The sequence below is a fragment of the Tribolium castaneum genome, chromosome 5, assembly GCF_031307605.1.
Source record: "Tribolium castaneum strain GA2 chromosome 5, icTriCast1.1, whole genome shotgun sequence".
NCBI lineage: Eukaryota > Metazoa > Arthropoda > Insecta > Coleoptera > Tenebrionidae > Tribolium > Tribolium castaneum.
This window is the reverse complement of record NC_087398.1, coordinates 2,839,037-2,958,062: the sequence shown is the minus strand read 5'-3', so window position 1 is coordinate 2,958,062 and position 119,026 is coordinate 2,839,037. Positions and strand designations below refer to the sequence as shown.

At 35.5% G+C, this 119,026-nt stretch overlaps 5 protein-coding genes and 1 non-coding gene across 9 annotated transcripts; 4 read left to right on the top strand and 2 right to left on the bottom strand.

The window, feature by feature from the left end:
• Positions 1-9,712: 9,712 nt before the first annotated feature.
• On the bottom strand, positions 9,713-29,208 carry Sox21b. Of its 3 annotated transcripts, none has more exons than XM_008196089.3 (5): positions 28,993-29,208; positions 24,987-25,228; positions 20,636-20,830; positions 13,710-13,864; positions 9,713-10,733 (listed from the first exon to the last, which is right to left on the bottom strand). In XM_008196089.3, exons 2-5 carry the CDS (start codon positions 25,213-25,215, stop codon positions 10,173-10,175), a joined length of 1,140 nt encoding a protein of 379 aa, XP_008194311.1. In that variant the 5' UTR covers positions 25,216-25,228; positions 28,993-29,208; the 3' UTR covers positions 9,713-10,172. The 3 variants fall into 3 exon arrangements, with proteins under 3 accessions (XP_008194311.1, XP_064212911.1, XP_064212912.1); XM_064356841.1 differs by having other exon boundaries at positions 20,717-20,830; XM_064356842.1 differs by lacking the exon at positions 20,636-20,830.
• A 31,922-nt stretch (positions 29,209-61,130) lies between these two features.
• Positions 61,131-62,183, bottom strand: LOC660717 (dichaete). The gene has a single exon (XM_966926.4). It carries the CDS (start codon positions 62,110-62,112, stop codon positions 61,432-61,434), a length of 681 nt encoding a protein of 226 aa, XP_972019.2. The 5' UTR covers positions 62,113-62,183; the 3' UTR covers positions 61,131-61,431.
• Positions 62,184-76,776: 14,593 nt separating this feature from the next.
• On the top strand, positions 76,777-78,228 carry LOC660774 (SOX domain-containing protein dichaete). 2 transcript variants are annotated; one of them, XM_015980649.2, is made up of 2 exons: positions 76,777-77,197; positions 77,246-78,228. In XM_015980649.2, exons 1-2 carry the CDS (start codon positions 76,855-76,857, stop codon positions 77,518-77,520), a joined length of 618 nt encoding a protein of 205 aa, XP_015836135.1. In that variant the 5' UTR covers positions 76,777-76,854; the 3' UTR covers positions 77,521-78,228. The 2 variants fall into 2 exon arrangements, with proteins under 2 accessions (XP_015836135.1, XP_972072.1); XM_966979.4 differs by having other exon boundaries at positions 76,791-77,197; positions 77,240-78,228.
• A 2,593-nt stretch (positions 78,229-80,821) lies between these two features.
• TRNAR-UCG (transfer RNA arginine (anticodon UCG)) lies at positions 80,822-80,894 on the top strand. Its single transcript has one exon. It is a non-coding gene; the product is annotated as a tRNA-Arg (tRNA).
• A 17,722-nt stretch (positions 80,895-98,616) lies between these two features.
• LOC660826 (lipase member K) lies at positions 98,617-100,319 on the top strand. The gene is made up of 6 exons (XM_008196090.3): positions 98,617-98,805; positions 98,852-99,044; positions 99,091-99,449; positions 99,494-99,640; positions 99,688-99,918; positions 99,970-100,319. Exons 1-6 carry the CDS (start codon positions 98,647-98,649, stop codon positions 100,138-100,140), a joined length of 1,260 nt encoding a protein of 419 aa, XP_008194312.2. The 5' UTR covers positions 98,617-98,646; the 3' UTR covers positions 100,141-100,319.
• Positions 100,320-100,751: 432 nt separating this feature from the next.
• LOC103312138 (lipase member K) lies at positions 100,752-102,361 on the top strand. Its single transcript, XM_015980150.2, has 6 exons — positions 100,752-100,938; positions 100,983-101,178; positions 101,229-101,587; positions 101,634-101,780; positions 101,828-102,055; positions 102,104-102,361. The coding sequence occupies exons 1-6, from the start codon at positions 100,783-100,785 to the stop codon at positions 102,272-102,274; spliced, it is 1,257 nt and encodes a 418-aa protein (XP_015835636.2). The 5' UTR covers positions 100,752-100,782; the 3' UTR covers positions 102,275-102,361.
• The last annotated feature ends 16,665 nt before the right edge of the window (positions 102,362-119,026 follow it).

The window sequence follows — 119,026 nt, the reverse complement described above, 5'->3', positions numbered from 1 at the left end:
TTTCAACTTGGAAGAATAATATTTGAACCACTCTCGTACAACACACGGACAAACCAAATGTGTTTTGTATTTTTTAATAATGATTATTTAATAAATTATTTTTGTTGAATACTTGAAGTCTTTTTATTATTATTGTTGTTATTTTTTCAATTAAAAATGTGCAGCTCCGTAATTAGGGATTTGAGTGTCAGCGAGATGGGGTGTTGGCGAACAATTGCCGCAATCATAATGGGGTTTCTTTAGCAGCACCTGAACAAATAAGCAGTCCTGCCTATTTATTGTATAGCTGACACAATAGCAGATATTCATTTGTTTATTTTTCTTTGTGCTTCTTTTTATCGATGTATCTCCAAGAACAATGCCCGTAAAAATAATCGAGCTCCATCTTTGGTGCATTTAAATATCCAGTCATGTTGCTCATATACGGAGTGTTGGCTCGTTCCTCCAATAGCGCACTTGGTTAGTCCGGCAGCTGGTGGAAGACTGGAGGAAGCGACCATTTCTTGGCGGTGTCCGTGAGGTTGCCTCCGCCATATTGCGGGCGTGTGTTGTTTTTTCCAATGCTGTGTGATCGTCCCGCCTCTCGGATGATTCATGAAGATAGTTTCTTTTTATAGTAGGGAGACTACATTCCTGCAAGCATTGTTTTGCTCCTGTTTCATTCTTTCGGCAGTGGCGATTTAGAATTGTTGCACCTTTCACAATATTTATCAAGAGGCTTTTTTCAAAAAGCAGCCTTTTTCAGTAGGAAAAATTTTTGAAAAATTATTTTGTTTTCTACTGGATTTTTATGTGCTTTTTCGCATTGTTATTTATAGCCTAGGCTGACAGGCTGGCTTCCCTAATTTACGAGCGAAAACACCGAAAACCCCGAAGGTTTCGAAAAAGATCGCATTAACAAGTAAATCATGTCAATTATTTGAAAATCATAGGAGCGGAAATAATATTTTTTCAAGTCGATATAAATCACTGGCATAAGCACGGGGTAATGGGGAGAAGAGCTATTAGCGGGTACTTAGGGCCTCTCTGGCATTGCTGGGGTGCATTCACGGTCACAACTAGCGTGGAATTAAGCAATATGTTTGCAGCTATTAAACCAATGGGGTTGGCCATGCGTGTCGTTGGGTCGACGTCTGCAAAGAGAGAGGGTGGTTCGGTTGTAGAAAATAAAATTCCTACCTGTTTTTTCGAATGAATTAATTAATTTCTGGCTGCAGTTAGACAATGGAGAGGCAAAAAGATTACGCGTTGTCTTGGAACAATAGTCAATGGCGTCCGCATCAGTGCTTTCGGAAAAGTAGACAATTTAATTAAATTAGAGCGTGATGAATCGAAAAGAAAAACGGAATAACTCGAAACCCAATTAAAATTTCACCTCGTGTACGGAGCGCGGACAAAAAACAATCCGACTCGAAACAAAAGACACAATTAAAACAAAAAGCAATATGGACAAAACGCGGTGCCTGCCAGGATCCCTAGTTAATCACTGAAATGGCGTCTACTGTTTTCCCATGTGTTTTTATTGTGTTGTAAATTAAAATAGCGCACACAATGGACTTCCGCGCGTCGGGGTCGGATCTCGCGGACGTGTGCAAGGATGCGATTGCTGCCTGAAAGCCGCTAACCAATACTCATGAGGACCAGATTTTTTCAATCCGATCGGAATTTACACCCATTTCGTATTAACATAACGCTGAGGGTGCACACAACCTCCGCTTATTTTTACTGCAAGCACAACCACTCAATACATTACTTTGCGAAATTATTACAGCGAAATGCCTAGTAGGTAAATTGTTTGCTAATTTCTTTCATTATTTCAGCCATTCCAGGAAAAATGCAACCAGACACCAAAATTTTCAAAATAATTTTAGTACCTATCTATGTAAAGTATCTTTCAAAATACATGATTCGGTTTATATTTCATGTATTTTGCCACAAAAGAGTTTTTTTTTTGTTGTGAATTTGATATGAGAGAGGATAATCATTTAAATTAAAATAATTTACTGGGTTCAAAAATTTATACATACATTACCTTGTAGGTGATAACATGAAATACTGTTGACAGTTGAAAATTAGGTTTGAAAATTAGGCTGTCCCGTCCGTTATTGCAAACATATAAATGTTGCTCTTATTTCTTACGTCTTTAAACAAAACCAAGAATCTTTAATTTCTATTCTGTAATTTTGATATTATTAAAGTCTTTAATAAATAAAACCTGTCTGAAGAATTTTTTAGAGTTATTTTTATTGTCCCGTCCATCATGTCCCGTCCGTCATGTGTACCTAAACAACAAGTAAATTAATCAAAAGTTCTACCTCTTACTTCAAAAATAATTGTTGGAATTAGTGCTTTTTTAATTTAACGATATAAATATTACATCTTTTTTGTGTCCCGTCCGTATTTCTTTTTCTTGCTCGTATTTCAAATTTTGCAAATGTGGCTCCAGTGGTAAATTGCAAACATTGACTGGAACTAAGTTCCTATGAAGAAAAATTCACTTCTACTGATACTGGTCGTAAAAACTGAAAATAAAATTTGTGCAAAATGTCCCGTCCGTTAAAATGGAATGGCTGATTTGCATTTTTGGGATTTGGAAATGTAGTAAAAATTGAACTAAAGTACATAATCTTAAACTAAACAAAATTCCAAAAACCAATATTTTGGAAGTGATATCTGCCCATAATTTTGTGAAATTTTTCATTCTTGATTTGCAGCTTCTGTTTGTTTTACTTACTTTAGGGTTGTTTTTTCAAATGAGTGAGTAAATAATTCTTGTGCTTAATCAACGGTAGTTTTGATTATTTTCGCGTGGGAACTGCTTCACATTGTGCCATTAGTCGGTAGTTAATTTAAACCAGAATAGAAGTAATTTAAATTGCACAGTTAGCGAGATGGAATAGTAATAGGTAACACTTCACAAATAGTGGGCTCTCCTACAAATCGCAGAAGCAGGTAATTATTGTAGTACAGATAATTTAATGTGTTGTATTATAGCACCCAAAGTGACTGCAAACTTGTATAATGGTGCGTCTGTCGTTTCGTGCGAATTCCGAAACATTTTGTGTGTCTGCTTCAGGTAATTTTCCGTCACATAATAAGACAATAGCCGAGTCTTTTGTACCCACTGATGATAATAGAGAAATAATAAAATTAAAATTTCACGGTAGCCGTTATTTAGTATACCCACTGCTCATTATATTCCTCGAGTCTAAAACGGAATTCAAGAAATATTCATTATAGCGCTGCTACTCTACAACGAATCAAAGAAGTATCAATAGGACTTTATAAAAAATCGACGAGAGAACACAACTGGCCGCCCACAATGACTCTGCAATCGTAACAATATCAACGTGTGAGTCTCGATGAGTTGGCGATATTCCTCACAATCTCCCTAAGAGAAAATAATAGGATTTTTCATCGACTTAAATTACAAAATGCAGTTTGCAGTCATTACCACCGAATCTAGCCATTTGATGAACTCGTCTAACTCTCGTAATACAACAGAGCCTTTTCGTATTGTCTTCGTCATTCAGGTGTAATTTGACTCCTGGGCAGACCATTGTGGGGTTTTAATCGTCAAGACGATTGTTCGGCTCAATTGACTGGGCTTTTATCGACTAGCGATGATGGCTAATTTTTACTCTTACAGAAGTCTGTGTTGAAGTTTAAACAATCCGAGCTCTCTTCTTCGAGTAATTACTGTCAATGGCGGCTTTTGTGCCCAACGCTGTAAATATTTATTTAAATGCAAATCCAACCTTGCCACCTTTGTGTTTCTGCCACGACGGAATAATGGATTTTGCAATTTTCTAGTATTGCTATTTCTGCAAATTGCGCATAGAAATTTTTGTTGGAGAAGTTGTTTCGGTGATAATTTATTTATTGAATGGTGCATTATTGTTTTCGGGCGGCGAACCGTTTTTGGGAAATCTCGTCGTAATCATCCACCCCTGAGGAGCGCGACAATGGCGCAACTTTCTAATGAATATAAGAGAGGAGTTCTTGGCGAATGTAATTCAATTATTGCAATTTTTAATTATGACTTCTTGAGCCAAACCGAAACATAATTATAATTGTGTCGCACACAACTCGGCATAATATATTGTTTGGGACTAACAAAGCCTGCCTTAACAAAGCAGGCAGGTATAGTATGGCTGGCAGCACAATCAACGCAAGTCTGAAAAGTTTTAACGATGTATTCTGCATTAATAACTTGTTGGAGCACTCGCGATCGATATGTAACAATGTGCCAACATGCAGTATCAGTGCAACATTGCTCGAGTCGTTTTGGCGTAATTGTGGTCAATTTGAAGAATTCGGGCGGGTTGACCCCTGATCAAAAGTCCGCCCCTTATCTGGGATCTCGAGCGAAATCACAAAGTCTGTCGCTGAAAAGGCTACAGGACACGATTTCAAAAGAATAACTGATTGTCAGCGAATAAAGCAAGTGCTCGACGCGATCGCTGGTAAGCGGAACGCACAACATGTCCTCGAAAGCAGATAAAGTCCCCTTTCGGACGGGACCGTCTGCTAGAAACGGCGAATAAATCCCTTATAAAAAGACCAAATCCATTTCTTGTAGCCAGATCGCTTTCAGATGAGATTGACCAGTGAATAAAAGCCCCATTTGTAATGAACTCAAGCCCACAAAGCTCTGGACGCTATAAGTATAAGTGACTGACTTTTCTCCGTTTCCCTAGTTTGTCTTATTACATTCCCGAATTCAATAAAGCTCGAGAATTTGTAGCGAATGAGCTTTGTCGCCTGCGAAAGCGAATAATCAGCGCACAACAACGAAATTTAATATCGAAAGCTTCATTATTGCTGCGTCTCTTAGACCTAGGCGAGCAAATATAAAAAGGCGACGAGTTAAGCTCAAAGCTATACATGTGCTTTTCATGCAAATGTGCCCCGTTTCAATGGCATTAAAACTCCACAAAGAACTCGTAATACACTGTCAAACAAATAATGCGCGAGATTCGACGTTTTCGGTTAAGTTATTAAGGACGCTTTTTTGGAATTAGACGATCAAACACAGTGCTTGTCATTCTTTCGATAAAGCTTGTCCACTGGATAAAAGGTGGAAATATTTACAGTGTATATTGGAAAAAAAGAATTTACATAGTAGAAAAGAGCTATTCGCATGGAAATGCGAATTCTATGCACCATTGTCGACTGCCGATAAAATATAAGATGACAACAATGGATGTTAGTTGGAAACCTCGCTAGAAACGTTTGCCATTTGATGTATCGCAGAATGGGGTATTTGGCTCAACTCTGTGTATGCTAACGATTCAGGACGTCCGGTTGTTGTATTTTACCATCAAGAATAAATAAACCATTAGCTGGGCTCACATTCGCTTAATCAATTGATGTGATTTATCAGCTCGGCCTCCCCCAAGTCTGCCAAAATGAGCTGCCTGCTGTTTTCACTTTTTAATTTTTGTTGACTGTAAGCTCAATTCTATCACATTTTGAACATCTATCATCATTTATGATGAATAAATTTAAAACAGGAAGGTTTTTGCTTTTAAAAAAGGATGATGGCTGTTTTTATGTAAAGGGCTCCTTATACGTACAATCAAATTCGAAAACACGACTAGTCATAAAAAAATTCCGAAATAATCCAAAACTATCTATCGAAGTGTCATTAATCTGTACAGAAAATTGCTTTATAAAAACTTAAAAAATTTCGCAAAGCTGCCTTTTTTGGGTCACCATGTTAAAATGAATTAACTATTTCTAGGCACTAAACAAACTAGCTTAATTCGCATTTTTTTAAGTAAGCCAGAATTATGTGAATTATGACAGTATTTTTGCAAGTTCTTTAGATTTAAATACAATTTTAGACTAAAGATTTAGATTTATTTTTCAGATTTTATTGAACTAGAACGAAAAAATTACCAAATGACAAATTAAATGACAAAATATTTACCTTTCCTAAGCAAAAACTTGATTAATGCGTAAAATTTCTTAAAAAGTAAGCCAATAGATCACAGAATTATATCAAAAGTGACAAGTTCTGAGGTTTTGAAAACGTTTTTTGACAAAAATCAAGTATTTTATCTTAGTTTTTATTAAACAAGAACGAAAAAATTACCACTTTTGATGGAAAATGACCAAAAATTTACTTTTTCGAAGCATTTATTCAGCAAAAACTTAATTAATGCGTAAAATTTCTAACAAAATAAGCCAATAAATCACAAAATTATGTCAAAAATAACATTATTTTTGCAAGTTCTGAGGTTTTAAAAACGTTTTTTGACAAAAATCAAGTATTTTGTCCCTGTTTTTATTAAATTAGAACGAAAACAAATCACCAAATTTTGTGAAAAATGACCAAAAATTTACCTTTTCTAATCGTTTATTTAGCAAAAACTTAATTACTGCGCAAAATTTCTTAATAAGTAAATGAATAAACCACAAAATTTTGTCAAAAATGACATTATTTTTGCAAGTTCTGAGAATTTAAACACGTTTTTAGACCAAAATCAATAAAAGAGACAAAAAATCACCAAATTTGGTCGAAAATGACGCAAACTTACCTTTTCCAAACACTTATTCAGCAATAACACAATTTTTGCGCCAAATTTCTTAAAAAGTAAGCCAATAACGTGATTTAATCACGATTTTAGTCCAAAAATCTTGATTTTTTTTCATATTTAATTGAGGTAGAACGAAAAAAACGACCAAATTTGATCGAAGATGACCAAAAATTTATTTTTTTAAGCATTTTTTTAGCAAAATCTTAACTAATGCGTAAAATTTCTTATAAAATAAGCCAATAAATCACAGATTTATGTCAAAAATTGCATTATTTTTGCAAGTTCTGAGGTTTTAAAAACGTTTTTTGACCAAAAATCAAGTATTTTAGCCCTGTTTTTATTAAACTAAAATGAAAAAAATCACCAAATTTGGTCGAAAACGACGCAAAATTAATGGTGTAAATGTCTGTACAAACAATAAGATAATTTGATAATATGGGTGCTATTTTTGTTCATGCCAGTTGTTTACACATATATGTCTTTACCCTAAACCAATTTTTTTTAAGAGTTTTGTCAACTCACAGAGGAAAAACTATGTTATAATAAAAAGTCACGTTAGTTTTCCTTTTTTATTTCCGCAATTTTCCAAAATAATTGCTTTTTGAAAGCTTGGAAAACACGTTTATGGAGCGTTTAGTTTTTTATAAGCCGTGATGAGGCTAGCCCTCATTGTTGAAATTCGGCAGCAAGTTGCTTGAAAGGCCCGTTTTCCTCCTAGTCCTAGTCTTCGGTAGCAGCGCGCACTACAATACACCACACACTGAGCCCAATCCCGAATCAATTGAATCTCGAATCACTGCCGCTCGATGACTCTACACTTGGCCATTGTCTGTCGTAATTGTAGCCTCTGGAGTAGTTGCCAAGAGCTCCAGGTGGTAAAAGGCCACTTTGCACGAGCCGCACACTCTCCCTCCTTTATATGGGCCGAGAAAATAATTACTCGCCGTTGGGGCGACACCATACAATAACAAAATACGCTCCATACAATGTCTCAGCAAATATTTTCTCCGGCACTTTTGGGTTGTGGTAAAACCTTATCGGTCGTAATTTCGATGATTATGACGAGGGTATAAATTAAGATCTTTGTCGAATCAAATTTCCCCATACAAATCAGCGGTGTTTAGACACCAGCAATAATACGAGGGGCGATAACTCGATAAGCTGACAATGAAAAGAATTCACGTGGAACCGAGGTCCGCAAAACAGGGGCGGCTCGTGTGACTACAACTGACACATTTTCAAAATATCTTTACAAATTCTAACTTTTATTATGACTTGACCCAACGACAGTCATTGTCTAGCACGAATGCGAGGTGAGAAGTGTAATAATAGATCTCGAGGGTAGTAATAATCTCCGATTGTTGCTAAGACGAGCCGGCTATGTTTGGCCTTATCTCACTCTTGTTACAGGCCACTGTATTCAATTAAAAGGAATGAGTGGTGGTTAGGTGTTGGATAAGGGGCGTTCCAGGGCCTGTTAACATTTTTCACTAACAACTCGACCATTTTTTATCTGAAGTATTGAAACAAAAATAGAGTATTGTATTGTAGTGCCCGGACCATTCAGGTGTCTGTTTTAACACTTGACATTTGATTGTACAAATAACATAGCATTAAGTTGTTGAAATATGATGATTATTTCGTGAAAAAACCTACTGAATTATTAAATTAGATTTATTTTAATACCCGACCATCAACAGAGGCGTCTTTTGTTATTTTTTAAATTAACACATTTATTGTTGCATTTTTCTCTCCTAATGAAGTGAGGAGATGATGAATGATAAACACAATCAGATAACTAGCTAATCATTTAATTGAGGTGCTGAGTTTCAGGAGAATCATGGCGTTGTTTGGTTTTTATTGATTGTGTTTGTACGTTTACGTAAGTCTGAATTATGCAACGTGTTGATGTTACAAAACGTAATTAGATGGAATAACTATGTAATTATGTTGTCTCTGCAATTATCTTATTATTTTCGATATTCTCATTCGCAATGTGACAGCGATTTCTACAGACCATGGCCTGATCAAATGTCAGAGCCTAATTGGGACTGAAAATTTTTCGTAGAACCACCTATCTTCTTACGCACTTATCGGGCAATCTCTAACAAAACCTATCAATAATAATTAGCGTCACGGTAATGATCAATAAATTATTTATAACTATTTGTGCAATTTATTTATGATGTATTGTTAATAAACACCTACCTGATGGCTTGATAAATCATCCACAATGTTTCTGATGATTTCTGAATTTTTTTTCCAAACTGTAGTGACATTTTCAAATTCTATATTTCTGTATTGTCCTAGCCCTGTGTCAAATAGTCATTAATTTATTGACCAATTTTAAGGTAGCAAGAGTTCGTATTTCTTTTAATTTTAATTCGTTTTATGAAATGGTATAAGAACTATATGAACCTATTTAAAAAAATTTAAAACACTAGACAAAATTGTTGAAATTTTCACTTAAAAAAGTTTGTTCATTATACCTGCTGAAATAAGCACGTTGTTTGGTCATGACAGCAATCAGCATTTTTATTGCCGAGTTTATGAGAAGCATTTATTAACGAGTATGTGTGAAGAATAGTGAAAACAAAGAGCTATCTTGGTTTGACATTGTTACTAAAATACCACTAGTCCATTTCCAAAATATTTCTTAAAGTATTTGGAAGCCTAATTAAAAATTTGAAATGAAATATTTTTTACTCCAAATTTAATCTAAAAATTGATAGTCATGTGGGTTTTCACGATATTAGGGAAGTAGAGGAGATTAAAAAAAATAAATTCAAATTCAAACGAACAGATGAGTCAGTGGTTGATGAAAATTTGGTTGGTTTGTGAATAATTGAGCGTTTGTCCGGTGGTTTCCAACAAAACCCCTACACAATGACTTAAAAACCTTCTTGGTAATTACAACTGGTGAATAGTTCGATAGCATTCACGAGCCATTCCTAACAATGCGAGATGTTTATTTTCGAATTACACAAAACTGACACTTCACTATATCACAAAGGATAATAAACTATTAAATAGTCCATAAATCATTACACAAGACAGCATGTCGAATCGACGCGAAAACTGTACGCGTTATTCCAACACTTTCCCATAAAGCACCGGCTTTTATTAATAAGCTCTGCAGGAAGCCTGACTTGTGAAAATAAAAGACATTTTTGAAACAATCACAAACTAGTTTATTGTTCGAGATTTTTTGGATTTTTCAATAACATACCATTACATTAATTCTATATGTAGATAAGTTCATAATAACAAGGTATATGCGTGGATACGTAGTTTATAGCTACCGAAAAATAGGAACAAAAATTTGTGTGAACTAACCAAGCGCTTTGTACAATACTTCGAAATAAGGACAACGTGGTTGTTGCAATAATACATAATTAAAAACAACTATTTGTACACGCTAGAGAATTATTTACATTTATACAAGTGTTAGGTATTTAAAATTTGAACAAAACAAAATAAATTAATTTCCAATCGAAACAAATTCTTTTAACTATGTATACGTTTACATACAATTACGTCTATGGTTGCCTTTGCGGCTAGAATACTTAGAGAGATATTCACACGAACGCACCTAAAACCCACCAATCACATTCACAACCGATCTGGTCAAAATATTACAGTGAGGGGTCTCCGGAACTCTCCTCCGGGCGTCTGTGTGGGGTACTGGCTGGCGTACTGGGCCATGGGCAGGAGTCCGGGCACTGTGGCTCCTTGCTGCATGCCGCTGCTGGGGTAGTACCCCGGGAGGGCCCCCGGCGAGGCCCCGGCCGACGACGTCGTCGTCGAACTCGACGACGACGCCCCGTCCTGCCGCTCCGGGTTGGGCTTCACGTCCGGGGAGTCCGGCGACCGGGGCGACCCCAAATTCCCCGGGACTTGCTGGGGGGCGGAGGCGTCCGAGTACATCTTGCCGATGTCCAGGGGGTACGACCGTGAGGGGTCCGGGTTGTACTTGCTGTCCATGTACATCTTGGAGGACTCGAAGTAGGCCTTGGTGAGGGCGGAGGTCGAGTCCAGGTAGCCGCGCTCCAGGTAGCTCTTCGAGGACGAGTCCATGTACTTGGGGTCGGAGTACATGGACATGGCCAGGGTGGATGGGGGGATGTAGGGCGAGCGGTACTTGTCCGCTTCCATGGAGTACTTCATGGCGTCCATCGAACTCACCACCTGAAATCAAGGATTGTGGGGTGATTGTCGGAGGTGTTAATTTCGGTCGTTTAACGAGGGCTACTGGCCGGCTTCGGTAAACAGTCCCAAATAAACGTTTTTTGTGGAGCACATAAATCTGGTGTGTTAATCTGTATTTCCGTGTGGAACCTGGGATTGGAAAGGCAAACAGGCTGGAAACCGGCGAACAAAAATGTCATTTGTTGGGCAGTGTTTGTAGTGAATCGTCGTCGACGAGGTGAAAATTAAATTACTGTCCAGACGCCTTGTTTTCGGTAATTGTGATAATTGCGTCGAGTCGACAGTCTAGCCTGGCCCACTAATGAACAATAATGACAGGTTTTATTTAAACAACATCTTTGTTTACCACCGAAAATTGTTAGTGTAACCCTATATCTTGTTCGGTGAAGAAATAAAATGATTACGCGTAACGCAGGCGTTTGTTTAAATCGTTAAAGCACATTGTGTGGGATGATATATTGTCAGTTTTGTCCTGCAAGGTGCTGCTTTACGCGGACACAAAGGCATAACGTATTACACCGGTTCTTTGTACCAGACGTACGGAATTTTCAGCCCGCTCTGACAGCGTTCTCCTAGCGTTTTTACGCGAATAAATCACCAACACCGGAACGTGGTGCCGAAATTATCGGCCGCTAATTTCCCGGAGCGGATTCTTCTTACCCAAAGTCTGACTGTTCCTAATTAATTATGCCTCACTTTTATGGATTTGCTGATGCGGAACAATAAAACTTGGATAATCTTTGCCTTATTTATGTCTACGATTTTACAGCCAATATAATGCAAATGTTCCTGGATTTACGGCAGTAAAGATGTTTATCTTAATACAGGAAAGCTTTCGTGGTAACTTTGCGGCTATCTAACATACTCTGAGCATAAAGCAGACCTAAAGTCATTTTTCTCTTTACTGTTTTGTTATTTATTTTAAACAATGATTACAACAAAAAAGTGCCACTCCACGAACGAAATTGTACGAAAATTCGTGATGATGGTTTTACACCATCGCCTGAAATGGAGATTATTTCCGCACGATCAAATTTAGTCAACAAACGCGGACGCAGGAACTAGCGCAAAGAGAAACGTTCCTGGCTTTTGTTGGAAGAATTTTAATTCAGATTTTTATGGAAGTCGACGTTAATATTACCTCCCTACGAATAAATCTCGAAAAGAAATGAGAATGGTTTATTTAAACCGTTCCCGTCCACGCGATTTACCCAGCGTGAGATCTATAGATTTTCGAATCGAATGTATGGGGCTAAATCAAGTAAAGTAAGATTCATTGCGAGAAAAAACGAAAGTGGTTTCTTCATCCTTTTTGCCTGATGCTTGACGGGCAGATGATGAAAGTGAGCGCTTGTTTGTAGTTTTGTGGTAGGATATGGACGATTTTGTTCAAATTAATGAAATGCGATTGTGATGCAAATTCGCTGGTGGAAGTGAGTTGTTGGCCATTTGTGTGTCAGAATCGGTTGGAGCGAATTGAATGCGCGGTTTTTAAGACGGCTCGAGCTTAAAATGTCAAACGCCGGCGTCGAATTAAAGCAAAACATTGAGAGGTTGGTGTAAAGCCAAGATAAGTTTAAAAAGGCGCAATCGGCGTCAAATCACAATATGTAAATACGGCATAGAACAATTTATCCGGTCGTTGTGATGCAAATGAGGAGGCGAAGAGATGGTTGGCGCGAGGGAGTCGTGATTGGAACCGCTGGCTGTCACCGGGGCCCCGGACAAAGATTATTAAATCAGGATTAGCGGTGTGTTTGTGACTGGTCTGGAACCTTTTACAAGAAAAACAAGCATTGATTTGTTGGCCGTGGCAGGAATGTCGAGATCATGAATACGAATTAACAGCCACCAGATGTAGGGTGTTCGATTGTAAAATGCTGGGTTTATATCCACAAGTCTTGTTTGTGGACCGTAAAACCAATGAAGAGTATGGTTTATCACTCTCGGACGACTCCTGAAGTAGCCCACTGCTCGAAATGTAAATGGTCTTAATCAACTGTTCGCCGGAAAAATACGGACACATCGTATGCTAATATCCACTTCCATGGAAAATTTACGCAGCCGGACCACTTCTCCACGAGAACCTCTGGGAAACTTTAATATAACTAACATAAAGTTTAATTTTTACTACTTGGCCTCTGGTTTCATTTTATTCGTAATACATTTTTTTCACATGTTATTTTTTTGATAATAAATTTAAATTAAAAAGTTAACGTAATAGCAAGTTACGACACGAATACTGTAGGTACTGCCAGAAAAAATTTACGGATATTGGTATAAGTACAGGGTGAGTCAATAGTGGGTTACTTCTGACATGTTCCAAGACATGTCCTAAGAAATTTTTGATTTTGATTTTTAAAAACATTAAAATCTTGAATTAAATTTAATTTTTTAAGTATTACCAATCTGGTCAGTTGAAATCGGTAACATTGGTTGCATATTTATAGAAATGCAGAAATAACCCACTATTGACTAACCCTGTATATTCTTAGGTATTATCTGCACTATAAAATTATTCGTTAAGAATTTTCGTAGTTTCGTAGAAAATGTTAATATATGATATTATTTTCCATGTTTCTGAAGCTTTTCAAAAAATTTTCGATCACTTTATTTATGTAGAAATTTGGAAATCTTTTTCCAATATTTTGCTGTACCGCTTAACCCGTCATTGTCGTCCTGTGACCGTGCACTTTTTAACCCCATCTTTCGGGCTGAGTGGCTTCAGAATTGATGTCTTGCACACAAAAGATAATAAATCGATGATTACTTAGCCTGTAATCCCCCAAGTTACATGGACAATTTGTGTTTACTGTAACTAACGAAGTGTGAGAAATAATACACCAGTTTTTATCGGTCAAAGCGCGAAGTCATGATGATGGACGCGTCATGGGACGGTCCAGGTGTGCATATATTGATGGTCAAGGAAAGCATTTTTTGATAAATTGTGTTTACCTGAGCGGGTGCTGTGAGTCCTGCGGACATTGCAGCGGCCGATTGCTGGGCCGCCGCCGCTGCCGCCGCCATGGAGGCGGCACTTAGGGAGCCGTAGGCGGCCGATGGGTTGTAGTACGAGGCCATGGACTGACCCATGCTGCTGGCGGCCATGCCTGAAAAAATTGCAAAGAACAGAGTTACCTTTCTGAAATAGTTGTAAGGTAAATAAAGACACAGGAAATATTCTAAATGTAAGTTCACACTCATTAACACGAGAAGAAATGGGTGCTGTATCTATATACGAAACGGTATTTTAATTTATGTCTAAATTATTGTAAATGAATAAATATACATTTCGCCTGGTGGTTCAACTAACTATCAAGGCTAAGAAACAGTTACATTTCACAAAATTTATTTATATTTGCATCCTTAACCGGATATAGACATTAACAACTCTTTTATGTGGCTGAATAAAATTTGGCGAGGTACTTCAGCCAGCGTCATTCTTTTATGCTTATTTGCCTGGCAATGTTTATTTAGTACTTTGATTTGAACGGAACTTGTTCCACATTTGATTTATTGACCTCTTTTTTACCGCTATTAATAGCGTATCAATGGTAAAACACTTGTCAGAAAAAAATTGAGAAATTTACAGTAATAACTTCGGGCAACTTGCGGGAGTCCTTGATTGGATCATTCTCCTCGTTTTTTATTTTATTTATTAAATTATAAGATTCTCTTTTCTGTTCACCTATTTTAAGAAATTTCAAATTATCGAAAAAATTGTTGATACGTTTATTCTTCCAATGATCGATCCTCTTTTTCGAAATTCGCTGACTCACTCTGTATAAATTAATTGTTACCAACAATGGGATGGAATGTTTTCTTGACACTCAAGATATGGGCATGTTTGATAAATGTGACTCCAGATGACCGGGTAATGTTTTTCGTAGTTATTTTACCCAAGGCAATTTTGAGTTCAAGTGCTTGATTGAAGGTATCGTTTTGTTAAAGTTTTATTGTGCTTGGATTGTCATCGTCATGTAAGGCTATGGATAATATTAAATTGAATTTATCGAAGTTATTTCCAGTGACAACTTATTACCCCACGCAGTTTTAGTTCTAAAAATGTGAAAGCTAGTTTCGCAAAGAAGTAAACAGTAGTGTGCAACGTAATTTTGCTCTCATCCATAATTACGCTGCGGAATTATCATATTAATTAGTTCTAAAGCAATCAGAGCTTTTCATACAGATGTCGGTAATACCTTATAGAGTGGCATAATTACAATAATAAAGCAAGGAATTTTTGTAATAATTGCATTAAGCGATTTATTTACAATTTTCTACTCTCGACCGATCAATAAAGTGAACGGAGATTAAGGCCGTATTGTGCATTGTAACCGTTTTACATGAAAGAATGCCGTAATAAGAAATAGCGCTTTTTGAACGTTTTAATTAATGCTCGAATGCATTACAGGTCAAAAATTTGACGCTACTGTGCTAAACGCTTAAATTATCCAATTAGGAAAGACTTAATAAAAATCATTAACGATGCAGCCGGATCGTAAAATCCGTGTGTGAAAACGAAATAAAAGACCTCGATGGCCAAGCTGAAGGTATGAGACGGCGTATTTACGCGTCAATCACAACTCATTTGAACGAGAGATTTGACAGGTGAGATTGGTGTACGTAGTGATTTATAATATTACAGCAATAGTGAAGACAGAAATGCTTGTAAGTGACAGATGTGTGTGTATAATTTCGTATCTGAAATGTGTGATTACGCACGGGTTAAAAATGATGACTTTATTCTTGGAGAATGCCAGTTTGACTCCTACCATTCATTCCTTCCGACGTAATTGATGTGATTAATACCTTTTTTGGATGTTTGGATTATCGAGTTTGATTATTATTGATCGATTGGACGGGAATGCTCGCGCTATTAACAGCGATCTTCGAGGATCTAAGTCTTAGTTGCGGAGAAAGCGCCAATCGAAAGCTTAATTAAAACTCAATTAAACACAATTACTTTGAGTTTGTCCGAGTCACAACACCGAAAGTTGCACAACAAACTCATCGATTGCAGCCACTGAAAGTCGCATAAATCGATCCTGCAGTTTGTCCAAACGTAAAAGCTTTATAGTCCTGCAACCAGTTTTGCTCTGGCTCCAAGCTGTGTGCAAGGGTTTACTACTTTAATCAAAAATATTTTTGCTAATAGCAATTGCGAGATGAGTGAAAAAAGTAAAAAATAAGAGAAAACTTTTCATGTCTACAATTTATTTACAGTAAAACCTCTTATTAACGGACACCCATGGGGAAATGTTTAATTGTCCGTTGTAGAGAGGTGTCCCCTAATGGGAGGTGGGAAATTCTAATATAGGTTTTGTTACGTTCCTACAAAAATGTCCGTTGTGAAGAGGTGTCCGTCGTTGGGAGATGTCCATTTAGGGAGATTTCATCGTATTTATTTCAACAATAATTTTATTTTCAATATTTTTTTGGAAATTAATCCAAATTAAAAATTATAGGTATCCAAAAAAGCGGACAAAAATAAAGTCTACAGTGTGGACTTGGATTTTTTACAAGAAATATTTTATTTGCAGCACATATTTATTGTAATACAAAAATTGAAAATAGCTATTATTAATTGCATTTTCTGTCCAGATAAATGATCATATTGTTACCTTGTGTGATGATAATTACGTGTGGGGAAAGTCGTTTACGCTGCTTGCATAATTGTTATCTCTAAATAACATGTCATTGTCAGTTATACTTTTCTTTTCTGAATTAAAGCTGAAATTTCAAACCCCGTGGAATAATTTACGCTTAGCGACGCCTCGATTAAAATAAACATATTTCAATAGCTAATGGTTTATTTATGTAAACCGCGTCGATGTAATTTCGCAATATTTGCACCTATTGATGCGGAACAAAACTGTAACATTTATGCAAGATATCTCCATCATAATACAAAATCATAAAACATTTGCTATGCAGGTCACGAAGCGATTGCGGGTATGTTTCCAATTTGGCTTGGTTTGGCCACAAAAGACAGTTGTGACAAGAGAGAATTGGGCAATCGGTGCAGAAATTGCGAAATAAGTTTAAGAGATGGTGGTCATATTTCAGGATTAGTCGTTTTTTCTATCTGCCAGCAACATCTAGTCAAATAATATTTTAGTGTTGAAAATGACCTCGCGTGCTTTTGCTGTTATAAATTATGAGCCGCACGCACCGACACAGACGGATAATGGATCGTTTTGCCATGGATGCCAACTAAACATTTGTTCTTCACAATGGTGACTACATTATGGCCGTAGTCGAAATATTAATGACACTCAAACTAAATTACACACCTCAATGTTTACATTTGTCCACCGCATTAATAAACATATTACCGACACAGACGCCTTGCTATGATTAATATCGAAGGAGCCGATATTTAATTCACCCAAGAAAAATAAACGAACCGACTGGAATATTGATTCGAAAGCTCACAAAACTATCACGGGTCAAGGATGGCAATCAGCGGTTTTAACATGACTAGGGACTGTAGTAATTAATTCGAAAAAAGAACATTTCTGTAACCTTAACCGTCAAAACCCAGTTTCCGGTTCCCACTTTAATTTTCATGACAGTCCGTCAAGATTATGTTCCCCAATTTTTAAATTGGGCTGGAAGTTTTCTCCGGAGCCGATTTTTTGATGCCCTGAATTGATGAGCAAACATCTGGCAGCTCGGTTTATCTCTTACATCTAATTTTACACGCCCATATTGCTTGTAAAAGATAATGTAATAGGCGTGAAAGTAAATTAAATTAAGTGAGCCGTCTGCGCAACATTTTTGATAGAAAACTGTATTTTCTGTAATAAAAAAATAATAATTCTTATAGATTACATCCTGTTTGAATGCATCAAAATAATGTAAGAGTTCATGTGCATAACCAGTTGCAATATTTCTATCTCGAGTATTTACTTCCGCTTGAGCACGGAGGCAATTTGTCAGAGCTTTATTTCCGCCACAGTGATCATATTTCAGCAAACGTACCAAAAGCTTGTTATTAATTAATCGGGCGAGTTTACGAGCCTGAATGCAAAATTCGGGCAAGATGTTCTGTAAATAATAAGTTTAATAAGCAGGCATGACAAGTATGGACAGAACACGCTAAGTTGCCCGTAATTTACCGGCTAACGCCCTTAAAGTCAAGATATAGCGCATAAACACAACGACTTAGTGTTTTACATATTAACTGCCCGGCAATCTACCCGGTTATTGTTCATAAAAGTGAACAGGTTCGCTACCGGCCCAAGCCCATCGTTTTAATTTTATTTCGATCATTTCCAAACCTCGAAGCGATTTATTAAATATCGATAATTTATCGCCGTCATAAAGCATCTCTCGCAAAAAGCGTGTTGTCAAAGCACGTGTTTAATTCGGCAACGAGAAGTGATGGGATTGCCCCCCAGGAGGCTTCAAGGGGAGCTATCAAGACACCAAATTCCAGGCGTATTTCTCGCCTAAAGCCGCATTCACACCCGACACGGACGGCGTTAAATTAACCGCATTCATAATTATTGTCAAGGTGATGGAAGTACACTTAAGAATTAGACAATGGCTCACGGTCGCACATTAATTACTCATTTTTATTCAACAAAGCTGACATTAAACGCTTGTTTGCGCAACTGTTGACAGCCAGAAGACAATCACATGATTTAAGAGGAAAACACCTTATTGATTCAATCATTCGTTCGCGCAGCAAGAAAGAAACGCTGATGACTTTAAACTCGAAATAAATTAAAATAAGAACTGTTTTCGCAAAATCAAGTGTGTACACACTTCGAATGATTCAAGCGGGTCTTTACCTTGGAAAATTACAATAAATTGGGAAAACTAAAATTGGAAAAAATAAGTGTTTAATGCCAAAAGCCAATATTTAGCTTATTGTTTATTAAGTGTGACAGCAGCTCCAAGTGAATCACTTTATGTATATTTATTCGTTATTTTTAGATTCATTGTTGTAGGTGTTGTAGGTAACATTTGTTTTAAATTAAAATGTTCCAACAAAAAAACAATAACTCTCATACGAAAACGCTTAAAGTTCTCGGGTGTCTAGTAGGCAACTCACATAAGCTCGTTGCATAACGACAGTCCTGGAACTTTAAGCTTGTTTTCGCACTCGTGTAATCGTGTAAAATCACCAGTTTTTAAAACTTAAAAACGCCGCTAGGAAGATTAATAACAATTTGAAGAGAAGCGTTGGATTCCAAGATTTTATAATTCAATAAATTATGGCCACAGCTGGATAAATGAAATGACTGGAAATTAATTAAAATATAATAAAGAATAAATTTGTTGAAGATTAAATCACTCTCGTCTTGCACATTAATTCTCGTTAATGAACCTACAATACCGTACATGACGTTAATTAAATGTTTAAGTAATTAAATCATCATTTGAATTGATATCTTTGCCGGACTTTCCACGTCGTTTTGAAAATTGATTTGAAGTCAAATGAACCGGATAAACAAATTCTAGAAGGAAAACGTCCCCAAGGGCCCTGAATTAGGGGTCCTAGGTGTCAAAATTTGAAATGGGTCACCTTGCCTTAAATCCAATTAAGATTAAGTAGAATTTCGGTTAAAATTGTAGAATTTTCCGTCCATTCACGGTGGAATTTTAAGCATGTATGTAAAAAGCGGGGGTCCAGTATTCTGACCGCGGGATCTCACACCTTTTTGGTCCAGGTGTTATAACACACACTCGACTGGACATCAGCGATATCCCCTCGAATGTGAATGTGTGAGGAGAGGTCTTATTTCGAACATGAATCATCCGTTCAGGCGGATCTGTTTCTTTTTGTATCGATTTAACATCGTTACCGATCGTGTTACGGATGATTTAAGGACGACGATTTGTAAGGATTTAAATTTTAATGTTTTCCGACGTGTTTGCCTGATTATGTACTCGACAAAATAGCATGTGTGGACGTTATTTTAAACGTGGGGTATTATTGCTCTTATAAATCGCATCGTTAAGTCACCATCGGGCTATAAGCTGTATTAATGAAGAAGCGAACGCAATTACGGCGAAAATATAAACAACGTCGTCCTTCGCTGCTTCGCCATAAAACGGCACTTCTGATTCAGGCTTTATGGCCATTTTCGGAATTCAAAATTTTAAATTATTTTATTTCAAACATTATGAACATATCTTCACGCAGTTTTCGTCATATAAAAAATAAATTGGTGAAGATTCCAAAAAACGCCGAGGAACAAGAGAATGGTTTTATACCATTTATTAGTCGGTATGGGTTTGGATAATAATGCAATTACAGCTCGGCTGTAAGTCCGTTATCTTTGATTAAAACTATCGGAGGCATGATTGCGTTAATTATAATTTTATAATATATCGACCAGGTGTTGTGTGTAACGTTAAAATCGCGCAGCACAGCTCCTTAATCTCCATTTTGAATGAGAATGACAGCACAAAGCTCGGAATACAATCCTAGCATTGTGCTTTTCAATCAATAGTATTGAAATTTGATTTTGTCTGTTTTCTTATAATATCCAGGTAGCGACCGGATTTATTCATGCGCATTGTGTTTAATGGGAAAGTGGAGTGAACTGAAATTGTGTAAATATTTAACTCCACCAGTCAGGCTATTGGGATCGAATTTAATTTCATTTCGGATTTTGTTATTTTACAAAAAGCCATTGTTGTAAGGCCGCGTTGATTTATATCGAATTCGTGACGGAAAATCTAATTTTTAAATTTCATTCAGAACGCAAAATACAACTGGGAGCTTTTTAAACAGAAAATAAAATTAGTTTTGAAAAGGTATTGTCTACAATTGAAAACCGAAAAACGGATATTCAGTCGCCGGTATTGTCGATTTTTCCACAATTGTGTCATTCGGCTTTAATTTCAGTTAAAACACTAACCAGCTCTCAATGCGTCCATTGGCACTGAAGGGTATGGAATCGAATAGGGATAGCCTTCTTTTCGCAAGGTTTTTGGCTTACGTCTTGGCCGGTATTTGTAGTCGGGATGCTCCTTCATATGCATTGCACGTAACCGTTTTGCTTCGTCGATGAAAGGCCGCTTTTCGTCCTCCGTCAGGAGCTTCCATTCCGCACCTGAAATCAGATAAACATCCTTTGACGCCAACGAGCTTTTGCGCTATCTAACTGCTGAATGAGCAATAATTATGCACATTATTTGATTTAATGGTTTTCCAAATCGAACGCTTTGGAACTTGTTAGTTGTTAGAAGCAGGCAGAATAATATAATTATTTGGAAATAGAAATGTAATAATATTTGTATACGAATTTTTTTTCAACGTTTGTAGCTTAAAAATTGGTGTAATATTCAAGGGTAGGTAAGTCAATATGTTCGTAAAAAAATTACGATTTTGGCGAATTTGTGCGTCGATACACAAGCAAAGGAATAGTCAAAACAATCGGTTTCTGCCGACGAACTGGCTCCGAAAAAGAAAGGCCTGTAAAATTTTAGCCGAAAAAATGATGACTGATGACCACGTTTTTTTGGAATCATCTACTTTGACTGTTTAAAAAAGGAAAAACGAATATCCACTATGACTTGTAGTTGGACAGGTTGAACGAAGAAATCAAGAAAAAATTTCCATATATGGTCAAGAAAAAATATTATTCCATCAAGATCAAGCAAATGGATGGATTCACACCTGTGAAGCTTCAACAGGGAAGCGATTTTTTTCTGTATCCAAATATGAAGAAATGGATTTACGTCGGACGAAAGACCAAGGAGGTGGTGTTATAAAAGGTTTATAGTAGGTTTCTATTTCTGTAGAGTTCGAGAAGAGACCCAAAATCCTATATTTTTCTACTGTTTTTTTTGACGTTTATATTCTAGGGCGCATTTTAGGAAAATATTTTGATTATTTAGCGTCCCAAAACACTTGCTTTTTCGGGATTTTATTTCTAAATCTTTCATTTCAAAAATAAATAAATTTTAGTTTTTTTTTAGACTTTGTATTATCCGAAATTAAACAAAAATCAATACAAAAATAATTGTAAATACAATGGTAATTTTCTTATTTAGGCCTAACTGCACGGGTTGGCTTATGAGTCAACAAAGCTAGACTTACAGATATAAGTGGAGTTTAAAGAAATCGAGCTGCATTGTGACAATTTATCTGTTAAATATTTAATCCGACAAATACGTGAAAATGTTGCGGATGTCGTTTATTTCTGTTATCAAGAATAAAATAATTCAACGAAATTAAAAATAGTGAGTACTTGCTTAAGTTTTTAATTATAAGTCAATTTAAAAAAAGGTTTACTGCAGGGATGACTAGGACAGAAAGAGAGGTAGATGTTTAAGTATTACAATGTACCAAAAATATATGTATTTTGTGTGTAGGCAGAGGTGCAAAGAAAGAAAACACCACCAATCAATAAAAAAAGAAATCATCTGAGAATTTTTATCTTGAGCTACCATCTGCAATGAAAATTCTCTGGAAAAACTGTGTATTAGAAGACGCTTAAAAGTCCACAACTGTATCAAAATTACAACATTAAAAAAGCTATTAGATATTTAGAATTCGAGAAGGAAAAAAGAATTCGAGTTGGAAGAGTTGGAAGAGTTGAAAGAATTCAAATTGGTAAAAAAGTCTTCGGAATGAGAGTTAAGTTGGAGTTAAGTTGAATTGAAAAGTCAGTTTAGTGTTACTATGGACGTTTATTTAAATAATTTAAAATTTATTAAAATAATTTAAAAATCTTGCTTTTGTGTTCAACAATGTTATTTAATAACAAAAATGAAGATGATTAAACGATTAAGGTTTCATAATTTAACACGATGATTAGAATTTCGCAGATCTTTATCTTATCTTTATGGTGCCATCATCTAATCTAGATTCTCTTCAGTTTTCATCTCAATTTTTCACAATATTGCATAAAATTGCCATTGCAACAAATACTACCAAAGCATTCTCAATTTTTAAGTGGCAGCAAGAACAAAAAATTGTCTTACTATACCGAAGGTGTATTGAATGTTATTTCGTTTAAAATGCTTTTTGAAGCAATCTAACTAATTTTTTTATTATACAAACCAAGCTTTGGCACTTATTTTCGATGGATTTTATATTTAAACCACACCGGTACAGCTAGGCCTTAGTGTTTTTTTAAATATCTCTAAAATTCCAACAAGCGATTTAATAACTTTTGCATAAAACCTTGCAGCCGAATGATCTTTTAAACGTTTTAAAAAAAATTTAATAAACAGAAATAATAAAAATATTTTTTAAATAAAAATTCCTTGAACCGCAATACACATCATTCCGAAATTTGGAATTTCTGCGAATACTTAGGACTCGAATGGCAGGTAATTATTCTAAAAAGCTGTCGGCCGCTCGCTTTGTAATTGTTTTTATTTATTTATAAACGGTAAATTTTTCGGCTCTAATGCAACAAATTTTTACGAGTGTGCTAAACAAAAAGAATTTATCACTATTTGAAAACAAAAATCTACAAAATGGTGTCCATTTGTTTTTATGGTACACCTATGTATGCCTTTCAACTCTTGATAATATAATGCTTAGCAAACAAGATAAGGAAATTAACGTACTGTGAACATAATAAAAGTGCAACTCTAATTCACACATACCTAAAAATGTATGCATTTTTAATGGCTTGTGTAGTTATCTCCCCATCTCTTGCATTTCCAAACAATTTAGTTGTAATTTCTTAACTAAAAGTGGGTATTTAAAAATTTGACATAGTGGCTTTTTTGCTGTGAATTCAAAGTGGGTGGTAGTGAATACAGCACTTCAGTATTTAATAGTAGGTACAAGAGTTTGAAAGGAAACTGAAAATCCAATTATATCTGAATATAGTCCGTGTTGATTAAAACGGTCTCACATCCAGCTGAATGGGCTCGTGAATCGTAATTTTTCGGCGACAATATCCGATTCTTCTCGCTTTCATTGGGAATAAATTAGAGGAAAACTTTAGACAAATACAGGACGTGTTCGATGCATTCGATCCACTTCCTCTGTATAAAGCACGTAGCATTGTTGCGGATGCTTGCACCTGTTCTGCCATTGGATGGAACAATGAAACAGTCGATTGGCTCGTCCAATAGCGAGCCTGTATTACATTACGTCGGTTTTTGTTCAGTGTTTTGTCATTTTGTGTCTAGAACTTTGTACGGCGCTACTGTAGGCCCTTTTGTGCGTGCCTCCTGAAGCGAGATAAGAATTAATTACAAGCCATGATGGGCCTTTGTTCAACTCGCTGATTCTCATTTTCTCTCAAAGATAATTTAATGCTAGCGCCCTCGCAGGATGCCACCGGCTCCTTATTCCTGAGCCGGGAAAATCGCTCAGCATACACCTGCCCGATAGTTCAGTCTTCAGTGTTGTAATGACAAAATTATCGTTGGCGTTCTAATTGGGCCCTGTATCTCTAATATTTACCCTAGGTATGAATCTACCTCGGTCTAAAAGGTTTGTTTGTCCAAGGGCGCCACTGGACGTTAAAAAACCGCACTGTGGCATTGTGTGTCCGAGTATAGACGAGATAAAGCAATCATCGGAAACAATCTCTTTGCAATGATGTAACTTGAAGTATATCCATTCGGGGAACAATGTCTTGCAACAATGCCAACTAAAGAGACATCGTTGGCGCTTTTGTCTCATTCAAAGTGTTTGTTGCGGATAAAAGGACAGTTTGAACTCGAAATCTATAGCAAAATATAAGCGCATTCTCTTCTAATATTGCCTTTCGAATTGTGCCATTGTGAAAGAGTGGGCGTTTCAATCGGCCAGGTGCTATTTTTGGCCTTTTTTCCCGAATTTAATTCGAAATGGACTAGACAAGACAGCATGAATATGAAAACACTCGAACATCCAGAGTGCCGTGAAACAGCAGCTGTTGACTGTCACTTGTCGATCAGAGCCTTCCTAGATGATATGAATAATAAAAATGAATAATGCAGCGGCCTCCCCACTACACAGCTACAATGTGTTATGATATGCTCTTATATTGCCATTTAGGGTGGAAAATGTATTTAGAGTGTGACGTTTACAGGATACATATGTGGAGAGCCCTTTCATATGCTAAACAACGTTTTTATAAAGTTTTAAAATTCATATCGTATTTATTAGGTTCATACAGCGCGTCCAATTCAATAACTCTTTTAAATGAACACGGCCGGACAGCTTTGTTATTTTTCTCCTTAACTAAACATTTTGATTTAACCAACAATAACACAATTAATATTTCGTTGGGAAAACATGGTAGCACGCCTTACCTAATCGCTTGGAGATTTCCGAGTTGTGCATTTTGGGGTTTTCTTGAGCAATTTTTCGCCTCTGCAGCCGCGACCACACCATGAAGGCGTTCATCGGCCGCTTGATGTGGTCTTCTTGCTTCTTCGTTGCTTGCGGGTTTTGCAGACCTTGAGGGACGCCCAAGGCGGCTCCACCCAAGGAAGCCATCCTCGAGAGTCCCTCCGCGGCACTGAAGCCGCCCTCGCACATCTGACCCACAGATCTGGAATAGAAAAATACAGGTTTATTGAAGAGTTGAATGCATAGATTTCATAAATTTCGGCCATTGTAACAGACATCTAGGCCTGGAAGTGCCGCTGCTGCAGGAATGCGCCACACCTTGGAACTGAATAACTCAATTTATCTAAGTATCTACTTCCTTTCAAAAACTGTTTTAGGAAAGTTTCGATTTGAAGCAAAATTTTGATGAGGTGAAATATTACATAAATTGCAAGTTATGAGTATTGATGCCAATTTGCTTAATTTCTGAATCGTTTGAATCAACAATTTTAATTGGGTAGGTAATGGATAGGAATATTGCGTTGTAAACCTGTTAACACTTATTAGCATTTATTTTATATTTCCTTGTAAAAGTTAAGTTGAAATTAGATATTTATTGTGATAATAAACAGGTGCACCTTTTTAAATAAATAAACTAATGCTAAATAATAAATTAAATTTGAAAGTTTTAATTTATCACAATGATTACATTCGAATGTAATGCTAATTACTTTCAAGTTGCAGTGTAATCTTTTTATCTTTCAGTTCGCTACCCATAAAATGTAATAATAATACAAAGCCAGTAAAAAATTTGACAGTTTTGATTTCTGACTTATAAAAAGGGTGCAAACCAGTTCCTCTGGTTTATGCTTGAAAACACCTTGTAACGGTGAGGATGCATCTGGTTATCTATGTAATTTCAATTTGATTTCGTTTTTGTTTTCTTCATTTAAGATTTTTTAATACATTCCAAAAGCAATAAAAAATTAATAATTTCCAACAAGCCATTTTTTTTTCATCAAAATTCTTATATTTTTCCGTATGCGTGTAAATTTGTTCAGATTTTTTTACAATTCCTTATAGGTACCTTAATAAAATGTGTTTTTGTGTAAAAAATCCATAAAAAATGTCACTACCACCGAAAATAATTAAGTATAAATTAAAAATTAAAAATAGTAAAAACTTCTTTAAAACGTATACGTATTGTTATAATTCAAAAAAAAATGAGCTTGTTGTAAATCTAATGAAATGATATATTTGGATTCTCCACAGTTAGAATACCTTTTTTTATATTGATGACCCTTTTGGTCACTTACATATTTTTATACAACGTATCTTATCTAAGACTTTCGAGCTTAATAATAATAATTCAGTGATTTGTCAAGGGATTGTTATAAAATTGAGAATGTACATATTTTTTTCATGCAAAACAAATATCTTCCGAGGACGAATTTTTTTACAGCATTTTTATTGGCAATAATTTTTTTAACATACCTAGGTCTTAAATAATTTAACATTTGAAAATGGCATGTTTTTACGACTTGAGTATTAATTGGATTTTTGAATTTCATAAAAATCCGTTGACAAATATCTGAAATATCAGACTCGAAAGTTTTAGGTGAGACACCCTGTATAGTCTACTACACAGACTATGCCCTGATAATTTGACTACTGTGCTTTGAAAAAACAAAAATAAACCCAAAATATATTAAAAATTAAAGTTTTTTGTAGACATTTCAATATGAAAATATATCATAATTTGTGGTAAAATTTTTAGAGACAAAACCAAAAAACTAATAATGACCACAGAGCTAGTTTTCTTAACAACAGAAAGGTTCAGGTCACACAAGTACTTATCGAACGTGTTTATTTTTTGTAAATTTATAGAGCGCTCGTTGAGAAGTGTTATTTTTGGAAAAAATCTGATTTGCCATAATTTCAAAAATATAGAACGTCTGACTGATGATTGCCCAGAATTCGTTCTGTCTCTAGTCGCTGTAAAATTTTCTAAAAATTTCTCTTCAAGTTCTCCCACACGACTTTAGTTAAGTCCCGTGCAAACAAAAACGTATAAACAAGCCTTCTAAAGTAAATAAAATATTTGAAAAAGCCAAACATGAAAGCAATCATAATAATATTCAGCCTCTGATGTGCCTTTTGTGTCTCTCTTTATGAATATGGAATGGTCCTGGCCTGATGCTGCATTATTCAAAAGTTGAGAGCTTAATTTACCACACCGCGACTATTTAAAATCGTATTAAAAATTAGTGACGCGAAATTACCTACTCACAATCCCAAAAACGATTCAAATTGTTTTCGATCAAGGTCGAAAAAAACCAAAACTGATTTATTTTATTACACGACTTTTGGTCTTAAAATTTGATACAGATGAGTTGGCAATCACCACAACCGATTCCCCGAAAGTAATAATAAATGCGGGAGGGCATTAAACCGTCAAATAATTTAAATAACTAATAGAGCTGTCAGGTTCCACCATATATAAAACACCTCCGTTGCTTTTGCCGACGGCAAACTCAGGTAGGTTGTCGGCAGCATGTTTGAGTAGCCGAATTTTTTATTTAATTAACAAACTATTACCAATGCTTGACTCTCCAAATAGAGAAAGTTCCTCAACTGTTGCAGGCGTAAATTTATTGGCCGCAAATAGAGGCGGCAGATAACAAGGGATAAACCACCCCTGCTGGACCTTTGTCCAGCCAAGTGAGAGATTACTTCCCGCCGTGGGATTATTATGAAGCCACTGGACTGGTCTCGAGAGCCACTTTCCGAGATGATTCGTCCACATTTCTCGAAATGCATTAATGATTTACACCGAATCTTTGTAAGGAGATTAAATCCTTAAATCTGATTTAGGTCCCGAAGGGCACCGCTAACTACATAAATCACGGATTATAGTGTGTTATTTATCTATTTTTAATTATTTTACGTGTGATATTACGGCACAACAAATCAATTCGATTTTCACAAAAAAATTCAAGTTTTGACTTATTTATGAATTTTGGGAGTGCCGCCGCTGTACAAGCGGCCAGTGCGGCCTTTTACGGCTACAGTATTCAAATGGTAATAATTTATGGCAGCTACATACACATATAAATTAAAATAATTAATTGCATATTAAGAAAATCGGAATATTGCATGCCTGTAATTAATAGACTGCTAAATAATTTATAACATATACATACGTCAAAACAATAAACCTGTAACTCAACACATTCATGGCATGATGTTTTGTGATTAAGTGCACATTTTTATCATGAAAAGTGCTAAATGTTCTCAACCTTGGATTCGCACAATGGAGACATTTATTTCTGCGATTTCTCGAGCCGGAAATTTCATTCGTTTATAAAAAGCAAATTAGACACGCATCTGATGCAAATTAGCGTCTGGTGATTTATGGCATGGTCTTCAAATCCAGTCATTTAATTTTGAACAAATAGTAACTAGAGATAATCTTTGATCATCTTTAAACCAGGGATGAATTCACGAAAAAATCTCTTCTCAGTAGAGGGTTGCTGACAAAAACTGGACACACTTTGTCAAACATGGAATGGTAGAATAGTCTAACAACCGCAAAATATCTTAATAACTTTTTTATTTGAAAACTCAACCGTGCAGGTCTTTGAACACGACCTTTAAATGAATGAGCTAAGCTAAGGGTTATGATTATGGTCAGTTGTAACTTTTGACCTATTTTTTTATATCAATGGACCGATGATAAAGCACGTAAATAGATAATGCTCTTAATTTCAAGTGTCGCCTTTATGTCTGAAGTGCGTCGATCGATAAGAATCTGCTCTAGAATTTAGTGGACTGAGGCAAATAATTTTTACAGCTTGGGGGTGGAAACAGCCTTGACGGCCAATGTTTACCCTTTTGAAGTGAGTGGTGTTAATTCGTGTGATGTCACTCGAATTATGCGTAAAAATTATCACTTGTGATCGCGAGTAAACAGTGAGGATGTCCTACCTGATGAAGTGGCCGTTGGAGGCCTGCCTCTGTAGGTCCAGATCAATTTTGAAGCAGTTTCGTCCCGATGATTAGCACAAAACCTATCAGTCCAACACACGGCACAATCGCACAATTAATTACAATGTCCCTATTGTCAGAAATAATGGCAACATTGGCGACATAGGTGTAAATGCGTGTATCTCACCGAAAAGCACTGAACTCTATGCAGTTGTGGCATGGTCCCAAGCTGGGTTTGGAGAAGGCATGCGCAAGGAAAAGCTCCCGTCCGTGGCCAATGGCAGGCGGAGGTGGGGCCTAGGGCATTATCTACACAAGTTGTGGTTCGAATGCTGAATGGAAACGCCTCTTGATTGTTATGTTAATTTTTTGTCTCTTATTCTTTCATACAGGTGTTTTTGAATTGTGCTGAGTATACTATTTTTTGTGTGCATGTTGTTGTTGTTGACAAAAGGCATGGATGGAAGCGAATAGCCTCTTCTTCTCCACGGTCGCACCATCAATGGGTGTCAGTTTCAAAACTTGAATGCTGGGAGCTGCTCGAGTGGCTTGATGGTATTGTGCCACTTTTTAATTAACTAACTTTACGCGGATTATCATGGGAAAACCACTTCGCTTAATTTCATTCACGACCTCTCGAGACACGAGCTTCAACCAAACGAAAATTCATTTTTTTCATACCAATTAGGAGATAAGTAAGAAGGTGCCAATTGCTTGCCTTGGAAAAATTAGGTGTCAAATTAATTAAAAATGTGGGTGTTTATTTACGCGCTTTATTTTTGTAATGTTGTTTGGGTTGTGGCTGAGAACACTCGTGTAATTTCCTTCATCGCCGCTGAAAGCAATTGATTGTTGCTCCACGGTAAAAATAAGCAACGAATAAGCGTTTTGTGTTTTGAGGAGTAAATATTATTATTGAGTGGCACTTCATGTGTTCACAATTAATTTTCCATTGACAGCAGTAACCCGTCCACGAGTATAACAAATTAGGACAATATCAATAACAAGAGTTTATTATTTACCGAATAGTGCCTTAACCTGAAAGCTCTTTGAAAAATCCAACATTGTATACAAGGTATTTATAGCAAAAGGGCATTATGCGAGTGGAAGTGGGCTTGAAAAATCCGATTTCCTCCCTATAAACCACCCTCACAAGAAGAAACGATTATTGCAAGCAATACTCAACCCTAGTATTAGAAGAGTTTCGTTCCATTTTCTTTTTAACTGTGAGAGCAGCATTGTGCCATTGTCGGGTGCAGATGTTACGTATTCCAAGAAGGTTTTTGCGGTTTTTTAGGCTAGTCTAAGTGGTCATTTTACCGCCACGGTGTAGACCGGAATTACACCATCAAAGACGAAATTGTGTTTACACGCGTCAGTAATTAAAGTGGTTGGAATTGATTAGGCGGAATCGACACCGATCAAACAACCACCCTCGTCACGATAAACTGCTTACGGCTCCTATTACACTGGTTTACAACCTTATTTAGGAAAGGCCCGAGATAAAACGGACCCTAATCAAGTCATAAATAGCATATGGTGGAGGTTTGGTGCAATCGCCCAGGGACGAGTTGTAAATTTAACAAAATTGGAGAAATTGTTGAATAATAAAAATTAAAAAGAAAATAAATGCAAATCTACCTTGTTTTAGCAACTTATTCTTTTAAAATTAGGTAATCAGCACTTTTATCGATCTTATTCTAGTTAAGTTTTATAATACAATTTTCAAATACCTATACAAAGTTTGTTTGCTAATTTTCTCAAATTCTAGCTCTTACAGATTTTTGGATCGTTCTTTACACTGGAATACTTGTTTTTTTTTTCAAAAAATGTCGCCATTTTAGAGATTTTTTTGCATAGGTAACTTAATAAAAATTAAAAAAAATAAAGCTTTAAATAAAGCTCTCAATATTTTTTTTTCTTTCTGGAAAAGTAACTGTTTTGATCTATAAGTACTTAGAGCTGGACAGGATTTTTAGGAATTTGAAAACTTTATTTAGCAGAAATTAGGTATTAAAATCTGGTAATTATTTAGGATACATTTTTTATTAATTCCTACTGCAGAAAAAAATAAAAACATAATTTTTTATGCCATAAATTCTATTACAAAAACCTATTTCTAATTTTATTATGCTATTAGCTGAAAGTAAGTCTGAAAGACATTGTCCAAAGTGGCTTAACTAAAATAATGCTATGCTATTGTAAGGGCCCATAAATCTTAAGAATTATAAGACAGCGGATTAAAAAAAAATAAGTTTAAACTAACAAAATAACTAAAAAACTACAAAGCTTAAACTCAAAAAATACTAAAAAACAGTGAGAATCAAATTAAGAATTAAGCGATCTACTAAAACTGTATTAGAAACTAAAAAAACTAAAGAACTGGACAAAAGAAACATGAATAATTAGAAACAAAAAGACAGTTGGTATACACTAAGAGTAAAAACAAAATAATGAAATTAAAATTGCAAAGAGAAAATATTAAAAAACTGGGAAATTGAAAAAAAATATAATTAAGAGAAACCACGCAAAACTGAAAAAAAACTGGGATATGAATATGAAATACAGGGAAATTAAGCTGAAATAATACTGAGAATTATAAAAAATGTGTGTTTGAAAGAATAGAAATCTAAATAACACAAAATCTTTAGATGTAAAACTAAAAAAACTATTAAATTAAAAAATGACTTGTAGGTATTCTTTTTAAACTAAGAACTAATACAACAATAAAACAAGTGTCCCATTTTTGAATTATGGTGTTTAAAGCACATTTAGAATACAAGTCAATTTAAGAATTCAGGAAAAAAAGGTTATTAAATCTTTACATTTTTAAGAAAATAAATTTAATTCTAGAGAACTTTCCTAAGATCCAGCATCTAATCATAAATGAATATGTCTGGCACGTGAAAGGCAATTCAAGAAAAATCTAAGTTAACCTGAGATTTTTAGGTTGCTCGTTTTATAAATAACTTTACTGTCTTTTTCAGTACCTTCGAGTATTAGAAAAAAATTACAATTTCAAAAATAAATTCAATATAGTATGTTTTTAATGTGGGCTTCTATGAACCCACATGAAAATTCAGGATTTTTTGAGTATTATTATATTTTTTTAAGTGAACCAGTTAAATTCATTGGTTTCTGGACTAAGTACAAATATTTACAAAATGACTGCTTTTTGTCTATAAGTAAATGTAAAAAAACACTAATAGTGTTATATTTTTATTAAAAAAATGTATATTTGTATACCTAGGTAGGAAAGACATAGTACTCTCTTCGGAGTGGAACGATTTTTTCACGGCTATATCAGAAAATATTCTATAAATAATGTAGGCAGGTACTTTTATGAGAAAATTTTTTCCAGGAATTTAGTTACAATTTCAATTATGTTATATTATTCTAAATTGGATTTGGACTGTTTTGTTGGTTTATTTTCGGCGCATCGTGTCTTCTCTTATATTTTCCTGGATCGTTCCGCCGCCAAAGCTCGTTTGTTATGATTCGCGACTTCCAAGTCGTCGACATTGTCATTGATTAGGTCGGGAATTCGCTGGATTTTCGCAGGAAAACGAAGAGCCATGTCAGTAACGCGCCGGGGTTTCGCGTGCTAATGACCGTCCTCAGGGCGTGCGCCATGTCACTTGCATCCATACCACACTTTGCTCTGTTATTTACATGAATAAAGGCTCCGCAAAGCGATAATGGGGATTTTTACTATCGCATAAGTGTCTGCAAGTGGATTTATTTGAATAGAGCGAAGGGTACACATAGGGGAGATGTGTAATCACCATCGCCGACAAGATGCATGTTTGTTGTCTTCTTACTTATGAGGTGTTGGCAAAGAGATTAAGTCGAGTGAATGGCGCGCTGTTTTACAATTGTCCCATTCAATGTTTGTGATTTTGATTATCTTGCGAGTGGTTATGAAATGTTTGCTTACATCTCCATACTGTTTAGGGGGGCGTTTTTGTTTACCGCCCAAATTAACAGACTCTTTAAAGAGAATTATCGATCGATAATTGACCCTTATTTCCGCCACTTGCACAAATTTAACCCCACTCACTAATTAAACCAAATTTTTTGACAACTTGTCTGTTGTTAAAGTTTAGAGGCATTCTCTTGTATAAAAATATGATCGGGACCACTTGCGGTTAAAATTTTACCTGTTCAATTTCGTCCGATTGTTGGCGCTTTTTCCGTTAATAAATCTGTTATCGTTTTGAAAGCCCGTCGTAAGTAATAGATTAGAGTTAGCACAATGGCATCCAAATAAATTTCAAATAGGGCGAGATATAAATCATTTTCGATCAAGGAATACTTTTATGAAAAGGTAGAAAAACATTATGGACGTTTCATCAAAGCACATTAGCGATTTATTGTGATAAGCAAGCATTGGAACGGCTGTGTATTTTTCCAACTTTGATAATATTTCAATCAAAGTCCAGTCCGTCGCAAACAATGATTTGTCGGAATAAAAAACCACTCACTCGACCACTGGTCAATAACAGCTTCATTGCCTGCCATTCAACACTAATGCACCCGCTTTATGGATGATGCACCTGTCGAGGGACGAATTTTACGATACGCCACTGAAAACTACTCTAATTTGGAAAAATGTGAAAACAGGAAGCGCTTTTTGCGACCAAGAAAGCAACAAACTTGCTTTATTCTGTTGCACACTTTATTTGAAAATTTTACAACCACATTTTCCATTTACAGCCACAATAAGATTTTATATTAGCAATAAAATGTACATCAGCTGTGGATTTCGCACATTAGCTCGTAAACATCTGGCCGTCTGAACATTTTAATTTGCGAGATGCAAATTTGAAAAAGACAACATGAAGGAATGAAATCGTCGGGATTCCGATGCCGTGGGTGCACCGGAATTTGGACTTAATACCAGGTAGCCAGAAGGTCCCACAAGCGGGAAGGTGGCAGCGCTTTGTCCGAGTAATACCCTATTCTCTAATGCCACACACAAACGTATTGTCACTACGAAAAGACCATATGACAATGTATTATATCAGCTATTCAGCGTATTGAATCTGCTGTACAGTTTTATTCTATTCAATATTTTCAACAAAAGCGTTGCTAAAATATACACGCGTTGCGAATGCCGAAAGGTTTTGTCCTTTTGTGGCACAGTGTTGGACCCATTCAGTGTTTTTGTTGAGAAGGAAGTACGAAATAAGCGGGCGATCCGTGTTTTTCGGGAAATCCGAATGCGGAGGTGTGTGCAGGTAATGGCCCTTATTATCATTCAAAACCGCTCAATTGGACACGAATGAAAAACATCGACTCGTGGACATCCATCAATTTCCTCCAACGAGACGTTTTACAAATTATTCGCGTGGGCAAAGAAAGCCCATAATCGACTTTTTATCATTTATGTAATAATCACGTATTTACATACAATAACGCGTGACTTACGGGTCGAACTGACACGATGCTAAATTGCTTCCTTCCACGTGAAAAACGCTAACAAATTACGGGGATTGTCAGGACGACAAAATTCCCGACGCGTCTGAGCCGAAATAATATCTGCATCCCTCCTAATGATTAAATTAGCAAAACATATTACATACACGCGTCCATTAGATCGCATCATTTAACTCGGCGATATTTCATCCGACAATGGCGGACACTCTTTCCATCGGTGGTGTAGTGAGACAAACTTTTGTTGCATTGGCACTATTGACGAAGCGTGCCACATATTCACCATTATCATTACGTTATTGTTATAATTATCATCACAAAGAGCGTTATAAGGTAATTATTAAATCCGCATTCGAGATATGCTAATGGCGCTGGAGCACCCTCCAGCCATGCTGGTGCTTACGAAGGGCTCTCGCAGATTATTGCTGTATTATTATTCATTTTTTATTGCGTCCCCCCAGAAAACGAACGCACACCACATTGGCAGCAATCTTTCAACGCCAGATTCGACCATATCTCATAATGGCAACATCTCAAACTGTCTCGGAAACGTTCAAAAGCCAAGACGAATTAACTAAAACCCATATTAATAAATAAATTTTTATAAGGTTTATTGACTGCGTTAAATGATTAAACAAATACATTTCTGATCATAATTTAAAACAAAAACTCAAAAAAGTGTAAAAAAATAAAAAATCACACAGATAAAATGGTAGTGTTCAAATCAACTTTTGTAAAAATATACATATTTTCTACAAGAAAATTAAGGAAAACTATCTACCTGGTATTATGGAAAATTATAATTTTGTGTTTCTAAAACAAATATGAGCAATAGAGGAACAATTATTTGAAAAAGTTAAAAAAATAAATCAAAGCTCAAGGAGATAAAGCAGTAGTGGCAAAATAAATTTTTGTAAGAATGTATTAATATTATCAGTTCTCAAAGTTCTGACTCATTTTGGCTTTTAATTGGTTTCTACAAGAAAATTAACAAAATGTATGCAGTCCTCAAAAGCCCGACTCATTTTGACTATTTATTAAATTAACAAAACCTACCTGAAAGATGGAAAAATTAAAACTTTGTAAAAATTATACAAAAAATTGTAAAAAAGTAAATAAAAACGACGAAGGTAAAGCGATAGTGTCCAATCAACATTTGTGAAAACGGATTATCAGTGCTCAAAGCTCCGCCAAATTCGCAGAAAGCTCTTCCCACCGTCCAGCTACAAAGCCTGGCAGCAAAGAGTTGGCGACACGTTGTCTGGCAAATCGCCGGTATTCCCCAAAACGGTGCTCCAGGTGCTATTGATTGGACACCTGCACCAGAACAATCGCCTCACGTTGCTAGGAAACCGACCATTTGCACGTAAAATCCTCAGATTTGTCAAATCTGCATGCATAGCTCGCTTTGAGTGCGAATACCGGCCGTCATTGCAAAAAATTCAGCAAATTTCGCTGCTCGATTGAGCCCGAATTCGGATGAGCAAATTCGAGCGTGATTAAGGCCGTTTTGTCCAGGTGGTCATCTTCTAGTCCTCGGAAATCGCGTTAGCCGCACCGAGGACAATGGGACAAATATAAGGCGGCCTTTGTGGGGACACATTGTTAAGTGCCAATGGGCGACACAGTTCAGTTGCCGTGAAAAGCGATTCTCTATATTAGCATGGGTTGGACCGAGTGCCCTTCTCATTTTTCACTTTTCTTTCTTCAACGGGTTGATTTCGGAGCCGAGGAATAAAAATATTTAGATAAATCCGCGTATCTCGGACGGGATCAGACGAGGGTCAATCGGGGGAATTCGAGACAAGCAAACCGACAATGTGAGCATTTTTTGCGGACCCCTCACCATCCTCAAATTGCTTATCAGATCGAGATAGAATCGTAACATAATCCGCAAAACCTTAAGAGTCCTTTGACGTATAATCGACAATAAATATCTAGATGATAATTGTAAGCATCGATATGCGGAAGCCTTCTTTATTCTTTTTACATTGTGCCAGCTAATAGGATTTTACACGCAATGGAGGATTTCTGAAAGAACGGCTATGGAAAAATAACAGTTTGTCTGGAAACCTGGCGGTGGAAGTAATCAGTACATTGAGAGATTAGGAAATCTATTATAGAATGTTTTCGCAAGCTTCATACAACATTTGCTCCAAATAATCGCAAGTTGAAATGACTCACAAGTGAATAACAATCACAGTTTTTGAGCCTCACACAGCAGCTGAACCAAGAAAAGTTAGCAGAACATTCTTCAGGTCGTTAAATCACACGAAACACAGACAAAATCTCTGTTTTCAGAAAGGTGGTACCAACAGTGAACTAAAAGATAAAACATCTATCGGTTTCCACTTTTGTCAAGGTGCCACAAACAACAAAAGAAGACAAAAACGAATTGTTTTGCCTCTTGGAACCGAAAAAGTTGCATTACCTGCACTGACAACTCGAACAAACAAACAAAACGAATTAGTCGCTGAAATTTTAAGATTTACAATAAATTAAATTGTTCATTTCGATGAACAAGAATTGCAAAACTCACAGTTGAAAAGATTTGATAATTAGCACGAAAACATATCAAGCGAGTAAACCAGCAATTTAAAAAAATCAGAAAAGATTTTTTTTCTTTCTTCTTAGGATTTTTGAATGTCTTTGAGAAACCTTTCCATATCCTACGTTAATAATAATTTAAATTATACAGAGTGTTGCCGCAAGAGTTTCGTAAATTTGGAGATCATGACACTTTAGATTTTGTAAATTCTTCATGAATTCATAAGATTAAACTGCTCGCAAGAGGCTGTTAATTATTATTATTTAAAATTCTTCAATATTTTAGCTTTTCATATTAAAACCTTACCTTGTAAAACATCGATTCGTTTTACTGTTTAGAAAAATTTTTTAATTTTGATTTTACCGTATTATAAATTTTCACTTAGAATAAATTATACAAGATCGCTAATAAGTATGGATACAACTTAATATTTTTAGAACGGTTTATCCTTGAAAGAAAAACACTTGAAAGTGTCTAAATTCTATCATCTGAGAATTTTTAAAATTTTTTGTCGTCATTTATTTTGAAACTACGAGACTATCTTGAATTTTTTTAAATGACACAAAGGGTGAAATTTAATGAATTCTAAAAAAACATTTTTTCTGAATCCAGTAATGTAACTATACCCACTTTTATTTTTATCAAAAGGTAAAAAAAATAACTACCAAAATTTTTTTTGGATTTCAGGTTTTGAAGACATGAGGTTTTAATTTTCTATACTTTTGGTACTTTTCGTTAATTTTTTTGTATAATATTTTTGTTAGATTTGTTGCAGTTTTTGCTTTTAATAAGAAGCATTTTTGCAACACGTGAGCTTTTACAGATTTCTTCGATAATTTTAAATCAGGTTTGGTGTTGTCACCTTCGAAACCTTTCGGCTCGAAAACGTATCTTCTTAATTGATTTCTTATTATCCATCCATCCAACTTTCTGGCACAAGCAATTTGCGTCAGCGTTGCCTTCCGGTGATTGGTATCATCGTTCAGAACCAACAATTCTTTGTTGGAACACCTGTCTACAATGCTTAATTTCATACGAATTTGCCCGTCTGAATGAAATTCGACGTAAATGGCGGAAGGTTGAATGAGAGGTCATCTAACCATATCATTGCATTTAATTGTTGTTTAAATATCTCCGGATTCATTTACAAACACAAAGCGATGATTTAATTATGTTGGAGTCAGGGGTCGTAACGGTTTCGCTCCTCGTTGTAAAAAAACTTCGTCCTGGCGGAGTTTCAGTTAGATCGTAATTGATACTTTATTTGTCGATAATTCATGGCCATGTGTTCGGAATAAGGGCATAAATGAATACGTAATGGGAAAAGTCAAACGCCGGGCCATCTAATTCGCATTACACAGAGGAGATACATGCATTGCGCACGCCCCTAAATCTTTTCACATTTTAAACCAAATCGAAACGGTCTGATTCGCAATTCAATCACAAATATATCGATCAGTGTTATGGTAATTGCGATTTGCTGTGCCCTACAAGATCGTTTATGGGAATCTGCTCTTATAAATCATGGCGTAAGGGTTACGCTGTGCCCCAAATGAATATGGAATTGGTCCGCGAAGCGACAGCACTTTTGTGTTTGCGACCCTCTAGGGTTATGACTCCATATCGACATTTTTTCCAACAATGGGTTTTTTTGATTCTCTATTCATTGGTATTTTTTATTCGGCCAAATCCTTCCCGGAGAGGTGTTGGGCGTACATTTTTAATATACGATTTAGGACCATTGTAGTGAATGTGGTGTTAATGGTCGGATTGAGACGTTAAAATTTCAAGGTTTGCCGGGACGGTGTGCTATTTCATATTTATGGCCAAATTGATGACAAGGAAATGCAGCTGAATGATTTCATAAATTCCGAGAACGGTCTCTCTTTCGAAATTTACATGAGAATAACGCCTTAATAAACAAACTTGGCCTTAGTGGGTGAGACAAGCGACTAAAAATTCGACGCTTTAATTGACGTAATGCTTTCAATGCGAGCTTTTACCTCAAACGACCGAGCTCATGCATATTTAAAATTAGGTGATAAATGGACTGATGGCCCGGGCTTGTAACAATAAATTTTTACCGGTCTACCATCAAATATTTACAGATGGACACGTTCTGGGCCAACAATTTATGGCCACGAAAAAACGAACAACAGTTTAGTTGTTTAAAAGGTAATTTTGTCAGATCAAAAAATGTGAGGACTGTTGACTAATTGCTTATGAAAATTGAGGTGATTTTGTTAGGCAAACAAATAATATTATTTTTATTTCATATTTGCGTGTTTATTTTGATTTGCGTATATTTTCTATTTATAAAGCTTTACTCACAAGATAATTTAAAGAAAAAATATTTAATGAACTACAGATAACCGGTAAAGCTCTTGATAATGTAAATTAATAGAATAAACAACCATTTAACGGCTTAGTGGTGGATGCGCAGATGATCTCAACTGAAATATTTTTTAGGAGGATAATACGCGTAGCTAACTCAGTAATTTACGATCTTAGTTTTTTAATTTGGAGTCTGCCGGTTCATTCTTTAGGGTCAACCAGTTGTAAAAGGGAGACAAATCTCAGGCTCATCTTATTTATATTACAGGCGACCATCGTAATAAAACAACTGGTTAGTCGGTTATTGTCGATGCAGAAAAAGTTGACACGGCCGTCCCTTACAATCACTGACAATGAGCTTGTTTGAGCACAATAAGAAAACAACGCTGCACACTGCAATAAAACTAAAATACGGTGATAAAAATGACTGTTTACAAAAAATCAAACCCTAAAAATTCATTGCAACAAGGGGCCACGCCGTCTGAAAGTATCCACCGCGTGGTCCTTTTTCACACGAACCCGGCGCAACTTTTATGCACGAGGGCCGTAAAGGCCACTTTTGCGTTTAGCATACCTCGATCAATCATAACTAATGTGACGTGACAGTAAGCATGGTACTTTGTCTATTGTAATCTGCCCATTGTTGTTTGACTAACCGGCGCTCTTTCCAGCATTTTTTCAGATTTTATGAATTACGTTTATACAGTGGTGGGTCATTACTTATTTTTCCTGCGGCGTTTGCTAATTGCGCATTGTGTCGGGGGGCAGGTATGAGTTATGGGGGGCCAGTTAATTGTTTATTTAGCCATTTGTTACAAGGCGACGTATCGAGATAAAATTTAAAGCATTTTTAAAACGTCGCTGTAATGGGCAATTAGTGAGCGAGAATGCGGTGTATGACTACCGCATTACCCGCACTAAAAGTCGTTATTATGTAAGAGTGCACATGAAAGGACTCCGAGTGTCTTATCTGGACGTGAGCGTTCCGTGGTTTATTTTTCCATAAATAAAAAATGGAGTAAATTATCGGGACGTCATTTCAACTAAAGAACTAAACAGGTTGTGCTTCACTACAATATTTTATATTTTATTCGAATTATATATGCACATACATTTAGCCTTTGTGAGCTGCCGCTTTTAAAATTGGGCACACTATTCAAGACTAATGGAGAAATGGTAAGCTTCAACAAAGCCGCACCAGCACAGACACAAACAACATTTCCATACCGAGTGTGAATGAATTTTAATTATTTGCCAGGAGTTGATCATTAAATCGGACAACAACAGGCTCTATCAAATGGAAAATGTTTTCGCAAAATCAATTTTCTCGCCTTCTTTGATCTAAACAGAGGTCGGGGCGCAAAGCGCCAAGGAATAGGAAATCATAGATAAACGCAATTATTTTGTTTACTAAATGCGAAATTACAACGAGAAGTGCGCCAGAAAAATACGACTTATTTGAAAATTGGCACAAACTCGCGGAGGAAACTTCTGCTAGTTTGACTGTGAAAAAAAACATAAAAGCATTCTATTTTTACGGACGGGACACTGCACAAATTTTTTTTTCTTTATGGGAACGTGGTACCAGTTAAATTGTTTGCAACCCATAACTAGAGCTACATTTTTAAAATTTGAAATAGGAGCAGGAAAAAGAAATACAAATTAATGACGGACGGGACATAAAAACGTCCTCGCATTTTTATCGTTGAGTAATTGTAATAAATAATAAAATTCTGTTGATTTAAAAGGCACTAATTCCAACAACTATTTTTGAAGAAAAAGGTGGAACCTGTGGAAACTTTTGAAACCACGAAACCGAAGAATAAGTCAGTGTGCTACGAATGATTAATTTACTTTTTGTTTGCACATGACGGACGGGACATTAAAAATCTAGTGTGCGAAAATAGCTCTAAAAAATTTATTTAGACAGGTTTGAATTATTAAAGACTCTTACGATATTAAAATTAGACAGTGGAAATTGAAAATTCTGGGCTTTATTTAACAACGTATGAAATAAGTACACATTTTATGTTTGTGATAACGGACGGGACAGCGAAAGTTATAATGATAAAAATAGTAATATTACTAATCAATTCTCAGCTGGAAAAGATTTATACCATATCTTATACATAAAAAACTGTCAGAATATGAATTAATCTCGTCTAATTTTCCCGTTAATGTGATTCCCCTTGACAATGTGACAGCATCCATTCCGAAAATCAACAATCGATTCGTCGGATGATCGGACGTTAAAAATGTTGACTTTGATGAATGAAATAGTTCCACCTCGAAACCCCGCATCTCACGACAGACTCGCCGGCGACGAGCCTCCACATGAACCACACCTGAGAATGTCTCAGCACCCCCACTGAGCATATCCTACTTCTTCACAGGCCTCAGAATGGCCGTGAACCCTCGTTTTCCAGCGATCACGCTGAAAACTTTTTAATTGTAAAATAACAGAACAACCCTTCGTGCAAACACACAATCTTACCTGACTTTTTGTCACAATGAAAGGAATTATTAGGTCATCCCCTTGCAACAATCGTAACGAAACGAATTAAAGCGATGGTGGCAAACATTCCCAGCATCCCTGCAGTTTCGGTGGTAGAATTCGCTATTGATGGGTTTTATCGACGGTGGCTTCGAACAAATACCTCCCGGCTGGAGAGGGATGACAAGCTGGGCCGTTTTTTCAGGCGAGCGAAAGGGTGGCCGACAAATTATTCGATCGGTAATTAAGTGGTGGGATTTTTCAAATGGCCAGTGTTTCAGGAAAATAAAAAAAATTTATTGTGATGCAAACAGCGTGTAATAAAAATCGTAAAAGCATCGGGATATACATGACAGGAACTATAACCATTAGAGTCGTTATAAATGCCAACAGTTACGGGTTTATCTTCACAAAAGGCCAACAAAAGAAAGCAAATTCGTGATTTGCCGCGTCAAGCAGTGGGCTATAAATGTCCATACGTATTAAGGCCATTCAAAGAGCCTGTTTGAAAGCTGCTTTCTTATGTGTTTGAGGGATGTATTCTTTGCAGACAATCGGAAACGTTTTTAGAAAAGAAAGCAAAATAAACTGCAACTAATTTGCATTATTAACACGCACTGTTTTGCAAACCAATGACTACAACACTTACCGCCGCTCAAATTGATTTTACTTCCTCGGAATGGAGTTATTAAGAGGAAACAAAACCCTCAAAACAATAGTATTTCCTCACTTATCGATTTTGAATAGATAACTTAAATATTTGTAATATTTCTTACTTTAATATTTTATTTTAAATTTAGGGATGGAATTTTTACATTTTAAAATAACAGATACGTAAGACACAAAATTCATATTTTTATTACCTAGTCATTAAAAAATAAATAAAATATGTTGAATTTATTTTGTAAATCCTATATTTTGACACCATAGATGTCATTAGTTTTTGAGTTGTAGTGTCATTTTTTTTTAATGACAACCGACATTTTTATTTACTGTTTTAGATAGTACACATCTCTAACTTTCTGGCAGTAAAAAAATGAATAAAAAAATAAATGAAAAATTAAAAAAATAAATATAATAAAATAAAAAAAATATAGGTATTGACGATTAGATATTATAGACATTATTTTTTTTTATTAATAAAATTTTTATATAATTGTAAAAAGAAAACACTTAATATGACACCTAGACACAAAAAAATAAATAAAAAACAATCGCTTGTTAAAGCTTCTTGTGTACTACTCTTAATAAGTTATATGCATAATATATTACATAATTTATTGACTTTCTTTTTTTTACCAAAAAAATAAAAATTTGTACTATCTAGAGCACTATTCAAAAAAATCTCAAAAATGACATCATTACGCAAAAATGAATGACGTCAGAAATATCAAGAGGTGAAAATATAGCATCTAAAAAATAAAATCGACTATTTTTTTGAAAATGACTCGTGACAAAGATCTGAAATTTGGCGTTTACACACTCTGATTTTTTTATTATTCTGGTTTGAGTAACAAAAGAGTAAAAATCCCCTCCCGCTAAGCTTTGTGATTTGGTCCATGCGAATAATCTATTGTTCAGAATTTATTTGTAATAAAGTATGCAGCTTGAGTTGTATAACATCTAAATTTACAACCAGAACCCTGTCATCTAAAAATGTAAGTTAATAAAAGAAGCAGTGATCTTGCAATAAAATTTTTAATCCAGATATACAACTGAAGGTTTTAATTTAATTTTGAAATTTTTACTGAATAAACTTATTGCTTGTTTCCTATCGTAATTCAAGATTAGATCAAACGAAACCACGGATTAACTTTCTGTTATTGCTGTTACAACGAAGTCAGTGATAGTTTATGGTGAAATGTGTTACTAAAAACTACTATTTTACACAACTTATTTGAAAAAAATGATATTATGTTTTCGGAATTGTGAATTTTCAATTATTGTGGTGTTGGGAAATGACACAGCGGGAAATAAATCAGAGTTATATTTTTCAAACAAACCGAATTGAAATTTCGAGTAGATACAAAGCGGTCGTTCCTGGAAAAAATCGGTGTGGAAGAAGTGAATTTTGTAATAATAATCTTTATTTGTTCGCTTCTGCGAGTCCTGTTTGAAGTGGTTTTCGGCTTTTTTCTCCTAATTCGTCGGAGGACACCGCGTTGTCCGCCAAGTACCGAAAAATATTAAATAAAGCCACACTACAATCAGATCGTTTTCTGAATGGAGGTCTCTTACAACCTGTGACAAATACTGAGCGTTCCATTCTGTAGCCTGTGTTAGAAGAATGGCATTGAATCGGAGTTGAAAAAAAGAACATTCTGTATCAATGGCAACTCCCAATGGAATGTTCCAGCAGGTAGGAGACGCGCATTCAAGAGAGATATTTTGTTTTCTGTGAAAACTGACCACACCTTTTGTAAGATCGAATAGTTCTCTCACACGTTTTAAGGGTTTCCGGTTTATTGTTGTTGCATTCTTCACCGACAACATTGTTACTACGGATTGTTTAGCTGATGCTCAACTTGGATCCTTTCCGTGTCTAATGTGGCGTGATTCAGCAAGTTGCTAATAAAGAACATTATTTCTAAGGCTAAATTGGGTATTTTCGAATTAAGTTTCTTCATTAGCCGGTGGCCGGCAACCGGCCTTTATTATAAGCCTCGTTCAATAAAAATCGCCTTGGAATGTTCGGTGCCGTGCAGTCTGGTGAGGAGAATTTGTGGGCGCCGACCTGTCTAGGCCCTTCGGAACACCCTCTCCGGGCTTCTTTATGGCTCGCAGGTGGCTGTGAATAGCGTTCCCTCCAAAAATTCCCCAAATGTTTTTTATGATAATGGTTCATTCATGCTCACACTCGCTCATTTATTATCGCCGGACAAGACATGAGATCGCCTCGAGACACCTCTGATGGATGTCCTCCACAAGGAGCAACAACCTTAATTAGCGAGCGAAAATTAAAACTACCAGTTTTTGGTAATGTTCTTGGACACGTGCAAACGGCCAAACTGACACATGCAAGTTGGCATTTATGACAGAACAATGGGGTTTCGGTTACTGAACTAACAATGGTTTATTAGTGAAGTGCTGCTGCCAGTCAGATAAGACTTGTTCAATTTACATTCCAAAGCAACTACAATGACTCTCGAGAGTGGACATTTTACATTCTACGGGGCCCACTTACTTACACATGTTCTCTTCTCTCTTTTGTACCACCTATGCCTTGATCTACTGCCCAGCCTGACACATGCATTTACCTTCTATTTATGGATGATCGTAATTTTCGGATTTTCATTCGTTTAAATGTTTTTAGACAGCGCGAACAATGCACAGAAAACGACGTAAATACTGATCTGGCAGAACAAGAGGACGGTTCATTTTAAATACCGCTTTTTACGTGTTTATTTATAAAAGGTTTTGTATCCGACGATCTTAATGGATTTATGTGACCGGACCTATCACGGTAAATTTCAGACGAGATTCATTATTTTCGCGAAACGGAAGGCCAAAGGTCAGGAGGTATATTCCTGCATTTTTTAATACCAAAGTGCAAGAAGCCTTACTTTTGACCTGTTTTAAAAAATTATACAAGGACATCTATTTATTATTGAGTGTAATATGGTCCAGGTCACTAAGCACTAAGTCCAAAATGCTCATTTTTGAGGACTAAATTCTTATGTCGCAATTTTACCCAACATATATGAGCAGTTATTTTGTTATGAAATTTTTTATTGTGAGTGATTTTATTCGATTTATAATTAATAAAAGGCATTAAACATGGGTTTAAAGTTTTTTATTCAATATGCAACTAAAATAAATTAAGTTCCTGGAGTAAATTAATGTCTAATGCATTGAAATAGTAATGAATTTTTTTTAAACAATTTAAATCGTATATTTATTTAGAAGGAAGATTCATTGTCTTTCGTAAAATCTTTAATAATTTGAACATAAAGAAAAATTTCTCTAATAGTCGTGATATTCTTCTGTGTCATCAAGTCATCGTATTTTGCTTTACTGATGGGTTTGCGGTCATTCTAAGTTGGAGCAGTGATTGAAGCAAATTATGGGCTTTTTTAGTTTTCTCCTTAAATTGACAGATTAAAATTTTTTTCTGAAATTTGTTTTAAAATATAATTTTCTTATCTTTGCTTTTTTTTAAAAGAAACCAAACAACTTCTGTTTATAAAGCATGTTCGGAGTAAAATTAATGTTGATTTGTTTTGTATGTCCTTTAATAGTTTTGCGTCTTTCATTTGTAATGAACTCAAAATTTAATTAAAGAAAAAACATTCATGTATGCAAAGTTAATAATTACACTTTGTTTTTACTGTAATGTGGTGGTACAATAAAATAATAATAATAATAATAATAATAATAATAATAATAATAATAAGAAGAAGAAGAAGAAGATGAACAAGAAGAAGAAGAAGAAGAAGAAAAAGAAGAATAGTAATAACAATTTCTGATAATTTAAATTGGCAACTTCAAATTTTAAATTTTAAACAAGTCTTCTAACTTTATTAAAAGAGAAATTTTTATAATTTATAATAAAATTAGCTCAGTCGTTAGAGGTAAAAATCACTATTTTCCAACATAGTCACTATGTTTTCTAAATAATTTGGACTTACCTTATACTTTCTAGCTCTAAAACATTTCACTGGACTTATTAGCCAACGTGATTTTTTGGTCAAATATATTTTTTTATTGGTCAAATAAATTAATAGAAAAAAAGTTTTTTTCCCCTAGCGAGATTGGATATCAATGCAGTGGAAAATATTTATTTCATATTTTTTTTCTCTCTTTCAAAAGGTGTAAAGTGCCTGAGTGTAAAACTTGACGAACCCTGTAATTTTGTAATTTTTATAATTTTGTAATTTTTGTAAATAATGTCGTTTGCAGGATTTTAGGCTTTGTTTTAAACAGAATATGTATTCAATGTTTACTTTTAAATATTATTTATTTTTTGAAAAAAAATGGACTGTTGTTTAAATAATCATTTTTTTATAAACTTTTAATTCTCATGACATGAGTATCGAAGCAAATCAGCTCATAGGTTTTGTATTTTGCTTTTTAATTATTCCTTCAATGGGGGTTTCCTATAGTTTGTGATGAGTTGATTTAAATTTGAAAATTGTCTCTTGTGCTTGGTGCCTGCCACCCAAGTCGTCGATAAGGCAAAATTAAAAATTCCGGAGGGTGATTGAAAAATGTCGGTCCAACATGCGTATCAACCGCGTTCAGTAAACACAATTAATCTTTCTCATCCATATTGCAAGTCTCATCGGCGAGCACCCCAAATTAGTGATGGCACATTAATTCTATAGCCATGCAAACACCATGTACTATCATCTGCGCGGCACCCTCTCGACGAAACCGCTCTTAAAGCTACCCCAAATAGAGGCCATTTTGGTTCAAGGGTGCAATATCACTGTCCGAACGAATTAAACTTGAACCTGGTTGCATATGGCCCGGAATTATAACGCTTAATTTCGATGGGGCTTCTTTGAAGAAATTCGTGCCGTTTTTTGACCGACTATTGGGGCGAGAGTCCCCTGGCCTGGGACGTGTCGGATGTTTGCTGGTCGGATTAATAGTGTCTATTGAGCGTGTTTTATTTCATTGTTGGTATTTGTTGTCTACTTTTGTTAGGTTTGGCAATGTGCAAGTAGCTCCTTTTGTTGGCTATTTATTTTAGTAAGCTCGCTGCATTCATGGGTTTTTTGCTGGATTAGTGCCCAGTGTAATCCGCCTTTTCAGGCGGCGGGATAAACGATTGACCCCAGTTTAAAATTATTTTATCGTTTGGTAGAAAAGAACGAATGAGGTGTCGTGGACTTGAAGCAAGGGCGTTACCTTTGAAACAACTAATAATTCATTTAAAATTATTCATACTTTTCAATGGGCGGTGCATTTACGAGGGAAAACAAAGGCTCCACATATGTAGAGCTGATAAAGGACAGGGTTATAACCGAGTACAATAACCACAATAGCGCAAACACGTTTTAACATCACAATGGTCAGATTTAATTTAATCTGGCATTTATAGCTAAAAACTTGCAGGGCTTCGATGATTCCGCCACCCCTTGACCGCGCGTGAAATACGATTTGTTTGCGGCGAATTCCCGCATTAAGATTTATTTTAATTAAATTCATGAAAGCGGACATCTTCACGTAGCCCTCGAACTGGTGGCGTTGATGACGGCCACCCCTCTTACTTCAGCCTAATATGATTAATATAATATGAATGTGAATTGATTAAGCGAGAGCCGGTTCAAGTGGGGTTCAATGAGGGGCTCTGAGGGCTCCCGGATTAATTGCTGTAACCAAGTTGTGGTCGATTCTTGCGTTTCTTTGCGCGAGATTTAATTAATTTTTCGATCGCGCCAAATCGTGGGTTTCGCATCACGTGCTGGAGCTTTGGAGGCGGCGGCGGAGCGAAGCACACGGTAGCAATCACTGCCACCGCATGGGGCCGCTTTTGTCTACGCATTCCTCGAACCGATATCATCATGCTCACTAATTGCCGCATATTATATTTTCAATTAACACGATGACAGTTGTGTTTTTTACAATGGTTCTCTTGATATTGCTTCTTGATAGGATTCTCTTTGCCTTTATTCCTTAATGCAAGAAGACAGCAACACTCCCGCTCGACATACTTCAATCCTTTCTACAGATGAATGCTTCAAATTTTCCAGGACACTTGGCCATTAGGCGGTTATTCAGCCACAGAACAAAATACACTGCTTCAAAGAATCTGCATAAAGCAAAAAGTTTAAAACATTTCAGTCTTCAGAGCTCATACTTTGATTAAACACTGGGAGTCACTGGTATCTTAGTTACAAGGTGTGGGTACATAATTCGTATATCTAGATCTATTTGAAAATAGTAGTAATTTTTTTTTCAACTGGCAGTTACGTTTTTTTAGTAATGGCTTTCTATTCACAAAGCAGCAGTTTATTTGTAGACAATAAAAGAAGTCTGAAAAATTTATATGTAAAATTTTTGTACTTTTCTTCTCTAGTAGACGAAACCTAAAAACTCATTTGGTTTAATTTGCATATAAGTATCGAAAAATAGCTCTTTCTGGGTATTTTCGTACCCAGAAAAACATCATAAGTTGGAGAAAATGTATATGAATACGATTTTACTGAAACTAGCAGTGACTTGACTAGATAAACTGAGCCGTACACATTCCACATGGTCAAATATTGTGTTTTTTTTAAATAGTTAATATATTTTTATATTTTTTATTTTTGTTTTAAGATAAAATTAAACATAATACAATAGATATTTAATTTAACGATTTATTTAATTATTTACTATTACTACTTATTTTAATTTAACGCTTTATTTGGCGAACCTTATAGTATCTAAAGTGTAAATCATTTTTTTACCGACTCTATTAGAAAACCAAATATTGCATAAAAGTACGTCATTTTCTCCTGCGGGAAGAATGTATTTTCCTCCCTCGGGAGAAAGTAACATTTTGTCACGGAATATTTGGAAGATGAAAAAAATTTTTTTCTGACGAAGACGTTGAAAAAATCTTACGTATAACACTGGAGAAAAGCCTTTTCTTTACATTAATTTTTATTTATTTATTTATTGAATAAAATAAACAATAAGAACAGAATAGAATAGCTTTAACTATTCAACTAGGTATATGAAGTTATTCAACTTCACTTCAATTGAAAGTTCATAGAAAATCTACAAATACTAAAAAAAAAAATAAAAGTAAAATTATAAACAATTTAGAAACGAAAATAAATTTCGAAATTACTTAAAAACTAAAAGATATAAGAGAGAATTCTATAAAAGATGAAAGGCAAAAAAAATTAAACAGAAAAAAAATTTTTAAGTACATTTATTTCCAACAGTCAGCTAATTCAGTTGAGCAAAGTTAATTAATAAAAGCAAATATTTAATTTTGTTTAAATTACGAAGGTTGGTTTTACCAGTGGAAATGCTTTTGCTAGATTAAAACTTATTCTTTATTAGGTACAGAGGTGGCGATGTTAATAATAAACGATAAATGACAAATGACAAAATTTTAACCATCTAGGTCTTTAATTTTTTCTTTTACATCATCATGCTTTTTCAACACGAAAATAAATTTGTATTTGTTTAGTTAAGCAAGGATAGTAAATAATGAGTCTATAATTTATAAACGAAAGCACAAGCGTTTCACAAAGTTTTTTTCAATGTTTAAAATTTAAGATCAATTGGTGTACAGAAGTTTAAAAGCGAGATAACATTTTTTTAATAACAGATGACATGTAATTAGTAAATTCTAAATCTTTGTCAATTATATTGTACAAGACTTTGAATATCAGTTTTCATCTTTGGGCGAAAATCCACGTTTTTTTTTCACTTGGTATACAAATAGCTATTGATTCTTTGGACAAATTATGGTTTGATTAGAAGTATGTATTTTCTGCAATCCGTAAATTAATACATGTTTTTTACATAGCTAACGCATTTTTGATGTTAAAGTTTATATGCTTTTCTAAGTAATGTGATACAGTTTTAGATCCTCCAAAAAGTATTTTTATTTTTTTGTGGTTTTTGGAACTTGGGCAAATAAAATTAAGTCTCTTTGTTTATCCATCAACAAAATTTTATTTTAAAGTTCATTTAACGAGAAGTTATTATCTGACTATTTGGACCTATAGAAATAATCAACAGTATAAAATATAAGGAAATATAAACATCTATATTTATACAATCTCTTCTATAAAGCAGTAGTTATTTGAAAGTATGCAATGACAATGGATTAAATATTTTTTTCTTTTTAGTGAATGCGAACTAATTCTTGCACTGGTGAATGTATAAGTTCAAATATCTTTGTCATTTGATTTGTTTGTTTAAAAAATGTATAAAATGAAGTAATGCCACATAAATTAAAGTGATAGTACTTTGCTTTTTATGTTATACCTTACCGATCTTGTTCTAAAACCTAGAATCCATCAACAGAGTACTTTGGTAGCCTCTTAAAAGTTAAAATGATGTTTTTGAAATTGTTAAAAATAGTAATTACATAACAGATGTCAGTAATGTGATAAACATTGAGCAGCTTTTGCATCTGCTTTTGATATTCCCGGCGTAAAAGTCCTTACTGCCCATGTCATTCCATTCCGGTTTCACGAATCGTTATTTCCTTGATGGAAGTATCCCATGTCTGTTGGGCAACGAGCACTCAAGGCCGCTTTGGATGTCCGTCCGAGAGCAATGTTTGATCCACAGGTGGTGTCCCGAAAAGCTCGATTAGAATCCGTCCAGTTCGAGCTCTTTATTAAACGTCAGGAAGTTTTTTAGTAGCTGATGTGGCTCGCTAAATGAACAAGCAATCTTTGGATCGAAACTAAGAATCCTGTCTATCAATTCACGCCACATAATGGTGGATTGACTTTAAACATATCTGATTCTCTTTTCCGTGCATCAACCGCTCTTCTCTGCTGATGCATGCCTGGCTCAGGTGTTCGTTTCGGCGCTCAAAGCCAGATCCGAGATACATCAGGAGATGCTATCGCAGGACCGTGTTAGGGACATCGGTATCCCCTGTTAGTAGGCGTAGATGGGCCATTGTTATGTAATTGTATGTTTTTTGTTTGAAATAGCATGTCGGGAACGCCTCGAATGTCAACTGGCTTCGGTGCCACCTGGGTGACTTCTTCGAGGAACACTAGCCTATTGTGCAATTTTTGTGTTCTGGTGGAGACCATCAGCAAATGTAATGCATTATAAATACGCTCCTTCAACACAAAACGCATTAATTCTGTACAAATATTTATGGTTTTATTGCAGCAGGTGAGAGAGTATTCGGCCGTAAAGCTGAACAGGGCTCGCGACTCTCACACCTCGAATATTAATATTTATTATGACTCGTTCGGAGCCCCGGGGGGCGCTTTTACGGCTACTGCCCCCTCTCTTTTAACCTCCCCGCGACTTATTCACAATAGGAATTCCACGTATGGAAATTACCTTTTAATTTATCACTCATTTTTCTATTGTCCATTTACATCGGGGTGTTAATTTTATTTATCTCGACACGATGGCCACTTGTTTTTCGGCAACAAACAACCTTAATTCAGATTTTATGCCACCGGCGAACTCCTCCAAGCAAAAACTTTAAAATCTCAAAGGTAATAAATTTGATGCGACCCAAATTTTTCCGCGATTTATGCTTTCCTAACTCAAATCGAATACTTCGATTATGATTTATTCGGAAACGTTAATAATTCATGACGTAGTAGTGGTGCAAACAGCGAACATGGACTTACGCAGTTGAAACTCAATAAATTTTGAAGCTACAAGAGTAAGGACATGAAATACACACTGATGGTAAATTAATGAACGTGAAAAATTGTTCCGGTCCAAGCTCTCGATTAATAGGCGCATGAAATACTTCTTGTGTAATTTTCTTTTCAAATATGGAAAAGCCGACATAAATTTCGAATTCAAACGTCCTTAATCAATGTGCGACTGTGCTTGTAACCATAAGTCATAACACTGAACAAATTTAAAATATTTTATCATGTCGCTCCTTTATTGAAGGAACATCTTTCACTATGTAATTCTTTAATTACGCAAGTTATGGTGTCTGTACGAGGCATGGTCAATAAATATTGCCACAGGATGATCGGTTTGCCAGTTTATTGTCTGCAATGATTTTTGTAAACAGTGAAACCTCCGAATAACGGACACCTTTTCACAACGGACATTTTTGTAGAAACGTAACAAAACCTATATTAAAATTCATCTCCTATTAGCGGACACTTCTCCACAACGGACAGTTAATCACCTGAGGACACCTCATCGGTGTCCGTTGTTGGGAGGTTTTACTGTACTTAATTTTTTCACTGTGTTTATTGACGAAACCTCGTATTTTTTTTATAAAATAAACTTGATTGTCTTTTGACGAAATTAAAATTCACGCCGCGTCCGGATTTAGTTGTATAAGTTGTTGATTTTAGCTTCCAAGTCCTGAAATTATTTATTGTTGTAACGCTCTTAACAAAAAATTAAATATTTGTCGAACCGATTTAATTGTAAGTGTGGAACTTTAACGTTACATTCGAGACAAAAATTGTTATTGACAGAGAGTTTAGAGGGATTCTGAAAAGCATTAAATATGTAAATGTTTACAAACCGAAATTCTCATTTGTAAAGGGTGTACGTTAACAACAAAAAATTATCGTCAAACATCTATAGTTCCCGTTCAAATGGTTGTAGATAATTGAAATTGATAAAGCAGACACCAAGTGACACTCGCGTTTCAAGTGAAGGATTTTTAGATAGAGCTGAAGCCATAAACAACCCGCGGATTAAGCAATCTCTTTGATCCTTCGGTGGTTAAAACAGATTACTTAATTACCGGAGAGTCTTGATAATTAGCGACGGCGAGTAGAGCGGCGGCCATTTTCTAATTACTCCGCCATTATGCGCTAAATGACTACGTTACACATGGCATTTTATAAAAGCTGTGCAATTACTCACTGAATAGGAAATTATATTTAAATTTGCGAAGCCCCGAAGACCACCAAAATGTCTCAGAAACATTACTTCTAATTAACGAATCGTCAGTGTGAACCCATTGATTGATTGGAAAAGTCAAGAACGTATGAAAGGGAGCCAATTATTTTTGCCGTTTTGTTTCTCGCAAACAATTTTATTGAAAGCGATTGAAAGAAAAGTGTTGGGAACTTCTGGAAAATTAGCGGGAGAAGGGAATGCGATTTAAAATCAAAGCTACCGAGTTAATTGGCATAAAGGGAAGGTGGCGAAGTCAGCTCCCATTAATTAACGTACAAGAATAAATAAGTTTTTAATGAATTCGACTAAAGCACGGCGAAAGCGTTTGAAAATAATCACTTGAAAGCGTAAACTTTCCGATAAAATGTACGTTTTAATTTTGGAGGGTTTCTGGTTATTAATTATGACGAAACAAAGTTCGCTTCGGGGCTTGAGAGCTGGAATTTTATGGCTTAAGTCGGTTGTTACATTTACGACAGCAATTGACTTTTGGGCCATAACTCATATTTGGCGTCCTCCGTTAGTCCACTAATAAAATTGTCACCGCTGCTGAAGAGATTCGGTTATTACACCGCATTAGGACTTTTGTCTGCAGATTTACCTTGTCAGGTACATTGTGGAAGCTAGACAAGTTTTCTACGGCCATAATGCCATTTATGGCCCAAAAAATTCGCGATCGGGCATAAAATCGCCAAAGTTTTAGAGGCGAATCAGCCAAATAAAGTCATATATGGCATAAACAAATTTCGAGAACAAAGCCGGGCCCCAATCCCGGCCAATCTCGGAAACAGTAAAATCTTTTCAGAGTCTGTTTAAAAGTCAACTCGGGGCTGTAAAGGCCGGACAATGGTTTATTGCTTCATTGTGGACACAGAGAAAGTTCAAAGAAATATTTTGTTGTGTTGTAAAATAGAAGGCTTTTTGCCATTGCTATTATAAGAATTTGACACGGTCCCGGAGTCCGTCAGCCGCAGATGGGCCCAACAGTCACAACACGTTTGTCGCCCACAATAAAACGAATTATTCTCTTTACGTTCACTGACAATCGGAGAACTGTTGCCGATGAAATTCGGTCAGATTTTTGACATCAAGCCAACGAATTCCGGGCGACAAGTGGAGCAAAAAATTATCATTGCATTGCACTTAACAAGATTTTGCTAAACTATCAACCAAAATTTCAAGTAAACCACAATTTTCTGAACTAAAATAACTGTAGAACCTCAATACGAAATGCTACAGCACAGAAAAAGGTCTTTTGTTGTTAAATATGGAAATAATCGCGTTTCTTCTCCACCAGCAACTTACTCGATTTGAATTTTCAAGAGCGAAATTATGAAATTTTTCATTCATGAGAAGTTCGGCACACAATCGATTTGTACAAACATACACACGCCTCATTAATTTTATTTTTCACAAAGCTGAATCCACCCTGGGTTTATTTACATTATATTCGGTTGTAGCAGCAGGATGTGTGCCCCAGTGCTTAAATATTTTGGCAAACTATGAAAATAATACAATTTCGGGTCATAATCGGAAGCGGGCATTATTCAGAAGTGTGTGAAAAAAAATAGTTCAATGGAACGATAAATGGGTGCGTAGGTATATGTTACATTTTTACAATAAAGCCGCCACTTATAAAGCAAAAGGACCGAATTATGTAAATGTGTGCTCGTAGGCTCGGACCTTTGTTGGCTCCTTTATCAGAATATTACACTTGAGTTGGAGAGCGAAGTTTCCCAGGCCATAATCAGCTTAGTGCATGTTATAATTATTATTGTAAAGGGATTTAATAAACAAGCGAACCACAAGCACTGATTTTATCAACGTGCTGCTTATCAGACGGAGCTTTGCCTGTGTAAAGCAGAATAGCCCTTACAAATTACTCCGGTGTGTCAATACAATCGTAACCTAATCGTTCGATCGCACATTTAACTTTCATTGTTAAAATACACAATGAGTGTTTGCTAACCAACGCAGCACATCTGGTCCTAACTAATAGCAGGACGCAGATCTCGCCCTTATGGAGGGCAGCCTATGACCCACTGATCCACGTATTACATAAATAGCGTATGTCGACGACAAATCGCCCGTAAATCGATTGATCCTTGCGACAGATAACATTTCACACAGACACACTTGAAATTAACCGACGACCATTCATTTAGCCAGCGCAATTTTGCGATTTCAGCACCTCTTGATTTATCTGTTTACACAAAAATTTGCAGATTGCAGACGTAAACGGTGATGCTCAAGGAATTTTTTGAATAATTTCCTTCTGTTGTTAATTTAATTATTTTGCTTTAGTGGATAAGTATTGGCTTTCACTGATTTCTTCCAAGCAAGTGTAAGACGATACGCTTTAATTCTTGGCGTCCGCTTTTGTTGTACAATTATTGCGCAAAATACCCATTGTGGGGTCGACAGGAGTCGATTCCAGCTTACCTATCTACGAAAATAATTAATCGGTTGTCTTTCAGACACGCGTTAAGTTTTATACCAGGTGCGTTTGTTGGCTTTTTCGAGATTATATAACTCGTAATTACAGCACTATTGTGTTGATATGTTTTCTGTTTGGTGTGGGTAATTACAAAGGTAAATACAATCAATTTGGGCTATAGTTTAATAACTGGAAGGAAAACATATCGTCAAACAATGGTTGCTTAAACCGTTATGTAACATTATTGGCAGCGCTCTTGCACAGTTACAATTATTTGATGCAATCAAAAATTGCACAAGGATGGGGTTCCGGTCACAATAATCGAAACTTGATTTGATGCCAGGAAAAATCTTGCACAGTAGCCAGCTTCAATTAAATCGAAGTCGAGTCGTTGGAATGAAATTCTTGACTTTTGTGTGGAGCACAGGAGCCAAATGAAGTCTTTTCAAACGGCGGACAAAGCTGTTACAATGGCCTTTTGACCAGGGGCGGCTCGTTGCCAATCGGATAATTTTAATCCCCACTTAGTGTCTCTCTTTTTCGAGTTTTCCCATTTTTTAAATTTCGAAAAATTATTATTATAGTAGTATTTAACTATAGAGATGTTCTAATTAAATTCAGTGGAAGAAAAAAACGGGTGTTTGACGAGCCGCCCCTGAAGACTGAAGATCCTACGAGTCATGTAGTATTCACCTGCACTAATCTTCGTTATAAACAAGACCACAGATCGCTTGTATTTTTGAAGAATGTTATTGTAGTGCCAGGCATTGAAATAATTTACTTTCCAAATTGATAGGTACGGCTCAATCGATGTCAAAATGTTGCTGGCATTGTTCATCACGAAATTATTACGGAGCATTGTTGGCACCTTTGTGCTGCTTCTGTATAATAACGAGCTTCTTTCCTGAACATTAGTGAATATTAAATAAATTAAGAGCACTACAAAATGTTATTCTGTAAAATGTTTGATCGACATTGTTGCTGCATTGTGGTCTAATGACAAGGATTGTTCTTGGAGAGATTAGAAAGTCAAAATTGCAATTCATGGATGATTCTGGGAGGGGTTGCTGGAGGGACCGAGGGACGGTTTGTCGAGCTAATTTCCTGGCAGCGCGCTTCTCGCGGACAATCGCGTCATTAATCTTTGCACGACATCAATGTGCTGTTTTGTTGGGTTTTCGGTTTAAACACACGTACAACACACCGAAAACAACCGGTGACAAGTGACAAGCGATAGATTGGTTTTTTAGATTCCCTCTAATGATTACCAGAGGGTTTTGTAACACTCCTTGGCCGACAGGAGCACTGGATAAGTTCAGGACTTGACACACAATGCTCTGACAGACACTGATTCCTTTAAAAATTAACAACCAAGAGTTCAAAAAATTAAATTCTCAAATTCTAGAACTAGTTAAAAGAAATCAGTCAACACAATAGTTTGCGTTTACGTTTTATAACAATCATGATATTTTGTCTATTTAGCTATATTGTCTTTTTTCGATTTTCTAGAAATTCTAAAAGTACGACAGCATAATAACAGTTCACGTTTTTTGTTTTTGGTTAATTCTGGATTTGGAACTAGAAATTTTTAAATAAGAAGAGATTTTATTATGGAATTTATTAGGCACTTTTCAACAATTGAGGAATTCAAGTAAGTGAATACTTTAGTGGTAATCATTTAATATTTGGGAGCGTCTATGCCGCTTAAAGTCAATTTACATTTATCGAGACACGTCCTAAATCAGCGTGAAGTCAACTTTGAGAGTTTAACTACCTCAACAAGAGGATAATGAAACATTTTTATTACTCCTCTTATTTACAATCAGTAAGTCCGTTTTAGAAATTGTTCAAAGATGCCGAGGCCGGGCTTTCCCCGAAAGCTGCTGGAGGCCGAGCTGGGCTAGGAGAGAAATTGGCGACCTTTTGTGCGCTAAAGATAGGATTAAATTTAATCTGTGGTTGTAAATGACCCCAGCCGCTTGATTTTGTGTGTATTTTTTATTGACATCGTTGTGTGTGCTCAGTGATTATGATCGGGGCGCCTGACAACAGTTGCTAGTGTGAAATTTGATCATTATTTAGCGCTTCATTCTCCTAACCAAACTTAGAACTTCACACCACCTACCTAACACAACCATCACATCTATGACATTCTTTCCTCGAGAAATCTACATAGACTCCAACTTCAAAAATGATCCTTTGAGGAATCGCTAATTATTTTGATGTATTCTTGCAGTTTCAGGAAATACAGGTGTCCGCTTTGTCAACAGTGAATTAATCTCGCGCACAATGCACCAGTCCTCGCCATTATTGCACTGATGACAAAGACATATCTGTTCGCTTCAGACAATTGCTGCACTTTGTCACAGCATTTTAATATAAAATATTTTCGACTGGAAATTGATGGCGGAGAGATATTGTGGCTGAGGTGAAACTGGTGGTGATTTAAAGTCGTAAGCCGGCGTGATATATTGTGGAAATTTGCCAAAGAATAATTAAGTGATAACATTACCTTTAAAGTACGTGAAATATCACGGGACGGACCATACGTTTTACTTACTTGTGGCTAATGGAGGTGCGAAAGAGATAAGCGGATCACCATCGCCATCACCTATAATTTTGTATTTAAAAGATTTCCGGAAGAATTCGTTTTGTGCAAATTAATTCAGTGCTAAAAAGCTGTGTGCAGATTAATCTGTAGCACGTCTGAGCGTCAGTATTGTGAGATTCCGCTTTTGAATAATGGTGCTCGTCTCATATGTGAGTTTCAGACACAGTCTTCATAATTCCAGTTTATGCGAATGTATGCTTTCAATTTCAATATAATAACATTCTGTCATCTTTGTGTAGATAATTGTATGTTAGCGAGAGATAAATTCGGTAACAAAACAAGTCGGGCCACAATGTGAATCTCGAGTGAAATAATAAGATGTTGGTTATAAAGGCGCTAACTTGTCAGCTCGAGACTGAGAAAACAAACCGTTTTGATGCTGCTGTGTCTCTTATAATGTATTACGTTAATCCCAGTTTTGTCTCTCATGACTAATTCTCGCGGCTTTCCTGATCATTTATTCACGATTCACATCAAACAAATCCGCCAAACCGAGGCACAAAGCGCTTTATTCCCTCCTCAAAAATCATTTGCGCACGGCTTATTCACACCATTTTTTTCATTCTACTCTCATTTTGACTAAGATCCAAAACATTTAATAGTTTTATCGCATCTCAAAATTTTATTAGTGATTTTACAACCGCATAGTGTAAATGCACTGCCACCCACACGAGCAAGCACTCTTTTGTCTTCGATGCAGATCTGCATAAATTTCAACATGTTATTGATGGGTGATAAAAATTTAAAGGCCGTAAACCCCACAAAAGAGCGAGAATTAATTGTGGTTACAATTTTTTACACGAAAGCTTGAGTTGGGGTTTCTCGGTAAGTGGTAATTCGTTTAACAAATTCTCAGACGGTCTTATCACAAAGTAAACACTTTTCGGTTACTTCTTTGCATTGGAAGAATGAAGATAACGAAAACTTATGGGATTACAAGATTTAAATTTTGGATTACTGGGCGGTAGCTATAAAATTGTCTACCTGACTTCACTTAAGCTCATTACTCGGGTGACAACATATTTCGGAAAATCCAACGTTTAGAGAAAATTTCTTCTTGTCTCTTTCCTTGTCAGAGATTGCAAAAATGCTGGGATCAATATTAACTTTGTCCAATTACACGGTGACATCCTCCAAGTGCATTAATTACACCCCACCCTTTTCTAAGAACCCTCCTTGCGCGACCATGTTTTGTATGCAATGAATCGGCAAATCCTGCAGTTTCCATTCGTGAGGAATTTCATAATTGCAAAAACATCAACACAAAGCCAAGAAAGATTGTTTAATTCGCCACCGACAATGTATTTTCTGTCAACAATCATTTCAATCACGAGTGATTATCGAGTAATGAGTTCGACTCTGTTAACCGTAATATTGCTGGAAATTGGCATAATCTCGAGCTGTGAAATTATTGACAGAGAAAAATATTGTTAGAGCTATTCTTCCATTGTGACATCAACAATGGCAATGAAAACCTTGGAGTAGTTTTTTCAACTAATTTGCATTCATTTGCATAAGTTTACGAGGGAATTGTTAATAGTTTTCTGAATTATTTTGTCACCTTTGTTCAATTAGGAGTAGAAAAACCCCAAATTAATTGTAATTTGAAGCATCAATATTGAGGCACGATCGTAAATTGCTGAACAAATTCCGTGGAGGTGTCACAATTTATCACCGGCATCACTCGAAATAATTTGACTATATCCAACTGTTTTTGATATTGTCAGTATTTTTTAATAACAAGTGATAGCGCAACGAGTCTTGAAGAAAAAATAAATAAGCTAGAGTAAAGCTAGCCCATTTTCTGTTGGTACTTTTTGAGTTGTTTTGCTCTTCGGAAATATAAAAAAGTGATGTTGTAAAGTGGAATTTCATGTGCTTAAATAATTGCTCTTGTAGATTAAAAACAAATTAAATTAAAACTTGCTTAATTAACCTTGGAAAATGATTTTCAAGTCCCAAGTTGTTTCACAAAAAGTCTATGTTGTATCCCTTTTGCTTGCAAGTATGTCAGTAGACCTGAGCGTTATTTCGAATCAATCGCCTGATAAGGTCGAGCTGTAGGGTCCACCTGTCTAAATCGGTCTATTTTTCAACAATAAATGGATTAGATATTTGTAGAGATAGTAGAAAACACCCTATCTTAGTTTCCCGTTTGACAAAAGCGCTCTATCCTTCGGATTGGGGCGAACATAATGGACAATCGATCGAATGTCCGATAACATGAGTTCATTACGTGATAACGTTACCTATAAGCTCAATACCCCAATCTCAAAGATTGAATTTACTCAGACATAACGGAAGCCGAACCAAACATCAATCTGCCATTTAAAAAACCGCCAAAAATAATTAATTTTCATTGTTAGGATCACTTTCAAACCGTATTGTTTCAGTAAGCACCCGGTGGCACTTAAGGATTGAATAACCATTCCGTCCCTTTAAGACTTAATATAGCTTCGTACAATAGTCAAAGTCGAAAGCCACAGTATTCATTCAATTAATTTTTCAATTACTCTTGTCCAATAGGGAGCAAATTCATTATACAAAGACCAAAGAAAATCGAAATAAAAGGGTTGCAGCGGAGAGTTTCTTTGAGGACATTGTTTTTCCAACGGGAACAAACACAATTGTGCTGTTTTTGCAATTGAAGCAGAACTTGGCCAACTTTTCGAGCTTTCCTAAAGCTGCAATTATTCTGCAAACGTAATGGCTCTGAAGGAAGGGGAAAAATCAAATCAGCGAATGTCTTATATTTATTTTATTCATATATACAGTGGCATACAGTGAAACAAATAAACAATAAAAATAACAAACATCTGCATTTGCACTATTGATGGAAAATACAGGATACACTTCTGTGTAATATTGACGACCACAGCGATAATAATTTTAAATTAGAGCTCGAAATCCCGGTTACATTATTTACAAAAATCAGTCGCAATTTACAATCACAGAACATATAAATGAAGAAGTATAGTCCACCCGTTGAGTGAACTACAGCACCTAACAATATTTACAAATTTACACAAGCAATAAATAACGAATCAATACATAACTGGGACCGGCCTGCGGATGTCCAGCTCTGCGGACGCGGGACTCGACGCCGGGCTCGAGGAGGCCGAGTACATCATGGGCGAGGTGGGTATGGTGGGGAACATCCCCATGGAGGTGGGCTGGAACGGCTTCGGCGTGGTGGGATACAGGGACGAGTACAGCGACGAGTGCAGGGAGGAATGCAGCGAGGAAACCACAGCGGGCTGGTGGTGGTTCTGGGCCTTCTCCATCCTCGACATGTCAAACGCCGGGTTGAAGTAGGGATACGGCGAGGTCAGGGCCTCCATGGGCGAGAAATACTGCAGTTGCAAGTTGGGGAAACCCACCCCCGTCTTGAGCGCCGTGGGCAGCGGGCCCTTGGGCTTCCGCCTCGGCCTGTACTTGTAGTCCGGGTGCTGCTTCATGTGCAGGGCCCGGAGCCGCTTAGCCTCGTCGATGAAGGGCCGCTTGTCCACCTCCGACAGCAGCTTCCACTCGGCCCCCAGCCGCTTGGAGATCTCCGAGTTGTGCATCTTGGGGTTCTCGAGGGCGATCTTGCGCCGCTGGATGCGGGACCAGACCATGAAGGCGTTCATGGGCCGCTTGATGTGGCCCTCCGACTGGGAGGCCGGGGGCTGCTGGCTGCTGCTGAAGTCTTCCATCATGCCGGTGAATGGGTATAAATTAGACATCACAAATACACATGAACTTGGGCGAAGCTGGGGAACGACTGCTGTTGGGTGTCGGTTGTTAAAAGGTAGTTGTGTTTCAACGGAAGGCGGAGTTTGAGGATAAGAGAATCGGGAAAGGGGAAACCCCGCCTGCTTTTTTCTCTATTGGCTGATGCCACCCCACTATTCTACGGCGAAAACCACACTTCATTATTTCTTTGTTTTGGTTTTTACTTGCTAGGTGCCTGTTTACTGATTTTCGGATTTGGGTTGGAATTATTTTATCGGAACTGCGTACACACCGAAATGTGGTAAACACGCAAAAAGCATCTTCTATTCAGAATTGGATGGCAAGGTAATTTTTATCAAGATAAACATTGGAAAAGAATAATATTTTTAATAAAAGTTACAATAAAAATATCAAACTCAAAAAACATCGTATTAAAATTTTTGTTACTACAGTAAGTCCTCGACTAACCGGCTCCCTCACGAGCAAATTAATTTGAAACAATTTTTTTTACAATAGCTTTCTAGTTTTGTAATCATTAGAGCAACAAGAAAATATTATTTATATTATTATATAATATTATTTATTATATAATTATATTATTATATTAGACATCGATTTTTTTTAATTAATTTAAGGTCGTATTAAATGTTTATACAGGTTGCTCAAAAACTGGCGCACCAACTCAGTGGGAGCTTAAATTTTGAAAAAAAATTTAGTCACATTTTAAAACATCTGCAGCTACAAACTAATTTTGTTAACTTCCTAAATTTTTATATTTTTTTAATATTTTCATGTTTTAATTATTTTATATTTTCCCACTGTAATTCATTTTTTTGATACAGCAAAGTGTGTCGGATGTGTTTTTAGGCAACTCTTGCAAATTTATGCCTGTTATTTTGTGTAATTTTGCGCCAAGATAGCGCAAACTTTGATTGGATCGATTGTGTGTCGAATGTGTCATTTTGTGAGCGATGATGCGCTGAAACCAGTTCGAACCCATAATCTGAATAAGTCGAAGTCGTTTGTGCCTTGAAAAATGAATTAAATTCGACCGAAAACGCAAACTTCCCAACTCGACAAAACATTTTCTAACACACAAGCGCTGTGCCTTGGAGTGCACAAGTGTAAATTTTCATCATAATGGTGAATCGTCGGCTTTTCAATCGAATTCTGTACACAAATATCTGCAACATACAAGCGCCCACAGTGGATATATTGAAATCTTTTCAATTGCTTTGTAAATTCAGACCACACAATGCGGCATTTGTGTATTTTATTTGTAGCAGTCCACGTTCCTTATGCGGGGGAAATGGGTTACATTTGTTGGATTAAAGATTTTCTGTATGGGAAAAATCATTCAGTTGTACAGTGAATTCTCTCTTGCAAAAAATCGGCCCCCACGTCACCACCACGTACTCCCACCGGCCTAATTTGGCCCCCTGGTGACCGCAGCGCCGCCCCATCGCTTCCACTGTCTATAATTTAGGCCATCAAGCCGAAAAAATTATTTTACACCCCTTGATGGAAATGTCAGCTCTTGTACTGAATTCACTGGACGGTTGATGTAGCAAGGACATAGGACTTTTGTGACCCCAATGTGCTTATTACATTGTTAACTGTAACGGTCACAATACCCTTTTGTTTTCGCACAGTTCGGGTTTATTGTAAACAGGGCCCGAATTACAATGCCCTTCACTCACACACACTACGACAATTCGGTACTCATAGACTGATATTGCGGTTAAGTTATGTAGATAAGAAGTTAATTAGCTACGAATTTGCGACGTGTTTGCCACAAAATTACTCGTTGGGATGGCCTCCATTATACGTTATTCCACATTATGGTGCGCCCACATTTATGCAAAGTATTGTTGACACTAAATTATTTACTCAAATTACATCAGCTTGAACTTGGGTACTTCCTTGCTGGCAAGTGTAAAAATTAGAAAAAAACATTTTTTGATATTACGTAAGTCATAAATTCACAAAATTTTCTGCTCTGGAGAGGATTTCCAAATTATTTATGAATTTTTTTTTAAGTTTGTGTAAAACTTGCTACATTAGGAAGGTAATAATTTAAAAAAATGAAAAACAAATGAATGATTTCAATTTTTTTTTAAATCTTTTCACTGGACTCCGCTACTCAGCGCATTAAGTTTTTTAATTCTAATCGGAACGCTCAGTAACGCAGCCTTTAGGGAACAAGTGGTTATTATTCTTCGCCTCGACATATTTGTGATCGGTGAGTACAAGGGCGAGAATGGTAAGCCGGGACCATCAAGGTCTATTGAACATTGGCGCCAACAATCAGCCCCTGACAGTACGCCATCAGGGCCCTATTCAGGCACAATTTAATTGATTAAAAAAGGATTACGAAAGTTGTAAAAATAATTAATCATTAACCCTTGACAAAAATGTCTCGAGATTTCGTCCCGCATGTACACAATGTAATCTAATGATTCGTACAGGCCACAATGATGTTAGAGAATGCAAACTAACGATCCGTTTCATCGCTTAAAACATCATAAAAGCAGCGGCGGCTCCATGAATATTTCTGCCATCGGGTTTGAACAATATTCCAGAAAACCCGCACGCCGCTGGTGCGGCACCGTGAGAGCCTTTTTTCCCGGACAGGATGAGTAGCGGAAGGATAAAGGAGAGTGTCATCACTCGAAAATGTCGCACAGTAATTTATCTTATTAGCTTTCATTACTCACACTCAGTTTCCATCTTATTCTCCGACGTGAATAGCTTATTATTCGATTAAATTGAAGAAAGATTCTTGTCGCACAAACAACCTCACCCCTTTATCCAGTTGTCACCGATGGGACGTACATTTATCTCTTACCCACCTAATGATTGTTGTTTATTAATTTCATGTACGTAATTACAAATTAATTCTTGTTGTTTGGTGGTTTGCGGTTTTTGTGGCGGTGAGACCAGCGGGGTTCCCACAGTCCACTCAAGTCGAGCACCTTGTTCAAAGCCCAGTTTACCATTGTTAATTCTAAGTCGAGCTTTCGACGCTTACACTTACATCAATAACGCGGTCTTAATGGCCAGGGTATATTTCATCGGGCTCTTATGCCCGCTTAAATCAAAAGGGAAATCAGCGGCCGTTTAAAGCAGAGCACAGTCAAAAATATTTTTTACGGGCGAATGTCACCCACGCCCCACGCGCCACTCGGTCGCTATTAATATTAATCTTGGAGCAATTTGTAAAAACCTACGTTCGACGTTTCGGGGTGTGAGTATAAATTCGCACACCTAATTTAAATTTCAATAAGCAGAGAAAGCGACAATGGACCGTGAGTGATATACACACGGGGTAGAGCGAGTGAGAAAGAGAGAGAGTGAGGGCGTATCACAATGGGCGCTTTTGTGGACATCTCAATCTACGCCCGTGGTGGAAGTGTGTCTAGTTACAATGATACACATCTGCATTTGAAAGAGTGTCAGCCAGCGACGAGTTGGAAATGATATGGAAATTGATTTGTGTCGACAGTTTGCATAAGATACGAGGAGGCGGTGTTTTCACAGATAATCATCCAAGAGGAAAAACATATTTCCCAATTCGTGATGCTTGTGCTCTGATGATGAGTAGCGAACTATTTTTTAATTATGGAAGGGTTTTTCGAATGTTTCATCCACTTTGGAGCTATTTCGATGACGGGAAAGTGGTTTGCCAGATATGCTTCAAAGAAAATAAAATAAAATTTTTGATTAGTTAGTAGGATGTGACAAGATTACAGATTTTTGGAAAAAAGTTTAAACTTTTACATTTTGTGGTCACCTAGTAATATAATACGACGTACGGAATATAATACCGATTACGGACATCTTACTGAAAACAAATCGTTATGCGCTATTACTTTTAATTTAAAACTATTTTGATGTCATCCTATATGTAGAATGATCCGGGGATCGATTGGCGTCGAGAAAATCGCCGAATTCACAATAGTTTTGTAGTTATGAATTTTTTAAAATTTTACCAATTTTTGCATTTATCTGCAATTTATTCAAAAACTATTAGTCGGAGAACAATATTTTTTTTTTGAAAAAAGTAGATAATTTAAAGAGCTTTCCAACGATAATACACTCTATGGGGTTATCTCTGATAGTTCCGGAGCTATTGCTTGACAAATGTTCCGGGTACCCAAAATCGACAAAAATTGCGACGAAAATTGAAAAAATCAAACATCAAAAAATCGAACATATGGACTTTTTTGGACTTTTAACAACTCTAGAGAGTTGTAAAGGCATATATAAATACGAAAAAGTATGATAGAACGAATTTAAAAAAAAATATTTTTTCACTTTCTTGAAGGTAAGTGTTTATTACTCAGGAAATTTTAGCAAAAAAAAATCAAATTTTTAAATCTCGTGAAAAGTTTGTATAATACAGAAAATGAGCCGCTGAATTCAATGGAGCAAACCGCATTGCTCTACGACTTTTAGTTTTTGAGTTATGAATTTTTTTGTTGGATAAAATTTTCCACCATGACAAATGGCTACCGTAAATTTAGGCAAAAAATTTTAAATTTTTAATTCTTGTGAAAAATTGATATAATATGTAAAATGAGCCGTAGAATTCAACCGAACAAACCGCAATGCTCTACGACTTTTAGTTTTTTTTTTATGAATTTTTTTAGTAAAAAACTTTGATCGCCTCTGTAGCCGAAACCGTTGCCCGAAGCGGGTCCGGGTTTAATCGAAAAAATAGAGAAAACTAAGCGCTATCAGATGGTTTTTTGTTCGTTGCTCTAAGTCTTACAGTTTCCGAGAAAAACGCAAAAAAAGTTTCCATTTTCACTTTTTTTCAATTTCAACCGCCAATTACGGCGAAACTATTAGAGTTATCGAGAAACGGAAAAATTGAGGACAACCGGAATAAAAAACTCTACAAAATGGCATAAGACTCAAGGCGATATTTCGCAAAAAATTTTTCAATTTTCAATCGCCGATTACGGCCAAACTAAAAGACTTAGGAGAAAACGCTTTTTTAGATCGGAAAGAGCACATCAAAATCTATGAGACAGAATAGGTTTTATTTGATTCTGAGACACTTTTAAAATTGACCATTTTGAAGGGGGGGGGTGTTAAATGTTTTTTATTTTTTTTATTTTTCCAATTACGACCAAAATATTCAAAAAAGTGGAACTGTTTTGATCCTTACTTATGCAAAATGATCCGGGGAATCGATTGGCATCGAAAAAATTGCCAAATTCCCAATAGTTTTTTGGTCATGAATTTTTTAAAATTTTACCAATTTTTGCATTTATCTGCAATTTGCTCAAAAACTATTAGTCGGAAAACAATATTTTTTTTTGAAAAAAATAGGTAATTCAAAGAGCTTTTCAACGATAATCCACTTCATGGGGTTATCTCTGATAGTTCCGGAGCTATTGCTCAACAAATGTTCCGGGTACCCAAAATTGACAAAAATTGCGACGAAAATTGAAAAAATCAAACATCAAATAATCGGACATATGGACTTTTTTGGACTTTTAACAACTCTAGAGAGTTGTAAAGGCATATATAAATACGAAAAAGTATGATAGAACGAATTTAAAAAAAATAATTTTTTCACTTTCTTGAAGGTAAGTCTTATTACTCAGGAAATTTTAGCAAAAAAAATCAAAATTTTAAATCTCGTAAAAAAATGGTATAATACAGAAAATGACCCGCTGAATTCAATGGAACAAACCGCATTGCTCTACCACTTTTAGTTTTTAAGTTATGAATTTTTTTGTTGAATAAAATTTTCTACTATGACAAATGGTTACACTAAATTTAGGCAAAAAAATTTAAATTACGGTTAAGCTTTTCGAAAAAGTGAAACTGTTTTAATTTTCACCCATGCAAAATGATCCAGGGAATCGATTGACATCGAGAAAATTGCCAAATTCTCAATAGTTTTTTAGTTATGAATTTTTTAAAATTTGACTAATTTTTGCCTTTATTTGCAATTTTCTCGAAAACTATTAGTCGAAAAACAATAGACTTTTTTGAAAAAGATAGATAATTAAAAAAGCTTTCCAAAGATAATACATTTCATGGGGTGATCTCTAATAGTTCCGGAGTTATTGCTCGATGAATATTCCGAATGCCGGAAATCGACCAAAATCGCGACAAAAACGGCAATAATCAAAACTTTGAAAATCGAGCCAGTTGATCTTTTTTCTACTTTTAACAACTCCAAAGGGCTGTAAAACCATAGAAAAGTTCATAAAACGTTGCTAGAAAGTTTAATTTTTTTTTTCATTCTACTACGTCAAAACTATTAGAATTGGCGAAAATAATGTGTAAAATAAGTCACAAAATTCGTTTGACATATCTTTAATAATTCGCTTTTTCATTACTCATACAATCTTCAAAGGACAGAGACACTTTTTTTCATTTATTTCGGATATGGATATACTTCTAGTGCTTAGTTTAGTTGGAATCCACCTAATACTCAAATGGAGAGTTTGACGTAATTATTAGCTACTCTAAAATCCAGTTTTTTTATTTTCTGATAATCACTATTACTAATACTTTTGGCGCTCAATTGAAAATTGGTCAAGATGACTTAATAAAATTTGATAACTCTTTGGAAAAGGCCTGTCGAAGCGAGCGGGTGATGAGATGATGATGATGAGTGGGTTTGTACGAGAAAGCTGTAAGAATCCGTGATGCGACTCCGCCTTCTTCGCCATCTTGTGGCTGGCAAACACATCAATCTAATTGATAAAGATCATTACTCATTGGGAGCATCTGCTCGTTCCTCTTCAATAGTCAATCAGAGGAGGAAACGAAGGCTAATGGTGGGCCCGATTGTAAAAATTACGGCCCTAGCCCCGACTTGATTATAATGGTCTGGTGTGTGTTTGCCAACACCTCAATGATAATTATACGTCGAGGTTTTGTTTGAAATGCGTTGAATGGTTATTTTCTATTATTTGTCGATGTTATCAGGTATGATTGCAGGGTCCGGCGTTGTTGATTGATGTAATGAGAAAATAAATTAGTTTGTCCATTCATTCGGACATGTTTGTTTAAATAAATCAATTCGGGCGTCTGATACGCGTCCAGAGTCGGCTCGGATGTTTATATCGGTGATTTTTTGCGGGGATAAATGGCAAGCAACAAACAACTTAGTGCTACATAATGGACATTATATTCGCTCGGCTGCAAATCCACTTAGGCTCCCTTTTATAAAAATCGAACATTTGACCGGCACACAAACAAATCGACGAACGTCCCGCCCTTTTATAATACGGCTAATAGCCGCCGGAAACGGGTGGCGCTGCCGGCTATACAACAGGAGCTTTGCGCAGCGGCCATTTAGAAAAGTTCCGGAGGTACCGGAAACATTAGCCGTTTGTTGGAAGGTTATGTCGGCCCATTAATCATATCTTGTTCTCGACTATAAAGCTCTTTTGTTGCCAATATTATTATTGATATTCTTGTTTGCTATTTCGGTCCCATTTTCGTGTTATAAATGATATTTGTTGGCACGAAATAGAGATATGTTTCTTTCCGGACTCTAAACTTGTACAACTGCTTCAAAAGTTTCACAATGCCAGGATTTTATTTTTAAAGTAGGTAATGACAAAGGCAACAACTACTCAAATGAATTGCATTTCTGAAAGGTGTCTAATCTACCGGAAACCTTTACACATGTTACGTATTTCCGTCTTACTTTTTATTTTGATAACACAAAAATTGATGAAAAAAATTAATGAACAAATATTTTTTCGAATAAGTAGTAAGAAATTATTAAAACTCAGCGAAGTGCATTAGCACGTTTTTTCAATTGCCGGTCAGGTGCTAGATGAAGCCACGACGTTTTATGAAATTTAAAATTTCCAAGACTTTCATAATAGCTGAAAATGAAACTGAAAAAAAAATTTTGCGCTTTGCTAAAGGAAAATTCTACAAAATAAATAAACAGCTCACCTTAGTTCTATAATTTATTTTATAATTTACATTTACATTGTTTTTTTTTTGTTCTCAATGATGTATCATAAGCATAATATAATTTTTCTCCTTGACCTCAAAAAATTGTATTAAAAATTTTGCCTAAACAGAATTTTTTGGTTTTAGAAGAGTATCCATTTTTTGTCGAATTGCTTTTTAGGCTGAATCTTACCACAGGACTTAGGTAGGTAATGAAACAGTTTCTTAAAAGTAGGAAGGTTCTGATCAGCATTGAAACATTTTCTCAGACATATTGACCTTAAAAATTTACAACTTTTTTAACTATTCAACTTAGGTATTAAATGTTATTGTTTTTGTTAACTGAAATCATATTTGGTGCTTTACTATTCTTGTTAAAGTCAAGAAAAAAAAAGTTACATAATAAAAAATAACGAAATAAATAAAGTTAAATGTCTCTAAATTTCTTAAATGTAAGAGTGGAATTGAGGTAGCATATTATTTATTTTAGTTTAAGAGGTGGTCAGGTTGGCAGTTTTCATATTGCTAAGATGGGGTCTATTTTCTGAGATAAGAAAACACGTCCTTAAATTTGTTAGTCTCTGGTTGAGAATGAGTTGATGTTATGCAAATGGTGCTTTTTATGGAGTTTGATCGCATGCCGCGTCGCAATTTGGTTTGTTCCGGAAGTTCCGGAGTCTTCGTCGGGCCGTTTCCGAGCAATATTGGGCCAGTCTTTCGCTCGGCAGACAATCAATACAAGAGCGCGTTGTCAAATTTGAAAGCCATTGCATTTAAAATCACAAAAGTTGAAAGCGAGAAAAATCCATTACCAATATCTGCATTATTTCTGGAGCTCCTCCAACGCCAACTTACATAATGAAAACTGTGCGCCGTGACGTCCACAATGGTTTCGGCGAGACACTCCAACAAAAGCCCGGTTGTCGTGCGTCTGACAGATTTTCAAAAAGAAAATGCGCGCGGATAGTGTGTGAGCACCGCTGTTCAAACACATCGCGTTTTGTAGTAAAAATTTTCAAATTTAATATCCGGTTAGATAATCCGGGCAAGGCAACCGTATCCGAATCGATCAAATAGAGAAAAAAGCAAAACCAATTTTAGATTCAATCAATCACAAATACATCTATTGACAAAGAACATTCTTGATTAGACGGACCTGCTCCTCGCAGGGCCGGCGCAGGGGAAGGAGGTCCATTGTTGGCGCACAGATTCGTGATTTTAATCAAGGGTACCCTCTTCTCTCTGATATGTGGAATTAAACGTCATTCAGACGATATTGTGCCCTCACAAACAGATTTGCAGCGCGACTATGCAATTTTTTTCTGAAAAACCGCACACATTTTTTGTTTTATTCCGGGATATTGGACGCGAAATTGAGTGAGACTTTCCAGCTTTTGTAATTGGCGCGTGATTGACGCGTCCATTTAATATGTTTGAGTTGGTTTCTTTTTTCATTCTTGTTTCAATTTTTGAATAAGAATGTAATTTAACGGTCACATCCCATGCTACTTGTGTCTTTGTCACACCTTATTATTCGATAAATTGGAGATACACTGTGTTAAATGCAATGTCAGCCTCACAATGGAATCAATTAAAGTTCGATCCGTGAGTTTCTAAACGCTCTCTTCGGTCCAAAACACACACAGCTCCTCCACTGTTCGAGACTATCCCAAAACTAATTTTAACGCTCGGAAATATTTTAATTATGAGGGATGATTACGTCTTTTATTCCTCCCGAAATCCACCAAAATGCAAGCAGTAGTTGCCATTGTCGCTTTTTGTACCTTTTATCAGACACTACAATACCACTTACGACTCCCCCACGCATAAGGGTTAAATCTTCGATTAAACCATAGAAGGCGTCAGAAATCGGGGCTGCGCCCTAGACACGGCCTTTGTTGCCTCAATCAACCTCTCCCACTGATCCGTCTTCTAATAACTTCCAAATGACAACAGCTCCAAGCCATTCTTCCACCTCAAATTGGCTTACACACCAACTTCAAGGTGTTACAGGCAATAAGAAAAAATTTCAAAGAAGACTGAACTTTGATGGTTTTTAATTTTTTTTTCACAAATTTAAAGTCATAGTGTTAACAAATAAAAGTTTTTTTCTCATACATTTTTTTTCATTTTCAATTGGAATATTTAGTATTTTGGCGAAGAAGTGTTTTTTATCTGAATTAATCTACCTGATGAGCGCGGGCTTGGAGCCCTCCACATCTGGATAATTAAGAGGGTGCACACCCGTGTCTAATTTCTCCCAATCGAGTGTTTCTCCCCCGCTATCCGACTGTTTTCATTGGAAACGATTCAATTTACCGAAGCGAATTGTGTTTGAAATTCATCATTTGCATTAACTGTATTTTTGCGAGCGGAGGAGAGAATCGTATCGTGAGATATACATTTTCTTGCAACACAATACGGACTCCTGTGCATTTCAATCAACACAATTTCCGCGGCTCAAGTTTATTTGTCATTGTGTGAAGTTTTATGCTGCACTCACAGATGGCCCAGCCTCCATTAAATGAACACAATGAGGCTTTCATCTGGATTAGCGCGACTCTCCCGAGACGAGCTTCGAATATTTGTTTTAACGTCTGGACGAATTCAAAAAATTTCGAAGAAATCGAGCAAAACCGCGCGATTGGAAAAAATCTGGAACATGAGATGATTTCAATACGCCCATGACATAAAACGACCATTATTGTCATCAGTATCGGAACTGAATAACGTAAAAGCTTCCAGAATGAGCTTTGTTCTTTACAGCTATAGGAAGAAATGTAAAAGTCATACAACAGCGAGCTTTCGATAGAAAAGCTTCATTGTTATGAGCGCGCGTTCTCTAGAGATTCAAAATAAGAAAGCACTGTGGCTGCTATTTTCTGAAAAGAATGTCGATGCATTCATGACGACTATTTGTCTCCATCTTAATAGAAAATTATCACGAAATAATACCGGCTGCGAACAAATGCGAAGGCATACCTTTCATTTGCAACCACAAAAAAGTAACGAGGGAAATTATTTATTCATATTTGGAACAAAAATTACAAACTTTTCAATCAAGGAAAGGCTTACAGGGTCGCTGATAAAGCAGCTAAATGTTCCTTTATTATTTTTTTGAACAATTATTATTAACTTTTACTTATTTTTTTCGTCCATTTCCATTTCCAAGACTAACAAAATTAGTTAGATATATTTTTTTTGAAATAATATATTGTGTATATGTTATATTTATATTCCAGGACTCAGAAAAAACTGTTTTTCTTAACAATATTAAATCCATACTTTTTAGCGATCTTGTATTTAGGAAATGTTTGTTGCTATACAGGATTGCTAAAAAAATGGATACAGTTAAATATTTTAAAAACTATTCATCAACACTTAGTGAAATTTAGTACATGCTTAAAAGTACATAAATTCTATTGTTCAGGTGTTTATCAATTTTTTGTCACTATTTGTTCTTAGGATACAAAGCTAACTTGATTTTTTTGTGGCAAGAGGGAGTCAAATTTAACATTTTTAAGAAGAACGTTTTTTTGTGTTGTAACACATGAATACCTACCTTATTTTAATCTAAATAAAAAAAATCGAATGAAATTTTTTTTGAAAAATGTAAAATTTTGTTAGTATTGAAAATGTTGTCTTTATCTATCGTTATCTTTTTGTCGCTTACTCACTGACCAAACAATAAGTAAAAATTTATAAGAATTGTTAAAATAACACTTTGAACTGAAAAAGAACATTTATTAAACCCGAAATACATGATTTTTATGCTACAAAAGATATTCAAATTGATTCCCACTGACTTTTCTTGGCTTTCTGTCGTCATAACTAACCAACATGAGATTTTTTTCGCTCAGTTTAACTTAAATGTATTGAATTGGAATTGGGTTTTTCTTTTTTTACCTTTTAATAAAAATAAAGGTGTGTACTTATATAAATAAATTGTATTTTATATAAATATAAGAATAATATAAAAAATTATATTTATATAAATTTGGATCTTCGTGCCATTAAAAAAAACTTAAGTCAGCCTTGTATTTTCAAAATATATGATGGCAGAAAATTATATAAGTTTTCAGATAATAGAATTTAAACACTTTTAACTGTTTCTCAAACTTTAAAGTATTGTGGCAACGTTTTTTTTGTACATCATTAAATTTTTATTATGGTACCCCTAAAGCGTAATACTCTTCAAGCTAGTCACTCAGGCAAGCTTATTGTGATTTATTGCAGACTGGCTGTAGTTTTTGAGAACTGATCGGTATCGTAAATATTTTCGCGTCACCTTTGCTTATGTTAAACACAATTATCTGTTGTAAAACTTTGTGGTGTACAAAGAAATACTCTGTGAAACTGTTCTGAAAATATTTAACGGTATCTATACTTTTAAGCGACCTTGTATAAATTTGGCCAAAATTGAATGGCGTTGCGGTTTTGCAGGTCGTGGTCGTTTTGTCCAGATAATGCCATTATCGAAAACACGTTTACGTAACGACGAGATAATGCCGCGTCTCTCCTGCAATTGCTAATAACAATCAATTTACATAGGTAATGGGTGTATCGTTTACTGAATAGTTAATCTATAGTTGTTACACCCCGAGTGTATCAATAGTTCGATTGTGCGTAACCCAATAGACACAATAGTGAACAATGCTACCACACATGCAATTGTATGCATTGTTGGTCGCGCCATCTATCTATAACAATGAAGGGAAATGACAACCTGCTGCAGGAAATGGCACAGCAGGCAGATCAAAATATCGGCATAGCCAGTTAGTTTACGCTCCGAAATAAAAATGATTTAGTCGCAGAGCAAATTTGCTTTGTTGCGACGTCGGGGGCGACTTTGGGGCTTCAGCAATTATAAAATTAAATCGTTTCTTTGCAATCTGCGGCGAGATTTAATCTGTAGCGTTTGATCTGTCGTATCGGCGATTACCTGAAAGGTTTCCGATTTGTCCCCAGAAATTGAAACTTGAAGTTTTAATTTACTAGAAGGGATTAATTGTCGGTGCCAGACGACGTTTTCTGATCGATCTATGTGTCGAGGGAAATTTGCACAAAACGCCCATTTTATGCCAACAATAAAATTCTTGCGAGTTTAATATCTTAATGAAAAGCCATTATGTTTTATTGTGCGGGGATTGTGTGTCGTGTTATACAAACAACGCGTTAAATATCTGATCAAGAGGGCATATTTGCCCACTGATTAGACGAGATATGATAAGTTTATGGCCGATTTTTACGGCCGGATACGTTTATGCAATTAAGATACTCAATGGCCATCCTTTAGGCCAGTCTTTCCATTCACAGACGGAAAAAGATAAATATTTGTGTAAATTATGTCGCGTGACCCTAATGCTAACTTTATGGCCTTAAAAACTCCAAGCTAAGTCTTAATTAATTTGAGCAGTGCGTGCTCGCTTCGCATTCAGACGGATGAATAAATTTAAATCTTCAACTATGTTTCCAGCCATTATGAATATAAATGGCGTTTGGATTAGATAAATCAGATTTAACACAAGGTTTTTGCAGTATCACTCATACTCCAGTGGAACACATTACTGCCCGGAACCTAGCCCTTAATCTGGAGTTACTACGGAATAAGCCTGTTTTAAAAATTTTATGCGCAATACTGGAAACGGCATGAAAGCTCTGTCCCTGAAGAAATGTAATCAGAGTAATGCATTGCTGAGTAATAAAAGCATAATTGGAGAGGTTTATCTAGTCTATGCAAATGTTACGGCTCTTTGCCACATACAATGTAGCAAAACACAGCCTCCAGAGGCTTGCCGTTACAACAACCACTTTCTCATTTTGCAAAAATTTAATTTGCAAACAATAAATTAACGAAAAAACTGTGTGGAAGACCACCCAATCGTTTGTGCAAAGCAGCCTGGAAGTGATCGCTTGAAAGCTCCAGGTGTGGAGCAGCTAGTTTATGTCGTTTCAAATTGACACTTTTTGAAATTTTTAACGCGGGGTAATATAATAGCCGGGGGCGTTCTGACAAAGGCCTATTTTTGCGCTGCATTCAATCCCGGCGTCGCGTTCTAAATTCATTACAGAGACGTATATTATGACGGTACACATTCACCATCCACCTATACCAACATAATTCTAACAGCGTGTACGTCACGCGCATTCATTTGCATGATAAATTCCCCACTAGAACTCGAAATGATAATACGATTTTAGTTCTGAAAGGTGAAAATAAATTGATTTCGCGTTTCTGGTGACATATTAATGCACGTATTAAGATTTGTGACGTGCGCCCAAGTCGACCCAGCTCGGTACTCGATCGGATTATTTATTTTTGGGCCGTTTATTCCGTGGGCCGGTTGCTGCCATAATGGGATTGTGATGAATTGGCACAACACCTCGAAATTGCGTTGTGACGTTAATAGCAGGATCATGCATTCAAAGGATTAGGTCTTGACGAGCTCGCACATATTTTCACTAATACGTTTATAATTTTTCACACATAATTACGATCATTTCGATGCGCTTCCGCCAGGAACAATGCCACGGCATTGACAATACTGGCACTAAAGCGCGAAAATTGCTCCAATTATGCAATATACAATAACGCAAAAATAAATAAATAATTACACCCAACACGGGCAGTGTTGCCGTGAAAAATTCCAGTTCATATACACATCAACAAAACCATCCTATTTTTTTAAGTGACATGACAATGCTTCTTTTATTGTCAATCGAACAAAGAGATTTAAATCAATGTTTACACAGCGTTAAACGCGCCCTGCATCCTTTCAGTCAGTTAGTTTGGCGACAAACACATTACTGGAATGTCCGACAGTGATAACAGTGCCCACATCAAAAGACCCATGAACGCGTTCATGGTCTGGTCCAGGATAAGGCGCAAACACATCTCGAGAGATTATCCGCGCCTCCACAACTCAGAAATTTCTAAACTTCTGGGCGCAGAATGGAAGGTCTTACCCGAAGCTGAAAAGCGACCGTTCATAGACGAAGCCAAGAGACTCAGAAACCAACACATGGTCGACCATCCTGACTACAAATACCGACCAAGACGCAAACCCAAACTAGAACCGAAGGACGCCCGATTTTTTACACAAACTGTGGACCCCTTGCAGCAAGCGTTCACTAAAGCTTTCTACACCCAAAATGGTACGGATAACGTAATGAAAAAAATCGCTTGATTTGTTACAGTTTCAGACGAAACTCATTCCGGTCCTGGCATCGGGGACCAAAAAATAAATTTCTATTTGAGGAGTGATTTTGAGCCGAATTATCAAATGCCGCCTGAACCCATCATGCGTTTGCCCTATTCGGGCGACTATACAGGGCGGCTGCAAGAAATGCAGACTTTGCCCCCTTACACGTCCCTGGCTTCGGGCGCCCACCAGCGGGCTTTGCTCCGAGCGGCGTCAATTTACGCTTATCACGATTTGGCTGGAAACTCTCTTCCTGTGTATTTTCCGCCTCTGTAGCCCTTTTTTCCAAATATGATTAGTGCAGCACGGTGATAATTAGTTCGATTATGTGCGGTAGAAAAATGTCGGGCGTTGAACAAAGCTTTAATTAACAAAACCCATTACACATCGCGATAATTAAAAAAGTCACCGGCAGACGTAAACAGGAGCATTGTGATCGGTTTATCTGGGGTATTATATGGGGTGTCACGTGTCTGTCGGGGCGTGATAAGAAAATTCCCCGGAGACTCCGTTCCTGCTGCATATTGAGGGAATCGATCGCCACCTAGGTGTGGAAGGTTGCGTTAACACGAATCGATGGGAAAGATTTGACGATTGTGTGAATGCGCCTTTAGCGGGATGTATTCTTTTACGTTGCTATATTACGTATTGCCGGCGTATAAAACCGACAACTAAGTTATTAACTAGAATATATGCAACAATGCAATTCTGTAATGAATACCGGGTATTCACCGTGCACCTGCGATACTCTAAATTGGTAATTAGCGAGTGAAGTCGGTGTGAAATCCGCCGCAGTTCTCACAGTCGAATGGACAATAATATAATCACGACGTGGATGGGGGCGACGGCTGCTAAGCATGCGACAGGGTTTTGCAAAATATTTTTAGAAAAAAATTCAATGTGAGCTATAAATAAAACTGTAAATCTGTACATAATGTGACCGTGTCAAATAAAATTACTGCAATTCCAAGCACATTATTTCTACATTTTGAGCTTATTTTCACAAGTTGGAAAAATCCATTATTAACCTTTAAAAATTATGCTTTATTGTTCAACAGAATTTACACGTGGACTCCAATAATAGAACAACAAAATTCATTACGAGCATTACGAGCCCTGCGTTTAATGTACGCACCCAAATGTACAAAAATCACAAAACACTAGATACATTTGATTATTAAATTTTTCATGTGTTTTATCAAAAGATCAAAAAAAAAAAATAATGAATTCTAATCTAGTAAAACGTTCTAGTTTTTTTTAATGGATGAACAAACTAAAGACCATCTAATTTTTCAAAATTTGGAATCGAGTTCGTATTGGAAGATGTATTGTTGATTTTACAGGCGTAGGTCTCGTAAAATTTCGTAAAACACTTTGTACATAAACAAGTAATTAAATATTAACTATGAAGAGAGACAATACAAACATAAGGTATAAAAAAAGTTGGTAAATATATAACATGTACAAGTAATACTGTCCGTTTAAAAAGTCTTTAGATCAACTCTTGCTGTGGAATTTAGACTGACCGATTTTCATTGTCTTTGATACATTATTGTTTTATTCTGTTGAAGTGTCAAACGCGCTACTTGCGATTTTTTCCAATGCCAGTATTTTCGTATGTACCTAGTAAACGTAAGAAATCAACATACCTTTAAAATTTCACAGCAATAGTTGACCTAAAGACTTTTTGAACGCTCTGTGTAATACGAGTAATAAGTATAAGAATAATGACATAACAAATAAGACAAAGAACAACAAAAAATTTAACATTCTGAATAAATATTTTTTGAAATAACTTTTTGAAATAATTTATCTTTTTGACGAAAACACGCTAGGAATTCTAGAAAAGTAGGACTTTTATTATTTTAAAGAAGAAAGTTAAATGTTGAGGATTATTTCTTTTAGCTCACTGCTATTAAGAAGGTGAAAAATGAAAAAAAAAACATAAGTTGAATGACTTAAAAATTCGATTTTTTATTACACATGTAGAAAAGTTATAAATTGTTTCACGGAAAATATTAACGATTAAGTATCTCGTCTGGAAAAAACAAATTATTTCAAAAACTAAGCAAAATCGATCAATAACAATTTAACACATTTTAACAGAGCAGTTTTAAAAGCTACATTAAAAAAAGCAGTTTTTTATTTGTGTGTACATAAAAAAATCTTCTGCTTCTGAATGCAGTTTTTTCAAATTATTTAAAAATAAAAAAATACATCAAGCAAGTGGATATTACGTCACAGGTGGTGGAAAGAGGCGAAATAATGAAATTAAACTTAAAGAACCGATCGTTGGTTTGGCAACGAATGAGATCAAAAACATGCCTGTGCTCTTAATAACGAGGACAGTGAGTTATGATGTCCCAACAAAGCAAATTACTCAAGCAAAAATCAATAGATTGGTAAAATTGAGTCGTCGGATTAAAGGAAGAGTCCTTGTTGAGTCTCCGGCGGACACTTGTAGTGACATAGCGACAATACCGTCGATGACAGACCCGTCCACCCATTAAAATCGGTCCATAATACACAATGAAAAATCGTCTCTAAGCACTTACTGTTAAACATATATTAAATTCCATATCGCATTTAATATCAAAGGATCTAAACAAGATATTTCATATATGAGTTTTAGAAAGAGAGAGAATCGTTTGTGATTGTGCGAGAACCGTGGCCAATCCAGGAAGGGAAAATGCTTTCCGCCACAATAATTGTTTTATTCGCTTACAAAGCAACGAGTCTGCGAGCTGTTTTCAACCCCCCTTGCGCGCAAGGACCAACATCCGATCTCCTCTCGCTCAGGTGTTCGTAATGCGGCGACAAAACACTGAAAATGTCAAACTTCATTTTCAACGGCCTCGTTAAATACGGAATTCGGGCGGAAAAAATTCGATAAGGGTAAGAGTGGCGGATTATGACGAGGCATCGCAACGCGGGGGCGCTCAAAGGACCTCCAGGATAACTAGAAATAATGAGTAACAAGCACACAGCAGAAAATTTTATTCATTCTTTCACTAAATCCCATTCAAAACTGCATTATGTATAACAATTAATGACGTATTAAAAATACACACAAGAAAGTTATTTCTGTCGTAATTATTAGCCCAAATAAACAATAAAATAGCTCAAAAAACTGTAATTAAACAAACAACTTACTGATAGCATTAATAGCAGAACAGTATTGCTACGTCACTCGCCTAGAATTTAGTTATAATACGAGTTGTATACTTTATTTTTTCTACGATCTGACCATTTTTATTAAAAAATGCAATTTATTTTCAAAATTTAATTGACTTTTAATTTTTTATTGTTTTTATTGATTTAGGTACAATAGTTGATTCTCGTTCAAATTAGACCAGGAATGGACCTAATGTAAATGGGTAGATTTTAGTTAATTTGTATATTAATTTTAATAAATAAAAAATTGGATTTGTAGACTGTTGAGATTTTATTTATCATATAGCAACCGTTAGGAAAAGTTACGATAAAAATCAAGGTCAAGATAGCAACAAAATTATGTAATTGAAGTACACATAAAAGTCGAGACTAAAGTCCTTCCTAGAAAGCGACGTTATATGTAGACCGTGTGGCCTAATGGATAAGGCGTCGGACTTCGGATCCGAAGATTGCAGGTTCGAGTCCTGTCACGGTCGACTTATCTTTTTGTGTTTTTTTTTTAATAATTTTGTAAAAAATTATGCAAATTAATTTTGACGTTATTTAATTATTAATATAACTTGTGTTTTATTCACTCACAACAAGAAAATATATAAATTAATACTGAATAATTTTCATTGTGGGATTCAAACTAGCGGTGTCCTCTATCAGATGGTAGCTCCACTATTAGTTACTTTATAGTCCAGTGCTTTTCATATTGTACTATAATTTACAACAAATAAATTTAAAATAATGTCAAATTTAGAAATATTCGTTGGGGCATTTTTAAATGCACACTGCCATTAAATTACGGTCAAAAAAAACTTTGTTTTTTTTTAGAAAACTATATTTAAAATAAAAATACAAGAACTCTAGCAGGGTAACTACGTATTTTGTTGTCGCTACTTTTTAGCAGAGGGCGCCACAAATACTGATATTAGATTTTCTTGTAACTTTGAAACACCATGTATAAAAATTTTGCTTTCTACAAATACAGATTTATAAAAAAAAATGTGACAAACATAATTATACAATGGTAAAAAATATTTATTGCGAAATAAATTGGCTATAGTTTAATAATTATTTATCTACATATTTAAATTAATTTAATTTATCGCATAAGAAAACACATAGAGTTATTTTTTATCTTTGATTAATTTGCTTTGTTTCACCATACACGTAGTAAAACCGTCGCTTTTTATTTAAAATAGTGCCACAATTTGGACATTTTGATTTTTGGCTAACTTATAGCTCTCTCTACCCTGGCATAGACAATTTTTTCCGATTAAATAGCAGTCCGATGAAAACACAGATTTATCGTCAATTAAAAACAAATTTTACCTGAAAAATTAGTCTTGGTAATTATAAAATCCGATGAAAAATTGTCAGTTAAGAGTATTTATCTTCGTCGTGCCTAATTGACCAAACAAATTGTTTCAAAATCACAGATACATATTCGAGCATTTGGTTCGCTATAAGAGAAATAATTATAGATTCCAATCAACTTACGTTCGAATAACGGAGCCCGAATAAATCACACACCCTGAATAATTAATAGAGATGATCGGTTGCAATCACGTTTGTTCCATGAATCAACCGCCTGAGGCCAGTGATAGATATTGGTGTTCCGTGTTCCAGCAAATAGCTCCAGGTGGCCGCCACGAAGCGGACCCAACTTTACATACTATCCCTTTACGATACATTACCTTCGTGGAGGTACAATAAAGTCCTCAACTTGTGACAGTAAAGTAGAAAATTTGAACGGAACTGATGGCTACTTTTGTAATTTTAAAGCTAAATTCTCACGTGTCGGAACACATTGCTAAAAATCCCTAGAGATTTACCAACAACTTTCTTGTACAACGTTTTTTATTCTATGTACCTGTAAGTCTTTAAATAATTTCTACAATAAGTAGGTATAATATAGCCAATTGCTCTTGAAATTGCAAAAAATAATTTCTACAATAAGTAGGTATAATATAGCCAATTGCTCTTGAAATTGCAAAAAAAAATTTTCGGCCTTTATCTTCAAAATAAATGCTCATGTTTTGCATCATATCTTGAAGATAAGCTGGTTTCACTGTGTCTAGATTCAAAATTTGCCATATTATTACTTTTATTACGGTTCCATGTTTATTTTCTCTTTTATAACCAACTGGTGACCAGTTCAGTGCTTATTGCTACTTATCAGAGTTCCGCACATTGTGAGCAGTATTTTTGTTTTATGGGCGCAGATAAAGTATTTCAGAGGTAGAATTTGCAATCCAAGTTGTTGATTCTTTACTGTAAACACGCATTAAGAATTTTTAGTAGGTAATTTAAATAATGGCAATTTTCAAATTTCAGTCGTTGTTATTCTCCTTTTAACAGTCTAGTTAGAAGTTTTGAGAGCGGCTATTGTTTGAACAACTAGTCGAAGTCAGGCATAAAACTTGGGCAAATGTTTGAAAGTTGAAGAGAGTCACAAAATCTATGCTAAAAGAATGATAAATTTAAAACGCGCTCCTATTATAATTTGGACCGAATCGGTGCAACTTGCCTTATTTTGGGGCTTTAAAATAAATTGAATTCGAAAAAAGTCGCAAGTGAGCAGAACGTGTCGAGAAAATTCGTCGCGTCTCGCTGCTGAAATCAGTTTCAGGACTGAAACTGCATCGGGTTTATTGAAACGACCCTTGATGTCATTAGATTCGTCAGTGCACTTGGCATTCGCATCCAGCGACTCGTAATTAATCTAATTGTGTCGGTTTGTCTAACGCAAATCGCATGCAAATCCAAAACACTCGCATATTTTCTCCGATCGGCGGACAAATCAACGCAAATATAGCCCCGCTTATTTGTGCATACAATTATAAATTAATTCGTTAGTTCTCCGGAATTCAAATTTGCCCTAAACCGTGCGAGGTATCCGTGTAAATATTAAAAGCGGCATTAAATCTAAATGGCGCGTAATTACGTTTGCGCTATCGCTCTGTCTATCACTGTGAAATATGAGCCAGGGAACCCCCGGATAAATCCACATGATTAATGAAGAGATTTGAATATTTGCGCCTCTCTATCGGCCTGATTATTAGCGAGATAATGGCGGCAAGGAGCTCGCGCGTCCATTAAAAATAACGAAAATATTAGCATACCAGGCACGTTTTTGAGTGACATCGTCACATCCAACATAAATATCTACTTCGTTGTGATATAAAGTTGTACAATGCGCCCGGCATTCGAATATTTCATAAACACTCCGGAGAAGACGTGCCCACATTTAATTAACTCGGAGATGATATTTCACACTCTTTCCGAAACGCACTTTATTAAAAACACGGCTAAATTAATCATGGACGTGACAGGTGCTGGCTTGCCTGAGGAACGTCATTCTGCTGCACGCTGCACGAAAATTATTATCATTTCTGGCACGAAATTCTTACTAGGGACAAACTCGTCTCTTTATGTCTGCTATAATTTACCTATGTTTAGTCTTTATGACCTATACTCGCCAGAAATTCTAAGTTACTAAATCTATACGTATAAAAAAGGTTCAAACATGTTATGAAAATCCATTATTTCTAAAAATACTATCCATGAAAAAATAAAAAAAAAAAAATTAAAAAAAGAAACATGTTTTAGGATTTTTGAAACTTTTATTTCTTTAAGGGTTAAATATATTCGTAAAAAATATTCTTGAAGTTATAGTCATGTAAATTGATATTTCTAAGGTTTTTGGAAATTTATAATCGCAATGGGGCTAAGTAGGAGATCAAAGTTGGTATGAAAAACTGTAAATCTTTGTCATACAGGCTGTTTAGTCTCAAACACCTTACTAAAGATACTAATCAAATTTGCAAATTCCTAGAAAAAAATCAGTGAGACATTGCTGTTAATTGGTGTTGTTATCTAATTAGTCTCACAGGTTTTCTCCTACAGTAATAACAGCTTACAGATATATTACTATTCTGTGTTATTAGAATGTTTCTATGACATCTAAAGCATTCGCAGCGTAAATTAATAAAAATAAAAATAACATAATTGAAATAGAAACAAGAAAATAGCTTCTTTAAAAAAACCATCTCAAAGGGGTAGATAAACAGGAATGGACTATAAATTCCACACTTAAAAGTTACAAAATATTAATTTTTTGTTAATAAGTATCTGTGAATTTTTAAAAATAAAAGCAAAATTGATTTGTCAACAAAAAATATGAGAAAAAAATCATCGTATAAAAATTTTAAATACTTTTATTGCTCAAAAATAAATTTTTTCAATTCTTACTGCATTATTTATAAAATTTTGTGTTTGTTTGTCTTGATTTCTGTTTTACATTTTTGTGCTGTCGGTTGTTGTTTAAAAAATAGATATTTAGATTAGAAATAATAATAATAATAATAATAATAATAATAGTTATAATAATATAATCGATAAGTGTTTTCTCAGTTCTAAACAAAGAATCGTCTGCAAATTGATGTTTTCTGCCAGAATAAACCATCATTTTCTGATTTTTAGGCAAGAAATTGTTTAAAATTAACCACTTTTTTTATAAACTTGTACATAAAAATTTACTATACGAAAGTTATAATTGATTGTTAATAATAATTGTAATAATATTAATAAATTTAAAAATAAAAAAACAGACTTTAATTAGTTTTTCTGAATTAAGATAAAGCTTTTTTCGTGTATTCTATAAGTGTTTTCTCTCAAAAATAATAATAAAACAACTTTACTTTCTGCAAAAAAAATTTTATTAATAAAATTTTAATTTGATGGAGGTTACAATATTTAAAAACTACAATAAGCATTGAAACAAAGAATTTTATCATCAACTATAGGAAAAAAAACATTTATAATCAGTCTTTATTAAGATTTACGAAGTAGCGGGTGAGTGTTAGTTAAATGATAAACTGGGTTTTCAAAAACAAATTGTAGTCACGCTCATATCGTAGTGAAGATGATTCGATTGAAATAAGCCGAATTTATGTGATTTTCCAAGACATAAAATGCATTTTTCGTACCTTGTGAAAGGAGTGTCAGTGTGTGAAGTTTCCAAAATTGGTTGAAAAAAATCGCAGTAGCAACCGTAAAAACTTCCGGGAATATAAGAGATTACCATGGGAAATTAAAAGAGGAGTTATGGGATAACGATATAATATGTATATGCGTTGGGAGTGACTATATCAAAATTCGTAGCGAGTTGTGAGAGGGGTGGAATAGTAGATTGCAGCAATATACCGGCGAATAACTAGCTCGCTATATTGTCCCTTAGTTATGTATGTATATTGCTAGATTATATCCTTTAGATCACTTATGACTTCAATTATGCATATAGTGGTGCTGACGTTGTAATGTATTCCTGCAGTCTCCTCTGACCACACTCAAACTGATGCATTAATCCAAAGAGAATCAGATGGGTTTCGACCATAACACAGCCGTTATTATCACAGGTCTTGCCATCACATTTCACGTCAGGACACAGTAAGCGTGAATTGAGCTTTTTTGCTAAATCTGCATCCCATGTTGGCAAATAAAACACAAGTACGCTTTTTCAGCGCGTAATGTTGTACACAAGACCTCTAACAGGGCCACAATGAAGATTTATGATTACGCGCAATTAGCGGTAGAAAGCTCATGTGTACCATTTCACGCGAGTAAATGAAATGCCACGCGAATCTCTTTTAGTAAAGTTCCGTGATTAGTTCTGCGAGATAAAGCGTTTTAGACACTGATTGACTCAAATTCGGGGATTACCAGATACCATCTTGACATTACAAATCTGCGTTTTGGTGAGGTAAGTGAGATTCTCTCCCAGCTAAAGCAGATCATAGAAGGCTGAAAACTAGCATTTGTCATCTCACAGCCTACTCGCCTGTCTCCAATCAGCATTTTACGAGCGCCACAGCACACCAGAGCACCATAAACCGATTTCAGCTCAGCCGTTTTCTTTCAGCTTGATATAAAACGTCGTGATTTATGGTAAACTTCGTTTACCTTTATCCTTATGCAGAAAGGTAAACGGATGCGGGTCTAGGTTAAGTAGCCGCATTTCTATATATTTTTCGGCGTGTTAACCCAGACGGGCGCCATTTGTCTGACTTCTTCATTGCGATTCTTTCAGAGTGACCTCAGATAGGCAGCAGCGTGTGGCTGGAATTTTAAGTCGGGTTGTGACACAATAAAAAAGCCCTAAATCTTGCGCTTTTTGTAAAAGTAATTTTTACTTGTCTTCAATGAACGTAGAAAGACACATAAATCCCGAATTTATACGCACTTTTTCTGAACACATCCTGAATAAATATTCAGAGCGGAGCAACAAACCAGCGACCCTAAACCGACATTTTTCTTTGCCGAAAGTCGGTGTTAATTGCAGTGGGCAGCTAGTATTTATCAAGATCGGGAAGGTTTTTACAATCTCGACTCTCCTTTACTTGTCTTAAGAGGGATCTGCAGGAAATTGGCTTCGGACAGAGAAATATAAGTTTGTTTTAGGCAGATAACGCCAAGATTATACGAAACTTTTCAGGTCGACCTTTTTCAAGCTAGATACAAGATGTTACGCCAAACTTTCACATGTAAAAAATTTCAAACAACACTCCTGAATTTAAAGCAAGTGCGATGACACGCTCGACAACCTGGTTTCGATACATGAAATGTTCAACACTTTCAAATGACGCTGCAACAATTTTCATCCTAAACAGCACTGACTGCTAAGCTCCAACTTCAAAGTACGCCCTAAAAACTTACGCGATAAAGAATTCGATCCACTGCAAGTTTATTAGTCCGTTTATAGCTTTGTTTAGCATTCAATTCGAAATTAATCTCAAAATAACGCGAAATAAAATTCTTCATGAAACAAAGAGCTTTTGAACAAAATATTCCTTACAAAAAAAAACAACGAGGAAAGACAAATTTTTATATCATTTGCGTGTAATTTTTCAAAAAATCTTCGATTTTACTTTTTTAACTGCTACCTTTTGACACCATACTGACATTTATGACGTCATTTCTACTTTTTTTTAAAGTCAACCGACTTTTTTGATTATCGTTTTGAATAGTAAAGTAAAAAAAATAAAAAATCAGAAAATAAAATAAACAAATTTAAAAAGTTGAATAAGATTTGAAATTAAAATATTTTTTTTTTATAAAACTTTATTAAATATTAAATATTATTAAATTGTTTTTATAAAATTGTTTTTTCTTAATTTTTTTGTGTTTAAGTTTTGTATTATAAGTGTTTTTATGGTAATTATTAAAAAAAACATTTAAAAAACAATTGCCTTTTATAAAATAAGGCATGAACAACCAGATAAAGCCTTCTGTGTTTAGTTGGTAATATTTTTTTTATTTTATTAAATTATTTTTTTTATTTTAAAAATTGTTTCAAAGCTTTAGGACGAGTTTAAATCAAGTAATGAAAAATGGCAAGTTTTTGGCAGTTTTGCTTAGTTTTCGCGAAGCCGTGCTATATTTTTATTAAAATGCCAGTCTTAAAATGGTGTTTCTGCATTGTAGTGGTTATTGATATCGCGGCCCTTGAGTACTTTCCAACTACAGTTCACAGTTTCTATTACTTGTGCAATAGCTCTCCGCTTTGTTGTTGAATTATGGCACCCTGCAAGTGATCTAGAAAACAAGCAAGACTAGCGCCATCTCGTTCGGTGTGGATTTATAGTCAAGTCAATATCGCCCAAATGCCAAAAGCCTGTAAACATGTCCGCCGTCGTCATTAATAATCGACGTGTAGAAGACCATCCGTTCGGCCTATTATTCCCCGGCCATGTTAGTGTCCCTGTAATAGTGATGATCCATCACCCTCAGGGAGAGAACCAATCATTGTTCATTTAACAATTAGAGAATGTGATTTTAATCTATGGTCTAAACCGGCTAATTTATAGTGTATCATAAATTCCGCGCACTGTACGTCCAAAAAGCTTGACACGTTTTTTTCGCCCCACGCAAAACGCAACTACATATTTGTACATTTATTAATTGCTGTAATATTTTGATATTACACATCCAACTAGAACGGGTTTATCTCAATTGCATAAATAACGACGCGGCGCACTTCGGTGATTTATTGCCAGATATGGCTTATAATCGACGCTAAATCTAAACAAATATTATTTCACTTGAATTATGTCATAATGCTACAAGCGTCAAAAATTGTTCATCCGATCAGTCTAATTAAAAACCACCAACTGCATGACAAGTTCTGGTCAATATTGATGGTTTGAGGCGCCGCGCATGATAAACGACTCCACATCGAAATATTCCATGTAAGAACTGCAAATAATGCATGCAGCAGTTAGTGTCATAACGTATTGTTCGAAAATTGGCGCTGTGAATTGGTGCAGCTGCTCGAAACCGCTACATTCGATGCATAATGCCATTTAGATTCATTGCACAATTGTTGTCCTTTTGCAAGATGTAAGATGAGAGCATAATAAGCTTACAAATGAGCTTAGGGTGCTGCAAATAGCGGAAATAACCAAACTGTTTTTTCGGCTCTTGTTTAATGTATTTACATCTACTCGCAAAAAATCGGCAACCCGGAGTCGTTCCGGGTTCGGGTTAAGTTTTACACTTGGAAAAATTATACCGTGAAAATACTCCAAAATTATATTATTAAGTGACATTTCGTAGTTGGAACCAGAAATTGCAATTTATAAGCGTCGCAGAATTGAATGTTTTTGTTGCGAATAAAAGGTGGAGAAGCCGAGAAACTAGAAGAAATGCGTTCTTTCTGTGAGTGAAATTAAAGCAATGCTAAGTTTTTTAATATAACAAGATTAAAACGCTTTCGGGCGTAATGGAAATACTTTTCGCTGTCAACTTGCTTTAACGACTTCCTTTAAATTACAAAGAAATTAAATTGGGTATTATTCTAAGAAAAATTTGTTTAAACAGTTCGTGAGGTGTCGGAGATTAGGTAAAATTCGCCGTAGAATTAGAGCAATAAGTTAAAACTGTTCAAACATCGGGAGCGGAAATTTCGTTAAACCCAAAACCGAGGACATGCTTTATCTCCTATGAGTAAATTCGCGCCTGAATAAAAATAAAATCGTTAAAAGTGAAGTAATGGGAGAGGCGACAAATGAAATTATATTTATTTTGGGGTTCGAGTTTAAATTAATTTCGTCTCTCGCCAATAAAATAAGCACTAAAAAAATATTTACCCGGGCTTTTCGGGGCGTCTAAGAAGGCAGTGTCAATATTGGTTGTCTGAATAATCCGGCCTACGAAAGACACTGATTCCAGTCGATAAACAATTTAAAAGGGATATTTATGAAAATGAAAGTAGGTGTTCGGGATAACGGGCTTTGATATTCCGGGCACGTCAGCGGGATCCGGGTGGTTCCCGGATTCGTAGATACAAACTGTGCCACTCGATATATTCTCGCTATTTGTGAACCTCGTTCATGGAAATCAGATCTTTCGGACCATTCTAGCTGAATCAGTTAAATTGTTCTGTTTAGAAACGCTGCCTTGCAAGGCCCGGAAACATCCCCTTAACTGGGCCGTTATATTATTTTCTCTCCGGCATCCCGGCTGGATTATATTATTACGCAGTATAAGGTGGCTACGCTCCTTGAATACCTTCCATTTCCATTCGAAAAATTCATAAAGGGACGCCGAGTAGGAAACTTTTATGCAACATTCAATTAATATAAATTGTTTTTCCTTATTTGCGATGAATTGCGCTAAACTTCAAAGTAGTTTGGTTTCTGTCAGACACAACTTTTAACTTTGTCCTTTCAGGAGTCTCAACCCGAAAGTGAAAAACTTTAAGTTTTTTGTTTTTCAGCTGGACACACGTATGCGCTTAAATTTGTGCGATTGTGTTTTCACTATAAATTTACGCCGTAATGAATTTGTAAGCTAATGAAATTGAAATTGATGAAGCGTTAAAAGCTAAATTACAGATAATGGATTAAACATTATATACCAATAACACTTGTGTATAATATACAAAGCCAACGGGAAACAAATTTCGGGCTTGTTTTTATTTCCAGCGCTCAGTAGTTTTGTGGCACAGATCATAGCTAAATTAGCTGTCGGTATGCAAAATGAGCAGATCCGATTTAATTAAAAAATTAATATTTGAAAATATTGGGAAAGTTTGAGTCTCGGGAGAATTAAAAGCAAATACCTGGCTAACAAACTGCAAATTAAGCTGCAACTTCATCATCTAATTAAAGTTGAATTTAATCTTTGGCTCTTGAGAAATGATCGCTTGTAACAAAATATAGGACCTGTGATGAGTGTACATTTTTCTCTCTTGCTGGAATATGCAATAGTGAGGTCGCAAGGTTGGTTGGTAATTTTGTGTCAATGCTGGAGGTTTATTGTTGCAAGGGAAACGGAAGTGCCGCCATCGTTACACTAGGCCAAAGTTGGGCCGCGAAAATGTTTCCCGAAAGGATACCGAGGCAATTTACACTATGAAAACGGCTCTGAGATATGAACTTCGGACATTGTCATTAAACGAATAATAAGCTAGAATCGTTTTACGCCATTGTCGCGTTTGATTACATTGCAGCGAAATGAATTAAGTGCGGAGCGAATTTAATTTCTATTAGGAGATCAATTGTCATATTTCATTTAGAGTTAATTAAGATTTTTTGTGAGAGAGCGATTTGGTTATTCTGTTGGAAGAAGTTCTTTATCATGCCGTTTCCCGTTACATTTGCGGAAACGCGATTTTTTCGCTCTCTCGTCTCCGGATATAGATATTTGGCGGTTGGTGGATTTTTCTGCTTAATTAAATTTGTTTTGTTGGCGGAGTGATGTAATGTCAAAGAGACGATAAGTGAGCTAGGTATAATTTGTATTCCGGCCTTAATGAGCTGTCCCATTACATCCACGCGTGTTGTTTCGGCACAGTTGGCAGCACTTTTCCTCATAAGTATTTGGCGAATGTGTCACTTCTTGCAACTTATCATTTCAGCATTCGGGTTTAGTTGGATTCTTTTTATATCGTTCCCATTATGTGATGTGATGAGCATTTTTGTGGATCCTTTTTTGCCGCTTTCTCGTTATTGCAGCGTTAAAAGAATTATTTTCGTGATAAATCGTTTCCTTTACCCTAACAGTTTTTACCATTAAATCCCTTTTCCTTGCTATTTTTATTTACAATTGCCGAGTCTCAACTAGAAAATTGCTTCGCGTCAGCTGCTGCAATTTTCTAATCCACTTAAACCAGACACGCGTTTGCCTTGTTAACCCCAATGCTGGGATTGTAATTATTTCACTGGACCGGCAGAGGAATCAACACAAACGTGAATACCTAAAACTTAATTCGAAACTACTTACGAACTAAAATATACACGAATCAGAAGTTCCGAAGCTTCGCTCACTGTTCATTGTTAACTGTGTTGACTGAAGTTCCTCCATGTTTCAGTTTATTACATTGCATTCCCTTTATTTTGAACCGAATAAATTCTATTGTTTCCGTAATTAATATCCCTCAACTGAAATGCAGACTTGCAATTTATAACAGTTCTTTTCGTCTTTTTCATCCACCATGCCAACCACCATTTATTGTTCCAACTTGTAATGGAGCCATACACTCCTTTATTCAACCGCTTTCACAATTGTTTACTCAAAACGCCTGCACGTAATTCATTTCAGATGCATTTTTAAAATTCCATTAATACACTGCTAATAGCGAAAAAATCGAAGCTACTACTCTCGATGATTTACGAAGGATTTCTTAACTAAACTTTACTATGGAGTACACTGTAAAGGTTTTAAAACGCATTAGCTAAAAGCTTCATTATGACACAATGTAATTTCCGACGGTTTTTCACCCACTTTTCGCGGTTTTCCGTTATAACACCCAAGTCCTGACCAAGATTTTCATTCATCAGCGTTAACACGATTTCATTTTTTATCAGACAGTGATTTATAAACCTATAAAGCTTTTAATAGGCCCAGGAATGTATTCGTAAAAACTGTAACTTTATAAGAAAAAAATATAACAAATACTGTATTGCCTTTGTCGTCAATTTTCTTTATCATTTTGTGACCAGTTACGTGAAAATTTGTGCTCTTTTTCAAAGAACTAAGGAAAATTTTGGTGACATATGCAGCTCAGTAACATGTATGTAGGTGGAAATAAAGCTATTAAAAAAAAATTGTGGCATCATTAGACATTTCGACTAAAAGCTGTTTACGATTCCCCAAATCAGAAGGAAAAATATTATTAAAAATTAGACGTTTAATTCCGTCGTTTGATGTTTTTGGCCTGATGCTCTCGGTATTTGTTTTAAAATTCAAAGTTCCGAAATTGTAGAATTGAAAAAGGGAATAAAAAGAGCTTCGGTTCATATTATTTCGTTTGAGCCTCGGAATGGGCGTATTAACAGAAAACGAGTTTGTTGTTTCTTCCGTTCCTTCCCTCCTTGTTACCGTTGAAATTAATTACTGTTAATAGGAATAAAATTAGAGAAAACCAGCAGCGTCTCGATCAGTGGGCTTCCGGTTTAGTGTACTATTAAAAATAGATTTCCAGCCGCGAAATCTTCGCAAATGCATAATAAATCACATTGAATGCGATGCAATTAAAGCGAGCTAAGCAATGAAGTTCTGAAGTTCGCGGAAGTTTTTAATCAAACAGCCGCTGATTCAATTCTGGGCCACAGAGGCGCTATTGTCCTTTCTTGTGTTATGCAACGCCTTTGCATGCAAACTTAAAATTACGTTCTTATCAAGTTAGTCTTTCTTATTCTCTTCCCGGTTTTATCAAGTCATCTGGAAGCTATTTAAAATGTTGATTAAATTTTAATTAATGCAGGGACCGAGCGGAGAGCATGTAAGTGGAATTTTTTCGACGCTCGTGCTCTTGCTAACTTGTTTCAATATTTTAGTAATGTGATAAGAGCCACGATGCTTGTGGTTTATTAAAGTAATTAAGCAGCGACAAGTGTTACGCTAATGGCCAGACTTACAAAGGCCCGACCAACTATGTGCTTTAGCAGGTCACGCCTGAAAGATATCTGCCATTAGGCTCTCTTGTTTAGAGCTTTGTACCCTAAATTATAATTTATGCCAATCTCGACGTTTACTTATTTAATCTGCTAACCCTCACGTCGTTTTTCATGCGCTAACTTGAAAGGGATTTTAAAATTTTATTTTAAATACAAACGGAAAATTCTAAAGCAGTTCGCCAAAAGCGACTCGACTCTCTATTTTGTTTAAAAAATCTACTCTGTTGGCGTCGCTCGTAAATAAAGCAGGTCTTAGAGTTTAGAATTCCCCATCTGCCACGATACATATTTTCGTTTTTGAAAAGAACAGCAATACTTTAGTTCTGGTGTAAATAACGGTGAGGTACGTGCCTGGAATGAGGTAGTAATTTCGTGTTGCTCTTGCACTCTCGGAAACAATTACAATAATGACACAGCTCCCAACAAACCGTAACTTTTTCAACTGGAAAATACAACTCATTTTAAAAATCCAGATCTGATCTAATTAAATAATGGCGTGCTTGTTAAGTCAGCACGCGACTCACCCGAAGCCAAATTGCAACCCCATCTACGTGCAGAAGTGCAACGCACACAACATCATTAGCTACTTCTTTAATTGCTTCCTTAAACAAACACTCAAGACCTCTGAAAACGCTAATACTCGTCTCGAACCTATAATTAAGGCTGTTTCTTTGTTATGCCCACCATCAAGTGGGATAAAATTTTTCAAGCTGGGTGGGGAAAACAATGCCGCGGAAGAAACTGAACAGAAGTCTGACGTCAAAGTGACCTGTTTACTTTGTACCACAGATAATTGTATTTGTCCGCTGAACGTTAAGTCTTTGACTGAGGAGTGAGACGTAATTGCAACGTCTTTGGAACAACGCAATTTGTTATCCCTGTCCACGACTGGTTCCAGAAAATTAAAGACGTGTCTTTGGAACAACAACCGTTAAATCTTCGGATCATTGTGACGAGCTGGAAGAAAACTAACAATTCGCTGGATAAATGACTAATGATTTCGCTGTAATGCGTCCATTTCCGGTCCCTTATTGCTGATTATTTCAGCAAGGTATCGCATCTTCTTTATAGTGGGCTGTAAAGCTGCGCCCCCAAGGACGAATACGTGTGTAAGTGCAGCTGATTGCATCGGTCCGGCAGCAGGAAGATAGAGTCGGCTAAATAATGCAGCAATAAATCAGCGCGGTATTCGCGTTTTTGCGAGCATGTTGCTGTCTCCAGTAAACATGAGTGTTGATTCACGGGCTTTTGGGTCGAACAGACTTCTCCCGTAGATCATTCCATTGTCAACAGAGGCGAGAAGGGTCGTTAAGAAGTGTTAATAAATCACGAAATGGACCACAGGTGTTGGATAAACGCCCTGTTTGCCACTCTCTCCATACACCTGCAATTCAACAACGTAAATATTTAAGAAGTTACATTTAGGCGGAGGAAGGCTTACACGGAGCTTGCTTAAAGATGCATGTCCAAAGAGAGCCGCGCAATTTGCCATCTAAATAGCACCGCTAAATTTCCAGCAAAAGTTCACGCGTTAGGGCCGCATTTACTTAGCACGAAACATAAAAAATTACACCGTGGGCGAAAGCCCACACAACACCTTTTCACTCCGAGATTCTTTAATCTGTAATTTTGTAGTAAAAATAGTGTTATTAGTTGATCAAAACAGTTCTAATGGAAGGGTTAGATAACGCCCGAACGTTGCATTTGACGGCAAAAACTTTCCAATTCGATCTTAACTTGGAAGGTATAATCTTAACTATCCACTAATTGCGCGTCCTTTGTTTGTGTTGAAGCGTGAACGCCAACAATCGAAATCCAATGATATCAGAAATGTCTGCTCGAATGCAACTTCAAGTCCGTCCGTGATTATCGGCTTTGAGAGTTGAGTCGCTAGACAATGTCACTGTCCGTCGACTCAGTGTTTTATCATAGCAGCAAGCGAAGACATTAGAGGGAGAATTGTTTCACCCTCATGCGAACGAACGCTCGAACGAGCCCTTGATGATGTGTTCATGTTATATAACACAACGCTAACCAGACAGTTACGCAAGTTTCTTTCTTCGGATAATCTTACTACTGCCACATCCGGCTGATTTCTTATTATACCCCCAGACAGTTTTCACCCTCTTGTTTTGTTACACGAGGCTTATCTAGGAGAGATGATGAAGGCACGCGACTTGGAGCGAAACTTTCGACTGTGTCTACATTCTGCTGCAAATTTGACGGTTTCATAGCTGCTTCCTAATATATAGACCAAAACTACATTTTGGCATAATGGAGAAATGAAATAAAACGTCGTTTCCATGCGTGCTACGTATCGCCGGCGGAACATGTTAACTGTATGGCAGCGAGGGGAAATAATTAAATATTTAACAGCCATCTTCTGCTTTTTACAGCAATTAATTTCAGTTACTTGAAAAAGGAAGAATTATTAAATTCAATTTTAAATATTTGCCAACTTTTCACAACGTGAAAATGTTTACGGACAATTATGATAGATGACAGTAACGTATCAAAACAAGTCTGAGATCTTGAAATACAAACTTTTGACTGTAAACAGGAAGATATGATTTGTGAAATTTTACGACTCTTGCATCAATAAATTGATGGAATTTAATTGCGCCTATGGAGTATATTTCCGGCAATAAAAAGAAGCTCACGACGTCTGACATGGAATTAAAGTGCGGCCTCTTTTCGAATTTACGCCGATCCGTCCTAATTCCGTTAAAGTCAGCGGCAAGGACGCCGCAATAACTCGGAATTCGGCATGAGGTAAAGTATTTTTTCGGTCCCTGGGGTGTGCTGGTGTATTTGTACGGCGCCCCTTACACTCAGCAGCCGCGCTATTATATAGTCCTACCGGATCCTGCAGTGAATCACTCTCCTGCTGCCTGCTGTAATAGTCTGCACCGCTTTTGGCCTACATATGACGAGCTCCGTGCCTTGTTCCCGCAGCATACGTGACCGATTTCCGGAGGTTAATATTTGCACCGTGCATTTGCAATAGCTAACTTTTTTTGGCGTTGCGTTATTTATGGGCGCGCAGTGACATCTCGACTCTCGAAATTTGATAATAAACAGTTGGATAAATTATAGGCCGCCATGTGAAAAAGTGCACATGAAACGGAGCAAATCTGCATGCGAGCGGGTTTCGTGACGACTTGCACGAACTTCAAATGCAGGCGTTGTTTGACATGGAAGAATTATGAAAGCGTTCACAAAAAATCGAAAACAACAAACTGGAATTTCCTTCATGTTGAAAGTTGAACTCGTATTGTTTTCATACTTCTCTTACTTTACATTCCATCAAGATTTCCATACGGAAAATGCGAGCGTTTGAACATATTTCTTGGGTAATTTTATTCCTAATTGAAACGGCGGAAAATAAAACATAAAACAGTTTTTAATTAATGTTTAGTTTTTAATGCCGTTTTTAATTACTTTGTATTAGAAATACGTTAATATTTCTAGAAATATCACGGATTATTTTATTATGGTAAAAAATATCCCGGCGCATCCACCATTTTTGCACGTCATGAATAATTGCGATTAAGTTTATAAAAAGCTAGAAGTTGTTTCTTCCATTATTATATTTGTGTTTTTTACGTTTTTTGAATTATTTAGATTATTGCGATGACTTAGATTTAGTCTGGTTTTGTTTCTAAAGGAATAAAAATTTATTCAATCTCGAGCCCTGCTGAGGGAAACGGAGTCTAGAAGCGGCCAAGCTCTAAAATCCGATGTCTGTAGACAGGAATATTACCTTACTCAACTCTCGAGTACTTTCCAACCGCCGCATGCATAAGATATGCGCTTTTTTTATTTAACAACTCGTGTTGGCGAGAACTATTTGTCACATCCTATCCCTGCGGAATATTTAATGGTGAGATATTTCCCGTGGCGGCTAAAAAGTATGGCCTCTTTGCTGCTTAACTATTAACGCGTTCTGAATCCGAACAAATCAATAGGAAATCCACAAGTTTGTTTCCACTTTTCAATTAGTTGGAGTTTAAACAAAATCTGGTGCCAAGTTCTCTAATGAATTTGCGTCCGGAAGTTGCCAAAGTTACTTTCCTTGGACACGTCGTCCATAAAATAAGTGCAAATCCCTTCATTTGTCTTTATGAGGGAACAAAAGACTTAACTAACCAGTAAAAGATTGTTGGATGCGCTGACCTCGGACGTGTCCTCCTATGAAATCCAATGGAGGCGCGATCAGTTAAGAGTGGTCATAAATTTCGTCAAGTGACTCATCGTCTCTTGCTAAATCCGGACGGCTAACTTCTTGCTGAATGGACAGGGGTCGTTCCAATCAGTGACAAAGTTTCCCCGATGATTGCTGATTTTGTTAATCTTTGACCGGCGGGAAGACAATATTTGATCGTGACAGACAATAAACACGATTTTAGTTCGGAATTAAGGGAGACCCGAACCGAATTATCTTCTTCAAATAAAGCTCCCGCTTTCCCTAAAAGACTACTAAATAAACCGACTCTTATGCCAAGGGATGTTTTTATTGTTATTATTATTCAGGGCATATCTGCGCCATAACTAGGACCTTGTTTGGATCTCTGGCGACCCGCCTTTGCTGAATCCGAAAATTAAGCTAATAAAATTAAATTCGCAAAGACAAAGGTAAGGAAAATTGACATCGAGCCGCTCATACTTTACAGCGATCGAAATATTTCACGAATTAATACCGCAAATGTTTGCATTATAAAATGAAGTGTTTTCCTATCTTATACTCATGGTTACTGTTTTAATCAAATAAAGCCAACACGCCACTAACCACTTACCACTAATAAAATTATTGTACACAATCCAGACGGTAAATTTTGAATGCCTAACTAATTTTACAAATAAACTTTGATGTTTGCTTACAAACTCCACATACACCGCATTTTCCTCCAATGCAATAACTTTAAAATAAACATAATTTTGGTAGTAAACGTCCTAAATCAACAAAAAAGTGACTCAAAACGATCCAATTTGTAGATTTATCTGATCATGTCGATTGGTTTTTATTCAGCAAATGTTGATGCAAATAAGTTAGGGTACACCTTTTTTCCAAAAAATAACAAGAAATTACAATTTCATAAACATGATTGTAATTTATCAACAACACGTTTGAACATTTTGTAGCGGCGAATAGATTACAAATTAACAGAACGTGCTAATTTCTCCTCAGTTTAATTGTAACTAAAATTTTATGCTATCAGGCTAGTTTATTCCGTTGGATAACCATTTCAATTTAGTATATTTAGTAACACGTAACAAAATGTTTCAATATTTCGTGTTACTGATTTTTTTAAATTTATGTTTACTTGCGCACAAATCTCACAGCGAAGCAAATAATGTTTGTAAAACTATGAACGACTATATCCATATAGAAAACAATACAAATTGTTGGTATAATCCAGACGTTGGGAGTCCTGTGGTGGGTACTATTAATGTAAATAAAAAAAATGCTTAGTTATTTTTAGCCAGATATAATTACAAGGCGCGGTTATCCATTAGAGACTTACTACTTCCAAACGGAGGATGGTTACATTAACGCTATTTATAGGGTTCCACATAATAATATGAATATAAACGAGTCAAAACAACCGATTGTGTTACACCCTGGCTTGGGTGGAAGTCCGAATAGTTTTCTCTGTGTGGGAAATCGGTCCCTTGGTATTATATTACTTAATCCAGCCAATTTTATCACAATCATTTTAAGTATTTTTTCTTGTAAACAACGGTTATGACGTCTGGTTGCCGCACCGCCGAGGCTCAGCTTACGGCAAAGGACACATCAAGTACAACCGAACTGACCCACAATTCTGGGACTTTAGTTTCCACGAGTGTGGTTATTACGATATCACTGCTGAAATTGATTTTATCAAGACAAAAAATCCCCGAAAAGTGGTTCTCCTCGGTTATTCTATGGGAACCACCGAGACTTATGTTTATGCAATTTTGAGAAAGGAACATGCGAAGGAACACGTCGCTGGAATTGTATCACTCGGCGCTACCGCTTATTTGGAACACCCTAACAGTATTTTGAAGCACCTAGCACTCGTTTCACCTTACTTGGAGGTTCCTTACCTTTATTACAGCTTTTTGTGATAAATTAAAAGTAGGGCTCTTTGAGGTTTCGAAGTATAAATAGTATGTACGACGGTTGGGAAACTCAAAAACTCGAACGGAAAATAACTTACAGAACTCTGGTTATTACTTGGAATTTTATGATGGGGTTGTACGGCGAAGATCCTGATCAATTGGACCCAGTAGGTCGTTTTGGTGAACTAATATGAGCGAATTTGTTATATTTTAGGCCGATTTACCAGTCTATATAGGCAACAGACCAGCCTCCACTTCGATTAAATCAGTCATTCACTTTGTACAAAACATTATGTCTGGTGGAAAATTCCAATTCTACGATTACGGTTTTTTAAAGAATTTGTTGGTTTACAAATCAACAACACCGCCCCTATACAATGTATCAGAAATTGACGTGCCTATGTACATTTTTTATGGTGAAGCTGACGCTATCAATCCCAAAGAAGTATATTTATTGTAATAAAACCAAGGAAGAAACTGATTATTTTCGTTCAAGGACGTTTTCAAGTTTTATAATGACCTGAAGGTTAAAAACAAGGGCTTAATTCATATTTCTGAAGATAAAACAGTGAAATATAATCACGCAGACTTTGTCATGGCTAAGGATACGGAAAAGTTGTTCTACGGAGTTTTGCTGAGAGTATTAAGAGAAAACTTAAACGGTTGATATTAAAATGCACTTGCTTAGCCTAGAAATGTTGTAAAGGACTAGATTAGACACTAGGGTTTCGTCAATTAAAATATGCAGTCTAAGTGTTTTTTTAAGTTAGTTGCAACTTTTAAAACAAATATAAAGCAAAAGGTTTAAAAATTAAAGAATATGCAACGACCACTAGAAAATAAATATGAATAATTAAAATAAATGCAGTATGCGTTTTATTTTTCTCCTAGTTTGTTACATTTAAGAACCGCCTGGTTATAGAAGTGATTTTAAAATAATTGCAAACAAGTTACAGTGATTACGTTTTAACTAGTTACGACCGTGAACATCGAATTAACTTTTTATTCTTCTTCTGTGAACCGGTCATAAAATTTTAAATTTAGAACTTTTTTAACTAACCAGTTGTTAATAATGGTATTTTGGAATCAAAAATAAAAAGCATTTTAACGAATATTATTGGTGTTTTTATTCTACAAACTTAATTATAGTACATTAAAAAGTAAACAAACGTATTATTTATCTTCTTTACAAACTAATGGACGATTAAAGACCGCCTAAAACGTGCTAATTACTCATTAATTTAATTGCACCTAAATTTAATTTAAAGCGTATCGTGTTACCGCAGTAGTTATTTGACTTGTTTGCAAAATGTCTCAAATTAATCTTTTGCAACTTTTCTGCATAATTATATTTGTGCAAAAGTCTGAAAGCGTAAAAAACAATGTTTGTAAGACCATTATGGACTATTTGCTCATAAATTACAACCAAAATTGCTGGTACAATCCAGACGTGGGCAGTCCTGCGGTAAAATTTACCACCAAAAGTATTAAAAATAAAAAAAATTGCAGCGAGACATAATAACGAGGCGTGGTTACCCTTTAGAAACATATTACATTCAAACTGAGGATGGTTACATAAATGGTATGTACCGAGTTCCTCACAACAACACACACACAAATATGAAGGAAAGGCAGCCAATTTTATTACATCCTGGCCTCAGTGGCAGTCCGAACAGTTTTTTATACATTGGAAACCGATCTATAGGTTGTGACACCCTATAGTAACAAAATGTAAATTTTGACTAAAATTTTCAGTATTTTTTCTCGTAAATAATGGCTATGATGTGTGGTTACCACACCGCCGAGGGTCGGCGTATGGTCGAGGCCACATCAAGTACAAAAGAACAGATCCAGAATTTTGGGACTACAGTTACCACGAGTGTGGCAATTACGACATAACGGCCGAGATTGATTTTATTAAAACCAAAAATCCCCGAAAAGTGATTCTGTTTGGCTATTCTATGGGAACCACCGAGACTTATGTTTATGCAATTTTGCGGAAAGAACACGCAAAGAGACACATAACTGGGATTGTTTCAGCCGGTGTTACAGCCTATGTGGAACACCCTAATAGGTTTTATACACAGATATCACTCTCTGCGGCTTATGTGCAGGTTAATCTTTTTCTGTTAAAAAATAACGCCTAATAAATTCATCTAGAATTCCCTAAGATTTCGTAGAATTCATGGACTTTACGATGGTTGGGAAACAAGACAACGAGCAGACGATATAACTTTTACGAAAATAGTTGGGGCCAAAAAATCGCTAATGGCCCTGTTTGGGGACAATCCTGACCAAGTTGATCCCGTAGCAAGTCAGTTTTTTAGTTACACAATTGTAAAAAATTATTTCAGGCCGATTTACCGGTCTATATAGCTGATCGGCCATCATCTACTGCGGTTAAATGTTACGTACATTATGCCCAGAATATAATTGCCAAAAAGTTTCAGTTTTATGACTATGGCTTATTTAAAAACGTGCTATTGTACAACTCAACGTCGCCTCCCTTGTATAATGTGTCAGAAATTGACGTTCCAATGTACCTTTTCTATGGAGAGTCTGATACACTGAACCCCAAAGAAGTATAGTTTCTTCTAGTGTTGCACAAATGCAATTATAATTTTTTTAAGGACGTTGCTAAATTTTACAATGATTTGAAGGTGAAAAAGAAGGCTCTAATCCATATTTCTGAAGATAAGAAAGTGAAGTTCAACCACGCGGACTTTGTTTTAGGGAAAGACGTCCACAAGCTGTTTTATGGAGTGTTGCTGAGGACACTTAGAGAGAACTTGAAAGGATAATTTTTTGCGCAACTCTTTGATTCTTTTAATAAAAAATTAAATAAGTTTAGCGTGTGTAAGAAGTAAAGAACGGGCATTATTAATTTATTTTCTGTATAGAATTTGGCCGTCAGAGTGTAATCATCAATCTTCCGGGTCGTTTGTCTTTTGTCGTTGACCGGTGGTGCAGGTCTCTGCGGTCTTTCCGCCTATCCAACCTTCTGACGACTCGGGTTTTCTTCCTGCAAAAACACAAGAAAATGCTTAATTTATCACAAATTAATTACACGTGAATAATAAATTGCCTTATCAGCGTGCGCCGATAAAAAATTTAATGTAATCATAACGCGGGCAAGAATCAATTTAAAGTTTAAAGGTCCTGACAAATATTAGCCGCCCTGATCAATATTAATTGGCTTTTGAATACAAAGTGGCCCAAGTTGTTAATTTGCGGCCTCGATCTTATATTTCATGAGGATTGATTGAGGCCAATCAGTCGTAATGTGATTTGGTTGGACTTTTGAACTTTTCTAAACTTCTGTCTCAACATTTTCATAAAACGAATTTGGGAAAATATCGATTGTCGGCGGTGTTTGTCCCTGATTTGGAGGCTCGTAAACCCGCAAACATTTCTGTCACGTCATACGGATCGGAAACGCAAAGCATTCAGCGATCAATTTTCCAGATTTTGTCAACTGGTTGAACTCAATTTAAAATGGTAAACTTGCCTCTCCCAAACGTACCGAGCTGGTACGGCTGCAAAATTTCTTATTGCTTCGATGCAAATCGTGTTTATTTTATGCAAATCGCTGCTTTATATTAATGCGTATTTTTAAGGGAGTGATTGACGTTTATTTCACTCCCGCATCGGGTTGAATCACTTCCATAAAGATCCAAATTGTTTGACGTAAATTTTTATCAAGGGAACGTAATTCGTCTCTCGAATTTATTGAAAGTTCGCGTCGCTTGAGATTCTCCGTGTGTGGCACCAGGGTGCCAAATGAAAGTGAGTAATATTGGGGTGCATTGAGGACACTTCCGTTACGCTTTCAGCATTATCCACTCAATTTACACATTTATAGCCGAAGCGGTATTGATTTTTTTATTTACATATTAAATTCGGCACATTCACTTGTATTCAAAATAATAAAAATAATTCCAGATTCGTCAAAAAAAAATTCAGCCTCGTGCCTTTTAGGCTAAAAATATTAAATTCACAAAAACTTTCGCCGTCATTGAGTTATTTGCTGTTTGATTCTAGACGATAAAATTTGAATATATTTGCAGGTACCTAAAAGTATAATCTTACGAATGTATAAAGCAAATTTTTGTAATTTATTTGACTTTTTTATATAATTCATGTTCGAATTACTGTGTTTTTTTAAAAGCTTGTTACCAATATACCTACTGTACTGTTTTATTATGAGAAATATTGTCGTAAGTCTACGATATTGATTAATTTAAATTAGAGAGACCATCAGATATGTTAAAAGGCTTTAGTAATAATTTCTATGGACATCATTAATCACAAGCTAACGCACATTGTCTAGATTTTATTTATCTAATAATGAAATTATTAATCAATATTTTGTTTTTTAATTTAATTAAAAGCTTCACGTTTGAAAAAAAGTTAGTCTACAAACACACGAATTCGTTAAAATGTTCTTAAAATTGAATATTTTTTCAAAATATTAAATGTTAATATTTACTTATTCTCCGTTAAATTTAAAACTACAAAAAATAGTATTTTTTCACACTTTATTTAATAATGAAATTATTAATTAATATTGTTTTTTATCTAATTCAAAAGCTTTACATTTGAAAAAATTGTTGAAATATTTTTTGAATTAAATATTTTTTTTAATATTTTAAATCTTAATCTATAGGTAAAATCACTACAGTCTGCGGGTGGAAATGAGCTTCTTTCTTTTGTTATTCATGATTAAAAATTTAGTCATAAGTGTGTAAATAAATAGTACTTGTTGCTCAAAAATTACATTACCTACTTTTACTATAGCTTTGTAAAAATCGTGTAAAATAGCAAGCTGTACGCAAACCCTCGTGAATTGACCTATAGGTAAATTGTAAATTAAGTTGAAATCTTCCAAAAAGAAAAAGTTAGCATTTCTGTTACTGTGACGTGCTTAATTACTTTGAAAATATTTATTTAAAAAAAAATGTTAGAAGTGAATAACTGGTGACAGTTTTTTGTCAACGAGCCACATTTTTATGAACTTTAGATCCTGGCATTATTCTGGCGGGTTTATTAAACGCAACTTAAACTAATTTCTGGCAAGTTTTGTTTTTGTTTCGTCTGGAATTTTCCATCCGCCGCCCGGTTTGTAGCTAGGTGTAGCAGTTTTTTCTTTTAATTTTAAAGGAAACCTCAAATCCAGCGAACATGATGAGATCAGCCCATGCATAACTTGTAAAGCACTTGCAACGCCTTTGGGAAATGACCTAAAGTTCATGTTTATATTAACTCTTTTGTTTCCTCCACCCTAATTTCAAAGAAACTTTGTATCAACGAGTGGTTTTAGAACACGGGAGCGAGTAATTACTATATAATTCCGCGCTTCGTCATTATTAAAAATACTTTGTTTGCGATGACTGGGACCTATTTAACGTCCTTATAAAACGGCTTCTGCCTTAAGCACCATGAAATAACCCGTCTGTTTGTTTGATAGATTCGGTGACATGTCGGCTTGATAAATTGCACCTTGACGGTTAATCTAGTCGAGCTTTAGCCGGATTTTGCGTAATTATCGTAAATCTGAAAAGGTTTTTTCGATTCTCTATTGTTTGTAAACAAGCTAGTAGTAAATTAAAAAGTTCCGGATTATTCCGTCGCATTTTTCGGTCTCTCTAATGGGTAGCGCAACTGTGAAAGAGAAATTCAATTTCCAATATTACGTAATTACCGAGGAATTCAAATCCTGATTGATCGGAAAAGTAAATTTATTCGTGCATTCAAATGTAATTCATTTAACATTGATTCAGATCAGAACGCGTGTCTTCCTTCGGACATTTCATTATTTATTATGCTCGGGAAAATCGTCGGATGTATTAGAACTTGTGTAGAGTTCAGTTTTTTCGGAAGGAAAACAATTTCCGATTGTATACCGGCAATATTTTATATGCGAATATCTTTTTCAATCGAGATCCTTCTCCGGGATGAGTATTCCTGGATCATATTTCTGCCTCCTCTTTCGTCTGCCATCTTCGCATTATGTGATCAATTCTGCCGTTATCTATATTTTATTCTAACTTTTTAGCAAACACAGTTCATTGAATGTTCCCTCCTAATGGAAAAACAACGACTTGTCTGCCATTCATTCGCGAAACTCATTCTATTATTTATTAGCAAATTTAATTCAAACGCAAAAACAATTTTGTAAAATCCGTTTTAAATGCAAATTGTAAAGGGAAGCTTCGAAGCTAATGCATTCGGATGCAATTGCACAATATTATTTCACCTCCAATAAAAATTCGCCAAACGAGAACAGCCGCATTTATTTAAATATTGTTACAAACTTTACTTTCCAATAAGGCACTATTACACCACTTGAAACTTTTCTACATTCGGAAGCATGCACTTTTATCCAAAACTGTTTTAAAACCGTCCAAGTTTACTATTCAATTTGTTTGGCTTGTTTTAGGTAAACGGACTAATTACGTTTTACTAATTACTGCGCCGTATCGGTGCACAATCAAATTGTATTAATATGAGCGAATAATTTCGTGCAAAAATTAATAAACAGCGCTAATAATATCGTGTTTATTCAAAATCAACGTATGTGTTTTGCATGAAATTTGCTTACAGCGCTGGGATTTATGCCCCCGAAGGCATTAATAATATCCAACCGATGGTATAATTGCTTTTAACCAGATGCGTCCTTTCGTGTGTACAAAATAAAACGCAGCCTGCGACAAAAGCTTTCATCAACAATTAATGTGCTCTGTTGTTTTATGAATTTTGTCTCTTTGATTTTTCCTAATAAAAAAATTACAAACCGTCTAATGGCCGATGTCTCGTTTAATTAATTGTTTAATCAACAATGAGTGACTGGCTTTGGGCGGAAATCATTCTTTGTGAATTTTTAATAACGCGGACTGAAATTTCACCAAACGCCAAACACATTGCTCTTCCACTGCAGCTGCATTTCTATTTTCTCGAAAAATTCAACGCATAATTTATACAAATAAGGGGGCAAATACATGACAGTCGAGTATTCGACAATCAAAACCAACATTTCCCCAAAGTTCAGTTTGCTGTACCTAAATGTAAGTGAGCTACAACGATCATTAATGCATCACAATTTATCGGTAATAATTTAGGCGTTTCAATACCCAAATCAGGCTCATTAATAAGTATTTAGAGTCCCAATTACAATCACCAATACAAAGCTAAATGTCGATGTCGCCTTTACCTGCAACTAAATGCGAAATTATCGATTAAAGAAATTTTTTTGGGTACAAATTAAATGCACAGTATTTTCTGAATTAAACCAACTTTTAACGAGATGTAAACTTTTAAAGTTTTTGGCTAAAAATTAAGATTTTCAATTTTTATAGTGGAAAATTTTATTCAACGAAAAAATTCATAACTCAAAAACTAAAAGCCGTAGAGCAATGCGGTTTACTTGAGAACTTTAAAAGCTTATTTCTAGATGAAGAAAAATGGTGGATGCGCCAAGTTATTTATTTAAAAAATTCATAACTCAAAAACTAAAAGTCGTAGAGCAATGCGGTTTGTTCCATTGAATTCAGCGGCTCATTTTCTGTGTTATATGAACTTTTCATGATATTTAAAAATTTTATTTTTTTTGCTAAAATTTCCTGAATAATAACACTTACCTTCAAGAAAGTGAAAAAATTATTTTTTTTTAAATTCGTTCTATCATACTTTTTCGTATTTATATATGCCTTTACAACTCTCTAGAGTTGTTAAAAGTCCAAAAAAAGTCCATATGTTCGATTTTTTGATGTTTGATTTTTTCAATTTTTGTCGCGATTTTGGTCGATTTCGGGTGTCCGGAACATTTATCGAGCAATAACTCCGGAACTATTAGAGATAACCCCATGAAGTGTATTATCGTTAGAAAGCTCTTTTAATTATCTACCTTTTTAAAAAAAGACTTTTATTCTCCGACTAATAGTTTTCGAGAAAATTGCAAATAAACGCAGAAATAGGTAAAATTTAAATAAATTCATAACTAAAAAACTATTGGTAATTTGGCAGTTTTTTCGATCCCAATCGATTCCCCGGATTATTTTGCATAGGTGAGGCAGTATTTAAACGACAAGTATTTTTGTTCAGTAAAAATAATAAATACGCAAAAATTGAGTGTAAAGCGGTCGCTTTATTTCATGAGTGGATTTTTTAAAGTCTATTTATACAAAAACTAGTTGAATACAACATTTTATTCTTTGAATTAGACTCAATAAGGCTTAAAATTGCTTTAAATCTGTTAAAAATAATCAAATGTTTCGTAAAATTGCCAAAACTTTTCTTACACAGGAGAAAATCCGTAAATTTTAACAGTGTCAAAGAATAAAATAATAAATGCACAGTAAAAATAATAAATGCAAAGTAAAAATAATAAATGCGCAGTAAATAACAGCATTCGTTCGAGGGGTAAGTTCGCCTCAGCCTGCAGGCTAGCTACTGAGCTAAACGCTCATTTAAATACTTAAATTAATTAAATACTGATCATTTATTATTCTATACTGATCAAAATCGGATTTATTACTGATCGCTTTATTACTCCTTTTTTTCTTATTCTGAGTGACCACTCTGCAGTGGAGTTGCTTCGCTCATACCTTGCTGCAACTTTGTGTCTGAAGTCTAATTTAGTTTAGTGCAATTTCGTGAGTTCGATGATGCAAATAGTATTTCCACCGTTAGATCTAGTATTAGAGATGCATCAGCCGACAGCCAAGAGCAGTAAAAGCGATCAGAGCAGGAGTGAGACTGTAAGTAGCAGCAAAATTAAGGCAGTAGTAAACCAGTAGCTGAGTTATTCAAGTCTGTTAGGGGGCACATCACCGTAAATCCGTAACTGTCTCAGCGCGCTCAACGATGTCGTTACAGTTTACGACGGATGGATTATGGACGCTGGGAGGAGAGACGTTGGGCCCTTATAAACTGTTACGGAATTAGGGACTTTACACCATTTCTATATTTTAAATTTATCGGCGGTCGATCGACGATGTAAAACCCCCGAAAGGCGCACTTCGACGTGCAATTCGTTGTAAATTCCCGTAACAAACTTTAGGAATAGTTAAGTGAATAAACTGCGTGATAAAAATTCAGGTGCCTGGCTGTTGGGCAATTTAAGTCGGTCTTTCGTGCGTTTTCATGAATAAGAGTGGAGGGTCGAAAAATAATAACACGGCACATCGTGTCTTTTTATGGCTTCATAACTGTTGTGTTAAAATGCGGATACTTGTAGCCTTTATATCACATCTCAAGGAAAGTCCCAGATAAATGGATTAAATTTTTATACGTCGAGCTTAACTCAACACAATTTTTCGGTGTGAAATCTACAAAATAAAGCCCGTTCACAACTTATCAGGTTACGTCAACAATAAAATTCGGTAGAGTGGAGACGTGCGATGTTGTGTTATCCTTGAAGTTATAAAATGTTTCTACTGAATTTTTCAAGAATACAAAAGATGAGATGTAAAGTACATTGTGGAAATTGTGGGATTGTTAATGGTCTATAAATTTAAAAAGTTTCCACAAAATGAAAATCTTTACAACTAGGATATTTCCAGAAATTACGAAACTTGTTGAGACGTCTCGAAAATTTATATTGTTTGAATCGAGGCGCATTAAAAGTTTAAACGGCTCAAAATATATCGAGCTAAAAAACTGGGCGGAAGAGTAAAATACGCAAGATTTCAACGAAAAATAGTAATTATAGGAGGTAAACACCAATCGGCGCAATTTCTTCCGTTGGACAGCTTCTTTGATGTCGCTGTTTGTATATAAATTATTGTAAATTGGTGAAGTTCGCAGCGATGTCGACTCTTAAATGAAGTTATTAAAATCGTTGCATCTTGTTATGATGCAATTTACTAGTTAGTGTTGCAGTTTAGTCGTTAGAAACTTTGAAAGTTAATATTTCGTGCGTAATTTATTAAACACACGAGGCAATAGTTGAATCCATTCGGCCAGCCGTTGGAAAAATCGTCCCCGGAACGATTCAATTCACGATCAGTAATCGAGTTTAAATAAAGCATTCACTCGTATGCAGCGTACAATAATTTTTAATTTAGCACGAAGTGCTGCCTAATAGCTCGCACCGAGCGATTATTTCGGCAATTTGGATGTGTTAACGACCTCAAGATCGTTAAACTGAAAGATTGCTTCGACTATGTAACAGAATATTGACGAGGGCGTCGAAATTTAATTTAGGGCTTTAGACGTTGGAGTATCATCGACATGCAAGCCGCAATTTCAGGTGAAACTTTGACCCTTTGCGTCGCTTCGTTAAACTGTGCTGTCGGAAAGGCGAGTAAAAAATTGTCGCTTGCTGAATTTTTTCTTCGCCGTGTGGTCACGGATAATCCCTTGTGACGGAGGGATCGTATGAGTGGCCGGAGACAGACCATCTTAGCCGAGTCTGTTACAGCCAAATCCATTATAGATGAGCGCACATTTCCCTGGACGGTATGAAGACCGGAATTATAACAGGGACTCTCAATCACTACAGAGGTACAGCCAACACAATAGCAATCCACTCTCTAAGCACAGTTTTAGTAAAATAACTTTAAGAAGCTACCTTTGAAAGTTAGAATGAGTCTCAAAAAAATTGTTTCTTTGATGGAAATTTTAGCAAAAAATTTTAAAATTTTAAATCTCCTGAAAAGTTGGTATAATACAGAAAATGAACTGCTGAATTCAATGTAACAAACCGCATTGCTCTACGACTTTTAGTTTTTGAGTTATGAATTTTTTTGTTGAATAAAATTTTCCACTATGACAAATGGCTACCCTAAATTTAGGCAAAAAATTATAAATTTTTAATTCTTGTGAAAAATTGATATAATATGTAAAATGAGCCGTAGAATTCAATCGAACAAAGCGCAATGCTCTACGACTTTTAGTTTTTTTTTATGAATTTTTTTAGTGAAAAACTTTGATCGCCTCTGTAGCCGGAACCGTTGCCCGGAGCGGCTCCGGGTTTAATAAAAAAAATAGAGAAAATTAAGCGCTATCAGGTGGTTTTTTGTTCGTTGCTCTAAGTCTTACAGTTTCCGAGAAAAACGCAAAAAAAGGTTTCCATTTTCACTAATTTTCAATTTTCAACCGCCAATTACGGCGAAACTATTAGAGTTATCGAGAAACGGAAAAATCGATGACAACCGGAATAAAAAACTCTACGAAATGGCATAGGACTCAAGGCGATATCTCGCAAAAAAATTTTCAATTTTCAATCGCGGATTACGACCAAACTAAAAGAGCTAGGAGAAAACTCTTTTTTCCATCGTAAAGAGCACATCAGAATCTATAAGATAGGATAAGTTTTATTCGATTCTGAGACACTTTTAAAATTGATCATTTTATAGGGGGGGGTGTTAACTTTTTTTATTTTTTTTTTATTATCCCATTTACGACTAAACTATTCAAAAAAGTGCAACTGTTTTAATCCTCACCTATGCAAAATGATCCGGGGAATCGATTGGCATCGGAAAAATTGCCAAATTCTCAATAGTTTTTTAGTTACGAATTTTTTAAAATTTTACCATTTTTTGCATTTATCTGCAATTTGCTCAAAAACTATTAGTCAGAGAACAATAATTTTTTTTGAGAAAAATAGATAATTCAAAGAGCTTTCCAACGATAATAAACTTCATGGGGTTATCTCTGATAGTTCCGGAGCTATTGCTCAACAAATGTTCCGGGTACCCAAAATCGATAGAAATTGCGACGAAAATTGAAAAAATCAAACATCAAAAAATCGAACATATAGACTTTTTTGGACTTTTAACAACTCTAGAGAGTTGAAAAGGCATATATAAATACGAAAAAGTATGATAGAAGGAATTTAAAAAAAAATTTTTTTTCACTTTCTGGAAGGTAAGTGTTTATTACTCTGGAAATTTTAGCAAAAAAAATAAAATTTTTAAATCTCATGAAAAATACGTATAATACAGAAAATGAACCGCTGAATCCAATGGAACAAACCGCATTGCTCCACGACTTTTAGTTTTTGAGTTATGAATTTTTTTGTTGGATAAAATTTTCCACTATGACAAATGGCTACCCTAAATTTAGGCAAAAAATTTTAAATTTTTAATTCTTGTGAAAAATTGATATAATATGTAAAATGAGCCGTAGAATTCAATCGAACAAACCGCAATGTTCTACGACTTTTAGTTTTTTTTTTATGAATTTTTTTAGTGAAAAATTTTGATCGCCTCTGTAGCCGGAACCGTTGCCCGGAGCGGCTCCGGGTTTAATCGAAAAAATAGAGAAAATTAAGCGCTATCAGATGGTTTTTTGTTCGTTGCTCTAAGTCTTACAGTTTCCGAGAAAAACGCAAAAAAAGGTTTCCATTTTCACTTATTTTCAATTTTCAACCGCCAATTACGGCGAAACTATTAGAGTTATCGAGAAACGGAAAAATCGATGATAACCGGAATAAAAAACTCTACGAAATGGCATAGGACTCAAGGCGATATCTCGCAAAAAAATTTTCAATTTTCAATCGCGGATTACGGCCAAACTAAAAGAGCTAGGAGAAAACTCTTTTTTCCATCGTAAAGAGCACATCAAAATCTATAAGATAGAATAAGTTTTATTCGATTCTGAGACACTTTTAAAATTGACCATTTTGAAGGGGGGGGGTGTAAACTTTTTTTAATTTTTTTTTATTATCCCATTTACGACTAAACTATTCGAAAAAGTGCAACTGTTTTAATCCTCACCTATGCAAAATGATCCGGGGAATCGATTGGCATCGGAAAAATTGCCAAATTCTCAATAGTTTTTTAGTTACGAATTTTTTAAAATTTTACCATTTTTTGCATTTATCTGCAATTTGCTCAAAAACTATTAGTCAGAGAACAATAATTTTTTTTGAGAAAAATAGATAATTTAAAGAGCTTTCCAACGATAATAAACTTCATGCGGTTATCTCTGATAGTTCCGGAGCTATTGCTCAACAAATGTTCCGGGTACCCAAAATCGACAGAAATTGCGACGAAAATTGAAAAAATCAAACATCAAAAAATCGAACATATAGACTTTTTTGGACTTTTAACAACTCTAGAGAGTTGAAAAGGCATATATAAATACGAAAAAGTATGATAGAAGGAATTTAAAAAAAAAATATTTTTTTCACTTTCTGGAAGGTAAGTGTTATTACTCTGGAAATTTTAGCAAAAAAAAAATAAAATTTTTAAATCTCATGAAAAATACGTATAATACAGAAAATGAACCGCTGAATCCAATGGAACAAACCGCATTGCTCCACGACTTTTAGTTTTTGAGTTATGAATTTTTTTGTTGGATAAAATTTTCCACTATGACAAATGGCTACCCTAAATTTAGGCAAAAAATTTAAAATTTTTAATTCTTGTGAAAAATTGATATAATATGTAAAATGAGCCGTAGAATTCAATCGAACAAACCGCAATGCTCTACGACTTTTAGTTTTTTTTTATGAATTTTTTTAGTGAAAAACTTTGATCGCCTCTGTAGCCGGAACCGTTGCCCGGAGCGGCTCCGGGTTTAATCGAAAAAATAGAGAAAATTAAGCGCTATCAGATGGTTTTTTGTTCGTTGCTCTAAGTCTTACAGTTTCCGAGAAAAACGCAAAAAAAGGTTTCCATTTTCACTTATTTTCAATTTTCAACCGCCAATTACGGCGAAACTATTAGAGTTATCGAGAAACGGAAAAGTCGAAAATAACCGGAATAAAAAACTCTACGAAATGGCATAGGACTCAAGGCGATATCTCGCAAAAAAATTTTCAATTTTCAATCGCGGATTACGGCCAAACTAAAAGAGCTAGGAGAAAACTCTTTTTTCCATCGTAAAGAGCACATCAAAATTTATAAGATAGGATAAGTTTTATTCGATTCTGAGACACTTTGAAAATTGACCATTTTGTAGGGGGGGGTGTTAACTTTTTTTAATTTTTTTTTATTATCCCATTTACGACTAAACTATTCGAAAAAGTGCATTTGTTTTAATCCTCACCTATGCAAAATGATCCGGGGAATCGATTGGCATCGGAAAAATTGCCAAATTCTCAATAGTTTTTTAGTTACGAATTTTTTAAAATTTTACCATTTTTTGCATTTATCTGCAATTTGCTCAAAAACTATTAGTCAGAGAACAATAATTTTTTTTGAGAAAAATAGATAATTCAAAGAGCTTTCCAACGATAATAAACTTCATGGGGTTATCTCTGATAGTTCCGGAGCTATTGCTCAACAAATGTTCCGGGTACCCAAAATCGACAGAAATTGCGACGAAAATTGAAAAAATCAAACATCAAAAAATCGAACATATAGACTTTTTTGGACTTTTAACAACTCTAGAGAGTTGAAAAGGCATATATAAATACGAAAAAGTATGATAGAAGGAATTTAAAAAAAAAATATTTTTTTCACTTTCTGGAAGGTAAGTGTTATTACTCTGGAAATTTTAGCAAAAAAAATAAAATTTTTAAATCTCATGAAAAATACGTATAATACAGAAAATGAACCGCTGAATCCAATGGAACAAACCGCATTGCTCCACGACTTTTAGTTTTTGAGTTATGAATTTTTTTGTTGGATAAAATTTTCCACTATGACAAATGGCTACCCTAAATTTAGGCAAAAAATTTTAAATTTTTAATTCTTGTGAAAAATTGATATAATATGTAAAATGAGCCGTAGAATTCAATCGAACAAACCGCAATGCTCTACGACTTTTAGATTTTGAGTTATGAATTTTTTTGTTGGATAAAATCTTCCACTATTTCCCTAAATTTAAGCAAAAAATTTTAAATTTTTAATTCTTGTGAAAAATTGATATAATATGTAAAATGAGCCGTAGAATTCAATCGAACAAACCGCAATGCTCTACGACTTTTAGTTCTTTTTTTATGAATTTTTTTAGTGAAAAACTTTGATCGCCTCTGTAGCCGGAACCGTTGCCCGGAGCGGCTCCGGGTTTGGTCGAAAAAATAGACAAAATTAAGCGCTATCAGATGGTTTTTTGTTCGTTGCTCTAAGTCTTACAGTTTCCGAGAAAAACGCAAAAAAAGGTTTCCATTTTCACTTTTTTTCAATTTTCAATCGCCAATTACGCCGAAACTATTAAAGATATCGAGAAACGGAAAAATGGAAGATAACCGGAATAAAAAACTCTACAAAATGGCATAGGACTTAAGGCGATATCTTGCAAAAAAATTTTCAATTTTCAAACGCCGATTACGGCCAAACTAAAAGAGCTAGAAGAAAACGGTTTGTTCGATCGTAAAGAGCACATCAAAATCTATAAGATAGAATAGGTTTCATTTGATTTTGAGACACTTTAAAAATTGACCAATTTTGAGGGGGGGGTGTTAACTTTTTTTTAATTTTTTTTATTTTCTCATTTACGGCTAAACTATTGTAAAAAGTGGAACTGTTTTGATCCATACCTATGCAAAATGATCCGGGGAATCGATTGGCATCGAGAAAATTGACAAATTCCCAATAGTTTTTTAGTTATGAATTTTTTAAAATTTTACCAATTTTTGCATTTAGCAGCAATTTGCTCGAAAACTATTAGTCGGAGAACAATAATCTTTTTTGAAAAAAATAGATAATTTAAAGAGCTTTCCAACGATAATACACTTCATGGGGTTATCTCTAATAGTTCCGGAGCTATTGCTCGAGAAATGTTCCGGGTACCCGAAATCGACCAAAATCGCGACAAAAATTGAAAAAATCAAACATCAAAAAATTGAACATATGGACTTTTTGTGGACTTTTAACAACTTTAGTGAGTTGTTAAGACATATAGAAGTCCATAAAAATTTGCTGGAGTGAGTTTAAAAAAAATTTTTTTTTCATCTCTTTGAAGGTAAGTAGTGTGTAGTATTCAGGAAATTTGAGCAAAAAAAATGAAAATTTTAAATTGCGTGAAAAATTAGTATAATAAAGAAAAAAAGCCGCTGAATCCAATAGAACAAACCGCACTGCTCTACGACTTTTAGTTTTCGAGTTATGAATTTTTTAATGAATAAAATTTTTCACTATGACAAATGGCTACCCTAAATTTAGGCAAAAATTTTTAAATTTTTAATTCTTGTGAAAAATCGATATAATATGTAAAATGAGCCGTAGGATTCAACCGAACAAACCGCAATGCTCTACGAATTTTAGTTTTTTTTTTATGAATTTTTTTAGTGAAAAACTTTGATCGCCTCTGTAGCCGGAACCGTTGCCCGGAGCGGCTCCGGGTTTGGTCGAAAAAATAGACAAAATTAAGCGCTATCAGATGGTTTTTTGTTCGTTGCTCTAAGTCTTACAGTTTCCGAGAAAAACGCAAAAAAAGGTTTCCATTTTCACTTTTTTTCAATTTTCAATCGCCAATTACGGCGAAACTATTAAAGATATCGAGAAACGGAAAAATCTAGGATAACCGGAATAAAAAACTCTACAAAATGGCATAGGACTTAAGGCGATATCTCGCAAAAAAATTTTCAATTTTCAAACGCCGATTACGGCCAAACTGAAAGAGCTAGAAGAAAACGGTTTGTTCGATCGTAAAGAGCACATCAAAATCTATAAGATAGAATAGGTTTCATTTGATTTTGAGACACTTTAAAAATTGACCAATTTTAAGGGGGGGGTGTTAACTTTTTTTTAATTTTTTTTATTTTCTCATTTACGGCTAAACTATTGTAAAAAGTGGAACTGTTTTGATCCATACCTATGCAAAATGATCCGGGGAATCAATTGGCATCGAGAAAATTGCCAAATTCCCAATAGTTTTTTAGTTATGAATTTTTTAAAATTTTACCAATTTTTGCATTTAGCAGCAATTTGCTCGAAAACTATTAGTCGGAGAACAATAATCTTTTTTGAAAAAAATAGATAATTTAAAGAGCTTTCCAACGATAATACACTTCATGGGGTTATCTCTAATAGTTCCGGAGCTATTGCTCGAGAAATGTTCCGGGTACCCGAAATCGACCAAAATCGCGACAAAAATTGAAAAAATCAAACATCAAAAAATTGAACATATGGACTTTTTGTGGACTTTTAACAACTTTAGTGAGTTGTTAAGACATATAGAAGTCCATAAAAATTTGCTGGAGTGAGTTTAAAAAAAATTTTTTTTTCATCTCTTTGAAGGTAAGTAGTGTGTAGTACTCAGGAAATTTGAGCAAAAAAAATGAAAATTTTAAATTGCGTGAAAAATTAGTATAATAAAGAAAAAAAGCCGCTGAATCCAATAGAACAAACCGCACTGCTCTACGACTTTTAGTTTTCGAGTTATGAATTTTTTTAATGAATAAAATTTTTCACTATGACAAATGGCTACCCTAAATTTAGGCAAAAATTTTTAAATTTTTAATTCTTGTGAAAAATCGATATAATATGTAAAATGAGCCGTAGGATTCAACCGAACAAACCGCAATGCTCTACGACTTTTAGTTTTTTTTTTATGAATTTTTTTAGTGAAAAACTTTGATCGCCTCTGTAGCCGGAACCGTTGCCCGGAGCGGCTCCGGGTTTGGTCGAAAAAATAGACAAAATTAAGCGCTATCAGATGGTTTTTTGTTCGTTGCTCTAAGTCTTACAGTTTCCGAGAAAAACGCAAAAAAAGGTTTCCATTTTCACTTTTTTTCAATTTTCAATCGCCAATTACGGCGAAACTATTAAAGATATCGAGAAACGGAAAAATGGAAGATAACCGGAATAAAAAACTCTACAAAATGGCATAGGACTTAAGGCGATATCTTGCAAAAAAATTTTCAATTTTCAAACGCCGATTACGGCCAAACTAAAAGAGCTAGAAGAAAACGGTTTGTTCGATCGTAAAGAGCACATCAAAATCTATAAGATAGAATAGGTTTTATTTGATTTTGAGACACTTTAAAAATTGACCAATTTTAAGGGGGGGGTGTTAACTTTTTTTTAATTTTTTTTATTTTTTCATTTACGGCTAAACTATTGTAAAAAATGGAACTGTTTTGATCCATACCAATGCAAAATGATCCGGGGAATCGATTAGCATCGAGAAAATTGCCAAATTCCCAATAGTTTTTTAGTTATGAATTTTTTAAAATTTTACCAATTTTTGCATTTAGCAGCAATTTGCTCGAAAACTATTAGTCGGAGAACAATAATCTTTTTTGAAAAAAATAGATAATTTAAAGAGCTTTCCAACGATAATACACTTCATGGGGTTATCTCTAATAGTTCCGGAGCTATTGCTCGAGAAATGTTCCGGGTACCCGAAATCGACCAAAATCGCGACAAAAATTGAAAAAATCAAACATCAAAAAATTGAACATATGGACTTTTTGTGGACTTTTAACAACTTTAGTGAGTTGTTAAGACATATAGAAGTCCATAAAAATTTGCTGGAGTGAGTTTAAAAAAAATTTTTTTTTCATCTCTTTGAAGGTAAGTAGTGTGTAGTACTCAGGAAATTTGAGCAAAAAAAATGAAAATTTTTAATTGCGTGAAAAATTAGTATAATAAAGAAAAAAAGCCGCTGAATCCAATAGAACAAACCGCACTGCTCTACGACTTTTAGTTTTCGAGTTATGAATTTTTTTAATGAATAAAATTTTTCACTATGACAAATGGCTACCCTAAATTTAGGCAAAAATTTTTAAATTTTTAATTCTTGTGAAAAATCGATATAATATGTAAAATGAGCCGTAGGATTCAACCGAACAAACCGCAATGCTCAACGACTTTTAGTTTTTTTTTTATGAATTTTTTTAGTGAAAAACTTTGATCGCCTCTGTAGCCGGAACCGTTGCCCGGAGCGGCTCCGGGTTTGGTCGAAAAAATAGACAAAATTAAGCGCTATCAGATGGTTTTTTGTTCGTTGCTCTAAGTCTTACAGTTTCCGAGAAAAACGCAAAAAAAGGTTTCCATTTTCACTTTTTTTCAATTTTCAATCGCCAATTACGGCGAAACTATTAAAGATATCGAGAAACGGAAAAATGGAGGATAACCGGAATAAAAAACTCTACAAAATGGCATAGGACTTAAGGCGATATCTCGCAAAAAAATTTTCAATTTTCAAACGCCGATTACGGCCAAACTAAAAGAGCTAGAAGAAAACGGTTTGTTCGATCGTAAAGAGCACATCAAAATCTATAAGATAGAATAGGTTTCATTTGATTTTGAGACACTTTAAAAATTGACCAATTTTAAGGGGGGGGTGTTAACTTTTTTTTAATTTTTTTTATTTTCTCATTTACGGCTAAACTATTGTAAAAAGTGGAACTGTTTTGATCCATACCTATGCAAAATGATCCGGGGAATCAATTGGCATCGAGAAAATTGCCAAATTCCCAATAGTTTTTTAGTTATGAATTTTTTAAAATTTTACCAATTTTTGCATTTAGCAGCAATTTGCTCGAAAACTATTAGTCGGAGAACAATAATCTTTTTTGAAAAAAATAGATAATTTAAAGAGCTTTCCAACGATAATACACTTCATGGGGTTATCTCTAATAGTTCCGGAGCTATTGCTCGAGAAATGTTCCGGGTACCCGAAATCGACCAAAATCGCGACAAAAATTGAAAAAA

What these genes read in the sequence shown, in the direction of transcription:
- Sox21b (XM_008196089.3), bottom strand. Translation starts at nt 25,215, where the DNA reads ATGTGCGAGGGCGGCTTCAGTGCCGCGGAGGGACTCTCGAGGATGGCT. An exon ending in GGAAATCTCCAAGCGATTAG is followed by an intron (nt 20,831 to 24,986) that starts GTAAGGCGTGCT and finishes ATCTGATTTCAG; the next exon opens with GTGCGGAATGGAAGCTCCTG. An exon ending in GACTCACAGCACCCGCTCAG is followed by an intron (nt 10,734 to 13,709) that starts GTAAACACAATT and finishes CCTTGATTTCAG; the next exon opens with GTGGTGAGTTCGATGGACGC.
- LOC660717 (XM_966926.4), bottom strand. Translation starts at nt 62,112, where the DNA reads ATGTCTAATTTATACCCATTCACCGGCATGATGGAAGACTTCAGCAGC.
- LOC660774 (XM_966979.4), top strand. Translation starts at nt 76,855, where the DNA reads ATGTCCGACAGTGATAACAGTGCCCACATCAAAAGACCCATGAACGCG. An exon ending in AGCTTTCTACACCCAAAATG is followed by an intron (nt 77,198 to 77,239) that starts GTACGGATAACG and finishes GATTTGTTACAG; the next exon opens with TTTCAGACGAAACTCATTCC.
- LOC660826 (XM_008196090.3), top strand. Translation starts at nt 98,647, where the DNA reads ATGTTTCAATATTTCGTGTTACTGATTTTTTTAAATTTATGTTTACTT. An exon ending in CAGACGTTGGGAGTCCTGTG is followed by an intron (nt 98,806 to 98,851) that starts GTGGGTACTATT and finishes AGTTATTTTTAG; the next exon opens with CCAGATATAATTACAAGGCG. An exon ending in ATCCTGATCAATTGGACCCA is followed by an intron (nt 99,641 to 99,687) that starts GTAGGTCGTTTT and finishes GTTATATTTTAG; the next exon opens with GCCGATTTACCAGTCTATAT.
- LOC103312138 (XM_015980150.2), top strand. Translation starts at nt 100,783, where the DNA reads ATGTCTCAAATTAATCTTTTGCAACTTTTCTGCATAATTATATTTGTG. An exon ending in TCTCTGCGGCTTATGTGCAG is followed by an intron (nt 101,588 to 101,633) that starts GTTAATCTTTTT and finishes AAATTCATCTAG; the next exon opens with AATTCCCTAAGATTTCGTAG. An exon ending in ATACACTGAACCCCAAAGAA is followed by an intron (nt 102,056 to 102,103) that starts GTATAGTTTCTT and finishes AATTTTTTTAAG; the next exon opens with GACGTTGCTAAATTTTACAA.